This window comes from Lonchura striata, chromosome 3, assembly GCF_046129695.1.
Source record: "Lonchura striata isolate bLonStr1 chromosome 3, bLonStr1.mat, whole genome shotgun sequence".
Classification (NCBI taxonomy): Eukaryota; Metazoa; Chordata; class Aves; order Passeriformes; family Estrildidae; genus Lonchura; species Lonchura striata.
The window spans coordinates 20,529,978-20,674,156 of NC_134605.1; the positions used below are offsets into that span (position 1 = coordinate 20,529,978).

At 40.3% G+C, this 144,179-nt stretch overlaps 1 protein-coding gene across 1 annotated transcript; it reads right to left on the bottom strand.

Annotated features, from left to right (window-relative positions):
- Positions 1-22,272: 22,272 nt before the first annotated feature.
- On the bottom strand, positions 22,273-102,242 carry FSHR (follicle stimulating hormone receptor). Its single transcript, XM_021540190.2, has 10 exons — positions 102,064-102,242; positions 72,964-73,035; positions 48,461-48,535; positions 47,996-48,070; positions 40,247-40,318; positions 37,968-38,045; positions 34,374-34,442; positions 34,192-34,266; positions 29,204-29,389; positions 22,273-23,500 (listed from the first exon to the last, which is right to left on the bottom strand). Exons 1-10 carry the CDS (start codon positions 102,237-102,239, stop codon positions 22,273-22,275), a joined length of 2,106 nt encoding a protein of 701 aa, XP_021395865.2. The 5' UTR covers positions 102,240-102,242.
- Positions 102,243-144,179: the final 41,937 nt, after the last annotated feature.

Consider the following 144,179-nt stretch of genomic DNA (forward strand, 5'->3'; position numbering starts at 1 on the left):
CAGAGCCCTGAGGCATTTAAAGGAAAGGAGATCTGTAGCAGCCTTCCTACCAACACAAGAAGCTTGGGCAATAAATAAGAGGAATTATACATGAAAAGAAATTGGATACCCTCAGGGGTACTGAGAGCTGGTTGGAAGATCAAAATACCTGGAGTGCCCAAATACTGGGCATAACCTCTGTAGAAATGTTAAATTGTTTAGAGATGTGTGTGTTTGGGGTGCTGGTGATAGGCTAAAAGCAGCTCTCTCTACAAAAGGCCATTTGTACCCCAGGGTGACCTTTTTCTGACAGGCTAAGCATTCCTACATGTAGGATAGATACAGAAGGGCTGGGAAGTCACCAAGAGGCCACCATCCCCTAATAACCTGAGTTAAGCAGACAGAATAAGCAAAGGAGGTAAAATTTTGACATGTGCATTCTTCCATTCACACCATAACCTTACAGTTTTTAAATATGACAGGTAGTTTTCTAAGCATAAAAAAACCTGTATATTTAAAATGTATTTTAAATATCATTAAGAAAACCCCAGTTGCATTTGCTGATCCTGACTGGAAGGCAGACATATTCAGCAATTTCCTCTCTTGCTTCCTCTCTTCTTTAAAAAGAGATAATGCTCAAAAGACAAAATCATAATGAGAAAAATTGAAACACCAGAGTACACACAGTAATAGAAAACTCTTCAGGAAATGTTTATTAAATTTCAAGCCTCCGCAATTCAGCAGTAGGGGAAAAACAGGCCACAGCCTCCTGCTGATGAGAAGGAAGGGCAGTGATTATAAGTGAAACCAAATAGGTGTATACCCATCCATACACATTCCCAATAGGAAATTGGAAAGTGGGGCTGTTGAATTTAACATAAAATTCATAATATTGATAAAAGAGGCTAAAGACAGTCTCAACAGCCTGAGGAGCAGATGAAACCTTAGCATTGGTACATGGAGAGTCATAGAGAAGGATGATAAAATTATCATCTTGATAGTAAAAAACTGAAATCTTTATCATGGGGGTGCTGTTGGAACCATGGTAGCTTAAAGATGGAGGTAAAGCAGATTTTTCAGGAAGTGATAAAAACTTTTATTATACCTGCTATCAGCATGATCAAAACTATTTGATAGTCCAACAAAGATATTGCTTCTCCCCAAAAGCTTTGCCTCAGGGCTGTTCAATAATTGTTTGTTCTTTGCCCAGAGAGAAGGGGAATGATGGTTTTATGTTAAGAATATGTGTGGTAACACTTTCTCTTCTGTTCTTAATTAGGGAGAATGTTAAACAGCAACTACTGAAGTTAAACATTTTAAAATCTCAGGATTTACAGTGCTTGATCCAGAACCATTGAAAGTGTTGCCTGAGGAGATTTATGAACTGCTTGTACTGATTTCTGGCAAGTCTTGGAGCAAGAGGGCCGAGGGATGCCAAAGCTAATATTATGTCACAGTTTAAAAGGGTAAATCAAATGACCCAGCAAATTGCAGACTAATTAGTCTAGAAACTCTCCGAAGGAGACATCATGTGAAAATAGAAGAGGATCCAAAGTAATGAAAGAAAAATAATAGCTGAAGTATTGCTTTAGGTTTATGAAATATCAGTTTGCTTATCTTAATGATGTCAGCACAGCACATTTTGATCTCTGGAAAGCAACTGGAACTTGCCATATTGATGGAAACAGTAGTCTGGAGATACTGTGGCGGGTCCTTTTTTAAAAAGAGAGATTAAAGTTGTTTTTATTACTAGACTGTGTCTCATTTATCCAAGGCAAAGAGGCAAGCTGTTCACTGTATAAATCCTACCCTAGCTAGAGGAGAAGCTGCTGGTAAAAGCCAGCTCTGTAAGTCAGCAGAAAAAAAGAGTGTGGACAGAGGTGGGAGAGATATTACTCAGGATGGACATAAATATGTTAAAGCATGCTTTTCCTTCTTTTCCCACCCATCTTATGCTGGGATCACTTGAGCTTCTACCCATGCTTAGTTACCTTCCTAGGAGACTCAGCCCAAGCTGTAAGTTTGCTGCAGGTGGTGCTGGGTGAGGTTGTCTGTGCCAAGCACGTACCACTGTCAGTATTGCCTTACTGGCCCTAACACTTTAGAAATGAGGAATGGTTTAAATGAGCAGGAGCATCAGTCTGAAGAGATGAGAAAGCTCAGCTGGCAAAGAGCTGGGAGTCTGCTGTCAGGCTTGGGTTTAAGGGCAGTTAAATATTGTGAAGGGTTGGGCTTTTTTTGGCAAAGCCTTCATTGGTAGTGCTGCTTACGCTGATAGAATCATCCCATATTTTTTCTCCTCCAGAATTTTAATGATTCTGTATGGATGTAACTTTGCTATTATGGCAAGCTGGTTCTTTGTTATGAGCACAAGTGCTCAGCTCTGAGATCCCAAGCCACTTTTACAATCTTCATCCCTGCAATAAAAGTCTCTGGATGGCAAAAACTTCAGAATACCCATCTAAGTTTAGGCAAAACTCATTAAAACAAACAAACAAACAAATCCCCCCCAAAAAAACCCCAACAAAGCAGTTGGAAAAGAATGATTTTATTTTTAAATATTTTGCATTTTGTTATATATTAAAGTATATTTTGCTCTAATCTATTCCTATATTTGTGAGCAGGATCTAAAAAGATATAATCTTATGAAAAGAGCACAGTGACCTGTTACATTTACCATTACCATATACTTGCAGAATCCAAATGAAACAAGAATGTTTTCAGTTCCATGTAAATAAATATTTATTTTAATAACAGCCAATGTTGGTTCATAAAGGGAAGCACACTAGGAGAGTTCTTTAAGAGAAGATTATACCCTCAGTGCAAAATCCTTTCCTAGAAAGTGATTGAAAAGAAATATGAACTTACAAAATATCATCTCCAACACAGAACAGTCTTAGCTCCATTTTTTTTCTGACTCCCTTAGGAAAGTGGAAAGGCATTATTAAGGCATATCAATCAATTCTGGTAGCACCTTTACTGCCTAATATTATCATTGTGTACATATCGATAATTTCTCCACATACTGTTTACATAGCACATTTTACCCATCCCTGCTTCCTCCTTGTAACGATTACCACGAAAAAGTGCATGATTTGAATAGTGCATATGCACCACTGGCAAAATCCTTGAGAAATGTAAAGAAGAGATGGTCCCTTTTTCTCTGCTACCATAACCCTTTGATATCAGTTATGATCTCTACCTCCTCACTGACTTCCCCTTCAGATTGTCCCTTTCAGGAGAAATGTGTCACACAGTGGTTCTCCCAGAATAAATTATAGGTGTAACTAGATATTTAAAAACCTGCTCTGTGTTGCAGACCTGCAGGCAGAGCCTGGTTTTGGCCAGAGTTCAGTCCTGTTTGGATCTTGGCTTCCATGCCCACTCACTGCAGACACAGAGTCATGGTCAAAACTCTGAGTCGTGGTCCCCTCATCCCTTGGGCTCTTACATTTATTGCCTGCTTAGCCTGCTACAAAACAAACTGAAGAAATGTAGTGAAAGACCAAAATCTCCAAATACAGTGTCACAGGACACCTGAGGGCATTTCTAGAGTCCCAAGGCTTCCAAAGATGAGGTTTTAGCTGGAGAAAAATCCTAGACTGCCCTGTAAAGGGGCCCATACCAAGCAACAGAAAAAGATGGAAAGCAAAGAATAAAAACAGCCAGGAAACAATGATTGTTGCAAAGTGATCTGTAGAAAAACAGGTTTGATTTCAAACCAGATGATGAGTCTAACCCTGAACTAATGGGGGAAAAATGACAGATGGCCACCTGGAAGGGTTTAATATCACTGAGCACATGCTGCATTGTCTCCTGTGGACAAGCTCTTGTGCTTCAGAAGGTGGAAAAAGACCAGCCCTTCAGAACCCACATTGTGTGTGTTGTATAAAGAGGAAGAAAAAAGCAAAAGAAACTCCCACACCCCTGTGCTGCTACTCTGAGAAATCTGAGGTGTGAGTAAGTGCAGAATAAATAGAGTGTGAACAAGCACTGTTAACAAGTGAGATCTGATCCACGCCCTGCTCTGCAGATATTGAGAATTGGATGTTTTAAGATTGATACATCAACCTCGGGTCTTAGTCCCTTTTTTATACAATCCCATTAATTTATCATCCTCATTTTAAAATAATGGGAGGTCCCAGTTCCCACTGTCTTCTATGTAAGCTATTTCAGTTTCATTTTTTTTTATTAATCAGAACCAGTTTTTTCATTTCCAGTCTGAAGTCATTCTTGATTCACTCATAGCTATTTGATTTTGTATCAGTACAGTTTTTAAACTATTATTATTTTCTTGGTATGTGCTTTCAAAGCCATTTAAAAACAATTATGAGGATGGTGATGTCACCAAGAAAACTGTTTGAAAAACATAATGGGAACAGGTTACCTCTTCTGGCAATGAGCAGTAACTGTTGACTGACTGAGACTGTGACTACTCCTGTAACTTACATTTTTTTGGCTAGTACTATTGAAACACTCAAACCAGTTCACAATAGACCTCTTGCAAGTTAGAAGTGAGAAAATTATATAAGTGAGTCCAGAATTAGCATTTCAGAGACCTGGGCTCTCTTAGGACACACAATGCAGTATCTGCATCTTCAAGCAGAACTGCAGTGTGTTTTGAAATTAATTTCCTGTCCACTTCTCCTCACTCTACTTTTGGTTCCTACTGGGGAGTAGTTTTGGACCACATGGCCTTGTCAGAGCATGCACTTGATGCACTCTGCTTGTGAATGTGGCTCCAGCTTTATGGGCCCAGACTAGAAATAAATACACAGCAAAGACTATTTATGTGGGTCCTTTGAACACAGCACAAATATCATGGACCTCTTCAGATTTTTCTCCCCACAGCTCCACTCCTCCTGGGCTGTGCTACTTGATCAATTTTAGATGTGCTGCATGACCACAGCAAGGTGATTTCAGGATCTATGCTCCATGTTTTCCATCTGTAAGGCAGGACTAACTTGTGGTTTTTATTGAGACCATTACAATTATTGGTGACTTGTGCTGAGTGCTTACAACAGTAATCATGGCAATTTCTATGACCTTCTCCTCTTTGTGGTACCAGAAATTTCTCATTGCTGTTAATTAGCAATGAAGTGAGCAAAGGAAAAAAAACCACAATGTTGACAATTAATTTACTGAAAAACCCTGTGGTTTTTGAAGAATTGCTTTTAATTTATTATTTATTTTTGAAACAAAAGAATTTTTTTCAATGCTTTACATTACTTTTTAAAATTTCCACAAAACATGGTGTTTTTCATTTAAACGTAACACAAATTTTACTTAAAATATAAGGCCTGACTATATAATAGAAAACTATATCCAACAAAAAACTATATCCAAAGCATTTGAGTTTTAGGTCAAATATGACTTTTTACCTCTTCCAGAATATATGTTTCCTAGAGTTTTCCTGTGACATTTTTCAGGTAAATGTAAATATTTTGATCTGAGCTGAAAGAGGAAAAAAATTCCAAACTCAAAATTTCCTAAGTTATCCAACAAAATACTGAAACCAAGCAAAATAAACCGAGAGTGAGATTACTTCTGAAAGAAAAATCCTTGTGTAACCTCAGCACTCAGCACAAGCCTCCTGTGGTTAAACTACATCACTGGAGTGCAGCTTTGAATCCTAGAACAGTTTTTGGTGCACTAATACATCATTAATGTGTCTGCCTTTGCCTCTGAGCTGGCAGAGCATCTCTGCAGAACGTCTCTGCTGGAGACAAGGAGATGTGCTCCCTCTGGGAAGCAGGGTTTGCATCTTCACGCAGCTCTGGCTGCAGGGAGTGTCTGTCCTCAGGGGGCAGCCACCATAAACAACTGGGGCTCATATGCAGATGTGCTGAATATATTCACACATTTACAGCATTCTTTTTCACGAAGTCAGCTTCTGCTAACAACAGTAACAAACCCTTTTAGCACAATTTGACAACACTTCAGATGGTTTTCTTCCTTTTTTTTCCCCCTTTCTTTCTCTCTCTCCCTCTCTCCCTGTGTCGTGAAGCAAAGACAAACATGTCTGATTTTCTTTCTTCTTATGGTTGCAGCATGAAATATTTAAACTCAGTAACTCTCTTCTATGCAGCAGTGAGAAAGATTTTCCATCATATCTAAAAGTCATGTGATACTCAACTGGTTTCTGGTTCTAGCTCCAGCAGGGTTTTCTTTGAGATCTCTTAGAGACTGCAAATCTTAAGTAAAAATTGCAAGTGGAATAATTTAGCTGACTCCAGAGCAGCACAAATTTAATGTGTCAGAAGCTCCATTGATTTATTTCATGATCATTAATAAAATCCACATGGCATGTGCTCTGGGCCTTCATTCTTCAGAGCTCACATGAAGGAGCTGATAGAATGGACTCCATGCCAGTCTCTGTTAGATATTTGTTATGTACCAGATGATTTGTTTCCTCATGTTTTTCATACCCCCAGTGAGCTGAACGTGGAAGTCTGCCCAGGTCTGTAAACCACAATTCTCCAACCTGCCTATAGGAATGGACACACTGATTAGTTGCAGGGAGACAATTAATAAATAAAAGATTTTGATGCCATAGAGCATCTGTCCCAATAAAGACAGGCCAGTCACTTCAGATTCTAGAAGGAAAACAAAAATGTAATATGTAGCAATATTTCTAAAAAACCTCTATTTTTGTCCTATGACTCTCTAACCAAGCAGGTAATAAAGAAGAAAGAGTTCTTTTTAAAATCGGTCTGGCTTGGTTTAACCAGGGGGAGTGGTGCTGGGTGGATCTGGAGGGCTCTCACTGCAATTTGGCTTTGTTTCTGTATTTGTTATTTCTGTCCTCATCCTTGAGGCAGCAAAACAGCCGAGGAGCCTTGAGCTAGCCCTAAGAAGAATATAGTCTTCCAGCTCTCTGAAAAACACCCTGTGCATACCCAATGAGAACTGGATGGTTCAGTCTGGGTTTGCACCACAACTTAGACAATGAGTTGCTTAGTTTTGTCCCTTCCTGGGTTTAAGGTTAACCCCACATTCTGATCATGTTCTTAGGGTGGCACTCTGTATGTTCATAGGGTAAATAATATTTATGGGATGTGAGGTAGAATGTCCTTTGTCTTCAAGCCTTCAGTACTTTTACAAGATCAGTGACAAGAAGGAAATATTAAGGAACCCCAGAATCACAGAACATGCTGAGTTGGAATGGACCCATCAGGATCATCAAGTCCAGCCCCTGGCCCTGCACATGACACCGCAAGGGTCAGTCACACTGTGTGCCTGAGACTGTTGTCCAAATGATTCTTGAATTCTTCCACTGCCTGAGGAGTGCCCAGCCACCCTCTGGGATATAAAACCACATATGTTATGAGCATATGAATAAAGCACACTTTTTGTTGCAGATATTCCTTTACAAATTACTTCACTAATTACTAATTAATACAATTCAGGCAATCCCATTGGAATGAGCTCTAGTCTGCACGAAGTGAGAAAGGCAGCAAACTAGGAATTCTATTTCATGTTCTGATTTTCCTGTTACACAAACAGGACATTCCTCAGCAGAAATGGATGCTCACTAGCGCGGCTTCTAAGAAGAAACAGATATTTTCCTCTGTCCATGGTCCTGGAGACCACAGGTACAGTTTTAATGGGAGCAGCCATCCCACAGAGAACCCCTTGCTCCTCAGACACTGACTTCTCCCTTCCGTGGTCAGGTTTTGCTGTTGTTGGCAACCTGGCAGTATGATTTTCTTGGAGCTTGTGGTTGATTGTTGTGGGTCTGGTGTGTTGGGTGGAAAAACAGCATTCCCTGGGCACCTTTCCCTTCTGGGTGTCAAAAAGCATTGAAGGGTTGTTCAGTTTGCTTGCAGGGTTTCCTCTTTCAGAACATATTATTGCATTGAATCTAGCAGCGTTGTGGGTGTTTGGGGTTCACGACGAGCAGAATGCTTGCATACATTCCCTCCCCAGGATTTCACACAAACATGGCAACCTTTCCAGGAATAGCTCCAGGAACATGGTGGTGTTTCAAGTTTCATTTTGTGGGAGTTTTGCTGCTGCTGTTTTAATTTTCAGGCTTTTCTCAAATTTTTCAAATAAACTGTCTCTTGCATCATTATAATTAATAAATAGTATGAACATGTTAGGCTAATATAAGATAATTATATTCTTGGGATTTTATCAATAGATTATGGGTAGCAGTGCAAAAAAATCAAAACAAATTTTCTTATTAGAGAAAATTTAACACCAGTTTCTAAGTGTAATCACCAAAGAGTATCTGATATCATTAAGCAAACTAAGGGAGAGCACCAGCACTGCAGCCCATTTAAGCTGCCTATAGTCAAAATTTATAACCTGGGCATCAACTTTTGTCCAAGGACACATGGAAAATACTTATTTCCACAGTCTTCACAAGGAAATTCACAGGTTCTTCTTCCTCTTGAGCATGTCGAGTGCTTTGTAGGAGTTACTGGCACCTCAGAGAGCTGACCTCTATACAGGAGTTGTAACCTCAGTATAGCAGAACTGACTCACAGAGCACATTGTCTTTTTATTGACACAATTAATCTCTTGTCCCATACATGGAAAAAGTAAAAAATGCATTTAAAAAAGTCCTTGAAAGCACATTGTAAGTCTTTGCCAGTCAGTGCAGAGAGAGAAATCCTGAAGTGCATCTTCAGCTCTTACAGGGCTGGAAATAATCTGTTTCTCTGAATTTCCTTCTAGGTGCAATATTTATTTGAGACAGAGGGGAGACAGCAACAAAATGACATATTTGCAGCAGTATGTGACCAAAGATGCATCAAGATGAAATCTGCCTTTTTGCTGTGAGCAAATCTCTTCTGTCAGGCTCCTGTAAGGGTTCCTTCACGTGTGCAGCACTGTCTCCAACTCCTCACCTGCATCCTGTCAACTTCAACAATAAGGACAGCAGAATTAAAATTTGGAAGTGTTCTACACAGCACAGGAGAAACTACAGCCATGGTGTCAATGATCTGACTCAGCCCTGTTACAGCTCTTTTTTTCTGTGCATGTTCCAGTTGACATGCAGAAGGCAGCAAAGTGCTGAGCACTTGCAGCATGATTGCAGAGGGGTTAAATTCTCATCACTTGCCTGTGCTGAGGTCCCTCCAGGGATGGATTTACTGGGTCAAGCCCAACCACGTGAGCATCCCCTGAAGTTCTCTCTTACCCTCCCACGCCAAAAGTTAATGTGCACTTCAGGGTCCCTCATAGTCCTTTGCTCTCCAGGAGATGTTGGGTGCCTCACTGCTTTTCTATAGACGGGATCACAAAAATTTCCTTGCACATCCCATCCTAACTCCAAACAGTAGTCTCCTGCAGGTGCAAAGCAGAGGAATAATGAGGGCAAGGTCACAAGTCAAGGAGGAAGAATCCAGCCTCTCCCTTCCCTACCTATGAGCATCCTTGCGTTTTAATCAAACATTTTAATCATGCATTTTGAGATAAACTTTGTGTTGTTGTCCTTAAGGGAAGAGTGTTTCTCAGTATAGGCATGATGTAATGCTCCTTTTTTCACCTCAGAAAGAAAACAGGCATTGCAGTCTGTGCCTCAGTAATGTCTGTGCAGTTAAATAGCTCACTGTGCAGCTGTGTGTGGGAGCACACACAGTGTCAGGCTCAGACAAACTCATTCCAGCGCCAAGCAGGAACCTCCCTGGCACAGGGCTGACCTGGGTGGGGGAGCAGTAGGAGACAGTGTCATGCCAGAGGCTGCTCTGCCTGCTGTTTGCCATCTGGGAGTGGTGCTGGATCCAGGCAAATCTTCCCTGCAAGACATTCTATGGATGAGGCAGAGTGAGCACTGTGGAATTGGCTTCCTGCAATGGACCTGTCCCACATGGCTCATTCACCTCACCTCTGGCTTCATGGCTCTCTCCTGAGCCAGAAGCTTCAGCAGGAGGGAGCTGCTGTACCCTCCAGTTTGTGCCCTCTGTGGGACACTTCAGACATTTCCTGGGAATGAAAGCCTGTCCTTTCCACCACCTTGCAAGCCTGAAGTCCATGAGACATGGAATGAAAATGTCAGTGTCTTCGTAGGCAATGGGAAAAATGTTCAGCAGCTTGAAACACTTCCCAGAGACCAGGTTAAGGGGGAGCTACCCAAGCACCCCCTGATGATTCCAAGCAGGTTGGACGTGCCCTTTGGAGTGCTGCTCACCCGCCTCTTTGGGATTATGTGCCTGCTCTGTTTGTGCCTGGATTGCCCAGGAGCCCGATGTTGCCACAGGCCATGCCCATCATTCATACGTCAGCTTTCCTGGCTGCGAGCTCTTCTGTATTCCCATAGGCAAAACATCTGATTTTTATGCTGTTCAAAAGTTTTCAGTTACTCAGAAACTTCTGTCAGCTCCTGCTGCTCAGCCTTGGTTTTCATGTCCTCCTCTGAGCCGGAGCCTTGGGCATAAAAGCCTATTGTATTGGCACAAAGCAAGCCCAGAATTTATTAGTATTTTTACTGTTTCACTAGCACAAAGTGACTGCTGTGAAAGTCCATCACGATAAACTCCTCTGGGATGAGATGGCCTGAAACTGATCAAAGATATGCAGGAAGCAGAGCAGTGAATGAGCATTTCCAGCTTCTGCACGTGTGCCAGGAATGCTGGAGTCCCTGAGGACTGAAGCAGAGGAGAAAAAGATGTTCCCAGCAGTGTCCTGATGGCAAGAAGCCACATAGTAACACATGGGTGTTACTATGAAAAAGATGGTGGTTAGTTTTGTGCAAATGCCTAACCTAAAAGCCTTGCAAGGTCAGGAGTTCTTTGGTATAATGAGCACATTTTCCTGGGGTGTGAAAGCATAGGATTTGCTAATCCACAATATTTTTACCAATTGGACTGGTTAGTAAACAAAAAACCCTCTGCAACTCTGCAGAACCTTACTTTCTAAGACAGAAAAATAAATGAGAGGTCAAAATGGAGTTTTGATTTGACCAGCTGTACAAGTCACTACATTTTACTTTGCAACAATCTCAAATGTGTCAGGACCTTAAGTCTCTGCAGAGAAATTTATGCCATTTGTCCAAAATGGCTCAGAGGTCAATGGAAGCTTGACCGAATATAGTGTGTTGCTATATGAAGACTGTTGGTCTCTAACCTCAAAGCAAGAGGCCAGACCTAGTTTTTCTTTTAGTACCATGTGCACATTTTCATTAGGCTATACTAAAATGTCACATCCCTCTTCCAGATAAAATAGCAAGAGCTCTGGGAGGAATCAATTTGGTCTAAGAGAAGTTTGGAGGAAGAGGGTAGCAGCTGCTTCTCCCTCAGTCATGGGAAGAGAAAGGGTTAAATGAACTGTCCAGAAAAATTTGGTGAGGCTGAGGCATGAAAAAGGAGAAGGATATATGCCCTGCTCCTGGAAAGCCTGAAGTCCATTCCTGGCAGATGCATAGGTGGAGTCCAGATGGACAAACAGCTACTGAGCAGCAGGGTAGCTAATGCCATCCCATTCATATGCTAAACACTGGATACTGTAGAAATCCAGGGCAGCTGCTTTCTACTTTAAGAGGAAAATGAAACTTCTGAATGATTAATGTGGATGGTTGAGGCTGGATGCAACTGTGAGTTAATCCCATTAAAGGAATGGATAAGAAACCAGGACAAAACTTTCCAGGTACAGAAATAGCAGGTGGTGACAAAGCCCCAGGATGCTCTCAGAGAGCTGAGGTGCATTGCACAAGCTTGACCTGTGCGCTGGCCCCACCTCACCCAGCAGGTGGGGACAGCCCATTGCCAGGTCCCATCTGTGGATTCTGCTCCCTTGCTCTCTGCCCACAGGGTTTAGCAGGCAGAAAGAAAATGTGCTGAGATAGGAATGTGAAGAGGGAAGAATTTTGTGTTCACAACAATTTCCCAGAAACTGGCATTCCTGCTTTCTGGAGCAGCTTCTCAGTCCTACGAGCTTGACTGGGGCACCTGTGGAGTGTGGGGCTTATACATCCAGCCAGCTTGATTTTGTGGCTGGAGGCTGCTTAGCAGTGCTTTCTGGCAGTGCTTTTAAAGCACAGGAGCTTTCTTTACTATTCCTCTTATTAGCTGGAAAATGCCAGCCAATGTCCTGTAAATAATGTGACAGTGTTTTCATAACTGCTAGCATATCTGCCTCTCCATCATAATGTCCATAAACCTAGTCCTTCTGAAGGGTTTGGTCTTTGGTTTCAAAAGTCTGTCCCAAATCAGGACAGACGTTTTGGGCTAGGCCAAGGTTTATCCTTTCTCTTCTTTTAAGTCCCTCAGAAGGAATTGTCCCACCCATCAGTCTCTTGATCAATCTCAAGCTTTTTGCCTTGAGCCTCTCCAGTCTCCCCTCTCAGCTGCTTGTATGCTTGAGGAGCACAGAATATTCCTGTAAGAAGTTAAATGTTCAGGCTGGTTCAAAGAGATGTAACAGAGAGGGAAAGAGCAGAAACAGAAAGCACTTGAGCAAAAAAGAGGGAAAGAGGACATGTATGCCTTGGAAGGTGGTGGAGGAGAACACAGAAGGGAATGACAGAAATGTGCTGCAACCTGGTGAGAGGTGAAGGAGACAAGAAGAGCTGTAATGGTAGCACAGCTGCAAGGGCTGCTGCTCCTTGTAACCAGACTGACTGTGTGCTTTCTCCTGCTCTGCACAAGTGCATGCTTTAGCTTTTAAAATGCTGTGCACAAAGAATATGTAGACCTGGAAGGAAAACTCTCCCCCCACCCACAGCCAGGGCCCTTGTGGAGCTCAGCTTGCTCTCATGGAGCCTGCACATCATGCCCTTGAGTAGTTAGTGGTGTTCAAGCACCACCTTATTTTGGTGTCCTGGCTCTTTGCAAGGAGCAAGGAGCAAGATGAGTGCCCTAGCAAAGCACAACATTTCCTCATTTCCTGAGATCCAGTCTTGCTCTCTTGTTCATCACATGCACCTGTATAAAAAATTCTCACTAGGACAAGGGACCTGTATGAAACAGAGGGGAGGGCAGAGACTTTCCAGCCTGCTGCCTGCTCTCCTCCACACAGCCTCCACAGTCTGTTTGACTTTAATGCCCACACAGCAGGTGGGACAATATGTGCTCACTTATTTTGCATGCCTTTCTCTGCAAGCTGCTGTGCTGCGGAGCATGAACAGAAGCAATTCTGCAAAAGCACTGAGGTCTTGCTCTCATTTTGCAGCACCCACCACTCTGTCTGGGAGAGCACACCTTGTACATACATTTTTGGGTTTGCCAGGCTGCACAGCTCTGGTGACCTCTGAGGAGCGAAGTAGAGGCTTGAGTCAATCTGCAGACCCTGCTGTGATTGCTGGTATTTGATATCATTGCCCAGGAAGCAGAGAGGGATGGGGTCCTGGACTGCCTGTCCTGTGCAGGAATGAGGCAGGAAGAGAGTTTATTCTCTGGAGATATCAGTACCATGAGCAGACATGGGAGGACTGCAGGAGTGGTTTACTGCAGAAAGGTTTTCTGGTACTAGGAAGGGCTTGATTAGGAAAAGATTTTTTTTTTCAAGAAAACTAAGGAAATAGAAATAAAACCTAGAGTGATGAGGCAGTGAAAGAATTGCATGTAGTAATGGTGAAAGTGGTGTTTAGTGATGAAAGATGAGGGTAGTTCTTGTGTATGCATGTAAATTTGGCTGTAATTCATCAGAGGAGTTAATTTGGTTTGTTTCTAAGAAAGAGCAGATAAAAATCCATGTCAGAAGCAAAAACAAGCCCACCAGATAGATTTGATGAGGAGGTCTCATGATCTTCCAGACCATTAACCATCCTCTTGCAGTAAGAGCTCAGGTATTCCTGTAGCCTGTCTGCCTCCTTTCTGTGATTTTCAGCTCAAAAAACACTGCCCTGATCCCAGGCAACAGGCAGAAGTCACCTGTCTTTTGAGGGAGGATTTTACCATACATTTTACTTTAAAACAGCATGTTTTAAATAGCTCTGGTGCTATTCTGTGATGCAGAGCCCTGGAGCCTGAGGTGCACATAAACAAATGTGTGTTAGGAGTGGCTGGGGGTGACGGGGCAGGCCAGAGACATTTGTCATAGGCAAAAGACAAGCCTTCCCTCCTCAACATGCAATTTGCTGCAGTGCAGAGGGCCAGCACAAAACTTACACATCTTGTCAACCCCACTTTAAAAGGTCATTTTTAGTGGAAATAGTCCTTGTGCTGGTTCTCTGAACAGGGATGGATATTGGTCTCTGTGCAGAGCATTGCTCTCTCTTAGAGGCCCAGCTTAAAAAATTAAATATTGTTTTTTTTTTATAAGCCACCTCAGTGAAAATCTTTTCACTCTCCTCATAAGAATTATTTTTATAGTTTTATTTTAAGTAAGAGAAATTTCATTCTCCTTGTCATCCTCTTCCCTCCTTCCCCAACACTTTTCCTCAGAGTTTGTCAACATTAAAAAGAAGTATAAAACTTTGAAAGCCTCACTAAGACTCTCTCCTCAGACAGCCATGTTCTCTTTGCTCACTGAAGAGCACAGGACATGGAAGATTTTGCTTCAATACCACGGGGTTTCTGGTTACAGCCTTAAGATAATAATTCTACTTCTGAAATATGGTAAAAGCTCCTGTTAAGTGCACCTTGTTTTCTTGGATTCCATCCATCCATCCATCCATCCATCCATCCATCCATCCATCCATCCATCCATTTCCCTCCTTCCCTGTCTCTCTCTTTCCCTCCCTCCCTTATTTGCAATGCCCCTCACCCTAGTAGCAGTGAGTGCTTCTCCAGGCTTATCTTTCAAAAGTCTTTTTATTCTTTTGGTCTTTTGGGAAGGGAAGAAAACCATGAGGATAAGAAGGGTGCTGCTGCAGACCTGCCTTTGTGTCAGCAAGTATTAATTAAAATAGGGTAGGTCATCATCTTGTCTCATGTAAAATCCTTCCCTCAAACAGCTCCCTGAGACTAAAGGGAAGCTAAATCCCCCAGCCTTCAAAGGAGTTCTCCCCATGAATGTCCATGAATCCTGGCCAGCTGAGGTCCCTCTGGAGCTCTCTGCCTACCTTGTTCACCGCTGTCTACACGCAAGTGTTAAGTGGAGCTTTGCAGACACGGTGAGGGAAGTGTGGAGATTGCATTATGCAAACAGCCTCAGCTCCTGCTTGCAGCCTCAAGCGCTGCCATCTGTGCCTGCCTGGCAAGGGGATGCCAGACACAGCACTGGTGGTGTTTCTCACCTTTTGAAAAAAGTGACAAAAGGTCTTTAATTATGAAAGAAGTAAACCAGAAACCACTTGGGCTACAACTCACAGGGGGACTCTTCACAGAAAGGAAATGTATTTGCTGATGAATTATTCTGAGAGAGGAAGTGAACCAAAGGATTCCTGGATGGTTATTTTCCAGAAATTAGGTCAGTCATAATCAGTTGCATAATTAATTGTCTAACTAACTAGTTAACTCTTAGAAACCTTTACTGACTCGTGGTGACAAATGCATGCATGCATTTAGTACAGGAGAGGTCCCCCTGTGCTTTCCAAACTGCATCTCCAGCGCTGTGAGTTCTGGGACACAGCACTGGTGCTGCTGTGTGATACACAGAGGCTTATCCACAGCAACAAGGACAGAGGAAACATTGTAATTACATATGTTTACACGTGAGATTTGGCTGCCCTTCAAGTGTCCTTTGAGGTGTTTGAGCAATAGTGAGGCTGTTCTGAACACAAGTCACCTATTTCCTCCTCAGTTTCTTGTGACTACACAGCTTGCCTTCCTCTGGGATGAAGGCAGGTCTCTTCTGATGAAAATCAACCAAGACTAGCACCTACAGTATGGACAGTCAAACTGGGAGGTCTCTTGTGAGGATGTGAGAACGATGACACTTGCCTGGTTTACACAAGTCTAGAAAGGACGGTGAAACCAAGACCAGAAGCACCATCAAGCTCATGTCTGCATAATGGTGTGCTATAGGACAGACACTGAAGCTGAGCACTAGTTATGATGGTATTAAGTGTGTGGAAAAATATTCTGAGTGTTCCCATGAAGAAAAAATCCACCTTGCTGGGAGAAAATAGAGTACTGACAACTTGAAGGCTTTTTCATTGACTAATGAGTATTTTGGTTGACTCCAGTGTAATCACACGAAAAAATGCCACCATCCAGAGAAGGAAAAAAAACTGGTATTAAAAGTGGTGGTTGTGGGCAGCAGTGGTTTTTGAAGGAGGGAAGGAAGGAAGGAAGAACAAGCAGGGTAGCAGGAGAAGTTGCTGGGAAAAAAACCCCAAACTGTGGTTAAATTGATGTGGTTGAAAACAGTATCATGGATATGCCACCTCTAGAAAAAAGCCTAGTTCAACACAATTTTTTGCCCAGTCCAGGCTCTTAACTCTGAAGAAAAGCAGTCTTTCAGCACAGGTACAGCACTGAGCAAAATCACTGTTTCTGGTGCCATTGTTAAGCTTGGTATTTGGCACAGCCTCCTGACAGACAGACCCCATGGTTATACTCAGAGACCCCATGGATCAGAGTGAATCTTCTCTGGCTGCAGGCCTTGGTGGCAGGAATGAAACAATAGAATGGCTTTTGGGCTTTTCTTTGATGTGGGTTCTGGTGGTTTTTGGAGCATTTGGGGGCCATTTAAACACTGCCCTAATTTGGGTGTGCTTTTCTAACTTTTGATGGCCCCACTTTATGTTTCCTCCCTCATCCTTCTGCAGCCTCCCCAGGGCACTTAGGGCTGCCTCATGCCACCACGACATCTGTGGGACAAGACAAAACTGCATCTGGCAATGTGTTGAATCATTTATGTAAAAATTAGCAGGGTTTTTCCCCCCAACAAAATCCAGGGAATATAGGGAGTCAGAGAGAGGGATCTATTCATATCACCCTGATTTTTGGCAATTTTCTGGCTCAAACAATTACTATTTCAAAGCAGAATGTCTCAAGCTTGGCAAAGGGCCAGTTATTCTCACAACAGTCACTCAAACAAATAACCAAAAATAAGAGACAGAGAGGCTGGAAGGCAGCACAAGAAAGAAGACTTGTTCACCCCAGAACAGAGAGCTATGAGCAGCATTCTGGTCTTCTAGCTGCTGATTTCTGAAGAAGTGTTTCTAAGGGATGTGGGTTCTGTTCCTTACATGACAGCAGGTAAAAGCAGAGCACTTCCAAGCACAACCCATCATTGTGGAAAGGGGCAGGATGGGATAAAGATGAGGCAACAAAGAGGCAAGAGTATAGATGTCCAAGTGTTTCATGCCTGTCCATGCAGCATAGCCAAGAGAAGAAGAAATTGGGAGCATTTAAAGCTAATCAGGCATTTATAGCTCACAGTGAACTGCAGTGCAAAAGTGACTGGTGCAGTGTGGTGCCTGGATGGCCCCTAAAGGAGCTGCTATCTCTTTTTCCAGGTACAGCACATACTCTCTCATATCAATCTTTTGCTTTAAACCCTACTGACTTTACCTTTAAATTTTATCTCTCCATAGGATTTTTCCATGCAAATTTCTATTGCTTTCTTCCTGGGAACTATACTTCAGCTAAACTGCCTCTTTAATGCAGAATTTTAACACTGGATATTCAAATGATTCAACAGAAATGTCCAGATTGCTCAATTCTGCCCTGCAATCTTCCACCCACTCACAAATACAGCACGTTCCCATCTGTGCACTGCTCTCATTGTGAACTTGTTGATTTTTCCTGTTCTTTTCTGGTGGGGGTACGACTTGGTGCAGGTGTTCAGGTTGGGCTTACAAAGACCCAGGTAACACATGGCAAACTCTGCATGAGACAGAAAACAGAAAATGCAATATTTTAGTTACAGCAAGGTTAAACAAAGCATATATCTGATGAATTGGGCCTGGAAAGATATTTTTGTCTCAGCCAGCATAATTTCTTTTGGATAACTAATGCTTTACAAAAGATTTTCAATTGACTTGGAGAAGTGGAGGGAAAAGGGCTCCTCTGCAATTTCTTAATGTTTGAAATCCATTCCTGAGTACTTTTATCCCTAATTAAAGGTCACCTACTGGTTTGTGAACAACTGTTAATGAAGAGTTTAATTATCCAGATGACAGCTATAAAATCCTACTCCTGGGCTTGAATATTTTAAAGCAACAACGCCCAGATTTTCAAATATGTGCTTGTAGCCAAGTACTTAGACTAAAGCTCTCAGGGAAGAAGAGTGTGTATGTGCAATTCCCATTTGAATACACAATGGGAGATTGCATATGCCCATATTAAAGATGCAAATCTGCGAGGAAGTTTGTATGTGCTTACTTGACCATTTGAACCAGACCTACCTTTCTTTTATGTTCTTTCATTCAGGGAGAGGAGGGGTGGTTAAATTATTCCTTGAGGATAAATCATTTCACATTATTAACTCTTCTTAACAACAAAGCTGCATAAATTAAATGTAAGATTATCTGCTGTGTCCTCAGTGGAATGATTAGGAGCGAATCTACAGGAAAGAAATGTGGTCAAATGATTTGAAGACTTGCTAAATGGGATGCAAATCTCATCTTGAATTCTTAACAAGCTCAAACACAGACCTGCCTTCTAATGAGCAAACTCGCTTGGCATATCTGTGTAACCCCCAGAGCAAAGTTGTAAAGAAAATGGATCATGGTTCATTTTCTCTACTGAGTCAGGATTTTGTTTTTATTGGCACTTTTGACCAGGTGCTCCTGGTGCTCCTATTACCTTTACCCATGGTAGCAATTTTTGTGATGCTGCTTTTAGTCTGCCAAGCTAAAGTGGCCCCGTTTCTCATTTCCCATCACAACACCTGATGAATGTTTCTTGGGTAGGTCAGCTTTGGGTTCTCCGCAAGGTACATGCCTGAAAGGATGATGCTTCTATCAAAAAGATCAAGAAGTTGCTTTTTGTGTTCTCTCTGCCAGCACAGTCTCTTTGTGTCACTCTGATGATGGTACCAGAAGGGCAAAGAGAATAATAACTCTTTAACTCAGCATTTTTGGGGGCTTGGTGAAGACTAAAATGCAATGAATGGCCACAATGAATGGCAATTCTACTCATAATAGACAATTTCCCAGGTTTTTCCTGTCAATCAGAGCTGGAATTTGATTCAGTTTCCTCGTTTCCTTTGGCCTGTCTCTCCTGCTTACATGAGCATATGTGCACACATGGACACACACTTATTTGTTTGAGCAAAATACTAAACAAGAGAATGACAAGCCCTGGCTCTAAAAATGAGGGGAAAACAATTAGAATGCATCACATAAGAAGAGCCATTCATATAAATTAAAGAGGAAAAATATGCCTGTTTGAGTTCTGTTAATGGCTAACATCTTATTTCCTAAGAAATATGAGTTAATACAAGAGATTTGTTAAAACAAAAGACAGGTCAGTCTTTCTGTCATATTTGCTGAAGAGGTTTCAAACCCACTTTTCTGTGCTTTGTTAGGTCTCCAGGAGTCTACAGGAGGGTTTCCTCTGCAAAGTCTCATCCGTAGGTCACAGTGACCTGACTGTGGGGGCTGCACTACATAAATGGAGCTCTCCAGATAAGCAGCAACATTTATTGCATACTTTGTCAACATATCTCTGGCTGCACACTTGTTCTCAAGGCACTCTGTTTTGATATTGGTTTTATTAAAATAGATTTCAGAAAGGGAAATGTAAAATAGTTTAGAGATTGCAACATAAACATGTTGTTCAAGAGCTGAGGAAACCCACACCAAACACCAGCAGGCTTTTCTGTATATTACAAGCATGGACAAAATGTATCCTGAGGTCTTTTTTTCTCATACTGCTTTCTTCAAATAAAAACACTACTAAAAAAAATAGGTACAAAAAGACCAATATCTTGCACAGCGAAAAACACAGGTCCCAGAGTATCCCTCACAATCTGGAAAATTATTAAAATTAAAATCAAAAGAACAGCTAAAGCCAAGGAGATCCAAGGACTAGAAGAGGGAGAATTTTGTCTTGGTAGCAGTCTCTCACCTTTGGAGCTGCCACCAGAGCTCCTGAGCAGCATGTGTGGGCAGGATGACATGTCCTCCATGAGGCAAGGTGTCCAACTTTACAGGCTTTACCTGTTCCTCAACTATCAACTCATGTGTCCTCTGGAGGAAAGCCCATGGGTTAGGTGGCTCCATCCCAGGCCCTGGTCTGACTCTGGGTACAAGACACAACCCTGCAAGGTCTCTTTTCAGGGATGTTATTTAGAAAAAACATATTTAACTGTGTCCTGATTCTGCAAATGTCTGGGCAATGGGTTTGCATGAAGATGATCTGTATCAAGCTCATATGCCTGATTTACTAGAGGATTTACTAGACTGGCTTCTAGACTACTATGCCTGTGTTTTCCTGAGCTGCCAGGTCTCATTCCTGGTAAATGGACAGAGCTCAGGCAAAACAGCATGACATGACACGCTGCAAGAATTTTCCCTATTTATCATCAAAAGTGGGGTGGTATTTACTAAAGAACATCCCTCATTTTTAGCCAAATAATAGATTCAGGACCCTTTAAAAATACAACTAGATTATTTGTCATTTTAGAACATCATCATTCAGTCACTTCCATTGGGATGGGATTTAATGGCTTCACACCAGCACATTGTATATGACATAAAGCATTTGTGAAAAAAAATTATTCCTTTGAGTAGTCAGATGATCTTCCCAGAGATGAAGTGTCTTTCCCACTTTTTTCTTTCATTCTTCCTCTTCCTGGATCTTGGAGGGAGTGTTACTTGTGTTGAGTAATGAAATTTCCCCCGCCAAAACACACTGCCTTTGATCTCCCCTGCTTTATGCACTAGGGAGCTGATAGTTCTTTCCCTGGCTAGGACTGAATGAATAATCACCTCCTGTTGTTATTCACATAAGATTCAGATGTTAAAATGTGAAGCTGATGACAGGGGAAATTATGGATAGAAGCATCAAGATTTGCTACTGAAATTTTATGAGCTGTAGGTAGAAAATATTTAAAGCACATCACATTTAACCATGGAGATTCCAAGCTTTTATAATTTCATGGGGCAGAACTGTGAGTTGTTTGTGAGATGGGAATGAAGCCCAGACTGCTCTCCTGGTGTTTTCTTTATGCCCACATATCCACACACAGACACATAATCAGCATGAGAAAACCCTACCCATCCATGAATCTTTGTTGCAATTTGGAATGATGAACCATGCAAAAATTAGATATTCAAATCACGTAAGAAGTCAGTACATTCACTGAGATGTTAGTAAAAATCCCTGTAAAACCAGGAAATCTTGATTAAATTTTTTTCTTTCTTCTTTTTAACTTCGTTGTTGTTGTTGTTGTTGCTGTTGTTGTTGTTATTTCAACACATGTAGCTTATGATTTATTTCAGGTTTTCAAATCTGGACCAGCACATAGTAATGTGTGCATGAAGGATTTTTTTTTCAGAAGGGAAGGAGAAATCACAAAAGGATTAGACAAAAAATTAGGATTTCACATGAGCTTTTGTGCAGGGATATAAAAGCTACATCTAGAGCCATTGTTCTTTGTGCAGCCCAGGCAGTACAATACACAAATGCTGTTGTATGGCAAACCTGCCTCACACATCTTGGTGGAGCAGCCCATTGGCCCATGTTGGCATATCCAAGGCTCCCAGACACACAAGTGAGTTCAACTTTGTGAAAACAACTTTAAAGCACACCCTTTTTATTATGAGGGGTTTCTCTTGCCCTCATTCTTGCTCTCTCTTACCTTGAAAAGAAACCCTAAACCAAACCAACTCTTTAATACAAACTCAAACAAAAAAGGTTTCTCTGAGCCTGCCAGTCTAAACCAACACAAATACCACCCCAAGTGACACTTCTGTACAGGGTAAGGCAGGTCCACACATTGTGGAACAGCAAAGATCCAGCACAGCTGGAGATGCCTCCTGCCTCCCTGCTGTGCTCAACAGAAATGGAAACATCATGAGATATTCTCATTCCTGGCAAGCCTGTGCTGGAGGAGGGCTTAAATTGGCCTTCTGTCTCCTGTAACCCCAGGAGATTTGATTAATGAATAAAGCTAATTATCTGTATTGCTATAACACAATTCACAGGAAAAGAAATTAATTCTACATATTTTTTGAAACCGTATATAACCACTACTTAATCCTCAATAAGCAACTAGCATCTTCCTTGGATGAAGGGAATCTCTGCCTGCATGGTGGGAGATACCAGTTTGTGATCTCATTTATTTCCTGAGACAGTTCTACATGAACACTTTGGCACTTTGTTCTTCAAGAATTGATGAAGATGATATGTCATCACTGATGATTGTTCATTGAACAAAAATAGGGATTTGGAAATAATTTTTTTCATAAAAAATAAATTTGCATGTTATGCTGAAGTCATTATTCAAATTTACATACTTGCAAGTGATTAGCACACTGCCTCAGACACAAATTTATGCAAGAATTCATTTCAAGTGATTCAGGGGAACCAAAGAATAAATAGTACCATCACCGTTTTTTGATGCAGGAGGGCAATGGCTATTTCTTGTGTGGAAAGTATGAGCAGATGAGGAGATCTCTGTTCTGTAAATCTGGGCTTGCATTTCACAGCACCCAAACTTGCTCAAGAGAATGAAGAAATCCCTGCGGAAAGTCTTGGTGAAAATGGCGTAGAGGAAAGGGTTTGCGCAGGAGTTGATGGGGTAAAACAAAACCAGGAGGATCTTGGAGTTGGTCACTGTGATGAGAGGAACCTTGAGTGAGGCCGATATGGCAAAGAAAGATATTGGTGCCATGCAGAGGAAGTCAGTGAAGATCAGGACGGCCATGCGTTTGGCAATCTTGGTGTCACTGTTGGAAGAGATGACGTTGGGGTTGCGCACGGTGAAGTAGATGCAGGTGTAGCAGATGCAAATCACTATGAATGCGAGTACATTCAGCACTAAGAGAAACATAACATAAGCCTGGGCAAACGGTGTTTCAATATCCATGGGCAGACAGATGCTGACCTTCATGTAGCTGCTGACCCCAAATATAGGAAGGAGCGCTACTGTGAAGGCAAACACCCAGCCAAAAATCATGATGATCACGGCATGGCGCAAGCGCACCTTGCGGTGCAGCTGCATGGCGTAGGTGATGGTGTGCCAGCGCTCCAGCGTGATCACCGTCAGCGTGTACACCGAGAGCTCACTCGCAAACACTGCGAAAAATCCTGCGGCGTTGCATCCTGCCCCAGTCTGCCAGTCTATGGCGTAGTTGTAGTACTGGCTTTTGGTCTGGATGTCTACTGAGGCAATAAACAGCAGGTAGATCCCTATGCAGAGGTCTGCAAAGGCGAGATTGCACATTAGAAAGCGAGGAACGGTGAGTTTGTATTGACTGCTTATTAAAATAATGAGGACAACAGTGTTCCCAGTAATAGCTAAAATGTTGATGAACCATATCAGGACTCTCAGAATGTTGTATCCCATGATATCTTCACATGGGTTGAAAGCATCAGGTTTAGGAGAGCAGGCTACATTAACTACTTCATTGCATAAACCATAGTCAAATTCATTATCTGCTGGGTCAAACCCTATGCCGTAGTTGGAAATGTAATCTTCAGCTGCAGACCTTCTCTGTAATTTTTTGCCAGGTTTCTCCTCAAAGTCTTGCTTCACATGAGATATGCTACATATTGGATGAAATTCAGTCCTGAAATTGTAAAAAGAGAAGAGTTGGAAGCTAAGAGACAGAGTATGATGCAATAAACAAGCACAAAATCCTCCAGTTTCCATTAACAGCACAGTTTTTCTGGTTAGCTGATTATATAGTTTACCCTGGAGTCTGAAATTAATAGTGTGGCTGGTCCCTATTTATAAAATACTGCAAGAGCATGTAAATGACTTGGAAACCTCATAAAATGCACAGGAAAGGAAAACCTAATGTTTGCCTAATGCTCATGATGCAGTTATCCACCTGGATAACACACTCTGTAAGAAGACTCCCTCATTTGAAATGAGTCTCTTACTAAAGCTGTCAGTGACAAGCATGGGGGAAATGCATGACAATGAACACCAATGTAAGTCTCAGCTTTGAAGAATGAGTCAAGTCAGCTGGGAATGCTCAAATTCCCTTTTTCCTAAACATTTTGACCACCACCATCTTGTAACTCTGCCATGGCACAAAACTCCATTTTGTGCTTTTCATTTTTAGTACCTCTTATCATATTAGTGATTAGCCAGTAACATAAGTAAATAGCACAAATAAATTGATGCAGGATTCCAGATAATCTCTAGAGGACAGATGCCAACAGAAACACAAGGCACAGGAGACCATTTTGCTTAAAAACTGTTTTTTAAAAGAAGTCAATTAGAAATCAAGTGAAGTGAAGCAAAATCAACCTAACCCAAACCAAACCAAATCAAACCAAACTGAAGGTTTTAATGGAAAGAGTAGTTGCTTTTGTTTCTGTCAGAAAGTATTTTTTAAGCATTTTAAGAATTTTAGTAGCACAAGTAAATACTAGCATTTTTAATAGTTTTGTGTTTGGCTTTATTTTGTAGAGTATTAGCTCTGCACCCTTCTCCATGCATAGACCTACAGAAGAAACAAATATTTTGGCTGATGATAGAAAGATGATCAGCTCCAACAAGATCATAAATATCAAGAAATATCAAATATAGACATGACATGAATGTTGAGTTTTTACAACAGCTCATTGGCTGCCTTAGAATGTGGCTGTCCCATGAACTTGCATCCACAGTTTTGTATTCAGACATAATCTGAGTTATGGAATAAATCAGTTAACATTTTGTTGTAAAACCAACCCAGTTCAGCTCTGCCTACATTCAGCTACAACCCAGACTGCAGTTTAGGTGTGTAATTTCTAGAACAGAACCCCAGCTTATTTTCCACCCCGACTCTGAGTACAGTTGAGAGAAGAACTCTATGCAAGTAAACTTAAAATTTTGAACAATTGGTAGTAGCCTAAAAAGGAGAATTCTTCTTTGTAACCTAATTTTACCTTTTGACTTTCTGCACTCACTACATCTTCTGAAAATTGAGTTTAAAGGGTCTGCAAGAAAGGAAAACTAATGAAGGTCCAGCATCAGAAGGTGAGGGACATTTCCTATGAGATTCTGAACATCCTCTACTATTATCAATATTTTTTATCTTGCCTGTCAACCGAGTCAGAAAACTGATTTTCTGTGAGGTCAAATATTCACTATGAAGGTCACAGTAGCAATAACAAGGCATTACATTTTGCTCTCCTGTGTTCTACTCGCATAAGGATGAGTGAAGGGTCCAGAGTATTGATCAATATATCAACAGTTCTCTGGCTGAAAGGGAATATAGGCTTCCTAGAAGCAATAACAGGAGAAAAAGTCCCTCATTTTTTAGTGCAACAGGCACTTGGGGGCACTGAAAGCTACAGCAATTGGTGGTTCTTTGAAAATGAATTGAAGGAAATGTTTGTTGCCAATCATTTCTCAGCATGAGGTAAAAATAAACTTTTTCTAAAATTTTGGAGTCCCTGTCTGGACCAAAATATATACCCAGGCAAGAGTGATTCGTAAGGACAATTGAATATTTCTGATTATCACAATCTATTAATTCTTGCCTTATTTTTACAGCCAGTGTCCCACATAAAAGCAAGATCCCAAGGAGTGAGGTGTTTGCTCCAAGGAAGGGTAACGGGGAGTGTCCTGCTGGTTCTCTTCATTGGGGGCAGGTAGGATGAAATTCCCAAGGGAAGGAAGAGCCATCCTCTGATACTGACTCTCTGTCATAGCTTTGCCCTGTGTTTCTCACTCTTTGCGCTGTGCAGTGCACTCAGAGCAACAAGTTAAAACATTATTTCCCAAGGGATGTCTGGGTCCTTGCTTCTTGTTGAGACCGTGGGTGTCATGATACAGTTAATTCATTCCCTCTCTTTGTGAACTTTCCTTACCATTTAACATTATTTTGCTCAAGTAAACTAGAAAAATAAACTGCAGAAAAGGCAACTTAGGGAACAAAATTGAAATTGGCAGAGTGCTCTGACAAAAACAAACAAAAATTACTACCTTTGTACAAGTTGTTATTTAAGTTGTTATTTTATGTGCCTCATCTGGATCTGGCGGCAGCCGGCTCGTGTGTGCTGAGAAACATGCTCAGCAGAATAAACAGTCTTGACCTGTGTTCTGTGATAAGTCCTATCTCAAGCCAATCATCCTCATCAAAACTCATTGAGTGAGTTGTGAGCAATTGATAGTAAGTTCTTGTGAGATGAAGCCTAAACACCATTCCTGATGCTGCCACATTTTTTGAAAAAATAGGATTTCAAGTGGCAGCTCCTTCAAAGAATAACGATCAAGTGTAAGGACAGAGTCATATCAATGCCATTCTTTTGGGCAGAAGGTGATCTTTATGTCAAAGAAAGCCAAAATCGTGCTGAAGTTCGTAATGGTCTATGTCAAGTTGAGGGTTTTAACATCTGGCCTCTGCCCTATCTATACTTCAAGGATATTATTTTCCAGTCACAGACAAATGTAAGGGGAGTTCAACATACCGTACTAGTGTTAAGAATGCAGCTTACCTTTTCTTAGGCCAGCACCACATTATTCAAACTACAGATCAATATTTATCATGAAATACTTATTGGAATGAGAAAAAACATCAAAACTATCTCATGTTTTAATATGTTTCTCAGACTGGCAGAGCTGTGCTTGATGTGGCATCCTCCAAAAGTTAGAAAGCACTGTTGTAACAGATTTCAGCTTTCTATTATCACAACAGTACCTATTTGCTGCTGCACACAGTTTTTAGAGAGGTGATTGAGCATGATCCACTATGGTAACTTATTTTATTTAGGGATTTGAGTGCTGCAAAAGTCTCAAAACCAGGAAATCAAACATGAACAGGCAATCAGAAAGGGGCCGCACATCCCTGTCTTAATTCCTTCCCAGAGTTCTCATGAGAACACCAGCTGCTCCTGTGAGCCTTAGAAATGCACTTCTAGGGGTGATGAGGCATCCTTTTTATACTCCCTGGACTACCTGGAAGCATTTTGTGAGCCAAATGGCCACAAGGAATGATTGTGTCCTGTGAAGGTGCAGGACAAGCCAGGTCACACCAGGGTTCCCACCACCACAAGCAATGCCTGCTGCTCTGAGCCAAGCACAGCTCCCACCAAAGGAATATTACACATTGTGTAATCAAGCATTATGCAAACTATTAATAACTTCTAAACAGCCTGAGCAGCCTTCAGTGCACACACAGCTTGTGCCAGCTGTCATGAAAACTGCTTTGAAATGAAAGAGGATGTAGCTACTGTATGTGTGACTAATCTCTGCTGAAGTGTATGGTAATACTTTCAGTCTTCAAACCAAGCACATGCATCCACTTTCTTTAATCTGGAGAGAGGATCTCAGTTTCACACCAATTTCAGTACAGGAGACATGACTGTATGAAAGAAATGACAATTTTTAATTATGTTAAAAAGAAGCTGACAGGATGGTTCATCTAAGTAATAGGGTCTCATAATTTTGCATTTATGCCTAATGTTTGGTAGAAAAATACACATAGTAACTATTAAAGGTATGGATAAATGTTCAGTTTTGTTCTGTTGACCAGGGAGGTACAGTTGTGACCAGACTTGCTCCAGAAGCAGCCCCACCATGGCATGGTGTTCCAGCCCAGCCTCCAACATCTGCACTGGTTGGAGCTCTTCACAGGTTTCTTGGCATTTCTTTGCAAAATTGCACTTACCCAGGCTGTGGAAAGGGCTGTGTTATGTTCTCCTTGTCTTCTTGCTAGCCAGGGAAAGGCTTCCAAAAGTGGGGCTTTACTAAGGGGGAAGTGAGTGCAGTGGACCTCAGGTCCGTGTAGTGAGTGTGTGGCATGGAAGTTTTTCAAAGCCCAAGTGAGGGGGACTAGATACTGAGAGCTTACCATGGGGTCAGGACTATTTCCTCTTGTAGCTTCCCTTCAAAAGCAATGCTTTGTTTTTGAAAAGTCCAGTTGCCTAATTTAAGGGGTTGATTCTGGGATTTGGGTCCTGATTAGGCCCAAGCAGCCCCAAACACAAGTACCTTCAAAAATATGAATCACAGTGATATCAGTGTTCTTTGCAGATCCAGAATTATACATGCTTTCACTGAACTCATTGGAAAATAACACATTGCCACCAGTTCTGGAAGGACTGGACCCATTTCTGCCTAGAAGCCACCAGGCACTGTGTCTACATAAGTTTGCACAAATGTGTGAAAATGTTGCCTGCTGATCAACTGTTCTAGTGAAAATGTAGCATTTTGGATCAAAAATTTCTGTCATCACTACAGTCTCCACCATCACAATTGCACTCTTTACACAGTTTTGAAAACACATGTAGATGATATTTATTAGCTATCAGCAAACTCAGTTATCTTCCCTTGTCTGGTGACCATCCAATGCTAAAAGTAAAACAAAGAGCTATTAAAGGTATTAAAATAGAAGCTACTAACAGTTTATGCTTTCTCTGTGTGGTGTTACTTTTCTTTGAAGTTTTTTGATGCTTCTGAAGATGATGTCTTGAACTGTAACAATGGTTCATAATTTTTTTTTTCTGCCAAGCCTTTCGGGACATCCAGTAAAGGAAGAATTTCAAACAATACCAAGGGTTTTCATAGGTACCAGTTCCTCATGTTTTCCAGTGGCACAGATTCAGAGGTTCATCAACTACTAAATGTGAACATTTCAAGACTGTATGACAGAGGTAGAAATACTCAATGAGAATCATTGATACCTAAAGCCTCACTGCAACTTGTCAATGGAAAATTAAAAACAGCATGAAAAATTGCCTTTGGAGTCTAAAAAGGCACCTTAGCATCCTGCCCTGCTCTGTTGATTTGTGTGAAATGGATCTGCTTAGGAAACATGTCCCAAAATGCTGTGAATATGGGCTCAACAGATAATGTATCTGTAATGCTTGGCTGGGCAGCACTCCAACATCAATGAGGCTTTCTGAAAGAAGAGTTTGGGATCACTCAGTGGTCCTGTTGCCCTCCTGGACTGATGAACAAGTACTGACCAGCTTCCCTGCAAACATAGCCTTCCCTCCAGTTACCTTCTGAAAAAGTTAGCAAAAGTTTTCTGTTTAATGTCTTCAGTGTGGCTCCAGGCTGGTCCCAGTTAAAGATGGATTTATGAGAGGTGAGGGCAGAGTTGTGTCTGGGGAAAGTGCTGATGCTATCAAAATTTAATAATCCCCTGCAGTGGAGAGGCAGTGCACTGTGTAGCATGCATAAACATGTATGTATTGTGCATTAATTTATTTCCATCCACTTACTTACCTGCACTGAAGAGACCTTTTCTATCCACATTTTGAGGAATTTTATTTAATTCACTATCAACTGCTGAAAAGCACCAAAAAGAAAAACAAATTAAACCACTTACTTTTGTCTTTTCCAGTTTGTAAATGCACAGCAATGGCTAGGATAGGTGAAGTTTGCCTCAATCAAAGATCTAAATTTGCTTAAGTCAGGAAGCTTTTTTAAATTGTATGTAGACCTTGCTCTTAGCTTCTTAATGAGTTCTAATCCATGACTTGGCAGGAAACTGATTTTCGTGCTGGAAATATCCCTTTAAGAAAACATATGAAAATCTTGGTAAAAAGCAAATTTACTTCTGCTCAACAATGGATATGTGTTTTAGGCTGTCCTACTCATTGTCAGAGTAGTGACTAGAAACAGATCAGCTGGAAATCTACACTGAAAAGTTAATCCAGTGCTAATTTGGGTGTTCCTCCAGCAAACTAAGCTAATATCCACTGCAAACAACAATCAAGTGATGTTAGACTGTGAGAGCAAAAGAAAAAAATTCCGTAATGTTCTGGATAAAAATTAGCAGGCATATAAACTATTACTACAATATGATGCTGGGTTTAGTAATACCCAGAAACTGCAGCAATCATCCCATAACACTGTTAAAGGACAAAAAAAGGCTGATGAAATCACAATAGAAGTTTGCTATAAGAACATCACATCATGGGAAGGCTGATGTGGAAAAAGCAATAAACACAAAGCGAGAAGCTCACATGTGGGCACAGGTTGGGGATATCAGATTTTGTACTCATTAGGAAGAAAACCATTAAAGAGAGACGGAGGTGGCATTGTTCAGACTGTTAGGAACAAAAAAATCCCAACAAAACCTTCTTGGAGGTTTAGAAAACAAATATAACACAGACTGAAGCAAAGAAAAGGGCAGGACTGCAGGAGGTTGGGAGAGATGTGTTTATGTGAAGGCAATTACTGTGGGACAGGCTCTGAGAGGCAGTGATGGAATCTGCAGCCATGAATGAACTAAGGAGAGCATTAGAGGGGCTTTTGAAAGGAAACATGTTCTGCATGCACTTAAATCTTGACTTGTGCCATGCAAGGGAAGAAGGGAAGAAGGACCAAGGGTGCTCCATCTCCAGGCTAAGAGATACTTGTAAATCCATCCCCATAGCTCCAGACTGCAACAGCTGGGGCAAAATATCTCTGCATTTCCTTTACTGGGACACAAACCATGTCCCTCAGATCATTGCAGCCTGAGATCAACACCTTTCTCTGAAGAGCAAAACTGCACAAAACCACAGTTCCCCCTTTAAGCCCTGGGCTCTCACAGCCTGAGACTGGTCCAGGATGCAGTGTTTGCTGAGGCTGCTCTGCTCTTTATTCTCCAAGAAAAGATTTCTCCCTAATCAAGGAATTGGACTGACAATATTTGCAGTATTCTCCATGATCCCTCAAAGGTACTGTTTCCAGTTAATCTTTGACAGTGTGATGTCAGGACATTTTATTTGATCTCTATCACCCAACACACACAAATTGCTTTTATTACTGCATTAATACAGAAGAGTGGTGCCATGTGAGGAGGAGACCAGGTTTCAACAGCATGTAACAAAGTTTAGATAGTTGCTGTGTACCAAGCACACATTTGCACCTCTGTTCTCTTGTCTAGACAGCAAAGTTAATACCAGGAAAGGGCCCTGCTTGAGTGCCAGCCAAACCTAAGTTCATAGGCAGATGATAAAGCAGTTTGTAAAATTGGTGAAGGTGATCTCTGTGTCCATGCTGTGCCCACAGCTGAGGCTTTACATCCAGGCTGTGAAGGAATGTGCCACCTTTCAACAGCTGGACAATGGGCTGTGGCAGCAGAGGAGCAAACACAAACTCCATTCCACTGCCCCAGCTGGGACCGTGACTTTTACAGGAAGACAGACTGGTGTAATCCAAAGTGCTGTGAACTTCTGCAGGGCAGGCTGAGAGGAGCCACACCTCTCACAGAAGAGGTCCTGAGGTCCTGGGCCTGTTTCTACAGGAGCTAAACCTGGCAGCTGATGAGAAGTTTTAGGCTATTGATTTCTACCTTGGATGCCTGAAGAGGTAATTAGGCTGCAATGAGCAGCCTCAATTCTCACTCTGACTACTGCCCTCAGTGCTCTGCCTAATGAAAACTGTCACCCAGAGTATGTGCTCATGAGTCAAAAACTAAACAGCAGGTTTCTGCTTAAATCCACAGACAGCATCACTCATGGCATCATTCAGAGGATGTGTAACTTCATAGTTCTGAACAAGAGCACAGAAAAAAAAGTTTTCTTTGTCTTGTTAGCTAAAAAGCATTACTTCATCCAAACTATTTTTATACTCTGTGTAAATAAATATGAATAGGAACAGCACTTAAAAATATCAAAAAGTTTTCTGAATCTTTCATCATCTCTAAATAGTTTCAAAGATATTAAATAGCTTTTCCACAAAAAATTTTTTTCTTCTTATTTAAGAAACTTGTATTTTTATGCTCATTATCAGAAGTGAGTTAGGGAAAGTGCTTTGTATACCCCTGTGGGGTTTTTTTCAGTATGTCTGTGAGGGATAGCTATGGATACACCACTGACAAGCCCTGAAAAGCAAACACAGACATTGTGCATGTGGTTTAGTAAATTACTGCACTGAGTTACCACACACACACCTCAGCACAGAGCTTCTTTGGGACACTGTTCTCTAGTTAGAGGCTTGATAAATTAAATAAGCCTGATGAACAAGATTATAAAGTGGCAGTAGGAAATCAAACCAGAAGGCATCAGCAATTGAAATATGTGTTCTTGTGCTATCGTTGCTTGGCTCTGAGTCATCAGCCTTGACAGCAGCTGGTACAGGAACAGCAAAATGAAAAACCTTCTCTTCCAATCACTTCCCTTTCCCACGGGGAGTCTCTGTTGGATTAGCAGAAGTACTGACCAGCTGATGAGGTCTGAAAGACACCTACACAAATGGCAAAAAATAGCTCCTGGAGCAGAAATCAGAGCAGGATAGGCAGATTGTGGAGAACAATTTTCTTTGTGCTTGTATCTAAACTGATCTCTGGCTGCACTTCAGGGGCTCAGCTGGGGAGCTGGGGATCTACTGGAGCTCTCCTGCAGCCTCTATATGTGGGATTACCAATGAAGGAAAATTGCTCGGGTGGGATGGGCCACAGCCATGCCTCACCCTGCATCGATCTAGGATGCAGTCAGAGAACTAAGGATACCAGCAAAGGCTGGTGCAAGCCACTACAGCTCTGAGAGGAGCAGCAGACAATTAAATTAAACAGTGCAGCTGAAAATTGAAGCTATGAAACTCCAAGTTGGAAAGAGAGTGTGTATCTGTATAGAAGGAGTATGTATAGTTGTGGGATTTATTAGCTATTTGATTTACTGGCCTACTGTCAATGCCAAAATCCTTTAACTCAAAATTTGATGTCTTTCCCAAAGAAAGATTCTAATTCAGCCAAGAGCTGTAAGTCTGAGAGAGGAATTAATTTGTGAAACTCTGTAACCTGCACAAGGCTTATGACTGGTGCTGTCTATTTGTGTTTGTGTTTGTTTCACATTACTTTAATATGATGAATTATAAAATAGAAGTTGGCATTAATTGACTCCTTAACACTGGTTCAGGAAGATCAAGAGTTAAACCACCTTGGTATTCATTCTGTTAGAGCACTGCAGTCTGCAACATGGATTTGATTGTAGCAACAGCAAAAATAAGATTTGTCCCAGCAAAGATATGATTATGGGTCAATCATTTCCACAAGCGAAAGCACATCCCTGGTGATGGATGAGTAAGAAGGCTCTTCTTTCATGATCTCATCCAGGATAAAAAGGTAATTTCCCATCCATGGAATGGAGGATGTATTGGTAATGAAACAGAAAACTTTTTATACAAATAACTCAGTGTTAGAAATTGAACTATCAAATTAATATCAAATCAATTTGATAAACCTCCAGAATATGATTGTATCAAGTATAGCTTGCAAAGAAAATGCACTTACTTTTCACTACAGGAAACAGTGATTTCCCAAAGAAACACCTATGATATTACTGATTTAAATATGCTCCACTGTCAGTCTTTTCCAAAGAGAGAAGATGCTTTGAAGAAATAATGGAAGTGGAGCAGAATGCAGTAAGCCCAACTCTTTATATCACAGGTTCACTGACCATCACACAGTGGAAAATGAGGCCTTCAGAAGAGCTCTGGACTCAATTCAAGGTTAATCAGACATTTTTTCCCTCCTTTTCAGATTTGTAACCACTCTAGCATCTATGCAAAATCTTCCAACAGCTCCAATGACCCTGCTCATTTGTTCTGGCTGATTTTTAGCCCTCTCTAGACAACCAGCGTAGATGTAGAGAGAGAAAGGTTCTGATAAAGCAGTGAGATGAAAAAAGAACCTCCCTTCTCTCTTGCAGCCCTTAAATGTGGTAGCTTGTGCTCAGAAACACAGAGAGCTGTGCAAACTCATACATTTTTGGAGCCTACAACAAACTGTGGCTTGAGGTAATGGCGGCTGAGATCCATGAGCTTCCTACTGCTGAATTTTCTAATGCTGAGTTCTCCATTCCCAGCTCATCACCCACCAAGGACATCCTGCTGTAACTGTGTGGGACGTATTTCATACCTATCCCCATCTCCATCCCAGTAGGATGGGAATTTTGCTTCAAAATTAAGTTGCACAGATGCAGGGGCAGGTCTTCAGTGGCAAGTAATTCAGATTTCAGCACTAAGAGTCACTCACCTGGTCTTGATTTTGCTCTAACAGAAAACCAAAAGCATTTTTTTTAGTGGAAAAAACAAAGCAGGATAACTCTTCTCTTGCACACTTTAATCAACCGTGGAGGGGAACCTTGATCTAAATCTCTCACCCTCAATATTCTGGAAAACTTGGGGAAAAAGTGAAAATAAAGCTCTAAAATAAAGACTGAAATTTCAGTTATGCCTTCCTTTTTTTTTTTAAATTCAGAACTAGACCTGTGGTCTTGATCTACAAGGTTTTTAAGATGTTGAAATCCAGACTGGCATTCATATGTTCTTCTCTGACCTTTTCTAAGGAGTCAGCATTTAGGAAAATGTTACTCTACTACTTACAAAACAATGGGTCCATTGGCTCCCTGGAAGATCTCATTTGGCAATTTTTCTAGGTTTTGATTATCACTTAGATTTCTGAAAAACACAATATTTTATGCTGAAACAATCTGAGACAAAAAAAAAAAATCTTGCAGAAGATACAATCTTCATTTTTCAGAATTGCAAACAATAGAAATAGTTACAGCTCATCCAGGTATGTTCCATTAAATGCATGATCCTCAATGTCCTGAATTCCATTTTTATTGAGCCATCTGCAATAGAGAAAAGGAAAAGAGAGTTGTATTCTTATTTACGCTTCATGACTAAAATGTATGCAATTCAAAACAGGGAATCTCAAACAAATAAAATTGTTAAATGGACACTGAAATGGTGAAAATTCTACAAATCCTAGCCTGGAAGACCTCAGTAGTTGGAGAAAGGCTTTGGAGGGGGCAGACATGAATAGGGTGGATGAGTGCTACCATCAGAGATGGCAGCTGGAGTAAGTTCCTGAAGTAAGGTCAGAGCTGCTGAAGATGCTGGTACTGCTCATGGCTCCACTGGGAAGGCAGCAGAGGAGCCAGGGAGAACAGAATCTTCCCTGTTGGTGCTGTCAGTGCCACTCAGTTTTACTTTTAGCAAGATGCCTTTGAAATGCTGGGCCACTGCTTCACCTTTGCCAGTTATTAGGGAGAAAAGTCTGCTGTGTGCCATGGGCTGACATCCACAGCCAGGCAGGTGGAGGAGGGGGGTTGATGGTCACTGAGCCAGGCAGGAGGGCAGGAGGGGCAGCCAAACTGCCCAGAAAGCAGGTGATTCCTCCTGCACTGCTGCCTTGACAAATTACACTCCCTGCCTGCTCTGCTGCCCAGTCCTACCTCCCCAGGCTCCTTTCCCCGGGAGGAGGCCACAGGTAGCAAACCTGGCAATTGAAGCTCCTGGGGCTCTCTGCCAAGATTTTACTCTGGTGCATTACCTAATTAACGTTTAGTGACCTTCCTTCTGTCCCTTCACGGTGCTAAAAATTTACATTTAGGTCAGTTATATTTATCATCTTTACGGTGCAATCTTTCATCTCGCCTTAAACGTCACTTTGCTGCTCACGCCCTCTCCAGCAGGCAGCGGCAGGTCTGATTGATGGCAGAAATGGCCTGATTTAATTAAACTGTCAGCAAACCTGGACTCTTTTCTAATTCACTTTGAAAGCTGAGCATACATGTGACCCACTTATCTGAGGTCTGAGGTGGTGAGCTAAGGTCAGCATGGAAATCAGTCATGGGTCTGGCTGAAAGGATTGCTCTTTTGACCATGACAGGCAGATGCACATGGCTCTGTGTCTATAATGTCTGTCAAGCTGGATCAGGAGAACTGTCACCGTCCCCTTCACTTGCCAGCACTATTAGACATGAGTGAGCAGGCACAGAGGAGAGACAGGTCCCTGCTTACAGCATTTGAAACATTTATTATATTACATTGATCTTATAAATTTGTAGCTGCCAGGCTGATAGATATGTTTTTAATCACACTATTAGCACTTACTGCATTCTCTCACTGAACATGATGCTAATGCAATGAGATACTAAGGTTGTAAAACAGTCACTGTAGACACAGTGTGGACTATATAGTCCTGTCACCTGGCTAATAGCATCTGAGTAGTAAAAAGAGCAAAAAAATTACCCAAATACTGAGACCTCATTATAGTACACATAGATGAATTCCTGTTGAATCAGATTCTCCCCTCACTTCAACCAGCATCCTTACTGACTCCACTAACTCTTGCATTAGCAAAGTGACAATGAAGGCAGATATTAGAGCTTTGACATGGAGGCTTTTCCTTATAATTTCATGGCTAGAGATGATTTTTAAAACTCTAAAATTCATCCAGTGCAAGAGGTCACTGTCCCTGAGGAACAGGAATTTACACCCTATTTCAGGACTGGAAAGATCTGTCTTAGAGCCTAAGTTGCATGCAGACCAGGGAAGCAAGGTGGTTTTCTTCCATAAATTTCTAGCACTTCCTTACCAAATGTCTCCTCAGTTCCCACCTGTGCTTATCCCATGCATAGCGTAAGATCAAATCCAAATTACTGGTGGAAATATGCTTGAAGCCTTCTACAACTAAGCTTATCAAAATGGTTTCTCCCTAGAATGTGGGCGTTCAGTGGGTCCTGGGTGATTTTAATCAACTTGATATGCCTGCTTTTGCTAAAGGATGTTGCTGTGACTCAACGTTGAGTTGCTGTGACTTTAGTTTTGTATAGAAAAATTGCAAATTTGTGGCTAAAACGAACGAAGTTCACCACAGCACAAGGAAAGCCTAATCAGGGACTCTCTAAGGGTGCATGCAGGGTCTCTATCCCGAATTGCTCTATGGAGAACTAGAGTAAGGTCAGGACATTGTCTGACCAGGGTGCTGGAGGCCAAGTCTGCCCACATGGCTCTTGCTGCTCTTGCACACACTGGTGGGTGTGGGGAGCCTGTGACATCACAGAATCATAGAAAATTTGGGCTGGAGGGGACCTTAAAGATCACTTGGTTCCAAACCCCCTGCCATGGACAGCAACACCTTCCACTAGACCAACCTGCACAAGGCTCCATCCAACCTGGCCTTTTGCACTTCCAGGGATGGGGCATCCACATCTTCTCTGGGCAACCTGTTCTTCTGCCTTAACCCCTCACAGTAAAGAATTTCATCCTGATGATAAGCAATGAAACGTTTTGGGAGAGAGGGGAAAGCTAACTTCAAACTGCTCGAGTGCCACAGAGAGATCAAAACACTGTAAAACTCTGGGGTATTAATCTTACCCTCCAGTGGTATTATGAAAACAAACATAGCATTTGTTGTGCAGTGCTTTGGAAATACATACTTGAGAAAAGTCTGTGTGTATATGTGTGTATGTGTGTGTGTGTGTGTGTGTGTGTGTGTTTTCAAAACTTCAGAACTTGAAGTATAGAGAGTCTGTGCATAACTGATAGGGGAAAAGGAGAGATAAAGCTAAATGAATTGTTACTGGCCTCTCTTCAGTATTGATGGTCTGACCTTGCTCTCCCCAGAATGGACATGAGCTCAGTCGATTCAAACCTTGCTTTTCTCTCTCAGTGTGCCAGGTAAACCACATGGTAGGAATTTTTTCCAATCTGGCCACTGGCTAAGCGAAAGGAAGGCAGCTTGTTAGCAAGCAAACAGTATGTTTTGATATACAGAGAGAAAGGATCAAAGAAGCCAGCTAGTTCATTAAAATACATGACTGTTCAAATCAAATGTAGAGCCATCTAACCATGCAGCTCCAAACTGCATTGTGAACCCACCCGTACCAATGCATTAACATTGTGTACAAATAACCGCATTTCCACAACATTTTCATATATTCTGCCCAACTAATAAACGTCTTTGAGTGATGTGTCTGACTGTAAATATTTATGAGTCGTGCCATCCTTTTGAACACAATTTGTATCACAGGGAATGTAGCTGTAGCTGTTTAACCTTGGCATCGGTAATTACTAAATTTGCTCTCTGATGTGCTTCTAAAATAAAGATCAGGACTAAAACACACTACCAACAACAACCAAAAAAAAAAAAAAACAACCAAAAAAAAAACCAAAACAAAACACAAAAGCATTCATTTGTTTCATGGAAGGGAAACTGAATACCAAGATCTCAGGGGCAAGGAGAAATTAAAATCTCAAACTGAATTTGGAAGTGTATGAAAAAGTGTCCAACTCCTGCTATCCTGGACCCTGTTCTGGAAAAGAAATGAGCTAACAAGGAGAAAAATGAGTTTGCTATGTCTACTCACAGAATCACACTTTCAGAACTCAGGTTCATGAATGAATTTCTTTCAATTGTACGTATATTGATATTGTCTTGAATATCTCTGAAAAATAAAATACAATAGAAAACACAGCTTTTTGTACTTCTATGACCTTTCAAAACAATATGCTGCTTCAAACACAGTATTTTTCCTTTATATTCAATCTGAGGAAGTACTACAGACAGAGGGCAATGACCAAAGTTTCCAAGCCTTTTTTTTCCCGCAGAGCACAAACCTTCCTGATAAAAAAGGCTGGAGCAAAACATTTCCAACACCCCCATACTTTCCTCCCAAATAGGCTAAAGACATTAAAATGCATATAAGGTGAGGTCTTTAACGCTGAAGGGGATGAAATAGCTCCTCCAACAAACATACTCCCCAGAAAATGCAATGGGAGGGTCTGCGAGGCCAACCCTTCTCCCAGCCTCCCAACCAGAAGGAGGAAAGCCATTAGCCTTTTTGGCCTGATTCAGCAGGGTACCTACCAGCCCATGAATCATTCCCTAGCTGATGTCAACAGGGTTGCTTATAAGCTTTGTATGTGCTTAAGAACTTAAATGCAGGACCCCTGTCAGTGCAATTTGTTGAATTAACAAATAAGAATTTCTGTCTTTTCTCAGTTGTGACTGAAAAAAACAAAAAAACCCCAAAAAACAAAACAAAACAAAAGAAAAACCAAACCAAAAAAAAAAAAAAGGAATGTTCTGTTGCTGGCTCAGTATAGGCCTCAGAGAAGTTAAATAGTGTTACTCATAATTTAGACTGGGGATATTGCTGTTTCCATGCTGTTTCTGTTGGAAAGCAGGGAACAAAATTAATTATCTGCAAAGCTTGAAATTAAGTGTGGTTCCAGAATTATCTCATGCTGACAAGAACCATACAGCCACAACTCTGCACAGTGACACACAGAGGCTTCATTCAGCAAACTGAGGGCAGCAGAAACAGGAATAGGGAGGGAACACAGCACCCATGCAAGTGAACTGTATCCCTCTACTAAAGTTCTGCCCTTTATAAATTTCAAGACCTGCCTTTGGTACTTAAATATTGGCACAGCTTGAGCCAAGTGGAATTCTCTTATTGACCTCAGAGGGTCCAAGGTTTGAACAGAGGTCTAGTTTGGGACTCAATCAGTATCAAGGTTTATTTATTCTTACAGAGAAGTGAGGAGTTGCACCTAAAAAATTAAAAGCTCTTGCTGGTACAGGATGCAGTAATTCCTGTCTAGTTAAGACTGATGATAAACACAAACGTGTATAGGTGAAAGTCCCTGTAATGCCATAGCTGTTGCATTTCCTTGATGGTTTTGAGGAGCACTGAACTGAAGTTCTCAGAATTACATACATCAAATGTATTCCTGAAATAGATTTCTTATTTTATATGTCTGCATACTATATTCAGTCAACCTTCTCTATATTTTATATGCATATTTATTGATATTAATGGGTATTATAAGATAGCCATTAATAATTGCAGGATTAATGTTTCTGCAGGTTGAAATCTTCTAATCAAAGATCTGAGGATGCAGAACTTTGTATGTGAATTAACAGTAAATCTTCTCCAAAAGAATGTTTTCATTTATATTAAGAACTGATTGAGAAATGTATGCAAAATATTTTTCAGTGAAAAAGAAACCAAGTTTTTCTGATGTGCTTTTTTCTGCAGAATAAAAAGTGCTTTAGGAAATTAACAGCCTGTTTTCACACAAAATTTTGCACAAATATTTTTTTTTCCTCACTGGCACAGGAGTTTTCCATAGTAAAAAACTTTCATTTTCTGGACAGTGTTACTGACAGGGGAAAATATAAAAGGGTATGGTAGATAATTCCCTGAGTCTGGGTTTTGGTGTGGTTTGTTCTTATTTTTCTTTTCTTTGTGATGTGGCCACTTCTGATGGAACTTAGCTCTGAGATCAGTGACTCTTCCCATGCAGGTCAGAAACTTTTTATCAGGTAACAACAAATTTCCACTGCCACTATCCTGGTTTGGATTTCAACTTCTGAAAGAGGAGTTAGAGGCTGTTGTCTGTCCCCTGGGCCACCCAGACATGTGCTCACACTGCAGTTAGAGTGGCTCCAATGCTTTGTAGAAGGGAGACCTAGAGAGAGCTGAGACCTTCTGACCATCAATGCCTGCAAAATCACAATCAACATGCCACTGTGGAGCTAGCAAATGAACACATGGGGAATCGTGTCTTGAAAGGCTTTGCTGGAGCAGAACACTCAAAGGCAGCTTTCAAACTGTGAAAAGCAAACGTTCAAACTTACAGCAAAACTTTCTGGAAAGAGTGAACCTTGTGGACAGCAGGTAAAAACCGAAGGCCAGTGTTTGATATTAACCTAAGGGGAAGAGAAGATGAAGATTATTCAATTTGCTCCTGGAAAGAAGGCAGCAATTAATGAAGAAGAACATTGGACTTAAAATGGTTGTCACAAAAGGCAGAGTTTAGCCACAAAAGTGGGGTTTCCCATTAGGAAACTTGACATTGTAATTTAAAAAGGTTCTTGTCCAAAGTACAAGCTGAGTTCTGCCAAAAGAGGTAATGGGAGAAAACTTACCTTGGATGATAACACAGTCCCTCCTGATGATCTCAGTAAATTGTCCATAGTAATTTCCTAACAATATTCTAAGAAATCGACTGCACTGACACAGGATAATTATTTTCATGATAGTTGTTTTAAGACAAAAGTATTAACCCACCACAATTTAAACCTTCTACTGTAATAGAGAACACATTAATTCCAGGGGAAATTAATTGATGAAATTAGGAGAGAATTAGGACATTTTACTCCCCAGCACCTTTGATACTGAGGAGCCAAAACTATGGGAACATTTCAGCAGTTCGTGTAGCTGGAAATGGTCCCAAGCCTCAGTCCTTAGGTACCTCCACCCTCCCACTGCACTGCCCATCACTGGCGTCTGCACTGTGGTTCCTGTCTATGAAACAACAAGCCAGAACTGCTGACCCTGAAGGAAAACCCTGTGCTCACAGCCAGTGAGATCACACATATCCACAGAGATGGGCCACATCTAATTTAGTCAAATTTTGTTATCCAGAGGGTAAGAGGACAGGAAAAATCTGATGTTGCCATGCAGCAGGAGATGACTGGTGGCTGCTGATGGCTGGAAGGAGGGCTGAGTGCTGGAAGGAGGAGCTGGACTGGACTGGCCTCTGAACATTTTGGAGCTTTTTCCAGACACCAAAAAGTCTCATGTTTACCCCACCACACAAAGAGAAATGTTGGATTCTTGAAAGTTTGATGATATCTTTGTGTTTTTAATATATGAGATAGTAAAGAAGGTAACCTTTCACTGAGAATATTGGTTTCTTAAGGAACACAGTTTTTTTTTTATCCTGGCACTTAGAACAATATTATTTCATTATTAGATGTGATTTTTTTTCTTTTATTTATTTTTTAAACAGTATTATTCCTGAATAGCTGAATTGTGATCAAAGAACTGGTTGAGACCAGAAAAAGGTAACATTGTTCATATGATGTTTTTTTATGAACCTAGATTATTTCCGGAGAGTTGCAGTCTTTCAGGTTTCATAATTTGAATTGAAACCGAACGCCTACATATGACAACCAAATCCTACATTTGGGAACTCAAGATGACACATAAGTCCATAAAAAAGCCATTCACTTGCATAAATACTGCTCTGAGATCCCTGAGATGGTATCTGGGTATCCTCAGATGCGGAAAAGCCAACTTTCATCTGTCTCATCTTGTAACAGAAAGCAATAGTTCATATGCAGGGAAAAATTAAAGTACTATTAGTGAATATTCAAGAAGGCAATTTGGGAAAGTTGCTGAAATGTCAAGACTGTTTTGTCTCAGGATTCAGAGTGGTCTGACACTGCATTAACGTAAAAATAGCAGCTGTCAAGTGTGACCAAGAAAGCGCCACAAAAATGCCTTTGAAAAACTATTACATATGGTTAAATAGAAAGCATGATTAACAAAGCAGGTGGATTATACAAGGTTACTTAAAACATTTCTGCACTTACACTTCATAAAAGGACTTTGTAAAAAAAAAATAAAAATAGAAGCAATAGGAGAAGAACCTGCAACTCCCCCTTACAATATTTTAAAATACACTCTCTAAATTACTGGAGATATTCAGGGTTTTAGTGGAAAGCTGCCTTTAATTTAAAAAGAGTCATATGCTAAAAATTTGTGCAATCCTCTTTTACATGCCCCTTTTAAACACAAATTATGGCATATATTTCCTTTAGTAGGAAAATGAAGGAGGAGACTGCTGACAAGTAGTGCATGGCTACTTCAGGGCAGAGAAGACATAAGAAGCTTTTCTTTCTACAGTCCTTTCCCAAGAAAATCTCAGTCCTGATGGTGCAGCAATGAAAGGTGACATCTGCTATTCAAACACTGCTCCCAGGGGCAACTTAATCCCAGCATATCAAAATTCCACATTGGTTATCAGGGCTTTCACCATACATGTGAGAAAAAACATCTCCAATGCCTTGGGTTAGTTCTGATCTTTCCACTAATTCCAAAGTGTTCAGGGCTCAATTTTCACTGGTGTCAACTTAGCAGCATGAGAAGAAGAGGAAAGCATCTTTGACAAATCATTCCATATTGAAGTAAATCTACAGGTGGTACAAGGCACTGATTGCACAGAGGCACAGAATGGTGATTAGGAGCAGGAGAGGATGTTCTTTTAATTAAATGCAGAAAAAGAACTGAAAAAATATTTAGCTAGACTGCAGCCTAGATCTTGCCTCTCTTTTTATTCCACCAGCAAATCTCCAGAGGCCTTTAAGTGGATAATCTTTTTAGAATGTAGATAATCCGATTTACTGAATATCTTTCCTGCAGGACAGCTTTGTCAATATATTTACCATACAATGTATACATCCTTAGTAACCTCACTTTAAACAAGTGTCCTCTTTAATCTGTGTTATAACTGAGTCCCCCCTTGCCATGCATAAACAACTTGGTGAGAACCCTTTTTTTTCAGATGGCTGATGGCTGCTTTCCAAGGTATTTCTGAAAAGGCTTACTAGACTCAGCACTTAAGAAAACAGAGCACCACAATCAGCTGAGAAAAAAAAAAAAAAATCAGAAACTAATTCCTGGAAGATTCTGGCTGCTTATCAACTTTGTTTTTTTTTTTTTTTTTTTTCTTTCTTGTGCCAAATTGTAGGAGCTATTCTGACAAATATGAGAACACAGTTTACTTCATCAATTTACTGCGGGTATTTGCTAAATTGCAGACTCAGGGTAGGCAGAGATAAACACAACTTCACTCAGGAAGCATTATCTTTGTGTCCCTTAATCACACTGGTCACTTGATGGTGCTTGTGAGCCTGATTCCAGCAGGACATTCCTCTGATTCAGGTATCCCAGGCTTCTTAAATCTGCAGCCCCAACTCCTGGGGGAAGGTCTTTAACTGTGAGGCTGCCACACCAAAGGATGGAGTGGAGCATCGCTTCTTTTTATTGAAGAGTCAACTCCAAGAAAAGGGTCAGGAATTCTGTGGTGTTTGCTGCACCTGCAGCAAATGCAGATTTGTGTTTAGGAAGCATGAGACAGACACAAGTTGCTGAAAGACTTGGAGTTGGGCTCTGCTCCTTCTGCAGGCAAAACCCATAGTTTTGGCACCTACATTTTCCCTCCTCTCCAACAATTCAGCTGTATTCCCTCAAAATTAACCTGAAAGGAGTGTTACATTCAAATCTTTGTATTGTAAGCTGAGATTGCTTAATACAGGACATGGACATCCCTAGAAAATGAACCAAAAGACATATTAGAAGTAATTTTGTATAGAAAATGAGTTTGCAAAGCCATCACTACATTATTAAAGAGACTATGCCACAGGTCTCCCTAATGAGTGCCAGATAAATAATCTTGTACCCATGAAAAGGTCAGTAAGTTACCATTTTGAAGCAGTCTGTCTCTCTGGCACATACTCAAGCAAACCAATTAGCAATTCTCTTCACTGCTTCTAGAAGACTGGTGAGAAAGTTAAGGTTGCCTGTTTCTAGAAGGTTTAGACTATTCAGCACTGCATTTTTTCAGCACTTTCCTTTTCTTTGTGTTTTTTTTGCCATTCTGGTAATGATGATGCAGGAAAAAAAGGGAGTGACAAAGGGGCTGAAGAGGAAATGTATTTGTCTCCAAGTTGACAGAGATAAAAGCATATTAATATTCAACAGCTGGTGGCCATAATGAGGCCATGAAGCCAATGAGGGAACTGACAAGGCTAGCTAGAGCTTCTTGCCTGCCCATAAACATGACCCAGTGGCTATAAAACTGTTTTTGTAGAAACACAGAGAAAGCCTTGCAAACAATGTGTTGCAAAGGTCATTAAACTAATGGGCTGTAGTACCTGGGCTCAATTTTGGACATTGAGACTGATTAATTTTTTTTTTCTCTGTGTTTTCTGAACAAAAACCACCAGTAAATATATTTTTTTTTCTGAAAGATTTTCTGCACTGTGTTATAAGTTCTGCTACAGCCACAGAACTGTGTAAGGAATCAGAGCACATTGTCTTGTACCCTGCCAAACTGTCCCCATAGCTGGGAGCTTCAGAAGAACCACAATGATCCAAGGATGGGCAGGTACCCAAGTCCAAGTCCTTGTGCTTTGAGATGCTGGTTGCAGCTTGGTCTTTCTGTACCTCCTTATACAGTCAGACAGAATCACCTAATCTGTTATGTGACAAGATATTGACAAAACCATGTACTATTCCTTCCTAACTTACAGCAATTAATGCAAAAATTAGGCAGTGATGTACAGGTTTACAAGTTTCCAGGTTTTACAAGTTTCCTCTCATGGCCTTAAAATTTTTATCATTTCTGCAATAGTTGTTCCACACAGATGCTTTACCCTTTTATTCATTATTTTAAATTATAGTCCCACATGTTTACAACCTTTTGCTTGTGTATTGTATAAAAAACCCTGAACAACCACCACAAAACCCCCCCTGACTGAACTGAAAAACCATCAATCTATTAACCTCCTCGACATCTTACATTTTATTTTCAGTATTGCCTCTTCCTTGCATGTCACAGGAAGGTGAATATGAGGATTGCGTTACCTTTATCAAATGGTGTTTTACAGCCTTCCATCAAGGTTTCTACTTTCTCATTAAATTAACTATCCTACCCTTTTCAACAGCAAAGCTTTCTGCCTATTCAGTTCCCACAAGGGCAAGCAGCAGGCAGTGAGGCCAGGGGATAGGGAAAATGGCATCTTTCCTCCAGAAATGCAGGGGAGAACATGAAGGTGTGGCTGCACTTAGAGAGGTGATCTGAGCACGGTGTTACTTAGCATCATGTCTCACTGGATGTAGAAAGTCCCCAACAAGAACTTTGTGTCCTGCTCCCAGGCCCATGTGGGGAAATGATGCAGCTCCACTGAAGCCAACAATGTGGCACAGATTTATACCCCCAGCACATCTTCCTCAACCCTTGTTATTAGAACAAACCCCACATTCATCTGTTCAGGAGGTCCAGCCAGGAAACCTGCACCTTTTGTACTCTCTATTAAGCTGCCACTATTAAAACTAACTAGTTTTAAATGGACTTCATTGGGGTTTCATGCAAGACTGGGGGGTTTTACCTCCTAAAATGAAGGCACAGAGGGGGTGCAGCATGAATCCATTACTGGAGTAAACACCAAAAATGGATTTTATGAACATAAACCAGAGAAAAGAAAAGCCTTGGCACAAGAATGAACATGAATTAACGAGCCATAAATAAACTAGAGGAGATCTTCTAGTTATCAAATCATTACATTTCTAGAAAAGCCTCTCCTGGAAAATGGAAGAAAGTAGGGAACAGTGAAGAGCATCAGAAATTTCAATAAAGCACTTAATTAATGGGATGTATGAAGTGGTTCTGGGAAGAAATAGGATATAGCAGCTGGAGAGTCTCTTCTGGCCCTCCATGCTTACAAGAGAAAAAAACCTTTAAAAAAGTTCAAAATACAGTTTCCTCTGATATCAACTAGCAAGAAAAACTAGCTGAAGAGGGCAGGGGAATGGTCAGGTAGACAAGCAAGACTCTGTATTTTCAGCCTGTTGCTTCTATTGGTCATAGCATTGATGTTGCAGCTGAATTTTTACATAGGTGGAACCTCTGAATGTTTGAATCAACATGCATGGGAGTGTGGAATGAGAACTGTTCAGAAGAGGCAACATCCACTAGCGCCAAGAGAAAAGCACTATTTCAGATATTTAAAGTGTGACTTTACCTTCACCTATGATTTCTGTGTCCCATATTTAAATGCTCACTGAAATTAGTGTGTTCTTTAGAATGTTCACATTTCTTCTTCAATTTCACGTGAGTTAAATATGCTCTCATTCTTTCTACCCATCTGTACATCTGACAACTGTACTCCCCATGGCAACTTGTTCTGGGGATTTTACATGGGATAAACAAATGCTGTGGTTTTGTTCTTAGATGGCCAGAGCTACTCAAAGACAGCAGTCACTGCTGGATGACTCAGGCTTGAAATGGGAGGAAAAAGGCACATGATATCTCTTCATGACAATGCAAACTTAGAGCTTTATTTCTCTACTGTCAAGAGAAAATCTGTGTTCCAGTTATGCAAACACAAAAGTTAAAGTTTACCAAGCTGCCTGATGAATTTGATAAAGTGGGAATCAGTCAAAATACTGGGAAGAGCGAAAATCCTCTTCCAAATCTAGACACATGTTCCAGTTCAATGAGGGCTTAAACTGCAATGGCTTCTCTAGTGCTAAATACACCTTATCTCCTAACGTCCAAGTCTTAAATCTCAAATTTTAAAGTAAAAATTCAAAGTAATGCCCCTTGGCATTTTTGAGCCCAGAACCTGTCAGATACTAGTGATTTTCAGAGACTTCAAACACTCCTAGGCTTACTGGGAGCTGCACTTATCAGACCACTGACCTGATTTCATACTGTCTTTATGAAATATCTGACCAGACAATTAAATGTTTCCTTTTAGGTACTGAAATGTAGAAACCATGACCAGGCTTCTTGCATGAGTAAGGAAAACAAGGTTTCTTGTATGAGTAAGGTTTCTTGTGTCAGGAAAATCAGATGGGGTTTATGTGCTCAGGTGAAGGGACATACAAAAGTGAAGTTGGTATCCTGCTGGGTGAATAAACTGGTATCCTGCCCACCAAAGGGCACTATTTGTATAAGTATATAAGTATGTATATGTATAAGCTGGCACCATTAAAACCAACTATTGGTAAATGGAGTTCATTGGACTTCATTGGGGTTTTAATGCAGAGGAGAGATTGTCAGTCACATTAAAACCATGTGCTAAAAGCTGTGAAAATATATTTGAGTAACCAGATTTCTCTAAGGATGCATTCAGCTACCACTGAATTTTGATGGCAACTCCATAGAAGCAGATGTGGCAACCACAGTGGTGCAAATCACATTCTTGATGAGGCTGGCTGTGGAAATAAAGCTGTACATACAGCTTTATTTTGTATTTTGTAAACAATTATTTTGTATCTGAATACAGCTATATGTTTGTATTTTGGGGATCTAATCATCTCACATCAGGCATTTATGAAGACCATAGCTATAACACCACCTTTGCCAAAGAAAAAATAATTTGAATGCTTAACATCATGTATGTGACATATAACAGAAGGCTGCACCATAGCAAAGACAGATGAGAAATGTTATTTTTGTCCCTAAGCTCCTGGGAGAGGAGCTTCAACCTAAAGTTGAAGGGGGGAATTGCAACCTAAATTTCTTTCTATAGATGTAAGAAAGCTCCAGCTCCTCTTCTCATCAGTCATTTTCAACCTGTTTCTTAGAATGGCTCGAGGAACTTGTGTGTGGGACTCCTCTGTGGAAGCTTTATCTTCAGCTTTTCTGAGGACTGTGCAGGCATGAAAATGTGTCTTGATAATGTGCAGCTGGTAGTGAGGAGAGGGAATTATCCTGTCTTATCACTCAAAGTGCTCAGCACCAGCTGGACAAATACACAGGTGTGTAATTCAAAGTGACTCTAGGACTTGTAAAGAGCAAAAGATCTTACAAATATCTGAGGCTTGGAAGGTGTTGGAAGGCATCTTTGTCGATGTACACGAGGTTGTTGGCTTTCTCAATTCTTCTGCAAAGAGGAAATGAAACATCAGAGAAAAATACATCAATATATTGATCCTGAAATTGTGTTTGTCCCATAATGCAGTGGAACAATATGCTGGGATTTTCTTTTTGACAGCAGAAGATCTGGATGATTTCAGGGAGCAGCCCACCATGGACAGGCAGACCCCACCACCTTTTGATCCTGGCAGTGATCTGAGGATAAATTTTCACCTGAGCAGGTGAAGAAAGGGACAGCTAGATAAGAAGATGGAAAAGACAAAGGAAGATTTCAAATGCTCCTATAATGCTACAAATTCTTCAGTGCTTACCTGAACCAAACTGTGAAACCTTTGATACTTGCCTATAATGAATCTTTATAATTGTCTCCTTTGCATTTAGATTGCTCATTACTTACATTTCATGTAGTTTGGGAAGGTTGGAAAACACATTTGCTTCTATGACCTCCAAGGCATCATTCTGTGAGATCTCTCTGCAAAATAATTTAGAAGTCAAGATATTTCAAGTCATGGTGAAGCAGAAAATGGAGAAGTGAAAAATTCACAAGGAACTTCTCAGATTACTGATGAGTTTTAAAAACAAGGACGATATCAGATAAGAAAACAGAAACACTGATGACTACTGCTGTGGCAAGCAACAACAGTCACAAACAGAGAGCTGAGGCTGGAGTTTGTATGTACAGCATCAGCCCTGCATGTCCTGCTGCCACTATTCCCTGTGCATTAGAAGTCAGGGTCTATCCATCATGGGGTACTGGACTTCTGACATTACTAATTACCGACAGAAATTGAATGAAACCTTTTAATTCAGTGATGAAAAGAGGGGGTGAAGGTGACTGAAAACAAAAAAGCTCCCAAGAAATATGACACAGCTTCAGCAACTGCTGTCTTGACCCAATGGGAAGAACAGACATTAAAATTAAGCCACCAGCAGATGTGCCCTTGTTAGCAGCAACTGGAGACCACAGAAATGAAGAAATCTTCCACAGCTTGGAGCAAACCCAATTTGACATGGTCTGTACATGGTTAATGCCCACTTACAGCCAGAGAACTGCAGAATATAAATGGCCAGTTTTACTGCTATCACCACACCAGAATGCATCTCCTGTTAGTCCAGAGCACATATTTCTTTGCTTCTTTAATCTGTGGGATGGCAAAGACAGGGCTCAGGCTCTGGTGTAATTTAGAGCTCAGGAATTTCCCCATGTGAATCAAATGGGTATTTCTGCAGTGTCCACTGTCCCAGTCACATCACTTATTCCAGCACTGACCAGGAAGGTCAAGGTAAAGACACCACGCCAAAAGATCCCTCACTGCATTTTTTTTGGAAGTGGTGCCAAAATGTTTTTTTTCTCAGGCTGAGGTCAGCTGTAGGAAGTAAAATTTGTAATACAGTTGTAATTCAATGATAGTTCATGGTCTATCGCATTTTAATCATAAGGTAACTGCACACATCTTTGGAATGAAACCTTGGATAAATAGACTGGAAATTGGATGACACTTGTTCCTGGATATCTTGTTCTTTTGAAATTATGATGGTTACAAATAGATTCAAATAGGCCTGAGGTAAAACAAGAGATTGTAATCTCATGTGCACAGTCAAAAAATAATCACAAAAATTAAACAGAGAAATATAAATGTATTCCACTCTCTTCTAAGTAACAGCTGAACAATACCTGACAGATTACCTGCCCATTTAAGACAAAAAAAAAAAGCCTTGCAAAAGAAGACACCTGACCTTTTCAGTTTAAAAAAAAATGCCACAGTGGTTTAGTATTTTTTAGTTTAATAATAAATTTTCCCTTCTGTTTCCTCAAGTTTTTTTATGGAAGAAATCCAACTCTGCTCTGCTCCAGGAGCTCTATCTGGCAGGAAAATAAGAAAATAAAAGTACATGAGAACTGACAATAGGTGGTTGGCAGGGTGCATTGAGGAGTGGGTTTGTTTAGCAGTGCTGAACCACCACACAAATGAGTGTGTTCCTCTTTATTACTTAATTTTCAGCAGCAACAAAATGTTTCAGTGGAGATAGGGATTCCTTCATGCTACATGAGATACACAGCCATTGCAAGGGATGATCCAAAGATTTTTTATCATCTTCCTGTTTTGTTTAAAAATAATTACAAGATATGAGTAGAAATATCCAGAAGAATAGAATAGAATAGAATAGAATAGAATAGAATAGAATAGAATAGAATAGAATAGAAGCAAACACTCCCTATGAAGTATTTATATGACAGTATAAAATTCACTTGCTAACTACAGTCTCAAAGATTTAACAATGTAGGAGGTGTCTTACACTTTTAAGGTTTGGTTTGGTTTTCCCCATGCTCTTTTTGGGTGGTCAGGTGTATATTTTTCATTCCTCAAAATCTAAAAATCACTTGTCTAGAAAAAAGAAAACCTTCAGAAAAAGCAGCATGTTTAAAACCAACAAATACATTTAGCAAGAAGATACTTCATGCCACTAAGAAGTTCAGGGGAAATATGTTGCAGATGTGTTGGCCTTACACAGGGAAAAAAGGGTTATTAAGAAACCATAATACAGTTGTGACCTCACCCAGCAGATAGTGCTGCTGAGGGTAATAATTTTTTGTGATCCAATCTGCTATCTAACTTTGGAACAACTTGGATGACACAGCTTTTTTAATGGATTGCTTAAAAATGAATGTTTCTGCATCAGAAGAGTGTTTTGGCTTCCAAAGAATGTGGTAGGTTATTGGCTTTGTTTCAATTCAAGAAATGGAAGATACAGATCTGATTAAGGTGGGGCACAAGCAGGCCATGGCACTCTGGAAGGCTTGGAGAATGCATGGTGAAGGAAAGGAATGAAGAGAGATAGGAAGATAGGAATCTCTGAACTGTTTTTGTAAGATTAAGTTTTTAAAATAGTAAGTTTTTTCGAGACTGCGTTTTAAACAGAATTAAATAACACCTGTGTGAGGGGTCTTTCAGAGATGTGGGAAATGCACTGGCTTTCATTCTAACATTCCCATTCACAGGTACAAAGGACACAGTCTTGGTTTTTTTAAACAGGCAATGAAAATATAGACATATATAAATATGTCCATTTACAATGACATTTTTTTGTCTTCCAGCTGGAGCAAACCTCTTTTTCAGCTGTTGAGGTTATGAGCATCTCACGACCAGTAAAAGGAATAGAAGGGAAAATTGTCAATGGCAGAAGGTAGTAACCCTTCTGGTGCTGGGATGCATCCTCTGTGTTCAGGGGACTGCACTGGTGAGGGAAAAGACCCTCTGTCCCTTGAAATGAACTGCATCCTCTGCCACACTCTCTCCAAGAAATCCTGGTGGTGATGACCTTACTTTTCATTGTTCTCTGTAGATGAATCCCAGTTTTGGGCTGCACATAAACCTGACAGGGCTGTCGTTCAGATAAGAAGGATTCTGTTTAGGATTCTGTTTAGGAGATAAGGCACACACTGTGAACAATAGGCAGCACTAATCTGGGTTTTGGTTGCATAATTTGTATGAACTATTTATTCATATCTAGCAAAAAGTGCACACCTTCTCCTGGAAATCCCAAACAACACTGTCTTGGATACAGGTTTCCATGACATTAAAAGTGCAAACCACTGCTGCTCACATCAAACAACCAACTCAGCAGACTCAGATCTTCTATAGAGGAGAGCAAATAACACCTGAGGCAGTAGCTACAAGGAGAAAAAAGAGATTGCTGGCTAGTGTTTGTGCAAGTGTTTTGTCTTGCAGTATAAATACACACAAACAGATGATTGCTCATAATGCAGATCTGATTATATGTCATCAAGAGAGGAGATAGGGCTGTTATTACGTTGTTTGTTTGGAATGAATGACACTATTAGTGCTACTGGTAGTTCCGGCAGGGAACTCAGCCAGCAATCCCAGCATCACTTCTGAAACACACAAGCCTTGCGTGCAAAACAGTCAGGGGCAATTTCTTAAAAAAACCCCAAATATCCAAACCACCCAGTGGTTGCAAAGTGCTTAGGCATCTGCCTGAGCTTACTTTTCACTGCATGCAGAGTTGCACTGAAATCACCAGTGATCCTTGAAAGCATAAATTGTTTACTCAAATACAGCCTAAAAGATGAAAAAGCATCAGTAATACATTTTCTAAAGGCACAAAGGACAACTGTTTTTATTTTTCTGCAAAGAGAATGTAAGACTCTAAGACGTGACATCACATGATTAAGGGATCTCCTCTAATTTGCCATTAAAGCAGCAAACTGGAATCATTATTACCCATCCCTCAGCAACTGAGTGCAGTGTATAATTTCCATGTATGTCAGAAGAGAGGGAGAGATGGAAAATCATTTAATCTGCCTGCAAATCTGCCCTTAGGCAATGCCAGGGGTACAACTTCATGACATCTGTGGCAGAGCCCAGTGTGATCCAGAGGAAGGATTCCTCTTCAAACCAGCTGCACCCAGAGTGCAACCTGTAAAAATCAAGATACATCAAAATGGCCTTTTAAACAATTCTGTTAGCAAGGGACTTATAGTTCATGGCAGTTTCTCTGTAGTCCACTGAAGGAAAAGTCTCAGGCTAACAAAAGTCTTACAGAAAAAACAAGACTGTATTAAAATCACAAACCAATGATTTTGGGGCCAAGTGATCTAATGTTTCAAACCAACAAAATAATAATAGACTGGAAGTTTATATATTTTATGATAGGAATTCCTTTCAGGATCAGAGTAGAGCACACAGGGATAGGGTAAAAGGTAATTTCTTCTTCTGCTTGGAAATATGACTGTTTTTAAAAAATGTGTGCTTATGTTTGTGTGCCTTTATACAGATAATGAAGGTTAACAGAGATCAGTTAAGTGGAAACTTGTGTCAAAAGAAGAGCAGAGCATACATGAGGCAGAAGAGCTCAGAAGAGCTCTGGGGAGGATTCGCCACGAATGCCATGGGAAACCACAGTAGTATAAGGAAAAGTGTTGCCCCTGGATTCCTGCCTTCCCCATGCAGATGAATGTATGTCTGTCAGACACTATGCACTCCAAAGTTTATGTCTGCCATCAGTTGTACTATGCCCCTGTTCTAGAAAGTTCTACATTCTCTGTTTCCCCATTAGTTCTCTCGAGTCAACCACTCCTTCGCCTTGTTCCCATTGGTCCAGTTTATGCCAGTCTGTCCCTGCTCCCCCCTTACACCCCCTTCCCACTGGACTGTTTGTACTCCAGCCACCCCTTGCCTTTCCCAATTATATACTCTGGCCCCTCCTTCCCCGGTCACTCTTGCAGCCCACTCCCCCTGCTCCCATCTCCTTCGTTGTCATTCTCCTCAATAAACCCACTTGGATTACAGGGGCTCAAGAGCCCTCCTGTCTCTTGGTGGAGACTTTATTACACTATCCAGGCACCTGTGGTCTAGCCAACAGTGGGCTGCCCTGCAGGACAAGGCTCAGGTCGCCCACAGGGCACGTGTTGTGAAGAAGGGATATCACCCCTCTCCAGGCACACAGGACCTACTCTGTGGTCCTGGTGGTGACTCCATCCCTGTAACTCCTACAGCCTTCCTTAAATTCCCTTCCAGAGTAGGTATGTACAGGTGTTGCCCTGATTCTTAAGATTTTCTAAAGCCTTCTGAGTTTACATTCTTGTTGAGAATTTTCTCACACGACTTTCTGTAAACAATGTTTTGCATTCCTCCATAGAGGCGGAGAAATTTGATGTACTGGTAGTTTGTCCAATGTCATTGGAGAGGTGGCACATTCACCCTCCAACCCACTGTCACCTTTGGAGAAGTATAAATGCTGGAGTCAGAAAATAAACTTCCTCTTTTTCACCTTTGCAATAGCAGCGGCTCGTGTTGTGTTTTCACGTGTCCTGTAGTGACACACAGGCTATACCTTTGATCTGTTCGCCTTGTATTTCCTGTGATAAATTATAATTGGGCATTTATTGGCTATTATCCTTCACCTTTGATGCAGTTTTTTTGTGGCATAGCCATCCTGTGGATTCCCATGAAGGCTTTTCTTTCACTCTGTAGGTACCTGCAATCAGCAGTGATACTGGAGGTACTGATTCCCAGAGCAGGTGGCCTCACTGTGCTCTCTGTACTGCTACAAATCAACAGCACTGTGGTCATTTAAGGGAAAGGAGAAAGGAAAAAAGGCCAGCAATGCTTATTTCCCCCCCTTTCTATAAATATAAATACTCTTTAGAGAAATTTTCCAGGTCAGTTTTACTCAGTGCTTGACTAATACCACAATTTATGTCAAGCTTCACAAGTAAATGTGGTGTTGCCCAAGCAATCCTGCCCAGCATTCACTGGGTGAGCCCCCACAGGACTAGCCTGAGATATGTCTGAACTGAAAAATTAAGCACCTGGCTACCTCTGTCTCCTCTGTATCTCTGCCATGGATGGAGTGGCTCTTATTTCTTCAGCCTGATCAGAAACAAGCCGGTCTAAAATCTACTTCTGAAAACTTCCCTCTGAAGTGACAGCAAAATGCTACTACATTGATTTAAACAGGTTACAAAAGAAAAGCCATTTTTCTTAAAAATATTAGAGACTTTTGACCTTTAAAAAATAGATAGTTGACACTTTCTCCTGTCACTTTTCCTTGTGAACATGAAAAACTTGTCTCCCTGTCATGATTTATTGAACAGAAGGGAGTTACAGGGTAATATCTCTTAGCAGATATTGATGTTTCAGAAATGAAATCAAGGACTGACTCTTCTCATCATCTCTTTACTTTGCTGAAGATACACACACGTGTTGTACTGGCCTTACTAAATAAGTAGAAAACCCATTTAACCAACTGAACACTAATAGCAACTCCACACTTGGAGTCAGTGCATCAGTCTTTGAGGGAGATTATCAGGAGGTGCAAATGCTCGCCTTCCTGTCTTCTCCAAAGGGCATGAAACCATGTTCTCAAAAAAAAAATCCCTGCAGGCATGGAAAAAAAAAATTCTGCACAGCAGACAGAAGCAAAGGGGATTTTATTTCTATCTGTGCTTTAGCACCATGCCAGCAATCCAGATGAAAGTCTGTGGAGAGTTTGGTTGCATCAAATTAATTGTCCATGTAAAGGTTTTAAATTGGTCTCTCTAATCTGAAAAAGCACACTATTAGTCTGCAGAATTGGGACTGATAACAACCAGATTCAACAGACGAAGCTACATCACTATAAGAATTGATTTTATAATCAGTACAGTTTGAGAAGGACAAACATCTCCTCAAACTCCAGCACTAAGGGAGTATATTACAGTCCTTCCAGTTTATTGCCAGCAATGCTGAAAATGCATGAAACTTTGTAGGATCAAACAAGAAAAAGGGTCTTTGGAGAAAATGGCAACTTTCCACAGAAATCTGCCTCCACACAGGCAGCCCAGAGAGATGGGGCTCAGAACTCAGTGCACTCCAGCCCCTGGGACAGACATATCTGCTGCTCCCCGCTTCAGGAATTACTAAATTTTATCTTTGGCTATGAAAGCTTGCAGGGAAGACAGACAAATGTGTGTAAGATAGAAACACCCACTCAGTCAATGGCACTTTTCCCCTTCAGGTATGATGGGCTCCAGAGGATGTTAAGACCATGCTGGCAGACAAAGATGGGTGTTCAGCTGAGGAAGGGACCTTCTCTTTCAGAGATGCTGATATTCCTAAGTTGTAACTCCTTCCATGGAAATGGGCAAACAACAATTATTGCCACTTATCTTTTATTACTCCTTTCTTGGCTTTAGTAGCCAGTTAATGATGAATAGTTTATTAAGATGACCTGGGGAGATGAAGAAATTACATTGGAGACAATCATTCGGGAGAGCAGCTGAACAAAGAACTTCAGCAAATAATTTCTGGGAAAAATCAATAGGCAGACTGTCTTGGGCTGGGAGAATATGTGGCTTCCAGAACCCAAAGTCTAGGGATAGCCTTTCCAAACAGATCATCCTGAAGCAGATGCTACCAGATACTTCAGCAGACAGTTTTGAAATGCTTTAAGGAAGTTCACATTCATGAGAGGCCTCTGGAAGACAGTTCATTACTAATTCAAATATGTTACAGAAACAGGAATATCCAGAATAACAACTGCCTCAGATAGGCACAATCTAACATTTTAGCTAAGACAGGAAATTCTAAAACAAAATTGTTCTTACTCCTCAATTTTTTGCATTAAACATCTGTGGGAATCCAGAGCTTCCCTCTGGCTACCCTGGAAGGTCTGGGACCCTGGCAGGGGGTCAGGAACCCCCCTGCACAGAGCCCCCAGAGACACTGTCTGTGATCTCTGTCCATGGAAAAGAGTTTTCAATCTTACAGGAAGAATTACAAGCTCTGAGTGTTTGATATAAGTAATAATCAGTGTGGCACGGGTGCAAAAGTAGAATTTTAGGATTCTAGATAAGGGGTTCAAAAGGGGCAAGATGGAGGAAATTGGACATGGGCGTGCCTTGTCCTTTTTCTTCTTCTTCATGCCTTCCATAATTTCACTGTAGTGTTGGCAGTTTTCTGTTGGTTTAGGCTGGGGACACACTGTTCAATGCAGGTGATAGATATTGGCACATTATTGTAAATATAGCACAGGTAGTTTCTGGTATTTAATGTTTGTAACATCCCACTGAGGGCAGAGCCCCACACGCTGCCCTGCAGGACAGAGCTGCGGCAGGGCAGCAGAACATGTTAGAGATAAACAGAATAAACCACCTTGAAACCAGCACAGACGAATTATGACTTCTTCTTTGGCTGAAAGACAGAGACTTTCTGCAATCTTGGGATCATTTAAACATCACGGGTTCTGACAAACACCCTCCCAGAACACAGTATTATTCACCAGGGCAAATCATATAGTACATACACCCACTTCAGTGAAAATAAATCTCCGTGACTTGACCCATCATAAGAAAAATATTAGCATTGCCTAATGTTAAGCCCAATTATGAATATAGACATCATCCAACAGTTGCCAGCACCATGTACTACATCTTTCAAATGTTCTCCTGAAAAGGTTTAGGTTTCTCTTATTCAGTGTTAAGAGTTCTCTCTGTGAATTATTCTTTTCCAGCAGAGAGATTTCCTTGTCTCCTCTTTTCTATTTGCATTCATCCTTCCCTTCCATAAAAGCAACTTACTATTCTTATGTTTTGTGTCTAACTGAAGCCTTGACCCTACAAACTCTTATCCTTGAGCTTTGGCACCAGGCTCAGCTAAGATGGTACTGAATAAATGTTTGTATGACTACATATAGCCTAACCAGGAAAAGGATATTCTTTTATGCTTCCAAATTTAAATCCAAACCTTTGCCTTGCAACAGACTGCCAGAGAAAAAAACATGCATCACCAAGAAGCTACTAAATCAAAAGCTTTACAAAACAAGTGTGCAACGAGACTGATTTCATATCATATCATGATATCATGAGCAGAAAAAAGTACTGCTAACCCCAAATCTGCAGGTTCTATATTGGTGGATGCAGAGATGACATGCAAACATGGGAATTGCACACAATCCCTAACCCTTTTGCCAAGTGGCAGCAAAGAGGAGCCTGAATCAAAATACCTAGAATCTTTTGCAAATAACTGAATAGTTGTCCACTATGAAACCTTGGAAAATCTATGCTTCCACCTGAGTTACAGCCCTTATCTGCAAACACTGCAAGGCTGCATACAGATAAGAAAGTCTTAACAGGGGGAAAGAAAGATGTCATAAAGCTTGGGCCAAAATTCACTATAATAATATGTTTCTGTGTTTGTGTGTGTATACATACAATATTCCAATAAAAGCAATAAAAATTACAAATCCATTGCCACAGGATGGTTCTTACTCACTGAAAGCAGGCAGCAGCTGTCTTTCTGCACACCTCACCCCATTTCCAAGGAGGATGCTGTAACCATTGCTCTGTACCCCACTCTGGAGAAGCACTAAACAAAGGCTTTCTCCTCTTGTGGGGCTTTCACAAGGAAATCCTCAGGCTGGACCCAGCCCTTTGATGGGGAGCCTTCAGGCAGAACCATTCCATAGGAATGAGGCAAACCCCTTGAGAACCCAGAGGCAATTCTCAGCCACTTGGCAACAACCTGTTCCTCCTGTGTCAGAGTATTTTGATCTCCCTGGGAACCATTCTCCTCCCCTCTATCCTGGGTCATATACAACTGGGGCACAGAAGGAAGTTTGACCTAGAGATGATGCAAAAAGCCTCACTGGAATTAGCTCTTCCTTCTTCATCAAGGGAGAAGAGGAATCTTCCTCTCTAGCCACAGCACAAAAGAAGGGGCCTGAAAAAGAAATGTGGTTTGAATAAAAAAATTATGTTTTCCTTAGAAGTAGCTGGGTCTATTCCTTTGCTGAACAGTATTGCATATACTTTTGATATTTTTTTCTGTCTGACTTCCCATATTGATGTAAATAAAATTGAATTTACAGTGTTTTCACACTGAAGCAAAACCATTTTTTTCAGTATTTCCAGTAAAACCCTTTGAGAAAATACTACTGATAAGGGGGAAAAACAATTCCTGAAGAGATCCCAAACCACAAAAATCACCATTTGGAAAAGTCATGCTGATGAAACACACTTAGAAAATAAATAAAGAAAATTAAATCAATAATTTCCAATAAATATAATTTCTAATAAATATTGCTTAAGTTGAGACCAAAGAAGATTTCAGACTCTGCAGCAGAAGGAATGAAAATCCATTGATTTTAATAGTGGATATGTATTTACATTAGCATTCTACATTTTAAAGAAGTGCATATTTTCCTGCAATTTTGAATAACTGTTTTCTCTAGAAAGCACACAGCTCAGTACACAGAAGTACACAAACTTAAAGGCAAGCCTGTGACCCCAAATTAGCTCAGATTTAAAGGAATGTTAAACACTGAATTAAAGCTAAAAGAAAAATGATATACTGTTTCTTTTCCCACCAGATGGGGAAAAACACATGATTTTTTTGATTATTTTAATAGCAGAATGAAGAAACAAATAATGAAGAAACATAATATTATGGAACATGATCAGAATTCCCTCTGAAAGATACTTTATCTTGAAATTACTGAAATTTGGACCAGATGCCTGGACACAAGAACATTTTTCTTACATGCAGAAAGATCCAGCAAACAGAAAGCAACCAGCAACACCAGCACGCAGCATGTTCTTCTACACAAAGATAATAGGGTTGCATTATACTTTTTCCACCAGTTCCAAGATGGTAAAAAGACTTTATTGATGTGGATGGCAAAAATCTTACATTTATCTACAGATGAGGCACAGCTTGGCCAAAGCAATCAACGTTCCCAGAGTGCAACAGAAAGGAGTGTGGCTCTGGCTAAGAGATTCCCCATGTGAATCCCCTGTGTTCCATGTGAATGCCTTTGGTGAGTACAGATTATGCAGCAGCTTAAGTATGTGGGGGTTTTAATTTTTGTCTTTGCCCTGGGGGCTGAATTACTGAAATCATGCAACTCGTACCTCAAAATGTCAGGGTCAGGACAGTAGCACCTATTTAACTTCAGGACCACACAAAGCTCCGCATCAGATGTTTTGGATTTAGTTGATCCTAATGAATTCAAACATACTTGTATATTTTGATTTTTTTGGGGTGTGTTTTCTTGTGTGTGTGTTTGGTTGTTGTTTTTGTCTTTTTTCAACTGACACACACTTTTAATCAATTTTATAACAGATTTTCCATTAAATGAATGAATCTCTGTGAGCATGCAAGTCCCAAGAAGCCACACAGAACATATTTATCTGTAAGACCTGTTAAAAGAGATTAATGCTGCAAAATGACTCCACTTCTCACTTTTTTCTCTGTGTGCTGCTAAAGTCAATTTAAGGACATTCATCCACTGAAGAGTGGGAAGGGCAGAGAAATTCCCCTGGAGTTTAGGGTATGACCTGAACTCAGGACAGAGCTCTCTCTGACATAGACCTGTGACTCTCCTAGATCCATTCTGCCTCATCATTCAGAATCCAGAAGGGTGGCACCAGGATGCACGGTTTGATGTCCTCCTCCTTAAAGACGTACAGGGGAGACTGTCAGGAGAGCTCAGATGTGACGGTGACATGATTGCTTAGGAAGGTGCCAAAGGAGAAGAAGGAGGCCCGCATTAAACAGGGAGAATGCACTTGAGTTTCTTTTAGGTCACATTTAGTTAAAAGTGAGGTAAAAAGACTTAATCGATGTGGATGGCAAAAATCTTTCATTTATCCACAGATGAGGCACAGGATAGCCAAAGCAATCAAACCTTCCCAGAGCTCCCCACAAAAGCGTGTGGACACCCACTGAGACCCCATTTCAAAGTCTGGCCAAGAGAGGCTGCTGCTGCTGACAGCCAGCTGTGGCAGCCTGAGCTCGAAATGAATCACCATCTCCTGAGGGCACAGGCTGAGATCACCCTCTCATGCTATGTCAGCCATCAGCCTAGCCAAGTGAAAATAAAACATTCATCACACACATGCGGACTGGATATGAACAAATGACCCAGAAATCTGGGGGGTTCCAAGTCCTATTACCCTCTGCCTGAGCCATTCTGCTGTCACACGAAACTTGTTGTGACATATTTTGTGTGGGCTGCTGGGTGGGGGTGGTAGAGAACAACCCAAAGCCTACTTTGTCATTTAGTCCTAAAATTATGTATAACTCATTCAACATACAAATAAAAGAAAAAAAAAAACTGCCATGAAGAGGAAAATATGGTAGCAAGGGAAAAACTTCCGTGTTACATATTAGGTCTTCATTTGAATTCCAGCATACATCTGAATGAATTATATTTTTTAATTTGTTTAACTATGCTAATAGCCACCATGCACTAGTGGTTTTAGCAGTATTTTCTCTTTATATGTATGACTCAAGAATTGCCATAGCAACTTGCTTCCTAATTAGCCTTCAGTTACTAACAATCAATACAATTAGACAAGGTCACCGCTGGAGTAAGAGCTGGAGTAAGCTCTACAGATTTTAAAAAAGGCTACTGAGAGTGAATAACAGCAAGAAGAGGAAGAGAGGGCTCCTGGATGGTCTTCCCCAAAGAAGGGTGGTCTTCCCCAAAGAACAATTATTGCTCTGCCATTACCCACTCTCCTGTGAACCACAGGAGTTGTGGCAAATGAGAGATTTGCCACGAGTGCACAGAGCTTTCAGCCTGCCAACAGATTCACAAAATATAGGGAATAGAAGCATCCCTATGTGTGCAGATAAAAAGATACCTTACTGTCACATTGCTGGGACTGATGCTGATTGCACATCACCAAAATCAAGAGCAATGATGTCCTAGATTTTTATCAATATGAAGTCAATCTCCCTCTATGAGAAAGCTGCCTGAAACCTGGAGACTGTCCAGGTCACAGGAAGGTGCTGCCTGGGAGTTAAGCCTGTACAATGCTTAGCTGAGATCCCATTAGGAGAGCCTCTGTCTGGAGACCTGAGTGACTGCCCACTGCTGACACAATTCCCCCCTCATTTTTACAGCCTGTTTCAGTCGTTAACATGTTATCTGTTACCCTGAAAACACAGCGCCTGGCAGCACTGTAGGGTGGAAATATAATGTGCTGTTCAGAGCTACTCTGGGTCCTGGGAATACAAAACAGGATCCTTGATATTGACAGATGATGGCTTGTGAAAAACCACTTTACTTGTTAGTGTGTTTAAGTCTGCTACCAAGAAACACAGGCAAAACCAAGCTTATTTTTAAATAAACAGTTTGTGTTGTCAATTATGCCTGGGCACATGGCTGTCACAGATGAACTGAAATCCTTTTATTTCCTCTGTAGAAATTCATTGCCTCAATGGCTCTGCCCTCTGTTCCTCCCTGGAGGTTACTCCTCCAATGTGCTGCAAATGTGCCTCCAGCCTCAGCTCTTGGCACTGGGTCCCCCAGCAGAGGGTCGGAATCAGGGAATGGAGGAGCCAGGATGTGGCACATGGTGAAAATGTAATGACAAAACAGTCTGGACTGTGCTGTGTGAGGGCACCTCGAGTCATGAATTTTGAGGCAGTAAGTCTTGACCTTCCTCCACACAGGATGTCTCAAAGAAGGATGAGAGGGTTTTAAAGCTCAAAAAAGGCAGCTTTTATTAGAATATCAACTAGGATAATTAACTTCAAAGCAGAAAAACCTTACAGGATATTGGAAGAGAACTGGGAAGATTTTATATCCTCCCTACCCTGACATCCAATGCCTTTGGAAGTTTGGAGTTCATAAAATAGTACAGGTTGGAAGGGACTTTTCAAGGTCATCCAGTCCACCTTTCCAGAGGGACATCTATGAGACCAGGTGGCTCAGAGACCAGAACAACCTGACCTTAAATATTGCCAGGGATGGCTCATCCACCACCTCTCTGGGCAACACATTCCAGTGGTTCAGCACACAAACAGCAGAAACCTTCTTTATAAGTAATCCAAATCAGCCCTCTTTTAGTTTAAAACCACTACTCCTTTTCCTGTTGCAACAGGCCCTGCTGAAAAGCTTGTCCCCCTCTTTTGTGCAGTCCATCTCTAAACACTGAAGGGACTAGTTCCTCAATGGCAAGCTCTGCCCAGACCTCCTGTAAATCCTGTCCATCACCCCTGGGGCTGCTCCCCACTCTCCAGGGCAGACCTTGAGTGACACATATCCATCTCTGGCTTCTAACTCTCCTACCACTTGCAGCCCCTTAAAGCTACAAAGCCCCTTAATCCCACAAAGGAAATATCCAACAGCCCTTCCTCCAGGGAGCTCTGCTGCTGCCGGCTCTCCCAAAGAGCCTCATCTAATTGGAAACAGAAATAATAAATAAGCACGTTCTTTTCACTGCGTCGTGCTCACCCCTTCTCACAGCACAGATGGGAAAAGCATAAATCTTAAAATTCTAGCACAAGAAGCCTTGAAAATATGGAGAATAAAGATGAAAAACAGATCATTATAAAAACCTTATTCCAAATAAAAGATAAGATTGACAAAGGGATTAGACATGTCTAATGAGCACCTTCACTTCACAATTGCACTAGGAAGGATAAACATTTCCAGATAAAGATGTAAATCTTTGTGCTCTTGAGCAGAAAAGCAAGACAGAAGTAAACAATGCTTCCAAATAACAAAACCTGGTTTAATTCTGTCCCCACATGAAATTCTGCATTACTCCTGCTTTTAGTGAAGAAACTTCCAAGCACAAGACAAAATGGAGAGACCGTTCCTGACATTTGTGTTGAGAAACCTTCTGTTTATTAAGTGCATTTATTTTCCTCAGAGGAGGAAGCACCCTATGAGGTGGACAAAATATATTCTCCACGTGGATGAACTATCCCACAGTTGTTCCAGAAATGTTCTCTTGAACGTCCTCCTTCAGAAAGTGACATCAGCAGCTCTCAGAGATGAGGTTCTGAAGTGGGAAAGTCAAAAGCCTGTCCCTGTCCCCAGCTCCCAGTCTTCTTCTGACTACTCTGGAAAACTTACAGACACTGAGTTCTCCAGCTTTCTGCATTTCTTTCACAACCATTTGTAACTTCCATCTGTAGTGTTGGCTCCCCAAGCATTCAAAATATTTTCTGGCTTAGTATCTGTCTAGCATTCTAAATCCTAGCAATTTAAATGTTTCCCAGACTACTCTCTATGTATATACCAGCACACATGCATTATTTAAGTATATATATTCTGCCATGTGGTGAGTAGTTTAGTCACAAAAGGTACACCATTCTTATTTTCAAAGAAACACACACATATACGGAACTCTTCATCCAAATCAGGTTCCTGCTCTAGAAATCAAAACAAATATTCGCAGTGTTTTATGAGCAAATTGTTCTTGGCTTGATCACAAAACAAACAACGGGCAAAATGAATCTCTGGTTTTACACCTGGGATGAATTAGGGCCAGCAGAGCCTTTGATAGAAAAATCAAAATGCAGCTCGCTAATAATGATAAAATACTCAGTTGCCTCTTCACTGAACTAAGGAGCCATCAAACTAATGATTAAATCCACATCAATCATTTGTCATAATAAAATAAAGGCTGTGCAATATAATGTTGGCATAGAATCCACATCTCCTGCTTCGAAAATAAATGTCTTGACTTCATCTCAACATTTGTTTTCCATAAATGCTGAGGCTTATATCAGCATTTGTATAGCAATGGGAAGCACTCCTTCATTGCAACATGTCAATTCCACTAGCATTATTCCTAATATAAACAGAAAAGCTGGATAAAATTAATATAGGAAGGTCTTTCTGCAATCCTCCTGAAATGGAATTGACATTTCCAATCTAGTGCCAGATTTCTTCTTTCTACAAACAATATTTAGTAGTGGCAACAATAAAAATTGAAGCAAAACCCAATTAGTGCAAATTGGCCACAATTTCTAGGAGGTCACACTTTTTGCATTCACTCATGGGCACAGTTACAGTACACTCAACAAGATTAATAGAAAAAAACCCTATTAAAACATTTTTAATAGTTAGAAAATACCTACATTTTTCTTTTTTTTTCTTAAAAAACTTAATTTCATATTTACAGTTCTGTTTACAAGTCAGGACATTTTAATTCTGAATTCTATCAAGAAATTTGGGAGTTAATATGTATCTAACACACAAAGGGAACATTTTTTGCAAATTATTTAGGGATATTAGAATAAATATACTGATTTTATCAAGAAAAAAGAGAATTACATAATTCAGGACAATATTCTGACACATCACATGAGGAAAAAAACCATATTTTTGCCATATATGAGTGATGAATTATATTTGAAAATGTAAAATATAAATAGAACCAGCAATTCTTAGCTCTTAGTTCTGTGGCATATGCAAATACATTTGATAAATGTACCACTCAACCACCTTAAGAATTAAGTTAATTCCTAAATATGTATTTTTATACTTAGAAAGTCTCTTAGATGGTCATTTACTCTACTTTGAAAGCACATGAATCTCATAATAAATTACAACTTGAAACTTCCTTTCTTTCCAAATAGAGTGAATCTTCTGAAGGAAAGAGATGAAAACTGAAGAAGTGATAGATTTTGGGGAAAAATTTTTGATACTGCCAGCATCCATCCTTCCCTCTTGAAACAAAAAGCTCACCCAAAAGCACCTGAGATGAATGTCAAAAAGCTGGCCAGAAAGACACAGCAGCCTCCTCAGCATGCAGTGACCATCCCCACGGGAGAAAAGAAGAAAGATGATGGGATTAATTCTGCACCACAGCATGGCCATCAGTTCTCGCTATGTTTGACAATCACAATAATCAGCTTCACGTCTCTAATGCATGGACCTGGACTGGGGCTGCCTTGCAAAAATTAATGGTCCAGGGGAAGGAAATGTCTCCATGTGATGCCGAACCTCCAGCCCGTCTGACACAACTTCTTGCTCTAGTGGTGGCACAGGAAGCCCAGCAAACTGTCCAAGAGCAAGGCAGGCCAACTGAGAAATAATCTTACCAACTGAGAAAAAAATCTTGATAATTCACAAAATTTTCAGTTGCAGAGGTGGTGTTTGGTTGGTTTTTTTGGTTGGAATTTTTTTTCCCCCACTGGGCTGAGACCTTCTTTAAGAACTGTGTATTTCACCCCCAAATCTAATTTTGGATGAATGAGGATACTTGAGAGCCTACATTTATATATGCAAAAAGACTATCTTAATTTAGCATGCGCTTAAGTTTTATCTGTTTGGTTAGCTTGGAGAAGGGCAGAAGAACACTGGATCAAATTTTCCTCCTGAAACAGAGAGGGAACTCACACAAGCCTTTGCCCATGTTCCATGTTATATGAATTCAGGTAATCTGAACAGTATGTCACTGGGGAGAAGCATTAAAGCATTTAGCATACATTCAGACAAGTTGGTTCCCTTTTTTTTTTCTCTCTCTGTCTAGACAGCTGTAAAACAGGGACCTGAGATGATGTGCAAGATGATTCTCCCATTAAATACTTCAATCTTTAATGCTGCTTCACACCAATGCAGTTAACAACTAAAGATTCTGCTAACAGCTCATTACCACAAAGCTCATTCTTGCTCAACAAAAGCGAGTAATGACAAAATGTATTTTCTTTCTAAATTTATTTTATCAAAGAAAGCAAGCATCAAGATAGTAAACCACATAGAAGGAATTATGGAATACTTCTTTCTTGTGCTCTGATGCATTCCAATTAAAATATGCAAATATTAGTGTGTTTTTATGTGACTTTTTGAATTGAAAATTTAGAAAATGTTGATATGCACACTATTAATTTATTTTACATTTCCTAGCTTCTTCTTCTAAGGTTTTTTACTTTATTTGTAATATTGTTCCACCCAAGCATTAGAAAAATCCTGAGATCAGATTATCTTTCCCTGAAATGTAGCAAAACTGTAATTAAATCTCTGCTCTTTGACATCAGCAGTGAGTAACTGACATGGATAATAAATTTCTCCTTCAGTTTTTTAATTGTGCAAAGGGATGACAACAGTAACTGCAAGTGGGAGATCTCTTCCACAGATAAGCTTTGGCAGGGAAAAGCAGAATACCAAGTGATGATGCAGTAAAAGGTTTATAGATTATAATAAAGTCTTCGTTCATTGCTTATTGTGTTTAGAACACAAGGCGTAGCTTCTCCTGGCATGAAATAAACTGAATTTGGAACACCAGGCTTCCTATATTTTCACACCAAGCACAAAAGCTTGTTATCCAGGAGGTGATGTTTCCAGAGGCTGCAGCAATGGAGGGTGTCTGAAGCAATGGCACTGCCTGGAGAAGGAGAAGTGCCCGGCAGCTCAGGGAGAGACAGCGGCACCAGCCCTGCTCCGCCCGGCTCCTCCACCGCCATGGACACAGCACCCCAGGGAGAAGCTCCTGTGGCTGCTTGCCTTCCACATGCCATTTGTGGGAACCCACCTCAAAGGGCAGAGGAGCCAAAAGAAGACTAACACACTCCAAAATGCACCCTGGCTGAGGACAATCTTTCTTACGTGATTTTGCTGGATCCGTTTTGGAGTGATAGCTCCCTGCCTGACCACCAGCCTGCTGGCTTGTCCAGGGCTTCAGGGAAATGCCTTTCATCACAGTAATGGCCCCATTCAAACATTTATTCTTTGGGATAACAGCCTGAATTTTGAATTTCTTTGCCCGTGTTGGTTACTTGCCTTAATGTTTTTGAACAGTAGTCCTCTGTTCCCTGAGAGAAAATGCATAGACTAATTCAAATGCATTAAGCAGCATACTTATTTTCATGGCCTGCCCTTAAGATGCAGAAAGTTACACAGAAGTTCCTAAAATGTAAATTAGAATTTAATATCCATAGAGTTGCACCTTGAGAATATACCCTGGAGCATTTGCTACCAAAGGATGACTTTTACCTTATTCAATAAGTATTTTGGTGCACAGAATGGTCTGTGTACCACTTTCACCTTAGGGATGTAAATAAATACTTTTATAATACTTTTATAAAATACTTTATATAATACTATTTAAGTTATATATCACAGCAGATCATAAAAATCTATTTTTCCACTTGCAAAAAATTCAAAAGCAGGTTAATCCAAATGATGCTACCAAAGGTAGAAAGCAACTCCTGCCTAGATACAATTTCCATATGGTTTGGCTACACTGAATCATAACCATTTTCTCAAAATAGCTTTAATGAACTTATTTAAGCCTGGTCTTTTGTATATCAAATGAGGCAGCACACCACACAAGAAAAACTGTAGAAGCTGTGAAATCCTGAAGAGCTTTCTTGGTAGCAGAAGACACAGGCTGCTCATCCTTAGGCGATCTGATGATTCCTGCCTCCCTCCCTTCCCTCCCATGTCATGGGGCTCTATACTGACAAATGTCACAGAGTCATGTGCATAATGAAGGAGCTTAATGAAGCTGATTTTAGGAGCACATGGGATGGGTTAGCCACTTGCTAGCCCAGGAAGCCTGATGGCTACTGCTGAAGAAGTTCTGGATGGTGAATGCATCAATTTGCCCGGTTGTCATAACTTGCTAAAGAAAGTGATGTCTTCTCATTCTGCCAAATTTTCTAGGTGAGACTTACAATCAAGACAAGAATTTTGGTCCTTCCCCAGCCACAGAAAGACAGACACCCCTTGATTCAAAAGTCTCTCTTCTGGTCTCTGTTGCCCACAAGTATCCCCTCTGAGTTCAGATAAAACATAAAAGATGATCTCAGTGTGATCACTCATTGTGATCCAACTGAGTCAAAGGAATGTGGGACTTGCCTTTTAGCCTAGAGGGGTAAACAGGAGAGGTTTTAGCATCATCCATCAGCTTGGTTGCTGTTTATGAAATAAGCTGGTGCTTGTGTATCCAGGTCACAGAGCAGCAACATTTGTCCTTAGGAGCTGTCACTGGATCCACAGTCTCAACAAGGAGAAAACCAGAAAATCTTGAATGCATTAAGTAATTGAGTAAATACGTGAGTCAGGACTATTTTTCTCTACAAATTCATGAGGAAGCAGTAGATAGCTGCTATTTTCCAAGGACAGAAAACTTTAATTTCCAGGAGTGTCAGCTCTGGTGGATTCCCTCAACCCTAAAAGCTTTCCCTCAACCCTAAAAGCTTTAGCTTTCCATGATCTGCAGAGCTCATTATGGGTTTAGCTCATGAAGCTCATTTATCCATACCATGGTTCATGCTCTTAAAATGTGTCTTTGCCAGCATCTGTTAAAGAAATGCTTCCCTCTAATTACTCCAAAATAAAAACAGGGCAAATAATGTTTTGTTTTTTTTTTTTTTTTTTTTTTTTCTCTGTGGCATCTTCTAGTTCAAGAAATACCTCATCCTCACAGCTGAATTTCCTTAGGCTGCACACAGGCTGGGTTTAAGAGCAAATGATGAACCAAAGCATTATGTTTTAGCTTAAACCCTTCAAAAAGAACAAATAACTGATGATGAATTTTCAAGGGGATTGTGCCTCAGGGTACAGACATGAAGCCTGTTTTGCTTGCACAGGGTAACACAATCGGAACAGACTTCCTATAAATATAATGGCCAAATCAGGCCATGTTAGATCAAGATTCACAAATCTACTTTGCCACCTCATAGTAACAGCGGAAACTCAGCAAAAAACAGAAAAAGAGAGACAGTGTTGCTTCTGACTGTCTCTACTCTAAATTAAACTCTTTCTGTGCAGGTTGAGGATGACACAGCTGCTGCTGAGCATGTCCGATTGATTTTGCCAGGTATGTGCCTGCATGGGACTGCTTTTTAATTTAGTAACTGGGGGGTTAATTAGTTCTGGGAGTGTAAACAAGTTGGTTAAGCAAAAGTCCAGAAGAACTGCCACGTTCCAGTTGACTAAGACCTAGAAGTAGACTAAACATGTAGCAAAAATAACCAATCTGCTTTTCTGAACACCTATTTACTAAATTAAAATGAACCCAGAGTGGTGCAGAAGTTGGAGATTATATCTTGCTGGCAACAAGATGGCAAGGCTGTTCCTCAGACCTGTGGGATTCTGAAAGGGTTTTCTGTAGCAAAATTCAAGTTGCATGTTTTTTAAGAGAAGTCTTTGATAATTAGAGCCTGTAAGTTTATTTCATAACTTTGAACATTTTATTTAAGAAGAAAAGATTCTTCTCCCAGAACATACTTCAGGAAAGTTGTTGAACCATATGACAATCTGCAGAATGGTAATTTCATGTTTTGTCAGCAACTGAAAGAATTTAGATGGTTGAGAAGATAATGACAAACTAGAAAATGGTTCAAATAGGCTCTCACTCTTAAAAAAAACCAAAAACAAACAAACAAAGAAAAATAAAATATGGGAAAAGTATTCCAGTGACAATATTGGAAAATTAAAAAAAAAAAAAAATCAGGTGAAACCCAGAAGATTTTGTGTTGGTAACTAAAACTGGAGCTTCACGAGGGAGGTCAGATCAACACCTCCATACCATCATTTCCAAATCACACTAGTTTTTCCATTATGAATCATGGTCATTAGTGTCCATTCTGGAAAGCCCTTGGACAGTCCAAATGGAAAAAATGAGACTTTGCATGGATCCTCTGACTAAAATGTATTTGACATTTTCTGGCCAAATACATATATTCAAAGGTCTCAGCAGTTTGAATTTTTGGGAAGATACTAAAATGCATAGCAAAAGCAGGAGAAATATCAAGGAATTCTTATTCTTTGAAAACCAGAAAATACAAAAGCCTTCATTCACTTTGAAGGGAAATGTAATAGAGTTAGGATTCTTAGGGAGGACTCATCTCTGATCTAACCTAGAATCATAGAATCATTAAGGTTGGAAAAACCATATATTTCACAGGATAGTCTTAGTTGGAAGGGCCCCTCAAGGATCATTGAGATCTCCAAAATCAAGTCCAACCTTTGACCAAACACAACCACGTCAAGTAAACCTGTGATATCCAGTTATTTCTTGAACACCTTCAGGGGTGGTGACTCTACCACTTCCATGGGTGGCCTGTTCCAATGTCTTAAAAGCCTTTCTGGAAATTCTGACATTCTCCCTGGTCCAACCTTGACCTCCCCTGGCACAGCTTGAGGCCATTTCCTCTTACCCTATTTGCCTGGGAGAAGAGGCCAAGCCCCACCTGGCTACAACCTCCTTTCAGGAGATGTTCTGGGGATAACCAGTCTTTCTGTTAAAGGCTGAGGCAAAAAAAGCATTAAGTACCTCAGTGTTTTCCTTGGTGCCAATGTTTCCCCTTGGGTCCAGTAAATGAATGAGATTTTCCTTGGCCCTTCTTTTGTCATTAATATATTTATAAAATCCCTTTTATTTCCTTTCACAGCAGTGGTCAGATTAAATTATAACTGAGCTTTTGCTTTCCTAATTTTCTCTCTACATGACCTAAAGACACCCTTGTGTTCTTCCTGAGTTGCTTGACCTTTCCAAAGGTCATAAACAGTTTTTTCCCTGGGCTGCATGCAGCAAAAGCTCCATGTTAGCCAGGCTGGTCTTCTTCCCCAACAGCTCATCTTTCAGCATATAATGACACTACTTCTGTGCCTTTAAGATCTCTTGAGGCCTTTCTGAACTTCTTTTTTATTTAGGACTCTTTCTCAAAGGAATCTCCAAACCAGTGTCCTAAATAGGCCAAAGTCTGCTATGCCCAAGATGGCCTCTGACCATCACATTTCCCACTTGTAATCAACTGCCTCAACCCCTATGGATGATTCCAAAGACCACCACTTCCCTTCAAATTCTAGGCTTTAACACCCACCCTGTTCTCAGAAACACACCTAAGAACGATGTATTAGTGATGAAAACCACGAGTACAGCTATGCTGGACTGCAGAAGAGGCTGTTTTTCTTCAGTAACACATTCAGGAAATGTTGTCACTCTTCATTTTTAGCCTACTCAATTCTAGGGGAGCACACACAGACACTACATTGAAGTGCCTCATTTGTATACATCAGGCCATCCACATTTTACCATATGGAGGTATCACATTATTAATAGCTGTTTTCCTTAAATAAGCTACAGTTTGCTTAATCTTTCATTCTGTGCATGATCTTGCAAGAGTAAAAAGACTTTCATACAAAGGCTGTGTTTTTATATGCAAATCTATTATTTGATTACCCACCTTTTTTGTCCCTACATTATCATGAATATTTCTGATGAATGTTTTATGGGTTAGGTTTAGGATTTGTGAGCTATTTCAAATTTTATCTGTTTGCTATATCATCTGCAAATACCACAGTTTTGTTGATGTTGATTGGCCTCATTTACATATTTATCACACTTTTATTTTCAAGGAAATTTTTCTATAAACTGACTGTCTCCATTTCTCCTCCATCTACTACTAGTAGATGGATGTATTTTCAAACTGAGTGCATTTCCATATATAGTTTTTTTTTTTTTTTGGTTAACAATAAATCACCACTTAGAAACATCCCATTCAATGCCTTCATACACATCTGACATATGGTTTCTGAGTAATTAAAGATAACAGAAGCAGTTCACAATGCACTTTGCAACCCACTTCACAGTCCAAAGTGCTCAATGATTTTCCATAAGGATGAGGCTAAAACGAATCCTCACCACCTTCTTGCTAAATCCCTTATTCATGCAAGAGTACTAGGGAGAAGGGTAGAAGTGATGCAGAGAAATGTCCTTTGGAGTTCTGCCATTGCACATACAGCACTGAAGGAGGTACTGCATTCTAAGTACCCTTCCACCCTCCCACTCAGACTGCTCTTGGGTGAACAGCCTGTTTGTGATCCTCTCCTGTCAGGGTGCAAGTGCTGTTCTGTTTCTAAGCAAAATGTGATTTGCCCATATATGAAATAATTCAGAAAAATCATACACAAGGCAGAATAGTTCAGGTTGGACAGTGCAAATTATAATTTCTGGTGCTAGCACCAGCTAAGCCATAGATTTTCTGTTGTTAAAGAGAAGTAGGAAACTTGTTAAAGGCTTTCCCTTCTAGTGGTGGAGCTGCAATACCTCTACAATAGCATACTAATGAATGGAAGATACATCTGTTCATCAAAGGTGCTCATAATTGTACCTCCAGGCTGATCACTAAAATTCACAGAAACGAGCTGCTTACACTCTTTGTGTACTAAGATTTTTGGATCTATCACCTGTAAGAAAATTCACACATCCTGGCAGCTGCCTCTGAACATGCACAAAACAATCCTGTTTAGTTAATTCATTAGTGAAAAGAGAATTAACTGACCTATTATTAACAGTTCTTTCCACCCTAATCTTTCCAACTGTTTAATTCCAAAACTCACGAGATATTCAGTTTCCTGTGATCCTCTGCTATGACACTGTATTTATTCACTGCAATGACACTCCATTCTCAACCAGCCCTTTGACTGAAGAATGCCTGATTGCTGATCTGAAAATGTATTTATGACAACATGGTTCTGGAAGGTGTCAATTAAAAAAGCATACACTTTTTTTCTTTAAACAGAAAGATAATGAAGCTCAGTGATAGGGACTTGCTTACAGGCTGCAAAAGGAGCTGCAATCAGAATGTGTGGCCTGGAGTAAAATAGTTGTTTCCTAGTAAATATTAACACAATACATACATTTTCTCTAGGTCAACAAGTCCTGTGAAAGCTCCTTTGGGAATGACTCTGATCTTGGTGAGGACAAATCTCCTGAAAATAGAGAAAACAGGGTGATTATTTACTATTCACAACACAGGACTGCTCAGTAGCCTTGCCAGCACAGGAGAGGCCTTTCTTACAGGCGCAAGGATGGTCTCCTGGCTGAAGGCTTTGGCATTTAAACATAGTTGTAACATCCAAAATTACAGCACAGCACTGGGGCTCCTCAGGGGAAAAAGCATCCATCCATCAGTAGGTGCCATATCCTTGTTCCTGAAGCATTTCCTTGTTTGCTTCATGTAGAATTCCAGACTTGCAGCTTCTCTGCTGAGAGGGAGCAGCATGTTTCTTATCCCAACTGCACTTTTGAGTTATACTCAAGCACAGGATGAAGCACCCCTGTGGAGCCAGACTGAGATGAGGTGCTCACTCAAGGCTGTAAAGGGCTCCATCCATGCAGGAAAATTCCTTAACCATGCTTGCTGCACAGATAATTTGAGAAGTCAGCTACTGTCTCCCATCATTGCAACTTTAATAACTTTATGGCTTCTCACAGTCTCCTAATTAGCTCATAATGTGCCACAAATTTGGGATTTTGGAATACTCGATAACACATGTGCCAGGACAACATTTGTATCATTTTTAAAGGCCACAGAATATGCTTTATGAGGAAAACCTGTTTGAAATATCCATTTGAAATATTTGAAGTGTAAACCTTTTTGTTAACCTAGATTAACCTTTAATCACAATGAACAAAAATGACTAGGAAACTTCTGATAGAACTCAGTAAATGATATACAGAGTTTCTACAACTCCTCAGAGAAATAAGGTGTTATCTGCATGACTGTTTTCTTTCACACATTTAATAATTGATAAGAAGCTAGCACAAACAAATGCATATATTAACATGACCTGCTCATCACAAGACATCAGATAACATGGGTTGCATTGAGAGACAGTTGTTAAAAAGTTTTTTTCTTATTTAAAAAAAACCACACATATGAACACATTACATACATACATCAGACCCTGTGATTCAGTTTCTTAGTCTATTTTTCTGTGGAAGTAGAGATGAATTTTCTTCTGCATTACCATAGAAGTCTTTTTTCCAGTGAACATATCTGCCAGACCACTCCTTATTTTCATCATTTCATAACTGGTTTTGCATGGCTTTTGGGATCAGCTTTCAGCTCATATGCTAGCTCTCTGTAAGGTCTGCAGGAGGACAGAAATGGGAACTCAGCCTGCTTTACCTGCTGTGCAGTCCTGAAAATTTTAACACAATGCCTCAAAACTAGAGACTTACTTCCTTACCATTCACATAAAGTATTCATGCAATCCTCATCTATGTTTTATTTCAGATGATTAGCTGAGATATTTCATAGGAGATTATAATGTTTTAATCAAAATTGTAGGGGAAAAAACCTATTATTCTGTGAGAGTATCAATGTGACAAGTTCACATTTTTTAATTGTAGGTCTTTAATAGGAACTACCCCCTAATGAGTTAATATTTACTTAAGCAGGAAAAAGTCAATGCACGCCTCACCTGGTTCCAGAAATGTCATAGTGATTACACCAGCAGTGAACTTGGTCCCACACTTTTTTAAACACTGAAATTTATGGTATTCTCAGTTGGGAAAGACGATGAAGTCAATTTGGTATTTCATTATTCTTGTACTATCGTTAATGTAAATCAGAAAGGGCTTCAACACACTGTCACACAAGAATTACAGTATTGAGATCATTATGCAAATGTTAGAAGGATAAAAGAGCTTCCAGAAAAGGCCTAACCTGGATTAGGCAATTTGTAAAACCCGACTGAAAACGGGGCTGGTGTAATGCATGCAAAGCTGTGGCTGTGCTTTCAGAGCCGATGGGTACAATGGATCCTTGCAGAACACCCAGCAGGCTTAGTGCTACAAAGCTGAACCATCAGGAAACCCTTTAACTTTGATCTGCTTTGAAATATCTCTCAAACTCTGTTTTGTAGAAATGCACGCCTAATTTCTGAGCCCTAAAAAAAGCGCTTTGTCTGAAAAGCCACCTATGATTTTCTTATGGCAATGTGCTGAAATTAATCCTCTCTCTGCAGGCATAGGTCATCAGGACATTTGCAATTTTTAATTAAACACTGGTCTATGCTGCGCTTCATCACAACAAGAAATTAGTCTGATATAGAAACTAATGGAAAGAAAGGAACCTCATTCACAGGTGGGGTTACCAGTATGAGAAAAGCCACATCTGCATAAAACTAAAAATCAGACCTTGATTGAATTTCTTTGTTGAAGATCCTGATATCCTGTGTTAATAAGGTGCCTGAATTCTGGATCCACATGTCTAATGCCCTGAAGCAGTTAAAACTGAATTGAAGTTTAATAGCTGAAATCTCATATTCCACTTAAAAAAAATTAAGGTTAATTGTTTTTAAACATCTCTGAGTGAGCTATAGAAAAGTCAGACTTAAAGGCATAACTACAAGTGAAAATTACAATCAGCTACTCATTGAATTATCAACTGCATAATGAATAAAATCTACTATAACTAGCCAAATTCTCTAGTGTCAATAAATCTCACCAATTAGTCTCCAAGAATAAATCTGTACTTAACATGAGATACTGGCTGTTCAGTACTAATTCTTTCTGAGGTACATGGAGAAAATAAATGGAAAGCATTTTCTAAGTTTTGTTTCTGGCACTATTTTAGGGCCAAATAAATGAATACAGCCCACCTTTGCTCAAGCATATTTCATGTCAAGAAAAGCAAGTAAAGAAAAGCTTCCTTTAAAAAATGTGCACTTAAGAGAGAGATGCAGTGTTTGGTCCTAAAAATTTATGTTGGCACTTAGGTACCAGCAAGGAAAGCATTGAAAGGCCTAAATATTCAGTGAATGGTGTGGAATTGCAAACCCAGAGCCAGGTACCCAACACAAGGCATGAGAAAGTCCCTGAAAGGACTCCAGTGTTGGAGCCACCAAAAACTTAACAAATGACACAGCAGGAAGCACGGAAAAGGAAATGAGCCTCAGATGGTCACATGGCTATCCTTCCCATATGGTGGGAAGGCAATATTCATAGCTGGAAATAAAAAAATGGCAATATTAACTACTGTTATTTACTATGTAAAATGATAGATTTAATTCTGGCCCATTGCCCTGATATCCAGGAGAGATTTCTAAATCCTGACTTAAGTATCTGTTGAATGTGATTCTTGACGAGTTTATTGGTAGGGACTGAAGCTGTCTGGTCCAGTTTTAGAATCACATTCATACTTTCTATATTTCTCTGGATGGAACATACAAAATTCCCACAGCTTTTTTCCATTTCTCATTTTTAATTGCTTTACATTTTTCTTTATTGTATCATTTTAATTTGTTCCATGAATGGGTGTGAGCAAACTCTGTTATGAGGCTACTAAAAAAATGTTAGCACATAAAGCTAGACCTGTCAAGATGAGGACAGAACTATCTCCTATAGATGTGTTTATTTATATAGGATATTTAAACCTGACGTTTAAAACAGTAGCATTTCAGTTAATATGAACACACTGACACAGATGACTTGCACTTTATACCACTATGAAGAACAAACAATAGAAATGCATCTTGTTTCTGTATGGCTGTGTCCAGTATCACAGAAATATAGTGACAAATTAATCTCAAACCCTATAGAGAACATGATGTAAAGAACAGAAATTAGCAGATACTGCTAAAATGTTCTGGAATAAGCCTCTAACATTTCCAGTTATGAAGAGATTTATTGATCTTTTCTTAAAATAGAGTCTTCTTCAGCTGAAGTAATTCAGACAGGCAGAGCATAAGACACGAAGGAAAAAAAAATCTTCAGAAAAATTAATGCTCTCTCATGCAGCCCCAGATGATTCCAGTGATAGAAAGGAGATTGACCTCATCACAAAAGGATGGAGGACTGGATGTCATTATTCAAATATCTGATGCTCAGGATATGGGTGATTAAAAAGGCTTGTTAAATTTGAAGATAAAAAAGGTGGACCTATACAGGTCATTTTTGCTGTCTCTGGAAAAAAAAGAGCAAAGGAAACCTGTGAAGTGAAGCCAATGTAGCTACACTGTGTTTGTGAGGTTAGACATTTGTGTTCAAAATGTTGCATTTTACATATTCATCAAAAGAATTCTCAGACCCTGGTCCCACAGCTTTTTCTTGAACAATTAATAAGGTACTCTTTGGCATAAATTTTTCACCAGAACTTTCTCCTACACTGCTTTTGTGCTCCCTCCTCCCAGCCCCCTTCCTTGGCAAAGGCCTCCCCCTGCCACTGGCAATAACCTTGCACAACAAAGAACTGCACTGATTATCAGACATTAGACTGGGTAAAAAAAATAAAATAATTTCTGCGTCATAAAGCCTGGCTGAATTTAGGTCTTTCAAAACACTCGTTAAAAAACGTTTTTTAGATCTACTTAAGTCACACACAGTTAATCAGAAAAGTGTGTGCATTGTAGAATTATCTTCCCTGCCTCATGTAAATTGCAAATTCTTGACGTTAAAATGAACTATATCAAGCAGATACTATAGACTTTATAACTTAAAGACCAAAGGAAAATAAAATAAAAAGCCAAAAAGATTCAGTGACCATAATGCTAAATCACCAACTTTGGTTCTAAAGAAATAAATGTGATAAGATTTTGAAGAACATTTTTACTTTAATCTCTGAGCTAATAGACTGATGCTATCACCTTTTAATCCTCTGCAGCAATGTGCATTTTGTCAAACAAAGATTTACAGTGAAATTTAATTTACTTTCTGTAATTCTTTTTGGTTGTTTCTTTGTTGTTTCTTTGTTTTTGCTTCTTGCTTTGGAGGTTCCTGCACAAGCAACAGATGAATTTTTGCTTTACATCAGGGGAAGACAAAATGATTCCATGATATATTTAATGTGCTCTTGATTAAATGCACATATCAACAAGATCGTGCATCCTGGTGGGTTTTTTTCCCCTGTTTTTCCTTGATTATTCAATACAACAGTGAAAGATTACTTTGATTTTCATGCTGTAATAGGAGACAAATAGATACTGCAGACCACATCCCAGATGGTGTAAATCAATTGATCTGTGTCACTTTAGCCCTAAACTTCTGTCCTAATTCTCACCAGAATGAATAATGAGATTCCTTAGAGCTAAATGCGATTTAATTTAAATTTATGAAGAACATTTGTAAGCCTCCAGCTCACTGAAATGGGTTCACACTATCATATGACTTCACTGAGACTAGGGCTTGGTTCCAGTGAACACCTCACTGGGAAGGGGCATATGCAGACATATATAAACATTAAAGTATTTCACCTACTCAGTTGCCTAGGTGGAAAATCTCTGGAATCTATTAAGTGGGTTGTAGGTACTTTCAGACAAAGCTATGTTTTCCTTTTCCTAACAGCAGGCAGAAAGGAGTACAAAAGTCATAAATTGAATGCTAAACATCAGGCTTCAAAACCCATCAAGCTAAATGCAAAACGCTTGGGTTTATTTGCTTTTTGGTTTTAAAGTCTTTAGAGTGCATTCATATCATGCTGCTAAGCTATTTTCAACACTCATGAGGCTTTAATTTAAGAATGGGAAAAGATTTGTATTAGTCACCTCAATTCCATGGGATCCTGAAGTAGGGACTATGTAAAGCTGAGTAAAGCAGGATCATGAGGAATGGCACAGGCAGTGACAAAAAACATCTCCCACCATCCTGGTGTCTCATCTTTTCAGAGAGATATGGCATTATCTTAAGAGAAACCCAAAGCCAAGAAGAATATTTCTCCAATAATGACTATTCATGTAACTACAGATTAATTTCAAAGAGTGGACCCTGAAAGTGCAGGCACACTTGAATAATGGAGGAAGAGCTTTGCAATTCATTTGTTCAACTGAAACACGATCCATGGATTTGAGTGTCTGAGAGGCCCTACTTCACACACATGTAAATGGATTTATGAGAGAAAGAGCATAATCCCTTGCTAAAATGCACAATCTGGATTGAAGCATCTGATCACTACATCCACCTAATGTGCTTAAGTCAGCTCCTCACACCTTTTAAATGCTTGAGAAATAAGTTATCTAGACAGTGCAGCTGGTTTATCTCTTGTGGGATAATAAAAGCTGGTAAAGGTGAGCATTCCAAGGAAAATCTAGGCAATGCACATTTTATGAAGATAGAAAACATAGGGTAAATCTGGAAGGGAACATGCCCTCTTTTCAGAAAGGCTACTTGGGAATCTCTTCAGATCTGGGAGTGATGTAAAGGGCATCTATGAGAAAGAAAATATTTTGATTTGTGATCTATTAAATAAAGTATTGTACAGACAAAGTAAATACAATTAGAATTGTGATTAAAAAGTTATTAGTGATGTCTGTCTGCTTTTCAGGTCTGAATCTAAAAGGAATAAGATCAGCAGCTGATGAAAAATCACTCCTTAATCTTTATCAGTGACCTCGCATAAAAATCAATTTCCTTTTCTTTTCGGAATTAGATTAAAAGGATAATTAATAGTACTGATTGCATTCCTATTCTAAATTTAGTTAACACTTACCCAGTGTGATAATGCCCCCCAGCCACAAAAAGCTGCAGGGAAGCATTTCAAGATCACACCCCCCATGCCCTGTAGGCTTTTCGTTGCAGAGCGCCCACAACACAATAGCATGGATAACAACATGCCTGTTTTCTCAGCAGAGCTGTGATGCTGCTCCCACAGGCACACAGCAAATTTGCTGTGGGATTTGTTTTTCCCCGAGGACCTTGCTTAGGTCAGCTAATTAATTGCCCACAGTGCCAGTAGGCAGCTAACAGCTGATAAGGAGAGATAAGGAAACAGAAAACTATTGAGGAAAAAAAAAACCCAAAAACCAACAAAACAACCAAGCATCTAAAAGACTGTAAAAGTGGTCAAGCAATGGGCTTGGAAAGCTTACTCTCCCTCCTCCCTGAGTTAGTTTTCCAAAGCCATGGCATGTTTAGTCTTAGCACTGATAGCCTTTTCATTCCTGGACAAAGCACACACTGTCCTCAGCAGCACTGCCTCATCCCCCCACAGCACAGCAGATAGCTTCCTTCTGAGGTCACACGTGCAGCCAGTTAAAAATAAAGCTCCAAGATGCTTTTAAATAGCTCTGCTCAAATACAGTGGGAGGAATCTGGATATGAAGGAACAGAAAAAAAAAAAAAAGAAAAAAAAAAGAGAAGATGCCAAAACTCCCTACCAGAAAAAGGAATGCAACACCAAGGCTTTTACTCATTCTAAGATATTTAATGATCTACATTTATTGTAGTTATTTCAATGTATTTAGGTAGGGTTGATTTACACTGAGGCAAAGATGGAGATGCACAAGAGTTGTGATTATTCAGACCAGCTGCCTGTGTGTGTTAACTGATTTTGTAAAGTCCCTGACAATCAATTTTGTTGAAGATTTAGGTGCAAGTAGCAGTAGCTGCACAATGACAGCAGGTAAAGCAGGCAAAGCAATGCTGTCTTGGCAGGAAGGATCTCCTCCCTGCTTTAAGTTTGTGTACCCAGAGCTGTAGCAAACCAAAGCTGGAGCTCTGGATTCTTCTACAGTATATTCACATATAGAGGAAAAGGGTTTGCTGCTGAGCACAAATTGCAACAAACAAGTCCTCTTTAGGCCTCTGAACAGAATCACAGTTATCATGTTTGCATCTGGGAAGAGTTTAACTGCTTGGAATGAGTTACCACAAAAAAAGGCCAGCAGTAAGCTTCAAAGCACAGTTAAAATTGCTTCTATTAATGTCAAAGGCATGCTGTGAAAAGTGGTCTGTGCAAGATAAATAACACAAGTGAATGAAGTTATCCCATCTTGGTTACAGAGAGGCAGGAAATAGTGATTGCTTTATTTTCACAAATAGCTATACTTTTATTAGTATTGATTATCCTGGAAGACACTATGCTACTTCTAGAAGAGCACATCCTTGCTCCTCACAGCTTACTCACAGGGGCCTTTGAGAAATGTACAGCATGTGATGAATGTACAGCTTTCTTAAAACCTGACCTGGATATCTACAACCATCTTTATGGTGAGGAGGAGTCATTGAAATTCATTCACTTTGAGCAACAATCTTGGTGTTAAATCTATTTATATTAATAACTCTAAATTAATATCTCTGCATATTTTCCTAACAAAAGGAGCATTGTACAAGTACTGGGTATTTTGTTCTTGCAAAAAGAATGTTTCACTTTGTGTTCTTTCCCATGGGCAACTTGTCAAGGCAAATACAGTTCTGGAAAATGACCACAGTCCAATCAGATGGGAGACTTTTTAAGTATTGTCTTCAAACTTTCTTCCCCTCTTTTGATGCAGTGCAAGAATAGCCATCCTCCTCACACACAGCCAGTCACTTAGACTCTTCCTGTCCCAAGAATGAGTCAAAAGAGATCTTACTTCACAGCAGGGAGAGAGCTGGGGTTAGTTCATTGTTTGAGGTCGTACCTGCAAGGTGACAAGTGCTCTTTGTGTGTTTCTGCCTCTAAGGCTTTGGGGCTTTCTATGTTGGCAGGCCCACCATACATGACACTATTTTTATGGACTGAGACAAATCCTCCAGGGGCAAAATCCCTTCAGTTCTGAGTTGGGTGTCTTAGGAAAGGTAAAAGAGAAAAGAAAGCTTTGTTTCAGAATTTCTTGCTGAACCATCACTGGATAGCAAAACACCAAATTAATTATTTGTAACTGTGTCACTTTATCTTGATAAATTCATTAGAAACATCTAGAGTGCTTTTTATCTTCTTTCCCATCCATATCTTTATAGGCACTATACCTATGCTGCTTCATGGGACACAGCTGAAATATCCCAGAATATTAATGAAACAAAAAGAATGACACCCACTGTTACATTCCCTACTTAGCAAACAGTCTAATGAGTAACAGGGTCCCCACCAAATATTTGGATTAATTTGGATACATGCAAAGGCTTGTTTGAAGTTGTAATGAGATATCAGATACTCCCAGTGCCAGAGCAGTCAGAAACCATTTTCTGCACTGAGAGGCTCCTCTTTCCTATCTGAATATAAGCTTTGCAAAAGTAAATATTCTCTCTGCTCTCTACTACGTGCTGTATTTTCCAAAGAGCAGTATGAGTGTCAAACACAACTAACTCAAGTAGAATTCTCAGGAAAACAGCCTCTCTGGAAGGAGGGGTCCCAGAGGCAATCAGCACCTACTCTGCTCTTCCCAGGACACCAGCCAGACTTGTGCTGACACAGGTATCCTGAATATACAGAAATGTACTGGGCCTGTGCCCCATGCTCCTGCTTCTCTGGCACCATGGCAAGTGGAGAATTTACTTCTTTTTAACTACTGAAGCACACATTTAAATTTTAAATGCTTAAGTTCTGAAATAAAATTAAAAGTGGCAAAGTGGAAAAAATTCCCAGCTTTGGCCACTCCAGAAGCATGCAAAAAAGGAAATCTCCTCTAGTCATACCATCCTCTGAAGGTAATACCTAATACCTAATCTGCATGTCTCTGCTGACTCTTTCAGGGGCTGGCTCCTATAATTGCTGCTGCATGTGAAAGGGGGTGAGCCACAAAGCACACTTAGAATGGGAGTGAGTACCCATGAGATTAAAGTGAGCAACAGGTTCCTGTAATTGTAAAGAATTCACAGTCCTCAACTTTAATGCACTTTGCACATTTTATTCAAGTCCTGTAAACACTCCTGTTCGCTGGGGTTGCTCACTACACACTCCCATGTCACTGCTCCTCTTCCCAGTCACAGAGCTCCCATGTCAAGACCTTTTCTCAGCTCATCTCTTGGAGATTGCTGAGGGAAACAATCACAGGGATATCAAGTGCAGGTGCCAGGACTCTTACAATATTGTCCTGCACTCTCCTGAGAGTATCTCTTCTCCCTCACAGTCTTTCTCTGTTATTGAGGTCCCTTCCCCATAGACATCACCAGTTCGATAGGGAGTGAAAAAGCAAGGAATTTTCCTTACTTCTCCTTGTACAAAACAAAACAAAAAAAAAAAAATACATTTTCCTATTCTTTTAGCAGGAATTATCTTGCCACTGCAAAAAGCTAAATTTATCTATCTACTTTCCATCAGCCATGGATTTAGTTTCACATATTAAAATGATGCTCCTGACTAAATATAGCATGGCAGCTAGTGTGCCACTATCCTTAAAAATACTAACTGTACTATTCCCTTTAGGACTGAGAGGTCTCTTCTCAGTAATACACAGGACAAAACCTGCACTGTTGTCAAGCATGGATCTTTATTGCATTTGAAAGTGAGTGAAATTGTTTTAGGAGGAGGCCACCTTGACCACACTGGCAACTGAAATGCTAGGTTGAGTTCAGAGTAAAGCTGTACTCTGTGCTTTCACCTTCACAGTGCTTCTCAAATATAAGGCCTCCACGGAGCACTTAAAAATAATAAACATACATGGTCCTCCTAAAAAGGTGATAGAAGAGTGAAATAGAGATGGGAGAAACTCGACCTGCTCATGGCACAGGTGCAGATTATGGAAGACCTCTAAGAAAGAGTTTAGCAGTTATGCCTGGGAAAATATATTCTTTGCAACATCTAACCTCAGTGGATGAGACTTCTGCCCCCTTCCTACACACCCTTCCATCATATTTCTTGATTTGACTGTGACATCAACTCTAAATGACTGTGATAGGCATCTCCTTGCATAAAACAGGGTAAAAAAAGGCATGTGTATGTGGCACTTGTTGATACAATTTAATGCTTTCAGCACCTCATTCAGACTCCTATTTCATTGCACAGAATTGGCTCCCAAGATACTACCAAAAATAAATGTGACAAGAATGGTTCAGCATACCTTAATAATGAAAATATTAAAAGAATGTTTCAGCTCGCCACAAATTATTTTCCTAGGTAATTTTGATAATCTTTGTAAAATCAGGCCAATTGAACTGCCAGTGCCAAGTCTCAAGTTGTCCCTTACTCTTCTCCCAGGCCCTCTTTGGGATGTGGACTAGAAGGCAAATCAAGGCTCATAAGACTCTAAATGCTTAAGGGTTTTGTGTCACTTGTTTGCTGCACTCTTTTTCTAAAACCTTCCTCTCCCTTCTCTACTGTAAAAACAGAGGGTGCTGTTCTGATCCCTTCCATCTCAAAAAGGGTATTTGAGTACTGGGGAAGGTAAAGAGGAGGGCACTAATGCTGATCAAAGACAAGACATGACTTTTGTAAGAGGAATAACCAATTTGACTTTTTGGCATGGAAAGCTCAAGGGAATGCTAGAGGTCCACAGAAGTCCTGGAGAGGGTGGGCAAGGACTGATGCATCAAATTCCAGGCAACCCTCCGGGCTGGAATTATTTGGAGGTTGGAGGAGTATTGTGCTAACGTATCTTGAATGCTTGTCTGATTCTTAAGCAACCCTTAGCAACCCCTAAGACTCACTGCTGTGCATAGGATGCTTGATTCACTTATAGTCACAGCTTATATTTTAGGGAGAGAGCAAGCAAAGGAGAGGGTCCTTCCTCCAGAAGGAAAAACTTACCATGATCTGCCTTTGTTGGGCTGCAAACCTGCCTGGAGACCTGGGGGAAAGAAGTGGAAACAGGGAATAGCATGGCTTTAGCTGGAGCTGATGGGTCAAATTTGAGTTGCTGACCCCTTGCAGAAGATGTTCTCTGGGCTATACAACATCTCTGTGAAGGTTTGGGGAAAGATCACATTGTACAAAAGCTGTGGGGAGTTTTTTGCTGCATCTGAACAACTGTGGTTTTGCTCAAACATTGGTTATAGCAAGTATCCCATCAATAATCCACCTGTGGTTCTCAAGTCAAAACAAAGATATCTTCCTAATGCACTACACAAGGCATTTCTAACTTACAAAGAAATATTCAGCAACACTGACTCCATCTTGCTGTGCCCATATTGATTCTGAAGTAAAGCACAGTGTTTTCAAAGCCAGACCAAGGCTTCAGAGGATATTACTCTATATTACCTTGTGCCTGTTTCCTTCATGACAATATCAAGGCTTATGTTTTACCTGATTGATTCCAGCTGATAGTCCTGACATGCTGCAAAAGAAATTGCAGGCTTTAGACTGTGAGGATGACCAAGCAGACCTCAGCATGAATTAAGAACTGACTGTAAGTTTTTTTTTTTTTTTGTGGTTTTTTTTTTTTTTTTTTTACTGTGGAAAGAATACACTACAGCAGCAAACAATGAAAGATGCAGTAGGAACAATATGCAGTCCCTGCACAAGCAGGACAGTCAGAAAGCTTTGAACCAGCCAAATAATTTGGAGGTTAAAGATTTAAATAATTGTGTTAAACTGGGAGGAAAGAAGGCCCATTAGCATCACTAACAAAATGCACCCACAGAAAATAAAATACCATTAAGTCACTAAATGCTGATCTTTTCCCAGAAACTCAAAGCCAGTTTGATGCTGAAAAGTGTCTCTCTCTTAAAGGTTCCTCTTTTAATCTGTTTGGAATAATAAGGGCTTCATTCTATTTATCTAAGTCTTAATAAAGTTATTTATTTTTAGAGAACTATCAACCAGCCCTTAGACAAACTTGTACTTCCCAGGAAGTACAGGGAAAAGATTTCCTCTGCTAGCCCTCAGTTCAGGAACATTGTGACTCCCATGAACTCCAAGATGGCAAGATTGAGTGCATTTAAGGAAATGCCCTTTTTTTCTAGTATAAAGATAGTGCTTTGATTTAAGACAACAGAGAACAATACACAGTGGGCGACTTCTGAACAAAAACCTGCATGAAAAAGAGTCAGGTAAACTTTCCTGAATTCACTTCATATATCAGAAAAAGGAATCTAAACATCCCTGCTTCCACTGGAGGTGTGAAACCAAATGCTTTTTTCTCAGAGAGAAACAGAGGACCAAAAAAAAAAAAAAAAAGAAACAGAACAGAACTCTGCTGGAAAACAAAGAGAAAATAAATCAGCAATGAACGGATTAGCTTCAGATCAGACTGCCTGGAGCAGCCTGGTCTGGAACAGCAGAGCACTCAGGGCTTGTGTTTTTTAAATTAGTTTTAATAAATAGAATCAATAGCTCAGATTATGAAGAAGAACAAAAGCACAGATCAAATTGATCAAGGCTGTAGCTTATCATCATAAGCCAAGGGGTGTCTTCTCTTCTCTGAATGTGATAAGATGGCAAAAGAATCCACTTGCAGCTTTTTAGTATCTCTCCCAGAACAGCTGTACACAGAGCTGGATACTGAAAATACTCCAGGTTATCCAAACATAAACACAGACTCCCTTTCCTTTTCCCCAGAAGGAAAAAAAATAACCAACAAACAACCCAAAATAATAAATAAAACCCAAAAATAATCCTTTTTAAAATATTATTTTCCTGAAGATAAATACAGGAATTTACAGGGAGGCCTGAACTAAATAAATAAGCAAGCACCAAGTATTCTGCATTATATATGGGATTTAATGCTCAGATGAAGAGATTCTTGGTCAGATCACTGGAAAGGTGTATTTCCACAGAGTAGGTTAGGAAAGGGTGTTGGAGAGCACTCAGAAGTTCTCTCTAACCCCAGTGCTCAGCCAAGGATTATCCACTGGAGGGGAACAAGGGAAGTGTCATTAAATTTAATCAGGCTTTGGGGAATGGGAGGGATAGGTGCACACAAGCACCTTGTCTTCCCCTTTATCCTTTTTGTTTGTTTTGTTGGATTCTTTTTTCCAAAAGGACTTTGCTCCTGGGAAGGTGCAGTGTCTTACTAACAGGAGGACCTGGTCACTGAGGGACTCCCCTTTCATCACAGAGGTTTTATCCTGAACACCCCAAGCACCGGCTCAGAGGAATAAGTGCCACACAGAAGATTAAAGCACTTAAACAACCCCCCTTAAAAGGCACCCTTTTTCCCCTTCAGTGAAACTTTTTGTTAAATTTAAGCCAAGTACAAACTACCAGTCCTGAATTTGTTTTATCAAATATAGTTAAACTGAAGACGTTTTTGGCACACTATGGGATAACACCCTAGATGTGTGGAGAACAATGCAAGGTGCTGATAACCTCTCCTAACTCCCATTCATCCTCAGGTTGAAAAGCTGGCATCAGTTATGTGGGCTTTGTGCTCATGAATAGCACATAAGAGTCTTTTTCATTGTTGTGGTTGAATTATAGATAAACAGCAGAAGAGGAATAGTAATCTTGTAATAATAGAATATATGACAGATGTACTACTGAAAGTCATTCACATGCTCCAGTGGTGAGCGTGGTTCAAAGCCTATCTGGAATAGACTTCCATCTTGCTAATAAATATTCAGAGACTTTATAGTCTTCAAGGACGTAATATTGAACATCTGACAGAAAATTCAGTGTAGATCCATGAACGTTTTTTATTGCATTTTGATTAGAAGGAGATTCCTTAATGTTTATAGCAAGCAGTGCCTTTGCCAGAAGACACAGAACTTTCCTGGGCAAAGTATCCAGTGGTTAACTTCAAGTCCAACAAAATAAACAAAATACCAATTATGATTCAAGCGTAGTGTAATTTATTTTCTATTCAGTGAGGAAGAATTGATTTTCCCAGCAGTCACTTACACTGTAATGATTATTGCACATAAGACAACTTAAGAAAATGATGAAAAAACAAATTAGATGGGCTGCAGATCATTGTCTTATCTTGACTGCTCACCTTGAAGAGAGAGTTAAGGAAACATAAGATACAGTACTGGTTGTCAGGGTGCTCGAAACCTCTGATCTCCTTCCACCTCCTTGATGTCTTATATTAAAATTAAAAAAAACCCTAAAAAACAGCATTTCCAGCAGGGATGAAACAGCATATCTTGCCAATTTGAGGGCATCTACTAAATTAAAAACAATGATAATTTGCTGTGACAGAAGGTAATTAAAGGGTACAAGTTGTATAAGAACTTGGCTATTTCTAATGCTCTCATTTTATTATAAACATCCATTCATGAGTCACATGAGAAAAACCATGACTTGCCAAAAAATTGCCACGACTCCTTGGCTTCTGTTAGCTGACACTTCAGTGCTGATGACCAGGTGCTAAAGCAATGCAGTAAGAGACTGGGCCCAAGAGTACGGCACAATCTAAGGGAAATCAATAGGAATTCTTCCACTGATTTTTCAATATGCATTGGCCAGACAATTTATTGCATGCAGAAACCTGAATAATGGGAACGGAGGTTAACCAATCAGTGGTGCAGTGATAATCTTTTCATGCTGAGATGGAATTGCTTCAGTCAGAGTTTCTAACAAAAAATTTAGTTGTCCCCACATTCTTCTCCGTCGACATTCACAATCAGCCAACGTTCTGTACATTAAGTGCTGCACATCTTATCTAGCTGATAGGATTCACTGCAAAAGGCTTGGTTAACCATGTTTGGTTTAGCTTAAGGGCAAGAAAAAATGACAGTCAGCATCAACCACTGAACCTGAAATATCCCTGTGAAGTTTCACACTTACCCTTCGAGAATCATTACGTGTTCCCACAGATTTGTTTCAAAGGTCTGCAACATTACTTTACTCTAATTGCAGCTTCCTTGCAGAATCTCCTATCTTTTTCCTCTGCTTTACATGGCAAAAAGTCTTTTAAGTTTCAAAGACAAGTTGGCCTTGCAAAAAAAAAGTGAGAATCCATGGATTTTGTAGCTGATTACTTTGTCAAGAAAATGTGCTGCTAATTTATGCCCCTTGACCTGGTGGGTTAGATTCAGTGCTTGTTATTTCAGCCCTTTTGATTATTTCACCTCAATAGCCAACTGTTTTTTTTTTTTTTTCTTTAGTGTGACATTCATATCTATTCTTGCAAATAGATTGTTCAAAGAGTAGGTATGATCGCAGTCATTCTCTCTCACTTTCTCAGATTAAGGAATGCTTCTGGCATGAGAAAATGGACATTTGCTCTGAGTTTGACAGTTGTAAAGGATGTTTATTTCCCAGGGCTTTGTTTACAAGGCTGCATTGTTTAAAAAAAATATTCTCTGCTGCTTTTGGACTCCCTCTCCAGCTCCTTCCCTAGCTCCATTGCCCTTCTCTGGAGTCTCTCCACCCCTTCAATGTCTTCTTGTAGTGAGGGTCCCAGAACCGGACTCAGCAGTGCCAAGTACAGGGTGACAATCACTGCCCTGGTCTTGCTGCCCACACTATTCTTGAGACAGGCCAGGTGCCATTGGCCTTCTTGGCCACCTGGGCACACGCTGGCTCGTGTTCAGTGCTGTCAACCAGCACCTCCAGGTCCTTTTCTGCTGGGCAGCTTTCCAGCCACTCTACCCCCAGTCTTTAGCACTTCATGGGGTTGGTATGGTCTAAGAGCAGGACCAGCACTTGGTCTTGGTTTACCTCATACCATTGCTCCCAGCCCACCTATCCTGCCTGTACAGATCCCTCTGCAGAGCTTTTTGCCCTCCAGCAGATCAAACTCCCACTCAGCTTGGTGTCATCTGTGACTGAGGATGCCCTTGATACCCTCATGCAGATCATCAGTAAAGATATCAACCAGGACTGACCCCAGCACTGAACTCTGGGGGACACCACTAGGCACCTACTGGATGTGGCACCATTCACCATCACTCCCTGGGTCCAGCCATCCAGCCAGTTCTTAACCCAGCCAAGAGTGCACCCATCCAAGCTGTGGGCTCCCAGCTTTTCCAGAAGAATGCTGGGGGAGACAGCATTAAAGACTGTAGTGAAGTCCAGGCAGACTATATCCACAGAATTTCCCTCACCCATGAGGGATGAGTGTCACCTGGTCATACACAGTCAGGCTGGTCAGACAGGACATGTCTTTCCTGAACCCCTGCTGACTGATTCCTTAGTTATCCTGTATGTGCTGACACTTGTGATCACACTCAGTGATCTGTTCCATAAGCTCCCCCAGCACCAAGATCATGCTGACAGGCTTATAGTTTCCTGGATGCTCCTTCCAGCTCTTCTTGTGGATGGATGTGACATTGTCCAACTTCCAGTTGTCTGGGACTTCCCTGGCTAAGGAGAACTGATGGTAAATAAGGGAGAGTGGCTTGATAAGCCCTTCCACCAGCTCCCTTGGTGCCTTTGGGTGAATCACATCTGGTGCCATAGACTTGTGAGTTTTCAGGTGCCCCAGCATATCATTAATTACTTCCCCCTGGATTACAGGGGGTATATTTTCACTCCACCTCGGTCTACCAGCTCAGGGGCTGGTTACCCTGAGGAAAACTGGCCTTACTGTCAAAGAGGCAAAAAAGAAATTAAGCATCACAGCCTCTTCTCCATCTTATATAGCAAGCATTGAAAATATAAAAAGCCACAACCAAAATGTTTTCTGCCTTTGCCTATGCTTTTTGATTTTCCTAGCTCCTTCACTCAAGGGTAATCTTCCAAGGCACACAGATGCTTTAGGTCATTATCCTTTATCTGGCAGAAGTAACCTCTCAGTATTGCTATTTCAGCATGGAAATAGCAGGGAATGATTAGTGATTGGTTTGACACGGTTTTCTTTCTGGACAGTATTTTCCATCACCACTTCTTCAATAAGATCAGCAAGGGCAAAGACCATTCAGATGGTCATGCAAGCTAAGCATAGCTTGGAAAGCCTGCTCCTAGGCAGGCTGGCAGAGGAAACATGGGCAGTAACTTCTATTAGGCAGCTGCTGAAATTCAGGCACTGAGGCTGGAAAAAGACCTCTCACTAGGAGGAACTCAAAGCCAAGGGAACTCCTACACTTGATGGTATACTTGATGTTGAAGGTGAAATTTAGACCTCCAGGTAGTCTGGGTGGACCTTTCTCCTTCTTTGGGCCATTTTTAGAAAAGCAGTTGGCTTCTTATTGAAGCTGAAGGCTGCTGGGACTTTTGGGCTTCTAGGATCAAGAGCCATCCTGAATCACTTGAGTTCACACTAAAAAAGCCCTGAGTGTTGCTATGCAACACAGGCTGAAACCCAAAGCTGTTCATGAAAGTAGGATACCAGCGTGTGGTGTTTTATGGAAATCTATTCTCCTTTACACAATGGACATTGTAAAGATGTACTCTAGCTGGCAAGTCAGGCTAATAAAAATAGCAGTCTGCCACCCCACCAGATCAGAGGTTAACAAGCTTTCTGTGGAATGCAGAAAATCTTCAAGGAGACGCAAGCAGGAACTTCTGAGGCGCAGCAGAAGTTGCCTCATTGCCTATTTCAGCTGATAAGCACCGCGTGCGCTCAGCCTGGCGGACACTGAAGAGATGAATCCACACCTAGAACCAAGGCCGGCTCCTGTCAGCCTGACACAGAGAGCAAAAAAAAGGCAAAATCTTTCAAAGCCTTGAACAAAGACCCAGTCTCCCTGATTTCCAGCGTCGCCGGAGTGTCCCTTCCAGACAGCGTCCACGCCTCTCAACAGACAAACAAAATGACAAAGCCTGTGCTGGTGCTGGTCCAGAGTCCTGAGGCTATAGGCTGTCCCCACCAGACCAGGGCAAGAACTCCTCAGTGGGAACTTCATGGAAACTACTGGCTTCTTGTCCAGCCTGTACAGTGCTCTGTTAAGCTCAGGATGGACATGCTCCAATTTCTAGGGTAAAGTGTTCAAAAACCAACATGATTTTTGGGGTGTGGGCCCAGGCAGTGTGCTCAGCCACTCTGACATAACACAGCAATAACATGTAGAGAAATGAAGGAAGTCAAATAAATATTTTTTGTTATATGAATACTGTAAATATATACAAAAATTTCCTGTAGATGCATTTATGAAGATCTGTAGCTAAGGAGAAATATACAGAGAGCAATTAAACTCATAAAAGGGTGAAAACCTTCCAATTAGTGCTCCATAGGCAGCCCTACTGACCATAACAGAGCCAACCGTTAGCCATAATTGAAATACTCACAAAATCTCCACCTCAGCTGTCTTTAAATTACTGACTGTAACACTGCAGTGAAATGCTGCTCTTCTAATACACCGACAGAAACTGATATAAGTACAGAAAGGAATAAAGTAGAAAAGGTGATGATGCAGATGTACCAAGTCAATAAAAATGCATTTGAGGGAAAAAGCCCTGAAAGTTTATGTCTCACTTGACATTAAAAAATGGTGGAGTTATAACTTTCTCTGATGAGAAACAGTTATTAGAAAGAAATACAAACATGCAAGAGGTAATTTTTTTTTGTTTGTTTGTTTGCTATTTGGAAAAGGGAAGCATTTTGCCATAGAAGAACAGTCTGGTGAATAAGGTGAGGCTAAGCCACTGGTTAAAACCTGTACTCTTGGGAAATTACTCGTCTCTTGCAACCCATAGCTTTGCTGTTACTGTAATGGATAAAATTACATTTACATACTTACCAGGAATTTTGTGAAATCTGTTAAGATAGAAAACTTTGTGAGCCCTAAGATAGTTTTATCAATTCCATGTGGCCCATTAAAACAATGAAAACCTCCCCTAGTAATTTAAAATAAATGCAAACTTTTTTTTTTTTACCTATTTCATTTGTGCTTCCAAAGCCCATTTTATTTTTCCCCACAGTGGTTTCCTGTCTACTGCAATGGCAAAAAGTCCTGAATCTGCAAATCTGTGCAGACAGGTACTTTTGTACCTGTGATTTGTCCCACTGGGAAGCAGCAGGGCTGCCTGGGCAAGCAATTAGGATGTGTATGAATGCCTGTGGAATCAGACCCTGGATTTTCTTGTAGGCCCTCACAGGGGCCACTAATGCTGATTTCAAAGGACTGGAGAATGGGGTCCGGGCTTCATCTGCCATGGCAACAATATACTGCAGATAGGAAATTGCAGCTCGTGGGATTCAGATTCAGCGACTATTCCCCCAAACCAGTAATTCCACCTAGAAAGTTGCTCTGCCAAGGCAGTTCTTGGTCTGCTGTCATTTTCTAGCACAGCCTGCGCTTCTTTTATGACTCCTCACTTGCCAAAAAGGAAAAGCAAAAATTTCCGTAGCAGTGCTGTTGGCCAAAGAAAACTTTGGGGACAAGAGAATTTTTTTTAGCATCAACCCACTGTCTTTCCTTGGGTTTATAGCTCTTCTACTTATACCTTCCTTGTTCAGAAATTTATGTGTGTCTATAAATATTCTTGCTGGGAGTCTGGACTCCAAGGAAAGACTCTTCAGAATTGATTGCTTCCCAGTAGTCATCAAGAAGGAAAAAATGGATTTGGCTGATCTGTGCATTTCTTTTTTTAAAGTTGTGGAGAGACTGGAGATGCCAGAGAAAGCAGCAAAGCAGGACAGGTGGTGCTTCCACTGCTGGAGACAGATGTGCTTTCTTACCTCAGTGAATGCCTCTGGCTCTCATGGGCATGAATGTTTCCCACAGAATAGGACACCCTTTTACAAAGGGTCTGGCCCTCAAAAATACCTATTGGGCTACTAAGGGCAATAGCCTAATGTGTTTATATCATGTGATGGTACAAGTGAAAAAAAGAAATCAAAGCTTACCCTGAAGGTAAGCACTGAAATCCAAACCTCTAAAAGCCAAGTGCAGGCAGAACGGTTACACCAGAGATTATTTCTAAATACAAGACATAGCACAGAATACAAAACAATTAAAAGGCTTCCAAAGATGTGTTCAAAAGAAAACCATTATAATTCTTAGCCTGCCTCCTTTTCAGTGAAGAAAACCAACCTCAGATAACCACATATCACTTCTTCCCATCCCATCCTCCTGGTTTTGGGAAAATGGGACAGGCAGAGGGTTCCTCCTACCATTATTACTCTCTCACCTCAGCCTGGGCCATTTTAGGAGTTACAGCTATAGATCCATACCACTGTTTTCCAATCTCATCCACTTTGCCCAGGGCCAAACTGGTATAGGAAGAAGTTAAACACAGACACCCTGTGCACATACACAGGTGTGGGTACACTTCTTGGGGTAGGATCTGGTTTTGGGGTAAAAGGGAGGGAAGATGTCTCTATAAGTATCCCATGGTATTCCAAAGTTTTGGAACATAAATATAGGACACCAGAAAAATCTCCTGAGAAAACAAGCACCACTTTCTTTTCCAGTCTTCACACAGTCCATCTACTTCTTCATTGCATGCTACTATTTCAAATAATAATAATAAAAAATCTTCTGATCTTCATTTGAAAGTGTATTCCCCTCTTGCTCCACTCTCAACCAAAAAATGAATGAAACACTAAAAACTTGGAATTTTTCCCCACTGCATGTTTATGCACACAGTGTTTTTGGAAAATCACTGAAGATTCACAGATTCCCGACTAATAAATATTTACAAATAAATTCCAATTAACTGTCTGTGTTTGGACAAGGATTCATATTAGAAAGTACATCCTCATGTATGTGGATATGGGGAAACTTTATGTTAATAGGACCACTCTCAGAATCATGCTCTATAGGAATTATAAAAACAGAATTTCCAGGCAAATATGTGAAAATGCTGACTAGTAATAGCATTCTTAAATAGATAAGAGAGTGAGCAGAGCTGAAAGCTTCAGCCTGAAGCTCACCCAATGGGTATATGCTCAAAATTGAGGCTGTCCTGTCTATAGGAAGATCTGAGTACGTTACATTTAAGGATACAGCATTATTTAGTTAGTCCAGGCAAAGAGGGAGGCTCAGCAAGCTCAATATACTTATGAAAAGTGAGGATTCATTCAGCTGATTTGGGTTGGAGGCTGTTTTCATTTCATTCAGACACATATCTCCCCCTGCATATAATAACAGTCTGTAAGTTCTCCTCTAGCTACTCAGGAGCAAATGATTGTAGGTGGCTTGATAAGGTAAAGTGAGATAAAAAGCATCCCTCCCTTCCAGGCTGAGCTCCTGAAAGACCTAAGGAGAGCTGGAGGAAAACACTGAGAAAAGTAAATAAACCACAAGTTTTTCTGACCCTAGACCCTCAAGATCAAAGAAATTAGAGCTGAGCAAAAGGCAGAAATTGGGCTCCTTATTATAGTGTATGTGAGACAATTAGAAGAAATAATTTTCTATACTCTTACATGAAATTCATGCCTGGTCTGACCTATAATTTGAAGTAAGCTTCATTTTAATGACTTAAATTTCACTGCTAATAAGAGCAGCCCAATCAAACTACAGGCAAAGTGTGTGAAGTAATTTACAGATTTTGTCTGTAAAGGTCAAGATCTTAAACAAAGAAAAGTGGCTTTTCCTACCACAGTGCTTGCCCCTCACTGTGTAAAACTAATAGACTAGAATGAAAAATAATACCTGTCTTTTGTGCCCAAACTATCTTGTTTCTTGAACACACACACACACAGACACACACACTCATTCCCAATCAGCTTCTGCCGAAATGAACAACACATGGCTGAGAGAGCTCCCCATTTCCAGATGGTGAAAATGAATGGAGTTCTTTCCACTGAAGTTAATGAAGCTATGACAATTTAAATTAACTGTGAGCCTACCCCAATTATCTGTTAACTTGCCCACACAAGGACTTGGGAAAGTTAAGCAGAACTAACTAAACTGCCAACAAGAGAGGAGACAGTGAGGCATGTTGAACTCTGCATGGGTTTCTTTGGCTCCTCAGCTGGATGTCTCACAGGTTTGCTTATTTTTCTTTGGCAGATAACTCTGCTTGCCTCTGCAGGACCCCCTCCCGCACACACACTGCTGGCAGTTAGAGCAGCTCTCCCTTTGGGATGTATATTCTTACTCAGTATCTCTCCTCTGGGCAACTCTTTTCCTGTTTTTGTGGCATTCCTCATCCACTCTCTTCTGTCACCCTTGTTAAACTGTCACACAAGCAGTGTTTCCAGTGACATGTCAGCCTGATGAGACCCCTCAGCATCTGCAATGAAAACCCTGGAGGTGCACACCAGACTTGCTCCTGCTGGCTTATCAGGCAACACATTTTATGTGTGATACTCTTCCAGAGGAATGTGATTTGCAGCTTTTAAAGACACATCCCACTGGAGATCTCTTCTCCAGAAATCATCTAAGAAATTTATCTGGGATTATAAAGTATTTGAGAAGATTTTTTTTAATATTATTTTTTATTTAAGTGGCATGGCCTGGGATATTGAGGGAGATAATAAGCTTTACTCTTCAAGACTGCAATGCTGATATTAATCTGCTAAGTGTCTGAACTAGAAAATTATTAACTCAAATTCCCAAGATGCCATGCATAAACCTGACTGAAGAGCTGAAAGCACAACTGCATAGACAAATACAGGGATAACAGGTGAACTGTCCTGGCTTGGTAGCTCTTACAGTACAGCAACTTGTAACCTGCTGGGTCAGAGCACAAGTGGCACCCACACACATACCCCTGTCTGCATCCCTCTCTTCATAAATACCCTGAGCTTCTTATGTGAGGGGTGGGAAGGCAGCTCATTGAAGCTGAGACTGAACCACATAAGCACTTTAATGTCACTCAAACTTGTGAAAGCATTTCCCTAGAGCTCTGACTATGCTCTGCTCTCCCTGCTAGCAGTAGTCATCTTTGAGTGATACTCAGTAGGATTCCCTGTGCCAAAGTGTCCCTGCATGGGATGAGAGATGGAGTTAATACATTGTAGTATTAGACAGGAGAAGGCAACAAAGTCTGAAATGCAGTGTTTGACTTCTGCAGGGTGAAAACTGATGAGTTGTGAGACACTGTCATAAGGGGAGTAAATGAAGCCAGGAAATCATCCATATTGCTGAAGTGTTTAGCCTAACATCCCATTCAGAGCAAAGGAAATTAACTGCTGCATGACACCAGTGAATTCACGACTCCTCAAATCTGCTTAGTGATTCATGATCTTTTTGGAGAAGTAAAAGAGAGACCTCCATCCTATTTTGCAATGTGCCCCAGGCTTACCAGCTTCTTCATTTTTACCACATTTTAGTTTAAAACTACTAATTTCAGATCTTAGTAGGGCTTTTCTTTCCTGCTGTGCCTCAACTCTAATTTTGGTATTTACCAGATCCCATCTCATGAATAACATTGCTGTCAAACTCTCCTGGGTTTTTAACTATATTAATGACTTGAATGGGGAGACACACAAGATGAAGACACCAAGTTTGAGACAAGAAAATGTAACTCCTACAAATGACTACTTTAATCATCCACACACTTTAGAAAAACATTTATTATTATCTCATTCACTAGGCATATTTTGATTCTTTGTAGGAACTGAACCAGAACATATCTAAAATGTCTAACAGAGAGGCTTTATTTCAGGATGTGGAGCTCATCAGCCCAGGAGCCCATTTTGCCTGGTTTCAGATGTGTGGGGATGTGACACAGGCTGGTTTTTTTTTGTTTGTTAGTTTGTTTTTTTTTTTTTTTTTTGGTGGTGTTTTTTTTGCAATTTATGCATTGAGAGAATCTCTCTGTAGCTGACCCCTGTGAAGGGCTTCAGCTTGGTAGCCTCCCAATACTGTACGCAAACAAAATCAAGTCTTGGCTTTCACTCTTTCCCTACAATAAGCTCGGTGATTTAGCAAGTCATTAAATTTTAAATGAATGCACTTCCATTTCAAAGATATATATTATACATACGTACATGTATATATATATATATATGTATATATATACAGACAACTACACACCTTCAGACTTGGCCATACCTCTCTCATACATGCATCAAGCTGCAGACCCTATAAGTAAGGTGAGAGCCATGTGCAAGTATTTATTTATAGCATCAGGAGTAAGCCAGCAGAGTACTGCACTGCAAAGCAGTTTCCATTGTGTGCAGTATAACTCCTTGTGTTCAAAAGCTCCTGAAGGTTTAGAAATGGAATGTTTCTGTAAATATATATATTTGGTTATTTATACCAGCCAAAGCTCTGTCCTGCTGAGTTTATTATAATTTTGTGTATTTTTCATCTGTTTCTTTCTCTTCCTCTCTTATGATCTGCCTATTTATTTTTATCCTGCCAATTAAAATGTCAAATACAGAATTCAGCCTAAGCATTGGACCACTGCACTGATATACAGACAGCAATCTTACAGCAACTCTGTTGCTTTCTGTTTCAAAGTAGGAACTGATCATAAACTCAGGAAGAGAAGAATGTAACTGTAACAGATGCAAAGCTGGTTTGAATTAAAAACTAAAATAATTAAAAAGGCTTTAGTCAGCATGTAATACGTTCTCAATATGCTCTGCTGTGAAAACATTCTCACCTCATTCCCAAAAAAATGTGGGTTTATTGACAGACTGTATGATTAACCACCACAAGACAGAGACTTCAAAGCTTCATGGGTGTTTATTTCGTTAGTTTACTTTATCCTCTCACACCTTGCCTTTCTTAGGTTAAGGTCAGTATAAACACCCAAGCAAGAAGTGTAACTGTTTGCAGGTTTCAGTGTAATTTCAACTCTAAGTGTGAAAGAATAAAGAAACATCCTAATTGCAGCTGTCAATAACAGTGTTGCAGCTACAACTCACATCATTTGCAGCTTCTGGCGCTGGGATACGCGTCTGACTCACTCAGAGCACAACACAGGACTTGCTATTTCTAGGCAGCTGATGTTTTAGTGCTCAGACATCTACTCAGCCTTGACTTGATAGTCTAAAGTAAATATCCTTGAGCAATTGCAAAAAAACACCTATGCAGTGAGTAAGTAAGAAACCCTGCTGTTTATAGTTTGCAGATGCTTGGGAGAAAACACTCTATATAACATAGCTCTAAACTGCTCTGACAATGGCTAAACTGCCTCCTAGAATCATGGAATCATTATGGCTGCAAAAAAACTTCCAGATAACTGAGTCCAATCATGAAGCCAGCATCACCTTGTTCACCACTCAACCAAGTCCCCAAGTGCTACATCCACAACACTTAATGGGATGGTGATTCCACCACTTCCCTGGGAAGCCTATTCCAATGCCTGATGACCCTTTCAGGGAAGAAATTTTTCCTAATATTGAACCTAAACTGCCCCTGGCACAGCTTGAGGCCATTTCCTGTTCTCCTGTTACTTGGTACTATCCAAATGCTTCTGCTTAAAGTGGTTTGTTAAATCTTAAGAAGGATCCCTTCTGAGAATGTTATTTTTTGTCTGCATTGCAAAGCAAGACCTTTAATGAATAAATGAAATCCTACTGAATACTAATGATGGATTACAAAACTTGACACTGGATTTTAAGGCTGGAATAGATCTTCAAGGAACAAACTGCCTGCACTTGCTACTGAGTCACTCCCTCCTCTCTTCCCCTGAGGCAAAGAATTGTTAATACTTGACACAGGTGAGCCTATATTTCCCATCTGAACTGCTGGTCTCTGGTTTCTAATGGATTGAGTCCAAAGTTCTAAGTCAGAGCCATCTCTCAGGCATTTTGGTATCTATAAAATAATACCAGGAATTCTCCTATCCAGGCAAAGATTATAAAGCAAAGCAGCTAATAACCACAGCCTCCCCTATAAACACCAGAACATGCCAGCTGCAGAGTGCTTGGAAATCTGCAAAAAGCAATGGACAAACCAAGGTGTAATCTCATGAGATTTTGGCCTGTAATCTCTCATGAGATTTTGGCCTGTAAGTGACAAAGTAGATGTGTCAGAAATTAGAGTGATGGAAGCATGTGGATTCTGATCCCTGCTCTGTTTCCGCAAGGTAAGTACGAAATGAAATCACTCACATAAGAGGCTACCAGCCTTCCCTCTGCAACACCCTTGCTAAAGCAGATGCTAATCCAGCCAGGATCAAACCCCTGTCTCATGCACCACACTGCAGAGCTCAAGTTTCCCTTGGAGCCTAAGCTCTCTCTGTTGTGAAGCCAACCACAAAGAAATCCCTCACGGCAGCACTAAAAAATAATAACAATTAAAAAATTCAGCGATGGCAAAGAGATAATTGTTAGAGAGGGCACTGTTTTTACCTTTATAATGAGTTTTCCTAGCAAGTGTCAGAGCTGGCTGCCACATGCCTGTGTCCCAACTTCAGACACAGTTGTAGTGAAATACAAACACACAGCAAAGGGAGAAGTGCTTGAGGCTGATCAGGCTCCTGTTCTCACTCTAAAACATTCACCAACATGCTATTCAACATTTTAAAGGCACTAGGGAAGGACTCTAAGATAACTCAGGAAAGCTATCAAGATCACATAAGGGAAGGTGAAGAGTTGGAAGTGTAATGAAGTGGACCCTTCTCCTTTATATTAAATAAAAACAGACTGCATCCAGACTCCCAGAATGAGCTCATAAGTGAAAAAATTACCTTGCAGGAGCTGTACATAGCAAGAAGTCTCTGTTTGTGTCCTGTACAGGGTTCTTAGACACCATGGCCTTCTGTGCTTAAGTTGGTACACTGAACAAAAAACTCTTTTCACCCATTAAGACTTTTTGAGAAAACATAAAGCAAGATTTTCCTGCTACCAGGAGTGTACCTGCAGTGTCATCTGGAGCAGTAAAACCTATTTTAGTCACCTGAATCACCCCACTGGGCACTCAGTGGAGAGATGCAGAGGAAAGCACTTTTTCTAGAGTTCCCCGTTGATCCTGAAGGAAAAATCTAAGATTTATTTGTCACTTGATAGCTCTTCAGCTAATGTATCTGGCTTTGGTAATGCTAAGGTTTGGTATATTCAAAGCTACTTTAGGCACTTTTCAAATTTTTAAGGCATGCTGAAATCAGTCCCAGGGCTATACTAATGGAATAGGACCTGAATTACTTCCTGAGAAACCAAAAGCTGGTTTATTTTGAGAAAGTGAGAAGAGAGTCAAGTTGAGAGATTCTAAATCCAGTATTTGCACAGCACTGGCAGAAGAAAGGATTTGTTTGCTGTTTCAGTCACACTAATGTTGTATTCTGCCTGTTTCAAAGAATAACACTCATGCTAAGAACCCACAAATTAGCATCCTCAACAAACTCTTGAGAAGTTAACAAGGAGAAAACAAATCCCATTTTACTAACAGGTGCTTTTCAGCGATACTCTACTTCTTTGCAGAAATAATTAAAAAATGCTTTTGCTTAATCCCTAGAAGGCAGACCTTAACTGTGTAATCTAAAGAAATAATCAAAGCAAAATTAAACAAAATTAGCTGCATACGCCTGGAGCACAGTTCACTCAGGATTTAGACGACCTAAATCACAGATGGATTAGTTTTTCCTCCAATTGTGAGAATGATTTAAACTTTTGCTGACCTTTTGTGGTTAATTCAGACATTTCTCTCAAGTTTTCACTGCAGTCTGCTTAGTCAGTGAGCATAACAACTCCTCCTTCTGAAGAAAACAAAACTTCTGCCCTAGGAAAACTGTGGCATAATAACCAGGGATATACTGGGGTATGTAAGACTGGAATGGGGGTATATTTTTCTAACTAGTGACACATCATTCTTCATTGTATCCTCCCTTCAAACTTGTCACTTCAGTTATTAACCAAAGGCTTCATCCAGGACTACTCCTTTTGGTTTTGCTTTAGGTTGTAACAATGCCAGATGTCTGTGGGGGTGTTGGCAAAGGGAGATATTTGCCTTAAAACTATTAAAATGAAAACAATCTCTTGCAGTTAGATACTTGCCATTGCGCAAGCTTGTTCACTTGCCTGTGCTACTGACACAGAAAACAGTTGCCATACAGCTTTCATTACTTTTATGAAAAATAATGAGAAGCTTTAAGATAGACAAAACCCCTCCTCTATCTTCACATTGCTCACTCTCTCCAACCACAGCCACGCTGCTCCTCTGGTGGAGGAGGATCCCTCTCTGAATGTTTATCAGAGTCCTTTCTGCAATGCCTTTAAGATTTCAAAGGGAAAACATTAAGTTGCTTCTTGGCAAACGAGCACAAACCTTTGGAAGGCTCCTGCAGTACAAACAAACACTCATCATCGAGTAGTTTGGGGCAGACAAATTGCTCTGCACGTTCCGACAACGCTAAAGCAAAGCTGTAAAAAAGCTTCGACTTTATGTTTCAGATTACTGTCATAGCACCAAGGATGCTTGTTTCAAATTTTGCTTGCACTTTGCATTATAATGTGCAAAATCCTTTCTTAGCAGACATCTTACAATGAGCACGATCAGAGAAATGGAGAAGAGTTTCAAGATCAGACAAATGGAGAGGATTTTCAAGGTGCAATTAAGTGCGTGTTGGAGGAAGGGCTGTTCTCTGCAAGCAGCTGGCGTGAAGTCTCCCAAGTGACCCCCTGCAAACCTGACCTTTGCCTTGCCCAGCAGCAGCTCCTTTGGAGAGCCAGCCACAAGGCTGCTGCTCCCAAGCGCTCCCTTTCCCGACTTACAGCTCGGTGGTGTTGGCAGGGATGTCCCGGGGAACCTGGAGCACCTGGCTCTCCTGGCAGATGAAGACCCTGGCCAGGCAGCGGCAGGCGTGATGCTGGTGTCCCAGGCAGCCCGCCAGGAGCAGCAGCAGGCAGGCGAGGGCTGGAGGCATCTCTGCCTCCACGTCCGTGCCCATCCCCTTTATCGGAAAGGGAAGCATGCAGAGACCTCCCAGGCCAGCTCCCTGGATGGAAGATCCGCCCCAAAAGCTGGGACAAACCATGTGGCTCTTAGGGGATGACTTCTCGGCAAGCTCCGCTTCATGACCCCAGATTCCTTATGGTGTTGGAGTGGGGATAGAGATGAGCAAATGCTGATTTTTTCATGACACAAGTATTTTGTGTTTCAAGTGGTGTTGAAATCAGGGGGCCCAGCTGTACTAACCAGGGCTCTTTTAATATGCTGGGAAAAGGTTCTTCCTTCTCAGCTACACTATTTCTCATATCTTGCTTGGTGAAACCAAGGGACAGCAAAGCATTTTTACTTTCTACAGCCCAGACCCTTTTTGTCCCTGAAGGAGAAGCACTCTATTTATGCCACTATTTATGCTCCCACTCATGGATCCAAGGGCCCCTGCGTTTGTATTTCTCCTAGGCAAAAGTAAGGTGTTATTATTCTACATAGTCTGCCTAATGAGGTAAAAGACCTGAAACCAGAGCTAAATAACACCCTTTTTTTCACAACTGTGATTAATTTTCATGCAGTTGCTGATTCATCTCCCTTTTTCCTTTGGCATCTTTATTGGAATCCAAACAGAAGAAAACTCCAAAATCCAAATTGTCCCTGTGGACTGGTAAACTAATTTCATCATGTGGAACAGAAATCCTAGAAATATTGCCAAATGACTATTTGTGACACAACAGGAGGAAAACAGCCTCAAGATTATCATCAGAAGACTTGGATGTTGAATCTTGTCTTTGAGTCCCTATTTGTTTTCTTGACTTTTTTGACTGAGCTAAATTATCTCACTACAAATATTAATCCTTGAGAGAGGGGCCATGTGAACTCTTTGCTGTCACTGAGTCAAGCACCAGGCCATCACCTGAAACCAGAGCTTTTCTGGAAGACACCTGAAATGAGCATCTTGACATAAAGGATTTTGTGGCATTTTTTCTTTTTTTTTTTTAATTTTTTGAGTGTTTTGTTTGTTTGTTTTTCTTTTAAATTGTAAATAGCTGTTTCAGACACACAGAGGTTATAAATCATGTGCATTTTAAATACATGAGGGAGCCATGGGTGATTCTGCTGAACCTCACATTTAATTCTTCCCACTGCTTGGAAGGATTTCATAATCTTATTAAAAGCTGCTATTAGCTTGTTTGTCATGCTCTTTTAAATTGTTAGGTTCTTTCCTTTTCTTTCATAATCAAAAAGCATTAAAAAATGTAATGAGACAAAAGACAACATCTTTTCTTTGAATTATATGGCCAAAAATTTCCATCATTCTCACTTTTAAAACAAGCCTCATAATATAGATGTATCTTAAGATGTATTAACTAATTAATATTTTAAAATAATTACAATAATTCTTAAAAAGATTTACCCTATTTGTACCAAATATTTGTTATTTTCCACCCAGTCGTTAAAACCTACTCAAGATGAGAATTTATATTCACAGAAAAAAAAGAAAAAAACATGACAATCTTTTTCTAACAATGCTATTTTTCTAATGAGTTGTAAGAGTATTCTTTTAGTTGTATGTGTATAACAGAGTCCATTTTTCTAAGTTTCATGAGAATAACAGTGACTTCCAGAAAAAAGAATTTCTAAAACCTTACCGACTGACTTTTTCCTTATCTCTCTCTCTTCCCTTTCCTTTGAAAGATCTTAAACCTACAAGGTCTTCTGAAATGAGTAAAACCTTCAGTCACCTTCATCCCCAATGGGATGAGAACTGCAGAATTGCACCCTATGATCAAATAAATTCCCATTTAGTTAACATTTTGCTGTGGCCCACTGAAAGTTGGAATAACGACACACTTCAGGATTTAAACAAATGCCAGGAGGACAAAGCATTCAAAGCTTTTGGGGTTTTGTCTTTTCCATACAAAGTCCTTAACTCCTGCAGTCACAGACTAAAAGCAGGCTGAGAAAATCTCCAAAAAATGAAATGTGAAGTTTGAAGAATATAAAGGTACAAGAGTATTTGGATAAAAAGGAATTTAAGCTGTATCTCTTCATACTGAAATACATCAGTGTAAATGGTCATGTTATATTGGTGAAATGGATAGTAATATTTATGACATGGTTGAAAAAGTGGTAACATTCTCTGAATGTCAAAACAATTTTCACTCATATTAAGACATCACAATTTGATTAACTTTGGGTTTCATATATCAAACCACGAAAGTTGTTTCAGATGATAGCAATAATTCTATATATAAAAGTCAGGAGATCAAAAAATATCACAATGATTACAAGGCATTTTTCAAATTAATTAGGGGAAACCAAAACTATAATAAGTATGTTTGATTTTAATACAGCTAGTAAAACATATTTTTAAGAGGTATATTAAAATATTAAAATATTAAAGAGATATTTTTAAAAGAGATATTTTAAAACATCGGGCTGGGCTCAGTAGTAAATCATGAACATAATGAATAAAAATTGGAGGGAGGTTGTCTCTTTTCCATTTTTATCTGGTGAGACCATTTTATCAGTACAGTACACACTGCTCCACTTTCACTTACATCAGTTAAGAATGAGATGACAATTATTAAATAATATAAACCCCTTATCCAGACTTCAAGATTCTCTTGTAATACTGCACAGATAAGATTTTGATGGAAACATGCAAGTATCATTACATTCAATAAAATCAGGCTAGTATGCTAAACAAAACTGACATTTCATTCATATTGGAGCAAGCACTAAATCAGGACCACACTAAAACTCCCTGAGGATACATGAACATTCAGAAGGATCTCTGAGTTGTTTTAAATATATGATCCAAGCCCTTAAAGAATAGATTCTGGTGTCTATTCATGTTTTGAACTGGGAAACTCTGTCCTGTTTCTGCACATGACTGTCAAATGGCACACAGCCACATCAGCACAGTCCCCTGCATGGATTAATCAGCTGGTGATCCTCTCACTCCCAGTTCAGGAGCACAGTTATCTCCTCTTGAGAAGAAAATTCTTGTAAAAGAGGGGAAAAAAACACTTTCTGGTATCTTTCTGTGGATTTTGCACTCCCAAGTAATTCCTGAGTGCCAGATTGGAGCTATGACCATGCCTGAAAACCCACAGGGCCTGTTGCAGGGGACCACCATCAGAGAATCATGTGCTAGGAGCAAGCCTGCACTGCCATTGAGATTCATGCTGTTGAATGTGTAAATGCAGAGATGATGGTGCTTTCAGATATTTATGAGAGCCTTATCTTTGCATCCATTTGCAGAACTATGCTCCAGCTGGCAAATTGGTCTTGAGAGTGTAAACTGTTTTCCTGAGTAAGAAAACAGAAATTTCCCCAAATTGAAGCACTGTAGCAACAGAGATGCAATTAAGTGAATTACGACAGATATTCAATGATGGTGTTACAGATTATGAAATTAGATGGTGTCTGAGACAAACAGTTAATTCAAGGTTATGCAGTCAACAGGGGATCTTTCTTAAGATGGTAGTTAGGGAGTCTGGTTGATAGGACTGGCCTTTAAAGTCAGCACTGGCCTCTAAAATTAGCTCTGGTTGAATTTTACAAACACTGAGCCCGAGGAACCAAGGGGATCTACAGACTTCATCCTCTGACCAAGCAGCAGTGCCTGTCCTGGGCCATGCTGTCACCTGGATGGATGAGGTTACAGTGGGAAATAAAATGAGCCATCCCATCTCTCTTTCGTTTGCCCTCGATAAACTTTCTTCAAAGAGAGCTCTGAGCCCTTTCACTGCACTGTACATGTGGCCAGGTCAGCACCTAAATCCAGCTGTTGGATTTTCCTTAAGACAGGAAGGTCACCAGGTGCTGGAGTGCATCAACCTACAGGCAAGCAAATTCACAGCAGCATCTGCTTGTGTTTCTCTCCTCTGAAACACAGCATGACAGCTAATTAAGCAAATACTGTTTCTACTGATGTTTCCCAGCCTCAGAACTCTGTTTAATTACTGAATGCCTCTTTATCTGTGGCTTTGCTTAACAATAAGCATTCTCTAAAAATGTGTAGGCAAATCAATCACCTGCATGAACAGATGACAGAAAAAACACATCCAAAAGAGGTTTATCCTTTCAGAATGGATATTTATTTCTCTTTTGAGGATTTCCAGCACAGAGTTTCTCCCTGTGGCTTTACAAGCTGCAATAGCCTCTATTGTCCTGACTGCCATGCTATGAGAAGAAAAAGGTGTTTTCTATCCACAAAAGCTGGCAATGGAAGCTGGAGCAGATCCTAAAAGGAAATTAGAGGAAATTACTAAAAAGGACTTTGACACATCACTGATTTGCCTTTTGTGAACGACCAACATGGGTATTAAAACAGCAGATCATTGAGGCAAGCAGATCATTGACCTGATAAAAATATAACGTTTTAGGTGCTTTCCAGAAATAGCCACTCTGAACAGAATATTTTTAGCGTCACGCTTTTCTGCGAATGGGGATTATTTTAAAGTACATTTCAATGGACAGACTTTATCTGTGCCCTCGGTGCAGAGAACATAAAACTATAAAGTAGCCTAATAAAAGCAGTATTATTGCTCTCTCAGTTCCTTTAGCCATCTGCTCACATGAAACCTCGACTCCCAAACGGAGTGAAGCTGAGACAGTAAATCAGCCACCAGAGGGAGTGCACTGACTCGGGAATAGAACACACGCTTGTAAAGCAAAGGATTAGAAATTGCATGGAATTATGCTCATGACGATTTCCCGTGGCTGTCTGACTTTTGACTTCACAACTTGGCTGTGATCAGTTAAACTGCACCCCTGCAGAAGCCAGAGCTGCGCATCACATGTGTCCAGTGCAGCAGTAAGCAGCTGCACTGTGGCTCTTTACTTCCCTCCTGCTTGAAGATGGATTAGGATCTTGTATAAACAGTCCTGCCGGTCTTTTTAGCTCGGGAGGGACATTGCCCAGCATGGAAGGGTCTCAGAAACTTCTAATTTTTCTGCTGACACTTCCAAGTAAACTTGGCTTGTGTTATAGGCTTGTGCTATAGCAGGGGAGTTTTGGCTTTCTTTATTTCACTCTACCCCAATACTTTTATGGCTTTGATGGCTAACAAGCTCCCACTCAGCCCTTTATCTGTCTGATTTTTCTGAGGCAATCTGAGGATATAAGCACCTCATGTATTTTCATAGCACAGGAGACATATGCAAGAGACAAGAGTGAAGTTAGAGAATAATCTTTGTCACTCCATCTAGTGCTGCTCCTCGGGTTCAGGTCTGTTCATCCCCAGTCGATAATAAAAGACGCAGCCCATCTGCTAGGTTTCTATCACATGTCTGTAGATGCACACTTTTAGAAGTACTTTTTCTTTGCACTGTCCATGAGTGGGTTTGACTAGACCAAAATAATGCACAAGAGACACCAAAGGCTGTCAGGAATCACACTTTGCATCACATATTCTCCTCTGACGCCTTTGCCAGCCAGCAAAAGTACCTGAAGGTCAGAGATGTGAGGCAAGGGAAGCCTTGCCTGACTGTGGAGTCAAGGAGCCCTGCCCACGAGCATCAATAACCATGCACTGCTCACGTCAGCACCAGGGAAAACCCATGGACTCCAACAGGGACAGACATAAGCCCCAAACCTGTGGAGGACAAACTCCCTGCAGCGATGCAGGCTGGGCACTGCCTGCTCAGGGAGCAGATCTGCTGCTAAATTGAGAGGTGATTCTTCCCTTTACTCAGGACTTTTGGACCACATGGACAACACTGAATCCATTCTGGGATGCCCAGTAAAAGGAAGACATCATTTAACTGAGGGAGGAAAGAGAAGGGAAGAACCAAGAGTCAGGGCAAGAGCCCTTGCTCTGTGAGATGCAGCTGTCAGAACAGGGTTTGTTCAGCCCAGGGAAGGAATGGCCTCTGGGCACATAAAAGTAGCCCCCAGTGCCTATGAAAGAATGGGTTGTGGACACATAAAAACAGTCCCCAGTACCTACAGAGTGGTGATCAACAAGTAGATCCAGGCCCATTGTGGAGGTGAAGAGTGGGAGAGCAAAAAGTAACAGACTTGGGTTGAAATAAGTGCCTACAAGGAGATAATTTTTCACCTTGAGAACAGTGAAGCAGGGCACAGGCTGCTAAGAGGTCGTATTCTCTCCTTCCATAGAAACTTAAAAGACCAGACTGAATAAGTCCCTGAGCAGCCCAGTTTGACCTCACATTGAAAAACACGTGGGACCTCCCCAGGTCCCTCTTTCACCTGCATTCTTTTGTGATTCTACTTATGGCTCAGGGAGGAAAAAGTCTCCCTAGGATGTTTAAAATAGAGACTGACTCTTCATGCTTTTTCTCAAACCTACACTGCCACTTGCTTTTGAGCATGGTTACAATATACTACTCAGCTATTAGTCTTTAATCCCTAAAGAAAGGAGAAATGTTCGTCAGCATGAACAAAATAGGCTGGCAATGCTTTCTGTCCAGCATTTCAAAGTTCACAAACCTGCCATTCAGGACTGTTTAGTAGCAAACCTGAAGTCTTTACTCATTAGAATTCAAGAGGCTATTAATTATTTCAAGTGCAATTTATTATGACATAAAATGAATTAAAGAAACTTTAATGATGCCTCTGCCACATGCCATAATTATAATCTCATATTAAAGAAAGAGAGCTGCCTGGAAGAGCATACATGAGAAGTTTCAAAGATTGAAGTACAGAGATATCTGTAAAGAGAAAATTTGTTTAATTCCTCTCATACTTAAAATTGGCCCCTAGACAGTACTAAAAACTTGTTGTTTGGCCATTTGAAAACCAAATTTCCTTAAATTCGCTCAGGTTGGATGAGCATTTCCAGCATTAAAATACATTAAAGAGGTCTGAAAAGGAAATACCTTTACAATATACCTATTTTCTATTTTTTGACCTCATACAGCCTAAGAGAAACGATCTCTACATGAGAAAAGAAAGAACTCAGCTGTGATTGATACATGAAAGACACTAAATATCCTTCCGGGAAATTAATTTCATTCTGACACTTAATAAAAAAAAGAGGCAAGACTGAAAAATTAACACTTGTTAAGGCCTCTAAAGAAGATGCAGATGACTAACTAATCCCTGTAGCAGATTGAAGAAGAAGGAGAAAAGAAAAAAAATGAAGCATTGTGCAATTAGAGTAGGTTATTAATATTGATAGAAGGAGGTTAAAAAAGTGGCTCAATTACTTTGCAGGAATAGTGTTTTGTATACTTTTACCTTCATGACAGGTAGGCTAAATAAGCTGCCTGAGGTGACAATTAGGAGCCAAAAAGTCACTGAGTCTTTTTTAGCACAGCGAGAATGAATACTGCACATTTGTTTTAAAGCATCCTTGAAGGTCATCCAAGGTTTTTCCTGCTTTTGCTGTAGCTTTTACAGCAAAGAAAAAAAACGATTTTACTTCATTCAGTGGCTGATGTGGAACAACATTAAAACCTAAATATTGTTCCAATCTCTGGCAGCCATTTTCCTCTTTCTCTCTTCCCTGAGCTTCCTGCTGGGACTCCTCAGCTGGGGCTGAACAGTACTGTTTTCCACAAAAAGAGCCACTGGAGTTAATAGGATTACTTATGGAACAAGGTTCTGCCAAAACATGACTGAAAAATTCAGGATCTTCCCTTTATCATATAAAATAATGAAAAATGACACATGCTTTTAAAAGTAAGCAAATGAGCATTGAAAGGAAAGATAGGCATGCCTAAGTCTTTACACAGCTGTAGCCCTGGGAAAAATGGAAAAGAACAGATCCAAGTTGATTCAGAAAGCTCACAGTAGTGCTTTAAGACTGTCCAGTGATATATTAATCCTTGGAAGAGCTGTCCTTTGACACTTTTTCTGCCAGGAATCAGGTTATTGCATGGAAGGTGACAAAGAGGAGCCTCTGCTCCTTGATCTGCCTGCAATTGCTCTCAATGCAGAGGGAGCAGGTCGGGCACAGCTCTCTGCAAGAGGGGAAGAATAAGGTCCTGACATTGCTCTTAAGGCACAGAATGGAGTGGCAGGTAGGCTAATGAGATTCTGCAGATGATGAAAAAGAAGCTTGTCCATATCTCTGAGATGCTTTATAGCCCTCATGACCATGTTATCCAAGTGCTCTGCAGCTCTAATGCCCATTTTTGTCCCCTCTTCTGTAGCAAAGAAAGTCCTCCAGCATAATTTTACAGATGATTTCAGGGAAATTAATGGCACATCCACTGCCTGGTGGTGGGTAGGCGCCCTGGGGTGCAGCCAGAGACCCCAGAGAGGCGCAGATTTGTGCACCAGTGTAACTCCAAAGAGACATGCCCAAGCTGGGAAGGCTTTGGGGTCCTGAGCTGCAAACACACACTCCTCTGACCCACCTGCGGCCTCTTTTGGCATCTGCTTCTCTGTACATCCTACTCTGTGACCTGGCAATGTAGAAGCATCCCTGCTGCCTGCAGGGATTCCTTGGCATCCATCTTGGGAAGCTGAAGAAGGACAGAGAAGCACTGTGGTTACTCCTCACATCCCAGCCAAAATCTCAAATTTCCCTTGTCTCTGAAACCTCATCCCACCTGACATTTCCACAGGATTTACTTGCTCTTCAAAGGATTCAAGCAAACTTTACAAGCCACAGTTGAAGTCCTAACAGATGTACAGCTACCCAAATTGAAATCTGGCCAGTGTTCCGAAGACTCTGACCTGTGTAGGAAAAGCAAGTGCTAACAGATTTGTGCTAGCCTGCCCACCCTGACAGATTGCATGTCTTTCACTCAGAAGGGCTCCTGTGGATGCTACCACCCTTGTGACAATGCTGGGATGTCGTTCACTGATGAGTTAGAGAAGAAAAGTTTTAGCTATTGAAAAGACATTTAAATCTCTTGAATGCTGTAAGTTAAAAGCAGAAAAAAGGGACATACTCCACCACATATTTTACTTTTTTTACCCCAATATATTTCTTTTTTCTTATCTCTACTACAGTTTTCACTCAAGTGACATGGTTTAGCATGATATAATTTATCCAAAATTGACACATCTTATTGTATGAGATGAAAAAAGCAAATACTTTTGGGACTAAGCTGACCACAGTTTTGGCATAACAACCTGAAACCAAACTGCAAGATTGTTTTACCTTTCATGGCTACCTTCCTTTAGTGTTTTTAAGATGGGCCACTGTTGCAGATGATAGATCCCTTCCCACAGACCACAAAGGTGAAACACATTCTGTTAAACATTGTCAAATGAAGACCAGACCTTGACTAATTTTTGCCTGCCCAGATGAAGTTCAAAGTGCTTGGAGACCCAAAAGTTCTCAGAGGTGAGGTTTTTTACTGTCTCTTAGAAAGTGATATGATTATATTTTACAAGTCTGTTCTGCATGTGCTCCAAGCTGAACAGAAATCTCATTAGGGCTCATTAGCTCATGGTCAGGGCTAACTGGTGTTTCTCCTGATATAACTCCTGACTGGCCTGGCCTGTGGGTAAAGTGACGTGGCCTTTGCTCACAGAGGAACATGAGGAGGCTGCATTGCCAGCCCTGGGGACATCAATGTTGTTTGTCCAGAAAGCAAGAGAGTATTGTTGTACATCCTGCCAAGCCACAGCAGCTCTGGGAAGGGGAAAGGAGGCACTTGGCCTCATATGCATGCCCTCTGTAGAATGCAGGAGGGCTGAAAATTCCCTTACAGAGTCTCTGATGAATTATCTGCTAAGCCTGGGCTTGTAGATAGCTGTGCTTGCTTGCTGCTCTGCAGGAGCAAAGGATTTTGTACTCCCTTGGGATGTGGGGATACTCTTGGGGCCAGTTTAACCATCCATCTCTTCCATGCGTGGCACCATGAGTGTCAATGTCGGGGGAGATTAATTTCCAAACTCTATTGAAATTCACCAGACTTTCAGGGTTTTCTATGTTTGTCCTATCTCCCACAGCCTCCAAAAACATTTCAGCATCATCATGGAAAAACCATGAAGCATGGCTGATTCCAGTGGTGGATCTATTGAGTAAATGTGAACATGGTGTTTATACCCACTGAAAATGAGCATGAAAATAAAAGAAATGGAAAAGTGCCAGCAGGATAAAGCTCACAATACAGAATATGAAGGGATGTAAGTGAGAAGGAGACAGTCCATACTGTCCTTGACTTCAGTGCATCTGTGCCAGAGCACCACTGCTGAAGGTTTGGACTGCAGCAGCCTGGATAAACAGCTTGCCTCTGTATTAGAGCAGCAGCAGAGAGACATCAAAAAGGTCATAAATCTCAGAGAATGGTGGTAGGGATGTGCTGCTGGGCCCAAATATAATCAGCTTTTATGGAGAGCTTTCCATCGCTTGCTCTTAAGGCCTAATTGCCAGACATTATCTGGCCAAACAGAGTATGAAGTAGCAGGTAATAATGATTGCCTGAAGGAACCTCAGGTAGTGCAGCACACCAGATGAGGAGCTATTCTTACCTCACTTATTACAAAGGACCTGGTTCAAGGAGTAGTTACAGTTGTGCCATTAAGCCACTGGTCAGCCTCATACATCTCAATTCAAATTCATTATAGGAGTGATATTACCAAATGCTTGCAGTGACACTGAACTGTGGGAAGAGGATTTAATTTTGAATGAGGAATAAAATGACTTTAAAAAACTCTCTTTGGAGAAAAAAAAAAAGAAATTAAAATATTTAACCTCTGCATGTTATGCAACTTGTCATCCTGGCACTAACACTATGAATGCTTATGCATAAAGAAAAAAATAATGAGTAGCAGCCAAGATACACAAGTCAAGGTGCTACAAAGGTCTATAAAGCTTTTGGGAAAACAGAAGCTCAGACCAAATATGCCCTTCAGATAGGATATTTGTCCAAATCTAAAGCTACATTGGTGACAGAACACCAGAAAGTAATCCAGTTTCTGGGCAGAAAGATTGCCAGCAGCAGCAAGAAAAAGGCTGATCATGGCCAATATTCACACTTTCACATCCTACCACAAACCCTGGTTTTCATCACTGACAGACCACAGCTGTTGGAGGGAGCATTCTCCAATGTGTGTAGGAGAAGGTGACATTTCTGCCATGTATGAAGGTGACAGCACCAAAGTTAAGCATCTGTAAATAGCTCCTATTTCACTCTCTTCTTCTTTGTCTTCAACTGCTCTGTCAGTGTCATGTGGCACATTTCTGACAGCAGCAGAAGAGTAAATACTATTTGATCCTACTTAGTTTTCTGATCCTGTGATGAGATTAGAGCTCCAGATTCATTACAGAAAAATCAAACATTTCTCAGATACTAAACTCTTAATCCACCCCATTCTGCAAAAAGCTTGGAACAGTAGATCCCACAGTGCCAACTATACTTGATTTCTCAGTTCAACCCTAATGCTGAAGCCAGATGCCACCTAGAAAGGGAACTGACTATGGCACAGCATGGGCCAGGAGCAGGCTGGAAGCAGAGAAAGGTCCAGTATTCAACTTTTCTTCTATTTATTTTTATGTGCATCTTCCAAGGAAGAGGACTGGGAGAGGATTGTAGAGGAGGGTTAGCATCGTTAGAACAGGAAGAGAGGCACATGGCCATGCTGAACCACATCCAGGTAGTGGCAAGGGTGTCCCTTAGGAAGATGCTGGCAGTGACTGCTCTGTGCTGAGAGGAATCAGAGAGCCAGTGAGGGCAGATAATGCAATTATACTGGTTAACTTCAGCTCCACGTGACCAGTAACCTTTGCAAAAAACAATGGCAGTCACCCAGGGGGTGTAAGAGAGCTCAGTATGGAGCAGTTGAGTTATTAATGGCAATTTGCAAGCAGACCAACCACTTAAAACATCCTCCAATCCAAAGCATGGGTGCAATATCAAGCCTTAAGAAAAGGTTCCAGGGAGATCTGAGGAATCACAGGCCTGTAATCAGACAACGCTGGGCAAATTAGCAGAAACTTATAAAGGGTGCGTCTACAGAGTGTGGAAATCTGCCAGAGCTGTGGGAAAAAAAACTGCTAAGAATCTGCCTTGCAGATCCTTGAAGAAAAAGGAGATTGCATTATTTTATATTTCTATTTCCAAAAGGTTTTTGACAAAATTTTTCATCAAAGTCAAATAGCTAAGGGAGAAAACAAAGAGTTCTGACTGGTTTAAAAAAAAAAAAAACAACCCAAAAAAAAAAAAAAAACCACCCCAAAAAAAAACAGGGTCAAAATGAGGCTGAAAAAAAGAGGTGATCTGAAAGAATTTGGTATAAGTCTGCAAAACAAGGGTTGGCATAGAAGTAAAGGACTGGAATCAATTTTTTGCCATCTCTTTCATTCTAAAAACTATGAGTTATCACATGAACTCAGGAGAGCTGGTTTTGACCACAGCAGAGAGCAGATCTGTGCAATTCCTTGTAATTGTGGGTGCAAGAGTGGACAGTGATTCAAGGAAAAATTGTAGGATTACCTGAAAATAAATTATTTAGGGTTCAAAATTAACAAACCACAAGAGCCTTAGGAAATCATCAGAAAAGTAAGAAATTGGAGGCTGAGAGAATATGAGGGGAAGGCATTACATAAGTTTGTCTGCTTTAGGTGTCCATTTATGAGCACTTCTGGAGACTGAATAGCAAATTCATGGTTTGAATATTGTCACTAGCATTAAGACTCCACAACAGCCAGCCCTGGCTTAAAGAGAATTAGCTTTCTACAGTAGCTGAAGTAGCTGAAGACCTTCTACTATGATAATATAGAAATACTTAATTTATGTTAATCTCCAAAGTTTTCTCTTCAACATTCTCTCTGTTTTGTATAGAAGTTGGAACAGTGAAATATTCTGGAACTGACAATTCTGGAAATGGGAGACACTTTCTAGTAGTGAGCTCTTGAGTCATAGATCTCTACTGCCTCCAGATTCCTGTGAGGACAGTGGTACATTACTGAGAGTTGAAATCATTGCTTGCCAAGTAGATGTTGAATTTTATGAATTAGAAATGTTTTATACATACTAAAATCACAACTCATGCTTAAACTTGAAGAATATTCCTGGGTTAGGAACTCCTACTGGTGAGGGACAGCTTGCCCTGTTCTGAAGAGATGCAGCAAAGTATTCCTTTTTTGCTTCACTGTTAAACTAATTTAATTCTGGGCACCCATAGCCACCAGACTTCTGGTCTTTTGCTACATGGAGTAAATAAAGGAGAAAAGATGTTTCTCTAATCATTGACTTCAAGTTTGCTTGCAGAAGAAGGAACAAAGAGCACCTGAACTAAGAGGTAGAACAACTGCAGCCCTGCCTTAAGCAGCATTACTACCAGATTATCACAAGTACAGAAATCAGAGCAAAAGTCAGCTGTGAAACACCTAATTATGTGTGTTCCCTACCCTAGGTTCTCTCACAGAAACACAGGACATGGCATGATCTTTTGATGGTTTCTTTTTTCAAAGTGGTAGAGAAATTATTTTGCAAATTGTCTTCGCTTTGGAGGCTTTAAAAAATTTTCACCATTCAGTGAAATATCAAGATAAAACACAAAGAAAGATGCTTTTTCTTTTTTTGGTGCTAAAAGCTATATGTGATAACGAAAAAGAAAGAGTTGTTTTTAGGCACTGCCGAGTTCTTTGAAAGAAAAAACCTTAGCAAGTAAAATGCTCAGTGGCAAATGCCTTGCTTTGGAACTTCTGATGAATTTTAACTTAATGTTCTTTATCCTTTGATAATGATTCCATGGATTTTAGTGGATTTCCAAAATGATGCATTGACAGCCTGTATAGAGAGAGTTTGTGAACTGCTACATTTCCCTACAGACCTCAGCACTTGCTCAAGTCCTGCTATGTACCCAACAATCATGACATTTACTGTGCTTAAATAGGGACCAAGCACCATGCTAGACTATGGATTTTTGTACATTAATACTTACCTTAGCTTTTGGATTTGGTTAACCTAATTTTTAGTTAGTCCTTTGAGTCTATAAGATATTTTGTCAATAAATGATGATGGTATTTTGCACATGTGGCACTCCTTGCCCATGTGTGTCTAACAAACAGCATTTGCAGAACACTACCTGCTCACAGCCTTTGGGAAACTGTGAAAACAAATTTGCAGATAAAATATTTCCCTTTACAAGGATGCTTCAGCTTCTAGAAGACTCCTTTGACTTGGATACATTAAGCTCTTACTAACAAGGTTTTTGTGTTCCCTGAAACCAAGGTGCTCAATACATTTCCTATTTATTTTGATATTTCTCTATTAAAAAAAAACCCCAAAAACATCAAACTGCCAAACAAAACACCAAAAACCCATCAAACCCCAAACCATAATTGAATTTCTAATAAAAGGTGTCTTTTACATTTTCAAATTTTTTCTGATTTCTCACTACCATGGATGCTAAAAGCCTTGGGCAGCTGCAATTCCCATCCCCCAGAGGCTGCAGGACCTGTCTCAGGAGGTACTACACTGATGCATACACAGCCTCTGGACTTTTTACCTCTCCATCTTCTGTTTTGGGAAAGTATGGAGCTAAACAGCACACAAAGGATGAGAACTCCATGTTGTCAGCTCCATTTTCAGGCATTTTATTCCCTATCTTTGCATACTCAACATTTTTATTCTTAGTGGTGCCCCTCCTCAAGTGCCTTAGAGCAGTCTCTGTCAGCTTATGCAGTTGGTCTGAACATGAATTGAAGCACAATGTCACAGAATCATGTAAAAGGGACTGTGATCAAAAAAGATCACATTTGACAGAGAAGCAGAAAGAAAAGGAAAGATGGTGACAAAGAGTTAATGTTCAGACTCCTTCCAAAAAATTGCATCATTGGGGTTAGCAGTTTCTAGTGATTTTGGTGATTCTATTTAGCAGTGAAAATGCTGTTTTCTGCTTGGCATTTCAGTGCTTACATAATTTATGGTCTATTATTTGATAATGTATTGAAGCAGGTTGTTGTCTTTGGCACCACCAAAGGTGTCTGCTAATTCACTGCTTGACCTTCTCTGCATGCATGTAAAATGGAAAAGAAGTGGTGCAGGGCACACTGTAGCAGTTCCAAAAACAGCTCAGTGTTCAGACAGTTTAATTTGGCTGAACCCTACCACCAAACTACAGTTTTATTTGTCTCTGCTTGGAAAAAGTAGCAAAGAGGTGGAAAAGGACTGTTTTAAAAGATTGGTGCATTCTGTTCTGTCTTCTCCAGACAAGTATAATTTTGTACCCAAGGCAGTGAAAATGTCCTGACATTGGGGTGTAACTGGGCACATTGTGTCTAACCCCATGTCTGTGTAGCCAAAGGTGTCCTCTCCTGAGTGTCTTCTTCTCATCCCTGAGAAGAGGAGGAGATATGCTCATAGCTAGCACACACGGGGAAAGAAGGATTCTGCTTGTACATAGGAACATTTATGGAGCTATTTCAGCTTTTGAATGCTGCACAGTTTGCATCCAATTTCCCAAGAGGTTTAAAATGCTAGATGAAATAGAGCTACAGAAGTCCTCAAAGCACTGGGAAAATCAGACAGAAATATCAGTCCTGGAGAATGCTTTGCTCCATGCATTCCCTGTAATGGGAAGGACAGAAGGCGTTGCTGGAATGTCACAAATGGAAGAAACCTCCAAGGCTGTCCTCTTACAGGGGCTTTCCATCACTGCCCTGCTGCCCAGCAGACTCTGCAGTGACCAACTGGGGGATAATTTACCTGTGCCACAAAGTCCCAGTTCCTCAAACAAGAAGCAATGATTTTTAGGCACCAGCAAACACCTATTGACTTCAGTTTGGACTGCAAAGCTGGGGACTTGATGTGGAAATATTTAAAATATTAAAAAAAAATTAATACCTATATTACTCTGCTGGTGTAGGCTCACAGAAGGGAGCACATGAAAATCCACATGAATTGGCAGAGCTGTCACCTCTCCTGCACAGACTTCACCCTAACACCCCACACTACACCTGCTGCTCTCTAGCTGTCCTAAATCAAAACCATATTCCAATATTTCTTTTCCTTTTTGATTTACATTCTGTATCTAATATTGTAGAAAAATAAGTAGAGTAATGCACTGGGAGAGGCAAGGAAAATTTAAATAACTTGTTAGTGCCAAAGTCATTGAAAGGGTTGATTAATCAGAGATGCCTGGTAGGAGCATAAGATGGAGAAGGCTTCATTGTGGCAGGGTTTTCTTGATGCTCTTTTCCCCAAGCATGACTTTTCTTTTCCCCTGTGAGCCACTTTTATGTTATGAAGAAACAGTTGTGTGCCACAAATTCATGTTAACTGCAATTGATCAAGGACAAAATGAATAATTTACTTTCTGAAGAAGAGATCATCTATATTGCTACAGACTTTTTAGGAAAGAACTTTTTCCCTGATGTTACAGCCATCCTGGTTCAGTTGCATTCACATGTGGCAAGAGTGCTGCTTTGTTTCTCAACTGGAACATCCCAGCAGAATAGCCCACCTTTTTTTTTTGTTTCAATTCTTCTGATCTTAAAGAGCATGAATTATTCACAAAGAATTCCATACATCTTCAAAACATTTCTGTTAAATAAAACTGCATACTTAATTCCCCTCACCCTTGATTAGCCACAGTTAGGAATAATGATTTGAATTGTTGAAGATGATGAATCCCTGGCAGCTCTCTATGTATGGCTACACCCACCCCCTTGTCTTTGTCAGACCTGTTGCCAGGTCTGACAGCTTGTGCTCCTTTGGCACAAAAATGTATCATTTTATAGATTGCTATATTACATCAATTTCTGTGATAGCAGTATGAACATTTTTTTAATAATAAAAATAAAAACTAAAAACAACCTAGCATAAAAGGTTGAATAAGATATGAGAATTCTCCAGGAAATCAAAGATGCAAATAGCTAAACACAAACAACTTCACTGAACACAGAATATATATAAGAATAGTCAGAAGGCAAACAACTCTGCTATTTTTCTTGATCCTCTTTTAAGCTTCTCATTTTAAGATATACATAAACTCTAAAACTACAATGAAAAAAATGTGTATGCAGTATAACTAAATTCACCATTTACTTAAAGAAACCCAGCAAACTAAACAGATTTAAAAACTCTTTTCCTGTTAAAAAGGTGGAGTTTTTTCAGTGGGTGGAAAAAAAGTGGGAATTTTTTCCAGAACTGGAAACTTATGCACACACAACTCCAGATGACTGCCTGTTTGGCATAGACTGTTGGATGCATAGTGAGCTGCCTTTTCTAGAAAGAGTATGCATGCTGCTTGCAAAAGTGTTAAACACTCATGGAAATCAGAGCTTAAACAACTGTCTGTACCCTGGAGATATCCTCCCTGTTCAGACCTGAAGTGCAAAAAAAGGAGAAAGGCTGAGGGAAGAACCATGACATCCATCTGTTTATTGTAGGAGGAGTCTGTGCTGCATTTGCAGCACCCCTGAAATAAGCTGCCAGATAAAGAGCCACTTAGATTTGCCAGCATGAAGCCTTCTTGTTTTCTGTACCAATGTGTGGTGTGTGAAATGTGGGGAAGGCAGGCCAGGGGAGATGCTCAGGAAGGCAGGGAAGGTGATTAGCATAGAGTGACTGAGATCATTGGCCATGCTGATTTTCTAACAAAGAGAAGCTGGCGCAAAGAGGAATGCAGGGAAAGCAAAGTCTGTATACAGATCTAGTGGTAAATGCAATAAAGATAAAGAACTGAAAGCCAGAAGGGAGGTGTGTATTAGCCATCACAAAGGGAAGAAAAAAGAAAATTAAGATAAAAAACATTGCTAAGAACAATAGCAGAAACACCAGACATCTGATAGAAAATGCTGCATAAGCATTATGATCCCCCCAAAAAAATAAGCCAGAAGAGACCTATTATGTACTTACACAAAAATAAGCAGAAAACATTTTAAACTTTCTTATTTACCTGTAATTTTCAAGGTGACTCCCTACCAACCTAGGATCCCAGCCAGAGGAGAGTTTGCTGAGCACTTTTTCTCCAGAGCAGCACATCTGAATATTACCACCCCATTTGGGCCACTCAAGTGATTAGAAAAAACAGGAAAATCACAATTTGGGAGCAAAAAAAAAAAAACAAACCTCCAAAACCACACAATAATTTTAAAAAAAGACAACCAAAAAACTTCACACACACACAAAGAAAGAGGTTTAAGTTAAAGAAAGCCGTGAGGCATGAGAAAGGGAGAGGTGCGAGGAGAATGTGAAATAGAGCCATCTGTAATCCCCAGTGCTGCAGCTATTTCAGGAAGAAAGGAGAGAGCAATGCATGCACAGCCCAAGGATGCAGAGGGCTTTAGTTCAGAGGATGATGTCTGCAGTGCAATTCCAGGAAAAGCAAGGAATGCAGGCACAGTCGAAGCCAGGCACCTGTCACTCAGCTGCTGTATTTGCAGCTGTACTATTAAATGAATGTTTTGATTCCAGCTGGGCTGTGGTGCCAGATGTAATACTGTTAAAACAACAGTGATAAGCAGCAATCTTAGGCTGGGCAAGTGTGACCAACTGCAGCTGATGGAAAATAAGTCTTCTGAGGCCAGCTGGCAGCAGCACTCTGTGGTTAAAAGCTGCACAAAATGAAATCTGATCTTGTTTAGGGTTTACATTTGCCTACAGAAGTATTGTATGAAGCAAGTAGCTTTCTGCAGAGGTGTCAATGACTGAGGACCCTGGGCAGAGCTCAGGTCTCGTCCAAATAGCTGCTCAAAATAAAGGCAAAAGGAAAACTACCAAGGGACTGGTCTATATGGGGCAGATATGGACTTTGGGCAGCAGTGAAGGCTTTAGAATCCTAGTGCTCCTTAGCTAAAAATTTGAGTGAATGTCACCACTGGCAAAAAAACATGGAAGAGCTTGAAGCTGGATAGAAGAATTGATACAAAAGGATGTGAATTGTCCAGAGGACCAACAATACTCTGCCAGAGGACAAGGCCGTGTTCCTACCCACTTTCTGTGCCATCACAGGCAGCAGGAGACACCAGGATGTGAAGCTGTCCCAAAAAAGGCTGTGCCCACAGTGTAGGAACTAGTAATGTTCACATCAGCAATTGAGAAAAGACAGGCAAAAACTGGCCCCAAATGTACAAAGATTATCATGGTGAAAAAAAGATGTAGCACAGTAGGGAGGATGGTACAACTGCTCACTGCAGAAGTTTCCTGGAGGTGCCAGGAGAGGCATCAGAGCCATCCCCAGGCTGACTTAATACAGCTGTGGCACCTTTACAAATAGATTTCTTCACAAACAGCCCATTTAATTTTATGTGCCTAGGGACCATATTAGTATTAGGGACCATAATAGTAACAGGACCAATATTTGCACCTAAAAAGTGCAGGAGTGCTCACTGCACATCCATCTTGCACAAAGGCAGCATGATTTTGCAGTGTCTCTTACACTGGTAACCCTAAATCTAAATCCCTTTTATTATGGAAGAGGATGTAATCTTAGTAGGATTCCAGAGATTAAAAAGTTTTTTTGTTATATTTATTGACAATATATAATAAAGTTTCTTCCAGCATTCATTGGTTTTTTGACTGCCTCACTTAAACTTTATAATTGTAGGATTCTGTTTATTTTTTTTTTTTTTTTTTTCCAGATTTATCTCTTTGTTGATTAAGAACCACAGGAACTGCATACCTAAGAAATAAACAAACCACAGGCCTTTCACAGAATAATTAAATAAGGGAGCCATTCATTAAATTTCAAATGCATGTGAGACCTAGCATGGAGTCATAGAAGGAAGGTGGTGAAAGTACTTCAATGATAGATTAAAGAGACTACAGAACTTAAAAGAAACGATAAAGACAGGATGTGCAAACATAATCTCATAAAACCAAGCATAAATAATGCTACCAGTTCGCTACAGCATCTTTGCAATTTCTGAAATAGGATTTGTAGGATTCACCCTGTTCTGGTGTCACTGTTGAAATAGTTCATAAACTCTCAGGAACCTTTCAAGACAGCTGGATAAGTACCTTCAATCTGAATATTCATGAGCTTGCATGGAGGGTTAAAAACCATTTTACGTTGGCTTTACATCACATTTGCATGCTACAGATTGGTTTTAACCAGTTTACCAAATTTCAGACTCCTACATTAAGCCATGACATCAACCACAAAGAATCAGTGCTGCCTTCCTTTTGTGTGGCAGGAGGGACACCAGAGGACAATGTGAAGCTGGCAGGTTTGCTGAAATCTGCTTCACTCTGCACTGACTTTGGACTCCTCCTCATGGTGCAGCCTGCCATTCTCATTGCCATGCAGTAACTTCTTCCTGGTAGTTGCAGCAGAAATGTCTTTAAAATTCATTTCACAAGAGCTCTCCACCCTTGCTCAACACAGCAAACTTCTGTAACTGTGCTTTAGGACAATGAGGAATTCAAATATCTATGGCACAATAAAATGAAACAAATATATGTGAAAAAGAATTAAATTCTAGTGCCTGTGGAGGAGACCTGTGGACTTCTGGTTCATGAGAACTAAGGATGCCTCTGATAAAGCCATTTAATCCCATGCTCTTCCTTGGAGCTCAAAGTGTCATGTTAACCATTAAAGCAAAGGATGTAATGAATAATCCACATTATCCACTAAAAAAACCAAAGAAAGAACATCAAACTCCTTGACTTTCCTCAACCACTATGCTTCTTTTCTGCCATGAATTCACTTAATTCCTTATCTGAAATTTCAATTATTACAAAAACAGGTCAGCTGGAGTGAAAGGATTACAACTGACGTCTCTTTGTGCTAATACAGTTCATAATCATTAAAAAGAAACAAGAAAAGAAACAAAAGCCTAAAGGTTTTAATCCTCAAACACACCTGCTGGATGCCTGGGACACATCTGTATTGCATTTGCCAGCCTCACTCATGGCATGTCGGAGTCTGGACACAAATAGTTTTCCTAATCAAGCCTGACTGTCCTTGAATGTGTCTGTAAATATTTTTCAGGTAATCTGGAAGAAAATATATTTTTAAAGGACCCAAGCTTGATCTGTGAGCTGTTTGCTTTGACTGTTGGCTGCTTCCTGCTGAGGGAGTGGCACGGCAGAATAGCCACCAGGAAAAGAAAAACATAACCTGTGCGAATCGAGACAGATAATGTAGCTCCCTGTATAAATGAACATTTGGCTTGAGAGCCCCTGTATTTTATAACATTTGTTAATTTTTCTACTAGACAAGGTTGTGCCAGGAATGATGTAATGGCACAGATATGGTGACTTGTGCTGATTATTTAGGCACCACTGGAAAATCAGATAGCAGTAAAAAAATCCTAGCAAATAACAAATATTTTTGTTTTCTGGATAGTGTAAAAATAGAGAATTTACTGATGGACTTTTTTATATTGATAAAACCTTCTACCAATCACCACCTTTTTCAGACATGGGGAACCAGATCCCTTCCTGGAGCCAGCAAAATGGTTATCAGTCTGTTTGTGTCATCAATTTGTTTAATGCCAGCAAAAAGTTTTCTGTACTCACAGGTTGTAAGGGGAGCATTGTGTGTAGCCACACTGGTAACAGCTGTTCACAGGAGCCACATTCCTGAGGACTGAGCCAGAGCCAAGACAGGCTCCAGGCTCTGCTAAAAAGCTGTCACACAAGTGCTCCTCCTACCAAAATGGCCAGCCAGAACCAAGGATGGCTCAGTGGGACACGTGTCCGTGCCACAGCACCACAAATTACTGATGAGTAACTCCCAGCATCAACAAAAGTCAAGAGGCTTGAGAAATGGAAGGGAGATTTCCAGGTCACATTGCCCAAGCACCCCATGTACCCAAAATCAGCCAGGAGCATCTCACCCAGGTACAGCTGGATCTGCTGGAGGATGTTTTTCAGAGACCTCACTCACCATTTACTCTGAAGCTCTCCTCCTTCCCCCTCCTGCCTTTAAAGTAAATGATGTCTTGCTGCCAGAAGCAGTGCAAATAACGAGAACATAATTTACTTCATGGGGACTATGGGTCACCAATTGGCTACAGCTGTGAGAAAGGTAAATGTGCTCTTAAACTCCATTACCAGAGATATTCCAATACAGATCTAATAGAAAAGCTATTCTGCAAGACATTCTGCAAGGTAGGTTGTATATAAACAGATAGTTGCTTAACCCTGTGTATCCAGATGATCATTAAATTGCTCTGAATCTTGCCAATATTTTGGGAAATATTTGCAATTTAACAATTCAAATTCAAATATAGTCTCATTGTGTACCAGGTTTCCAGTCCTGAATACATTCTTCTTATGGGAGAAATGAATAAATTGAGATTATTGGCAAATGGGGGAGCCTTACAAGGTAATAAAGTGAACAACTTTTACATTTTAGTCAAAACGGCAATTTAATGATGAAATGTAAGTTTCACTTCTTTTTCCCAGCAAGTCATGGGAGGAATGCTTTTAAAATCTGTTTACATCTTTCTACCCCAGCCCCTATGAGAATTAACAAACAAAAAAAATCAGGTTTTGAACATCCTATGCTGATCTGACAAAATAGAAAAGAGAGAGGGGGGAGATGGGGGAGGAGGGCTTTTCTGTTGTTTTGCTTTTTTTTTTTTTTACCATATTATTATTGGACTATAGTCTGGTCCTCTGGAGGCTTCAATGGGAAGGTATTAAAATAAACTTGGACAATTTAAAAAACATCTCATTCTCTCTGCAGAAAATCATCTTTACCACGCAGTTACTTGCTGTAAGTTATTAGACAAGAGTGAAATAAAATTGCCTTCTTATCAGAATGTAATCATTGCTTTGGTCTTGGTGACAAGATGTGAATCAGCAGTGTGCTGTGTATATTCCAGGGCAAGTGTCAAAGAGAAAGTAAAAGCACTGTGAGAGTTGTAAAAATTGGATGTAGTTGCTCTCCTCCTCTCCCCTCTCTGCCCTTATCCTGATGTTTGTCCCAGTCCATGGAGATGCTCATTTTCTGGGGATGCTTCAGTGGCCAGAATCACTGCTGGCCCAAGCACCGAGGCGCTGCTGGCTGCCAGCTGTGGCACAAGTCACTCCACACACTGCTGCTCTGATGGTGACAGTGGCCCATGGGGGGCTAATACCAGCTCCATTTCAGCTGCTGTTCACTGCATTTTTTTAAATCCCCTATCAATCTGCTGATGGTGGTTGCATTATTTTTCTTTCTCCTCCCATTTAAGGATGAGTCTTTAAATTGTACTTGTCCTAATGAGCCAAATCTGCCCAGTCTCTGCAGTGCCCAAGCAGCAATACTTAATGTTGGACAGCAGGGATCATCAGGGTTTGTTAGAGCTTTCAAGATGAATAACAGGATCTGTGTGCTCTCAGTGTTTAATTTTTCATTTCTTGCAGCCATGAGCAAGACCTGAAGGACTTTGGGAAGGAAACTTTGGGGTCAGCTTTCAATATTTGATGCTATTAACAGGCTAGGACACCTTCAGGAATTCTGCATCAGCTTTGAAAGGGAACAGACACAAATGTTAAAGTTGCTATACAAATGTTTATAGAGATGGCAAAGATATGCTGCAGAGCCAGTTTCACCAAGAAATATTGATTGTGTTGAAACTTATCTGCTTAACTATTTCATTGCATGGATTTTATAGGTGACATTTGAAAAAGGTTAATGCATTCATCTTATTTTGAGCTAAGGGGGACCACAGACCATCATATAATAGGCTGTCATCATATATATACTGAGTAAAAGTAGTTTTATAGAAAACTTTAAAACTATATCAAATGTTAATACCTAAGTAAAAATACACATTTTAAATCAATATTTTTTGTTATAGTCCAGTTAATCTCAAGGTGATGATAACAGGAATATTGAAGTGTGATCTCTCAAAAGCTTAAAACGAATATAGGAAATCAAATTTCATACCAACTGCCTCTTAGCCTCATTGAAACAACACTTTGGGGTATATGTTCTCAGACAGAACCAGTACATAGTGCTGAATGTTTTCCAGAGGTACAGTAAGTACCACCATTTTACAAGAATCTCATAATTTAGCAAAACACGATGACTTCACTTAAAAAAAAAAAACCCAAAAACCACGACACAACTCCTCAGACAGAGTTAGGACCCTATAAAGAATCATCAGATGAATGTTATTTTCAAAGCTAATCTACTGTGCATCACACATTTTCTTGTTGTCCTTTGCAGTTTTAACAAGGTACAGAACAGCACATCCTGAAAATTGCTCTCTAGATCCTCTTGTTCCCCACGGGCAGACTGTCTAATAAATTGTCTACACCAGCAGAAATACCACCTAGCTTAGTCAAAAATAAGAGCTGTCCAGGCTGACCCAGATTAAAATAAAATTCCATCTTAACTTTTCTCCAGAGCTGAGGAAACTGGTGCTGTCAGTCTCCGGTGAGGACTCTAAAGCACCGTGCTCACCTCAACGTCTGTGGGGTCATTTGATTTCAGCTGGAATATGAGCTACCTTGCCAGAAGCTATTGGCATCCTCTTTCAGGTAAAGCTGGCATGAGGGAGCACCTGAGCCTGCTGTCCTCCAGGTTTTGGTTCAAGCTTTAGTCACGAGAAGAGAGGAACAGTGGAGGGCCTGTTGCCTTCTTCTCCTTTCAACAGCAGGAGTGACACAGAGAGGGAGCACTGACTGATCCACGATGCCCAAGTGGACCTCTGACAGCAGGGAAGGAATCTCAGTCTCCAGTCTCCCAGCTCTGTTCTGACTCTTCTGAAGCCGAGTTGCTAAATTTAGATGAAGTATGAAAGTATAAACCAGCCAAAACTGGCCCAAAAGCACAGATTTCTAGATAAAAGCACACCTAGTGATTAAAGGCACTGGCTCTGCTTTGCAAGGCAAGGCTTCAGTGTCAAGAAGTTCCTGGAAAAGGCCATAAGGCTGAATATACAGGTGTGTGTAGAGTTTGGAGGGTGGGATATCATCAGCTAAATGAATCACTTTTACATTGAATGCAGTTCTCACCCATGGTAGCACAGATAATCTCTTGCATTTAATAGAACCTTTGAAAATACTCAAGATTTCCACAAAAGGTCCTTGCATCCCTCCTTTTACAAACTTTAACTGCTTGTACAGACCTCACAGACAGACAATTCAATACAGGACAGCAGTCTGTTTTACTGCCTCTCTTCTGAGCAACTGCTGAGGTTTTGCAAAGCCAAATTGATGATTGTTATCTCAAATGACCTCTTAATAACTCTTATACAGCACATAGCCCACAAAGTACTGAAAATTGCCATTTCAAAAGTGTTTGCTGCACATATTACTTTTGGAATAAGGATCAGCTTATGTCTCCTGCAAAGTCACTGCAAGTCTCCATTATAGTTCACTTTCATCAAAAATGGAGCATTTCTTGACACGTTCTCATGTCCGCTACATAACTCATATTGACTACTTGCATTTTTTATATTGTAATCTAAATATGACATAAAACATAATTTACAGTCAAACATTTCATTTTTACCTTCCCGTAGTGACATTCAGCTTTCCTGGTTCTAACTGCCCATATGTCCACTGAGACCAATCATTTTCTACTGACAGATCCATTTTTAGAAAGAAATGAGAAAAATCTTTCATATGCCTTGCAATGTAGCCACACAGAAAAGTTTCATCTCTATGCTCTTTCTGTCTGCAGCAGGCAAGTGCTCAAGGAAACAGATCCCATGTTAAGTTGCTACCAGAAACCAAAACTGAATCTTCTCTTTTGTACAAATGTGGAAAATAGCTGCTCTTGATGAGCAGCAAATTTCTTCAATGCAAGCATGGCACAAACAACCCAGGTCCAAGCAGGTAGAGACTCGGGGCACACAAATGGTGGAACAGCTCAGAAAAGACAATCCACTGCATCCAGAGCCATCTTGTTTTCCATCTCTGACTTACGACTCTCCTGGGTAATAGGTAACCTTTTTATTTTAAAAAGTTATGCCCTGTGTATTCCTCAGGGTATTTTTAGAGTCTGGGGGAGTGTGTACACATAGGTGGGGAAGAGGAAGGAACCCAGGGAAAAAAATTATTTTTCATTTTCTTTAGCCAAAAAGAATAAATAAAGATTTTGACGTTGTCAATATTGAGGTAAGCATGAATCAAGTATCTGGGAAGTGTCTTACCTTTCACAAGTTCTGGTGAGTGTAGGATTGATGTTTAGGGTTTAGTATTTCTCTGCATGCCCAAAATTTGCTCACACATCCCCTCATGAACATATCTATGACAAGAGAGAGAAATGGGTAGATGCAGATGTATACTTCTAGGATAAAATCCAGTGCTCCCAAATCTGTTTGTCTGTGTGCCAGGACTGGCATTTAGCAGGGCCCCAGTGACAGCAGAACAGGGAGGAGACGGTGCCTGTTGGCTGAATTGGCTTTTAGCAGTGTATATCCACTGCTTATTCATGAGCAGCACAGGAGCCTCAGGCCAGGCCAGGTTGATGAAATGATGAAGTTCACTTTTTGTTTAACCTGCAAGCCAAATAATAGACTTTATTTGCCTAGAGGTAATACCAGAAAGGTGAAAAAAAGAGGAATGTGATCATTATCCTTGAAGTCTTGCAAAAAATGCAATACTTAGAGAAACCAATTTAGAAGAAGAAACTTCTTCAGGGAAAGTGAAAAGGAATATCAAAATTCTGCCTTTATACCTGAGAATGAATCTGGCACTGTAAGACAAGTGATGTATCACAGCAGCAGATGCAGCAGAAAACAAAACCAAGGGTAAAACACGATTGGACAAAACAAGATCTCAAGAACTGTATGTATTAGTTACTGGTGGATGCTGAATCCTGCCATATCACTGAATGTTTAAGAATAAGTCTGTATACACACTCTGTAATTGAATGTCAAGAAAAATGAAAATATATTGTTTTATTGCTACTGTTCATTGATTTATCGAAGTGATTTATTGTCATTGGACATGAAGACCAACAAATCATTTTGCTGACACCATCAGCTGCCTTAACTAGGTTGTCAGTTCACGACATTAAAGGTAATGGATGGTGATTATTTTACTGTAATGGGTTTAATCAGTGCTTTGAATGACTTAGCAGTCATGTCATAGTATAGCCAAGTCATCATTCATCAAGGCGGCATTTTGTTTACCAACATCATCTATAATTCATCTGATTGTTGACAATCATCAACAAATACCTCTCAGGCTAAGTTTTATCAGAAATGAAAATCTGCACAGCTGCAGCATACTAACTAGCACCACTTTACAACCAGAGGAGAAACAGGGGAAGGTGCTTGCTCCTCTCTGAGAAGAGGAGCTGTCAGCCTGAAGAGGCACTGCCAGACGAGGCTGCATTCCCCCGGGCTCTGTTTCAGCCCAGCACTAGGATTTACAGCTTTCTGAAGCACACAGTGCTCATTCTGTTGTATGCAAATACTCCAAGTTGAATTCTGCATTACACAGAAATTTGGGCTTATTTTAGGAAAAAAGAAGTGCAACCAACCTGCTCTGTATTCCCAACAGAGAAAAAAGTGTAAGCATAACCTGTTTTTCTCTCCCCAAATGGGATTGAATCATATGCTTATTTGTGCTATGATTGAGTTACTTGAGAACTCCAGATCCATAAAAATTCCTGTTAACTTTGTAGAAAAGGGTGCAGTAGTCAAAACATTATCATCTTAAGACAGGCCTTTAGATCATTACTTGTGTTACGTTGTTTGTGGATAAGGGTCGACATGCAAATTGCTAAAAAAGTTTCATATTGAGCTGACAGGGTAACAGCTTAATTACCCACAAAGTCAGATTATTAATACAAATGGCTGGAAATTTTATAGAGCTCCAGTAGTTTCCCTACCAGCTTTTAGTGCAGCTATTTCTGTGACATTTGCATCACAGATCTCAACATTTATATTCTACTTATCTACTGGTGCATGGACAGGGAGCTACTTTAGATGTAGCAAAAGCAGAGTATCAAAGTTTTGCCTTTCAGACGTGAGAAGGACCCTGGCTGAGTAAAAGACAAGTGGCAGCTGTTCCAGATACCTTAGTGGAAAATGAAATAATTTCAAAGTTATGAGAAAATATTTTACATTTCAAAAACATATTTGATTATTGTGTATAAATATGTAAAAGACCAGCAGAAATGGAGTTTAAAGAAAAAATATTTGAAAAGAATGTTTAAAGTAAAAATAATCCTCTTTTTCTTATTCTATACTCAAGGTTTGCCCTACAGATCTTAAAACCTATGAGAAATGAATGCGTTTCCTGAATAGGTGGAGCAGATTTTGAGGGTGCAAGTAGGATAAGGAATAAAAGCTACCTTCAAGGCCAAGAGTAAATGCAAACCAGTGTTCCATCCAAACACTAAACTAGAGCTGTCTGATGCATGAAAAAAAGAAAAAGGTGCCTAAAACATTATGGAAATTATTAAATTACACTCTGCTTGTCCATGAGAAAATGTATGACCAGATGTATAAGCACCCATATCACCACTTTGTCATCAAAATTGTGAAGAGATACAGTTAAATACAGACAGCAATACATAGCATTACAAATAAGTTATCCTGCAAATTAATAATATTCTGGCAATATCCTAGACTGGGATATCCATGGATTAGAGATGGTCTACAGTGGGGAAGTTGCTTTTATTATAGTTAAAAGGAGATTAAATAAGCCATTGGAGATTTCTTCCAATAAAAGCCTTTTATATGCAGAAGTGAAGCTGAAGTGAGGAAGAACTGATAAAGAATGACACGTAGCCAACAAATGTCAGTATTATAACATGGAAAGGTACCAATGCTGGTGCAAGTCTAGACTACAGAAGCCATACTTAGTTAGTGAGGATTGTTTAATCATTTTAAAAGCAACTGATATTAGTGTCAAACAGAAAGTACAAGACAAACTCCTAAAAAGCTTTGGAAAACTCCAAATTTACAGTTCCTAAACACTGAGGAAGAATATTTTCACAGAACATGATCTTGAAAACTGAAATACTGTATTTATTGTCATCCAAGCAGTTATACATTATTTCTTTATGAGAAACTCCTAATTCACTCAGACATTTCATTCTTAAAATTTTGCAGTGTTATTTCCTAAATACTTTATTGCAAGATTCTTGAACTAGATGTCTTCTTGGAAAGGCATTTTCACAGACTTGAGTTTGCATGAATAACATGCTGGATGTTCCTTCGTGAACTTAGCAACTCCTGTGTCTTCTAAATCTGAGGCAAATTTAGCTATGTGGACATAGTCCCTGCATTTAGGATATGAAACTGAAGCTTAAATGCTCCAAGGTCAAGGTTTGCTGACCTGTAAGACAGCAGGGTACCTCATCACAAAGATGTCATGACACTCAGCAGAATAGTCTATCTAAAAAGCAGTTGCTAGATCTTTCAGGAGAGGAAGCAAACCTTAAATACATGCAAAGAGTATCTCAGTCAGAGAAGCTCGATATGTGGTCTTATCCTTAAATATTTTCTTTATGAAACCTGGTTTGGGAAGCAGCTTTTTTTTCAGTTTCTCTTTGGTTTGGGGTTGGTATTTTTTTCCATGAACTGGCTTAAGGTGAAAACTCAAATCTGATTGCTGCCAGGAAAACCTTTTTCTATAGAAACATTCCCTTACTTCCACTACCTGTCATTGCCCTTGCATGCTCTGACCAAGATATTAATAAAGTCTCCCCTTCTCAAAACTGAGGAACAAGAGATCTGTAGAGTCAGAGAGTGTGTGCCTACAGCTTTCTCCCTCGGTATTTCTGAGTTGGTGAGCCAGCATGCAGAGCCTCCTTTTAAAGTGGCATTTTCTTTGCAGGATGTTTTACTGATGCCAGTAGCATCACTGGGCATATTAGCAGCAAAAGAAATGAAGCACACTAATAACAAGTGCCTTCATGGAGATGCTTGCATGACACTGATTTCAGAGCATATTCAGGTATTTGGTAGAAACCACGCACACGAAGTACACTTTGAATATGACGTCTGGGTTTGGAGTCAGTGACCTCTGAGGTGACATGTCTCTGGCAACTGGGGTGGCAAGAGGTGCTGTTGTAAGAAATGCTTGAGTAATGCCTGCACTGCAGGCAGGAGAGGAGGCATCAAAGCTGTTTTAATCTACACATCTCAGCAGTGGCAGCACTGAAGGTCCAGCAGCACTGGCTTCAGCCAGCAAAGCATTAGCAACAGACTGAAGCCCATGCTGCTGTGTCTTCATTTATCCTCATGTTTCATCAAGTCTCCAGAGAGTGGTGAGGGGATGTGAAATCCCTCAGCACAGGATTGATTTGAGTGTCTTGCAGAGATAATTCACACGCCAATACTGTTAACCATTTCATTTTTTCTTATGAAGGGAGGGAAGGACAATAACAAATCACATTGGAATCTAGTTTAGAGCTTCCAGCAAACTCAACAAATCAAGAACTGGAAGTTATACTCAACTGAAAAAAATGGTAAAGGGCATATTAGGGAGTCAAATCTGAAAATCATAGTATGGACAGGCAAAAGAGATGTCAAAGATCAATTTACAAAGAGCAAAGATTTTCTTCCAAAATGATGTATCAATAGAAGCATGTCTGCTGAAGAGTTTCTAGAAGCAGCAATTAGTCAAAAGGCCTGTGGTTTATTAGAGGAGTGAAATCAATGCAGTCAGTGGCTGTTAGGAAATAATTGAGAGATGATATATAGCTTCTCTACAGGAGAAAAGCCAGAGCAACTGCCTCAAACCAAAATGTAAACAAGTGAGGTTTCAGATCAGAAAATAGTAAGTTAGTGGTATTTCAGTAAGTCCCGAAAAAAGTCACACATGGAAGTACTCCTAGCTTAAACAGGCTTCATACATACAGAATCCTGAGTAATCCCTTAATAGATCAGTGGAAAGCTATACCAGCAAATCCCACTTTTTGTACTAGATGAACTAATGAAAAGTGTAATAAAGAAATAAGCAGCACACAGACAAATAAATGCAACACAGGAAAGCCAGGACACAAAGCCACATCTCACAAGGGTATTCAGTCTCTCTGAAAGAGATGATAAATGGGGATGAGGCCATTTCGACTGATCTTCTATACTTGGATTTCCAATGAGGTTTTGACAAGTTTTCTCATGAAAGGGTTTTAAAAAAATTAAACTGTATGGAACTACAAGGAAGGTCCTTTCCAGAATAAATGACTTATTAAAAGGCAGAATGCAAAGAATGAAAATAAATAGCAATTTTCATAATGTAGAGAAATTAAACTGTGAGCCCATATGAATCACCCACAATGCATTTCAAGCTCAGGAAAGGAATAAATAGTGAGGTGACAGAATTTCTTTATGATTCAAAATTATTCAGGGCACTAAAAATGAGAACTGATTATGAGAAGCAGCAGAATGATCTCACAGTGCTGAATGATGGGACAATCGATCAATGTCAGGTGAAATTTAAAGAATAACATTTGAGGGAAAAATAGTCTAAATATATATATAAATGTACTAAAAATTACCCCCCAGCCTTCAGGAAAGGTCTTGGAGTCATTATTGATAGTTCTTTGAAAATGTTAGTTCATGGATCAGGAGCAGTGAGAAGGGAAAACAGATCAGCAAGAATCATTAATGAAGGATGAAAAACAAGAGTAAAAACATCATTATGCCACTTTATAAAGCCATGGTGTTTCCACAGCTTGAATTCTGCATGTCTTTCTAGGCACCCCACCTCTAAAAGGATAGAGCAGCAGAAGAAAACAGATAAAGACAATCAAACAGTCCCAGAAAAAAAAAATACAGTACCCATACAAAGAAGGATCACACAGACTAAGATTTTTAAACTTGGAAAGCAATGGTCAAGGAAAGGTAGGAGGGATTTATAGAAAAATAAGGAATATCATTGCAAAGGAGTTTAGAGAACAAATTATTAATTATGCCCCAGTTTGATTGGATGCTTCTTAATTTAAACATTATGAGGCAGCAGATTCAATCTAGGAAAAGAGAGCAGATTTATCTTTTTGACCGCAAACTATAACTAAAATATCAAAATTAATTGCCAAGGACATTGGGGAACCAGCATCTAAACAGGTAACTCACCACCACAATAAATCAAGAATAGATAAATTAATGAAAGGAATGAGCTATGAGGGCCTGAAAGGTGTGAGAGAAAGAGCAGGCTTGATCTGTAGCCTGTAGTCATGGCATCATAAACTCATTTGCTTCTTCTGTAGTGAACCCAGACCTCTTTGCTCTCACTGAGATCTTGAACTTCCCAGCTGACAAATTTTGACTATTCTATTTAAAATATTATTTCAAAATATAGCATAGGGGTTGAAATGTTAGCCGGAATCCATAAATGTAACTAAAATAGTGATTTAAATTTGATGAGAAAAAGGTGTCAAAGTGGTGCTCACCCAGAAGATTCTTTTCATGTTGCTGCATTTACCTGAATCTACACTATATATATATATATACATATAAAGAAGCAGGATAATTGGTTTTTTGCATCCTTTTGTGACTCCCACACGCAATACCACTCTTAACCCTGTTGAGGAAATATGCCTAAAGATTGAACCATAAATTTGACTCTGCTCCTCTGATCAACATACATCATCTTGCACTCTATTTGGCTGCATTAGTGTGAAGAATAAAGCAAAACCTCAAAAATGTCCATTAGAGTGTAACTTATCCTGATGGACATAGAGGGGCAGAGAATCTCTTGCCTTCCCAGTCCCTTTGAAAACTACACTGGACTTGAGAATATTGGTTCAGTGGCCAGCTTGAGAGAAGAGAATGATCTCATTTTTACTTCCAAGTGAGTTTCATGCTTTCAAGTTCACTCAAACAGAATGAGGGCAAATTGAGCTTCTTAAAAAAAAAAAAAAAAAGAAAAAAAAAAAGCAAAGGGTACTTGTGAATCAGCTGAAGGAAGCTACAGCTCCATCCTCCATGGAAATTGCTCCTTTTTCCTCATTTTCCTGAATATGGTGGCAGTGGCTGCACCAAGTTTGTAAGCAGATCTGCCTGGCTTAATAATAATACACTGGCAAAAAGAAACACATTCTTTCTCTGGTTTTTATTGCCTCCAAAATGCCATGAGAGTTTCAAATTCAAGCAATCAATGTGAAGGAGAATAGACTATAAAAGCAAAGATTATTGCCTCAGAAATAGCTCTACTTTCCCTATCTCTCAATAACGAGGCAAGAACTTTATGGAAGATTTGACAATGTCTGGTGCATGGTATAAAGGAGAAAGAAACACATGCATGATTTGATACCAGGAAAAAAAAAATTATTGGATTTTACACAGCTTGCAAGAGACAGCTGGAAAGAACAGGCTCTTGTCTTTGCAAATAATGCTCTTAAGTTAAAATCTGATCCTAACGCTTCTATTCTGCACTGAGAAAATGAAATGCAACCACCAGAGAAAAGTGCAAAAAGTCAAATGTATTCCTGCAGAAAAGCAGTGTGCAAATTGCATGCAAATGAGTTTTCATTTTCTAAGATCACATCTCCTCCCATTAGAAAAGGAAAACTTAACTGAAAAGCATGCTGTTCACATGCTGTTTGTAAGCTATTAAGGTAGACTGAAAGCGATGCTCAGAAAACTCTATTTTAATCTACTTCTTGCCAACGAAATACACTCAAAGACCTACTTTTAAAACATATACAAAGTTAATTTATTCTTCAGTATGAAGCAGAGAGAGATTCTGGGGTGTCTTTGATCATGAAGACATACCTTGTTATGAAATATATGCCAGGTGCTTAGATTCAGAGGGACTGGTTTTTTGGGTCAAACTCTGTCACTAGAATATATTTTCTGTACCTTGAACATTTTAAAACATCAGTTATCAATTTTCTTCAGAAATTATTTCAAATATATTGGTGCTGGTTCAGATATTTTTCTTTTTACTTTCCCATTATTATGCATATGTCAAAATTACATCAAACTCAGCTAGACTACTGATATGAATTTCTTATCTTATCTACTCTGGAAATTCTTAAATAGTAGGTATTTAAAATCTCAAACATGCAGCACAAATAGAGATAGCTTAACATAAAAACCCCTCTACTTTCATTTCCCCAGACCAAAATGACTGAATCTTCACTAACAGCTAAAGCTACAGTGTCCTTAAGGATATTAAAACAAAGCTTGAATAGAAAATTGTAACTTTCATCCTGTTCTTGATGTCCATGCTCAGAGTGGTATGCCGTTAAAAGGTGCAGGAAATAGCCATATTTTAGAACTTCTACTTTGTTTTTTCAAAAGTGACTTTTTACTTGGGGCAGGGAGGTAATGAACATCAAGAGAAATTTTAATAACGTGCCTTTTTATTTTTGTTTGAAACAGAATGAAAACACCTACTGATGTATCAACATTCACTAGAAAGGAAAACACGCTGGAAACACCTCTGCCTTGCAATGCAAGACCCGTCAGAGACTCGTCATGCTCTAAACCAATTTTTGAAGAGATTCTGGGCTTGAACTCTTTTAGCTCCTGCAGCACTGATGGGTGTGAGGCTTTAATGGCTGGAAAAATCTGGGACATAAAGCGTATGGGCCACCGTTCACCGTCTGCGTTACAGGAGTGACAGGAGAGGAATATTCTGAAAAGCAATATATCTGTGTGAGTAAACTTGAGCAGTGTGGCAAAAAGTCATCTGACAGCCAACCTCACCAGAGATTAATTACAGTCCAAATTAGAAACAAATACGGTAAATGTGCAACTCTAATGGCTAAAAATTTTCTCTCTTTTCAAATATGTTTTTCTTGTTATATTTTGGGACACAAATATAGTATCAGTCTCAAAATATCCTTGTCCCCTTTTTAATATAACATTTATTCTGTTATGTTGATTTTTGTTCATCTCTGAGCTGGAATTTAACAGTAGATTAGATCACTTTAGAGCTTTTGTTACTATGGTAACGCTGCACTGCTGTTATATTTCTTCACCTCCAATCTTGATTTTGAGGTGAGTGGCTATATTTATTCCTGTCCTTTACAGGATCTCAGTGTGATGGAAAAGCATTTGGTAGAAGAAAAATGTTAGCATGAGCTCCCACTGTAAGGTGGGGAGCCCACAGTGGCTAATTTGTGCTGAAGGTCAAGTGTGCAGTGGGTTAAATGTATTCACTTAACTTTAAAGTCTTTCACTTCTAAATTAAATTAAACTGCAGGTGAGTAAAGTTTGTGCTGGTCACCCTTGAGTTGCCTCTCTGAGTAGCTCAAGAGCAGAATGCCACTGGAGAGGTGTTCTGAGAAGAGACCAACTTCAGCTCCTGTGAGAGATGAGACATTTATCATCCAACACAAAGGTGGAGAAAGCAAATTTAGCAGCATCAAACACAAAACCTTGTCCTTCATTGAAGCTGCAGTCCACACTGCAGAAATTTCCTGCAGATTAGGACCACAAGATGTGGAGATTGTCCACAGCCTCAAAAAGCCCAACTGTCACCCATGCAGCTCAAACTGCCATTGCACTGCTGCTCTGTGGAAAATTAATTTCCTACCTGTCTGCACTGCACCTGGCTTTATTGGCTTATAATAGTTGGTCCCTCACAAGAACAACAAGTGTGCACAAAAATACAGATAGTATTGGAATCCAGGTCCATTGAGAACATCACCTAACACTGCCTACTGGAGAATTTTCTTTCATGTTGCTTATAATTTTGTTAAACTGATCTGAATGTACTGAAGCTTAAAGACAGGATGTTTATCTGTTGAATGTTTAGATGTGCATCATAGGAAGGTTTGGAAGGAACCTTAAAGATCATTTAGTTCCAGCCCCCTGCCACAGGCAGGGACACCTTCCACTAGACCAGGTTGCTCAGAGCCTCATCCAGCCTGGCCAGGAGCACCCTCAGGGTGAGAGCACAATCTCCTGACACTCTTCCTCTACAGAAATAAAGAATTCTCAGGTAAAGTAACTTACAATACAGAGAGCCTCATGAATAAAATTGTCTTTGGGAGGCAGGGCTTTCTCTCAGAATATTAAGGCAGTGTAAGTCTACTTTCTTATTAAGCTAAGACCAATGCTGTAAATAGCCCTAGGCATTATAGTATGCTTATATTTTCAGGGGAAATTTTAAGAAAAATGCTTGGGGAATTTTAGATGTAGAATTACAGAAAAAAAATACTGTTTTCCCATATGACTTTTGTATGGGACATATTTCATCATCTTGCAAAAATCAAGCCAAATTCTGTCAACTCAGGAACCTGTAAAACATAGCTCACACACAGAGGTAAGACTCTTCTGCTTTCAGAATAAATCCTCTCTTACCAGGCACATTAGAACCCTACCTCTCAACCTCCTTTCCCAAGGGAGCAGGCATCACTGTTCCATCCCCTCAAGTTCCCAAAAAGAGCATGCAAACCCCTTGGCAGGTTTGATAGGATTAATTGCCTTTTTAATTGGGCGATGCGTGACACCTGCCTGATTCTCCCAGGAGCCACAGGGTGGCGATCGTGTTCTGTGCGAGCAGATTAATGGCTTTGGGCTCACAAGGTCACTTCGCACAAATAAACATCATGTACATCCTCTCGAAGGATTCTTCCCATTCCTTGTCTTAATGCTGAAAAATTGTGGGATTGATAATTTCCCACCTGTGCCTGATTTTTTTTTTTTGCCATTAATCTAAATCTCCATTCTTAGCTTATTTCATCAGTTAGTCTCATTTCATTTTTCTCCTCATCTGGCAACGAGTCTAATGAAAATTATTGCATGATGTCATGCAGGAATTCATTTCGACCCAGCAATATTTTTAGGGTTTGCAGGCTACCTCTCATAAAGATATCTGATTGAATAGTAACTGGTAAACACTAAACTGCATATCAAGTAGCATAACTCACTCCAGCGGCTCACTGAAGCTTCATTGGATTTGTCCTTGAGGCAATGAAAGTAACTGCTTAATATTTCACCATCTCTTTGATCATTTTTATAACATTTAGTTACCAAAGAACAGTAGCTGAAATGTAGCATCTGCTTGTCAAAAAAAAAGAAAAAGAAGGGGGAAAAAAAGCATATTTTTATTTTATATTTTTTTACCTTCTCTTTCTAATGAGATTGATTGAGACATAAAGATGACAGGTATTTGCATAGAAGCCAAGAGCAATTCCACAGGAACAAGTGAATCTGCATTTGTAATAGCAGCAAAATAATGAAAATACAGAAATCATTCAGAGTACAATAACAGCCATGGTTGCATTTAAAAGCTACAAGAGAGTGAATTGACCATATCTGGGGTGGAAGGCAACATTCTTTGGGGATTAAAGTGCATTGGCAATTTCTTGCTAAAGATGACAGCTTGTTTTGCTTGTGACTTGTGTGATTGTTCCTCTGTGTGGCTGTAAATTCTCCCAGAGAATCCCACATTGGCAAAACTCAAGCCCACTTCATACAGGACAAAGGAAGTGTGCATAGGAGAAGAGGAGAATCACATTCTGCAATATTCACTCCTCCTGGATGTTCATAGATCCAATTTGGTTTTGAAATAAAAATATATTAGCATCTAGCTAGGCAAACTTAAATTCACATATAAAGTAGGCCAGGTTGATCTTGATGGAGTGAGAGAACCTGTCTGGAATGAAGATGATTATGCTGTACAGGAAAAATAAGAATGGGCAGCCTATTTGGGATGCAAATATTTTGACATTTATTCAATGCTTTACTTGGCATCAGCAGCAGAAACAGCTCATATCTCTTCCTGTATCACTCGACAGAGACCTCGGGAGAAAAAGCCAAAAATACTGAAAAAACCAACGGCTGGGTGTAGTATTACTGGGCAGAAGTCATTGGCCCTAGAATCAGAGTACCTCAACCTTCAGAGGCCTGAATCAACACTTGGGCTGGTTGAAAACATGTCTCTCTCCAGAGAAGAGTGTGATGTGTGCTGGTTGAGCAAAATTCATTTCACTCATGATATATATACAATTTTATCACAAAACTGGGCAAAAAAAAGACCCATCCTTTCCCAGTCTTTGTTTTGAAGCATCAGATTTGCATTTGGGATCAGCGCTAGCTGGGGGAGAACTTTTGTGGAGAGCATGTGGCTGGCTTCTACGCCCATGTCAATTAATCACTGCAGCACTGGTAGGAACTGTTTCCCAGAATCCCAGGGCACCAAAGTCATAGCTCATGTCAGTACACTCAGGGTACAGACCCTCCTTGCATGCTGGCATCACCAGCACTGACACTCAGCAAACAGAGAGGGAAGGTTCCTGGCCAAGAGAAGACAAAACCTGTCGCTTTGTTAATCTCCAGGACAGCTCTGGCTCATGGGAGGCTCCAGTAAGTGGAAGCTTGCTAGATGTGGTGGCGGAATCAGCCAGTGCACAGCCAGGGCTGGAAGATCGTTCCAAACATGCCAACACTGGAAGGAGCTGAGGGAACATCAGGAAAAGCTGGGGTGGGGAACTGAAAGCCAAGGAACACAAGTATTGATGTATCCCTTCAAGGGAGGTTAGTGAAGAAGCTGAGAAACAGAAGAAACAAGAACAAACTCACATCTGTTGCAACTCTTTTTTCTACTCCTGGTGAAATTCAGCCTGTTCTCAGAGAGGTTCAGATGCCCTTGAAGGGAAAGAACGCCTTGAGACTGAGGTCTTTAACCATATAAATGACTCTGTCCTGCTCCTATGTGTAGGCAAACTTGCTGGGCAGTTTGCTAAGTTGCAACCAAGTTATCAGATATACCTTTTCTGGGTGTCTGCCCCTGTGAGTTTCAACTTGATATCAGTAGGCAGAGACACATAAATCCTCCTGAGGAGGGGAACTTGTCAGCTGGGGGGCTAACACTGGGTAACACTGGGAGGGGGAGCTCAGATATGCAAAGGGAGGTCAGACTCTCACAGCCCTCCTTCCTCAGGGTCTGGCAAGTCCCTTGATGCAGAGACACTTGCAGTACTCACTGTGTTGGGGTCACTGCCCCAGAATAAGCAAGACACAAAATTGACTTCGACTTTGTTCCCTCATTTAGCAGAGCCAGTGCAGCACTGTGAGCATTTTTCTCCTCATCCTCCTTCTCCCCTTTGGGAGGGTAACAATAGGTTTGTGCAGCCCTGTCAGGGTATTTTAAGGAGACAGTCCCATTTTACTGGGAGAGCAGGAGCAACCATCTGCTCTTGGATGTGAGAGACCAGATCTGAAGGGTAAAACTCAGTTGTATGTAATTCTCCCTCAGCAGAGAGATGCCTTCTTCACTGCAAAAGGGCAGCTTGTTCTTCCCAACACAATTGCATCTCAGCCATCTCCACGAAACCCTAATGGCAGCAGAGTACCTTGTGGAACTTCCCTGGAGCCAGAGATATCAAGTGAAGAGTACTTGTGGCTCTCCTCATCCTGCTGTGTCCTTGTTAAAAATGAGAGTGATTTGTTCTCTCTAGGACTTGGCAGTGAGTTATGTGAGACTTATGGGCTGTGCCACATCACCCCCTGCCCCACAGCAAACACACTCCATCCAGCACAGGTCATCTGAACAGAGGGCTGTTAACTTGGCTGCCTGCTGAAAAGTTTTGCTTCCACTAAGGAAAATGTATGAATTTACCACGTAGCAGAGTTGATGCTGACTGTTCCCTCTTTAAAAGGATTTAAATCAACCAGTTAACATACTAAAAGGCACATGCTTTTTCTTGACTAGGTTTTCAGAAGGGGCTAATTCGACCAGACAAGCTGGCAAGAGCCCTGTACTGAAAACTCAAATTAGACCAAGCATTTTATAAGAGATTATCAGCCAGAGCCCATTACTGCGAGAGAAGAGAGTCAGATTCCAGTCCTGTTCAAACAGAAACTCTGAGGCCCACTAAGAGGACAACCATGATATTCTATCTGAGGAGAAATGATAAAATGATAGCATTAAGCCTGAAGTCCTGAAATTGTTAATTTTTTAATCTTCCTGGTATTTCAGGTACTTAAGATAGTACTTTACCATGTATGAGGACAAAATCTGAAATTTTCCTAATTACTTTTGATTTCAGAATAGGCCGTTCTTTTCCACCGTAGTATTTTTCTAAGTTCAAGCACACAAAACAAAATAAAGCATCAGCCATGTGTCTGGTCACAGATGAGGCAATGTCATTTTGCTGACACATTTTGTCTAGAAAAATTTGGCTGCCTTCACACATTTTTTTGATGAGTTGTATTGCATTTTGCTTTAAAAAGAGATTAATTCCTTTGAGGAATTAATAGAGACTTACGCATGTCAGAACCTCATCTGCTGGAAAGCAGTGGAAGTCAGGAAATCTCTAAATTGGCCAAGTAAAACCAAATATACTTGACAGGAGAAACAGTGTAGAAACAATCTAACATACCTTTCATTTAAACACATGCTTTTTAGTAGATAAGTAAAATTTTTTTCTTGACATGTGTTTCCATTTAGTCCAAAAATATTCTATATTTATATATGTATATATATTTATGTATATTTTTGCATTATTAAGGTGAAAAAAATAATTTGCCTTCCAAAATTTATTCTCTTCTTTGTTCTATTTCAGTTTTGTACTGCATGTTCCCTAGCTGAGGACATTAAATTTCTATTCATGTTTTGTTCTTCAGTTTTTTGTGTCCTTGCAGCTGATTCAAAACAAGGATGCTGAAGAAAGAACAAGAGCATTTTTATAGTAGTTCTTAGCTGACAATAATTAAAGATTTAAAAACAATAACTTGACATTAAAGAGAGTCTAAATGTGAGACATTTGAATTTTAATTGTAAATGTTGCCTGCTGATTTAATGGTGTTTGTTCTGATATGGACCAAGCCTTCAGTGGAGAATCACCCTCAATCAATCAGACATCCAAATGTGAAACATTCATCTTTGGAGACTTTTTTATATCAGAGCTACTCTTACCAAACTAGTGAGAGATGCTTCAGTCCATTCATCCCTTCAGTCTCAGAAGTGGAGAGGTTAAGGGAATTTCATGCTGCTTTGTTTCTGGCAGCACAAGTCCAGGGGCTGTGAAGCCCATCTGCAGCAAAACGCTCTGCCACAGGCCATGTGGTCTTGGCACATTTTTTACATGGCTTGAGATGCTCCATAAGGGTGATAATAAGATGGGCTGCAAGAAGCTGAATGCTTGACCCCACACTTGTGCTGTTGTGTTTAACACACCAGGGAGGTGTTAATTATAAGCAGAGAACCAGTAGCCTCTAAGGACTGAAGTATCAGGTGGAGATGTTCCCCTTCTTGAGACCAGTTTTTACTCTTTGACAGACATGTGCTGTTGTGCCACAGAAAAGAATGAGATCTCTTCTTTAAAAGGAATATTTTGGGCCCTAACACCTTAACACCTTATGGATGGGGTTGCCTTGACTTAATGAACCATCCTCTCCTACTGAATCATAGGTGTGATTCAGTGTTGAAATGTTATGCTCACTTCACATAAATTACCATGCTTTCAGTCAAACTAATTATTGTTATAGACTTCCTTTCATAATCTTTGGTTTCAGGGCAAAACTGCAACTCACCATGGTTTTAAAAAGAAACCCAAATGCCATAATTTATAGTTAAAATTTTTTGCTTGCCTCCTATTTATGCCTCATGAATAAACCCACCCCTGGTGATCCCAGGATCACATCTTTCTTTCCCCCAGGACTCAGATTTTACCTTTCTAGTCCATGGTGACTCACTGGGATTGCCCTCACAGAGCTGACCTTGGCACAAGTACTTGCCTTTGTGTTCTTTCAAGGGGCAGTAGAGATGAGAAACCGGACCCCCATTAGATTTCAGAAAGCTCTGTGTCACTCATGTATTACAGACAAAGAAGAAAAAGTAAGTCATAAACCCCCCAAAATTCCCCTATATGCTGCACTTATCAGCTGTCACCATTCATCATCCATTTGGTATCCTGACATACACAGACACAAATTCAGCCTCCATTCCAGCCTGCCCCTCCTTGTTAGCCTTCACTCATCACACACCAGGACAGGCTTTTATACCCTTTTCTTGACTGTTTGTCTGGTGTCTAGAACTGACCAAGCCAGCACATGCAGTCTTCACCCAGAGGAAAAGCTTTCACCAGACAGCTTGACACAGAGAGTGATTTAACTACTCATTTGTCTTAACAGCCAAGAGCAAACAGACAACAAAGAAATGCACAGAGCACTAACAGAAGCTTTTTCTAAATTATTTTCCCACATATCATTACATTTTCCTCTTTAAGCCATGCAATTTGAGATGAACACCTTTTAAAAACAGTGTCTAGGGTGTTAAATCCTGTCCTGGTGAGCTAAGTTTGTTA

Excerpts from the sequence above, each read along its gene's own strand:
- FSHR (XM_021540190.2), bottom strand. The coding sequence starts at position 102,239 with ATGGGCACGGACGTGGAGGCAGAGATGCCTCCAGCCCTCGCCTGCCTG. Across the intron at positions 40,319-47,995 it reads CTTCCAAGCCTCAGATATTT|GTTAATATCAAACACTGGCC; the intron begins GTAAGATCTTTT and ends TCTTCCCCTTAG. Across the intron at positions 29,390-34,191 it reads GCCAATGGACCCATTGTTTT|GGATATTTCCAGCACGAAAA; the intron begins GTAAGTAGTAGA and ends GTTTTCTTAAAG.